Source organism: Talpa occidentalis, unplaced genomic scaffold, assembly GCF_014898055.3.
Source record: "Talpa occidentalis isolate TD23 unplaced genomic scaffold, MPIMG_talOcc4v2.1 talOcc4.10, whole genome shotgun sequence".
Taxonomy (NCBI): Eukaryota; Metazoa; Chordata; class Mammalia; order Eulipotyphla; family Talpidae; genus Talpa; species Talpa occidentalis.
In genome coordinates, this window is record NW_023600993.1 from 82,235,283 (window position 1) to 82,379,461 (window position 144,179).

Here is a 144,179-nt window from a genome sequence, read left to right on the forward strand (position 1 = left end):
GGGACCATGGGATTATTTTGGCTCTCTCCTGCATCTATGTAGGTCACCATGCCTGCACATTCCCTGCCCTGGAGTGTTTGCAAATGAAAACAAAAAAGATGTGCTAGTGTGCAGGGCATGGAAAAGGCAATGGGCCAGGAGGAAGCTATGTGAACAGTCTCCAAGTTGGGATACCGCATGGTGATAGGCTCCATCTGCCAGCATCTCTGCCTCGAGGGGTATGTGTGTGTGTGTGTGTGTGTGTGTGTGTGTGAGAGAGAGAGAGAGAGAGAGAGAGAGAGAGAGAGAGAGAGAGAGAGAGAGAGAGAGATATTTGTCAGATGGGCATTTGGTGCATTGCAGTGTTTTGCCTTCTCTTACCCAGTGAGTACATCCCTACTCATTTTGTGCCCCTTGAATTTTCTTTATTTAGGAAGTTATTTCACTTTCTACTGGACTGCTTTGGTGGGAAAAGAGACACAGGGGGCCTCCCTGGTGGCACAGGGGTTAAAGACAGCGCTGTCAGACTGTTGCCAGCTGCTACAGCATGAGTTCGATCCCCGGCAGCCAGAGAGCTACCCACATGGTGCAGCAGACCTTTCCTGTCTCGGCTGCTGCTCCCCTCAGCAGTGTATTTCAGTACATCTGCCTGTTCTGCTCCCCACTCTCTCTGGTGGGTCCTCTCACCCCTGCAAACCTGGCTTACACCCCAGTTCTTGTATGCATAAATCTTAAAAAAAAGAGAGACATATTACATTGTGTGTGTTGCAATGTTTTAAGCATTTCCCAGGGTCCTGTATCAAAACACGAAGGGGTTACAACTGTGATTTATTACAGCTATAGTTGCATTTGCCAGAGGACAAGCTTGGTTTTGGATAGTTTCTTAGGTTGGGAACCCCAAAGGCAAGTCCTGAGATAAGTTGAGAATAAACAGTTGATATGGGAGTTGATCCCAGAAAATACCAGTAGGAGTTGGACAGGGAGGTAAAGGCAGCCTATAAACAGTGCATTACTGAGAGGTCTGTGCTGGGACTCAATCCCCTAGGGAGTCCTGGGGGGCAGTATAGAATGTATGACTCAGAGTTATTTCACCTGCCTTTTGGGTTAAATTTTATCCCCAGTAAAAGATGACGTTTCAGCCCTCAGTGCCTCAGAATGTGACCTATTTGGAAGCAGGTTCCTTGCAGATGTAATCAGTTCAGATGAGGTCGTATTGGAGTAGGATGAGCCCTTAATCCAATGACTGGTCTCCTTATGAGAAGACTCACATGAGGAGACCAAGACTTGCAGGGAGAGGATGGCCACGTGAAGATGGACACAGAGACTGGAGTTACACTGCCACAAACCAAGGAATGCCTGGGACCACTAGTAATAAGGAAGAGGTTAGGAAGGATCTTCTTCTAGAAGTTTTGGTGGGAGTATGACCCTGCATAGGCCTTAATTTTGGACTTCTATCCTCCAGAACTGTAAGAGTAAATTTCTGTTGTCTGAAGCCACCTAATTTGTGATATTTTGTTATGGCAGCCCCAGGAATCCAGCACAATATTCATATACCAGCTCCCACTCACCCTGGAGACTACCTCCAGCAGCCACTATCCCTCAGGGCCACTTGCTTGCCTTTGCAAACAGTCCATCACCATCCCAAGACCAGAACAAAAGACCCCAGGTAGAGAGGTAAGCAGACTTTTTGAAAGCATGTGCCCACAGTTAGGACAATCTGCCATCAAATTCTTAACACTGATTGACATCATACCTGGAAAAATGTCACTAAAAGTTAATCTGAAAAGAACCTGGTTAAATTAGCTCAGGTAATTATTGACTTAGCCACAAGGAGGAGACCCAGTCAATAAAGTCACACATAATCCAGATGGAATCTTAGAGTAGAAAAGTTTAGGATGGAAGGTCTCACAAGGACAGACACCAGAGATGGGGGTAGGGATGATCAATGAATTTGGACTAAACATGGCTGTGGAAGTTTCCAGGAATCTAAGGTGTGGTTAGAAAAAATTATCAGCCAGACGTGGAGGCAGAGAGGACTATCAATCTTAGAAGACAAACCCCATCTGACCACAAAGGGATACATTTCACAATAATTCCATCAAAGAACATTATAAAAGAATACCCCTTGCCCTGGCAAAACGCAGCTCTTGCCTTTTAAAACTGCCCACCTGTGTCTGTGCAGGCGTCTCTCTTTCTTTGTTCTCCTTTCTTCGATAAACATGCCGTGTGCTGATAAATGGAAATGTCTGCTAAATTCCTTCTCAGAGGACCCAAAAACCCCACACACCAAACCCCATCATCTGAACTCCATCAATCCCAAGACTCATTTTTGCCACCTCCCAGAGAACAACTCTTTACCTGAACTGTCAAGAATAGAACTCAACCAGGCAGAAGCCATCACTGGTAAGGAATGAAATAACAGGTGAAAGAAGGGAGAATGGGGAATTGTTGTAATAAGCTGCAGGGGTAATTTCCTGCACCACTGCCATTCGCCAGGCACTACTATGAGTGTTTTGCATAAACTCACATTGTCCTCATTAACAAAGGATCAATGAGACAGAGATCCTTACTTTACTGATGAATCTGAGGTCCAGAGTGGTCCAGAGGGAAAATAACTTGCCCAGGGTCACACAGCTACTTAGTAATAGAGCCCTGTCTTCTTACAGAGGAGAAATCAGGCCCCAAGGGTCTCTGTCTCCGGAGTTCTTCCTGGTACCAACTTGGCTTTCTCTTTATTTTTGATAAACGAACCCTTGGCCAGCTATTCTCAGAGCTTTCTAGATAACAGGATTTTAAAAGTAATGTCTTGTGATAGTTTTTAAAACAGATTCTTCAAGCCTATTTAATCTTTCTCCAGCCTGAGGGGACCTATGTCTTTCCCGATCTTTTTCTCTCTATGTCCTTCACATTCTTTGACTTCAAAGAATCGCTTTTTTTTTTTTTTTTTTTTTGGTATTCCGTATCCAAAGACTAACAAATTCTAGTGTTATCTTTTAGACTTTATTTTAAAGAATGGATTTAAAAATCACACTCTTCTCTGCTAGCCCAAAAGAAGTCCAGAGCATATATCTTTTGGCCTCAGGTGAATCTTTTATTATTTCAAACTGAGAGAGTTTTTTCAAGGACAGCTGCACAGTCATCATCACAAGCATGTTAATATGTCTATTTTGCAAGAAAGTATATGCTACAAGCCGTGCTATTCATATTTCCAATAGCATTCTGGCAAAAACTAAAAACATTTCCAATTGCATCAGACATTTAATGAATAGTAAATTCTACATTCTGTCTTTGGATAAATAAATGGTGTCTTTCCGAGAAGTGGTGGAAAATAGATAATGTGAGGGCTGCTCTTAAAATTGCCCTTTGCTCCAACAACCATCAGCCCCTTCGGTTACCACTGAACTTCTCAGCGATTTTTTGCAGTTCCAAATCCATTGCAGCTAAGTTTTCAAGTTCTTTTTCCTAGAAAACACAAAAAAGTAGTCATTAGTTCCCAGATAAATTAATTGTGTTGTAGTTTGAGGAAATCTGAACAGAAAGGGGACTTTTTCATATGTTGGGGCTATAGGAGACACCCCATATCAGCAACTCTCAAAGTGTGATCCCCTGACCAGCAACATCAGCATCACCAGGGAACTTGCCAGAAATGCAGAGTACGAGGCCCCACCCAGGACCAACTAAGGCAAAGAATCCCTTGTGATTCTGATGTATATTTAAGTTTGAGAAGCATCCATCTCTATAACCAGTATTAGGAAAACACTGTTTAGGCCGGTAAAGCTCTGAAATGTTACATTTCCCAATGTAAACTTTTGATTGTCAGAGGACAGATGAAAGAGATAGACCAAAGCAACTAATTTGTGTCATCATTTCTTTCCTACCCTGGGAGAAAGTGATGATAAATTAAAAGACCAAGGAGAAGACAACAGAAGAGTGGTCGTAAACCTTGCCTGAACATTGAAACCACCTGGGTGCTTTAAAAAACCCTGATGTCCAGGCAGCACTCAGCACCAAAGAGACAGAATCTCTGTCTTCAGAGACAGAATCTCAGCTTCATTAATTTTCCAAGCTCTCCATGTGAGTCCAACATTTGAGTAGCACTGCAATGGGAGCAGGTGAGCAGGGATATGGAAAATCATTCCATTCCATTAATAGGGGGTACATTCTTACAGCAATTAATTCCCAGCAGTCTCTCCCCACTAGTAGCAGATTGTCTTAAACACAGCATATTAACATTAATCATCTTAGTTATTTTAAACAAATGTCCCATACTGTACCTCTTCCTCTGTCAGAACTCTCTGACCAGCCCTGTCCTTTTCATTTTCTGTCAAGTGGTGAGGGCTTATCTGCTCCTCGGAGTTATAGAAGTCTGGAAATTCAGCTGACTTCTTCCGGTAGTGCAGGAGCTGGTCCAGTTCAGCCACTCGGTCATACTGCCTCTTCAGATCCAGCCTGGGGGCAAGGTTTCTCTTCTCGTAGCCCCAATTCACATCTTCCTCAAAAGGCTTTTTCTCCCACCAGTCATAGTTGTATTCTGGGAAGAAATTCTTTTCATTCAAGGTCAGCCGATTTTCCTCTTCATCCTCAAGAAAATTGTCATCCATGTTGTCTTTTCTCTCAAAATGGCTGCTCTTCCACTGGGGAGGGTTATAGTATGGGCTGAGCAGCTCCCCTAGTCGCTTTCTCTTCTCAGTGATGTGATGGGGAGCATACTGTCTACCTTGCGGTCTAGCTTCCTCCCAGTTCTCTGGGACTGGACTGTCCTGCAGGTCCTCCTCCTGCTGCCATTTTGCTTGGGTTCCTTCCTCACCCAGTTCTTCACCATAGTTGAAGTAATTTCTGACTTGCTCTTTCCACTCATCTTGTGGATGTCTCCTTGCCTTATCCGTCTGGCTTTCTTGAGCGTGATGGTATCCTCCACCCAAGAAACTTTTCTCTTCTTTATTATCTGGCATGGAATAGACACCTGGCTCACCTCCCCCAGCTCTGTACAGGGGTCCCCCATCACGAGCCCCCTCCTCCTCACTGTCTTCACTGTATCTGTGTGCCATGTTATCAAGCTCTGAGCTTAGGTAGTTTCTCTTAGCCTCCTCTTCCTCATTCTCTTGACTGGGAAGCCTCAGAACTCTGTACTCCTCACTTCTTCTGACTCCATACTGTCCCCTTTGTAGGTCCTCAGGAGACTGGACACGTGAATAACTCCTCACTTCTTCCCCATATTCAGGTTCTTCCTCTGAAGCTCTGTAGTGGGTTGGATGGTGGGCCCTCTTGTTTCCTACCTTGGCCAAGCCCACATTTGACTCTTCAGATTCCTCAAGGGAGTGTAACCTTTCCTTGGAGGGAGGATTCCCTTCTTCAGAGAATCTGTCAGGTCTGCTCCTTCCATGGTGGTGTCTTGGTCTCAAAAGTCTTTTGTCCACATCAGGACTGGCATCTTCCTGACTTTCCTCAGATTCTTCCTGGCTCCCAGGTTGACTATTAGACTCTTGGGGGTGTGTCTCCTGGCTCTTTGTCACCTCTTCACTCTCCTGGCTACTCCTCTCCTGGCTGTGTGTCTTTTCCTCAGAGAGCATAGAAGAGTGTGTGTCGTATCTGGACACTAATTCTTTTTTCTTAGCCGTAGCCTGGTTTCTTTTGTTGAGAAAGGTGTTTTGTGTCTCTCCTGACTTGTCAAGCTGCTTCTCTTCACTGTCATCTTCCCCATGACCCCTTTTCTGATCTTTCTCTCCCTCCTTCTCCCTGTCCTCTTCCAAGCTCTTCTCAAAATGGTGTGTCTTTGCTTCTTTGGTGATTTGACTGTCAGGGACATAGAGGTTCTCCTGGGGCTCGCTTGCTCCCTCTCGACTGTGCCCACCTCCTTCAGTATCTGTCGTTGTTGGGTCTTGGGTGTCCTCTTCCTCTTGGGTTCCTGGTTCCTCCCTACTGGAGGGGCTGAGGGCTTCTGAGATGTCAGCTGGATCTCTTAACAATCTTACTTCAAACCTTGTGTTTTCATTTCCACTTTTCTCTTCTTCTTTGGTGTCTTTGCCACCTAGAATACAAATGAAAGAGAGTAATCATAGCTTTTGAATTGCCTGCCTCAGTGGTCACCACAATTCCTAAGATCCTTGCAAAATCACTTGCACAGTTTTTTTAAGTTAGTGAAGAATATACTGATATTCCTTTTTTTTTTTTTTTGTAGAGGCATGTTTTATTTATTATTTATTTGTTTTGTTTGTTTGTTTGTTTATACATGCACTGGGTACAGTCAGAAGCGTGGGAGGGTGAGAGAATTCACCAGAGCCGAGCAGGGAGCAGAGCAGGCAGAAGGACCGAAGTACACTGCTGAGGGGAGCAGCGGGCGGCAGGAGAGGTCTGCGCGCTATGAGGGACCCTCCTCCAGTGGCTGGGGAGCAGCCGGGGATCGAACCGGCGCCGCAGAGGCCGCGGGCAGCTTCGCAACCCAGCGATCAACCGCTGCGCCACTGGGGAGGCCCCTGATATTCCTTTTTAAAGAATGGTATGAAGTCTCCTTGACTGTGTTAAAATCCAATAATTAACCCTCTATATTTTTATTATTTCATAACACCCAACTGCTATCTCTCACTGGTGCTATCACTGATCAAACTGAAAGCCAAAAAGATTTATGAAAGATTAGAATTTAGAACCAGAAGAAATCTTAGAATTTGTCTAGTTCAACCTTCTGTTTTTGCAGACAAAGACACTGACACTCAATGAGATGTAATCCAGGACTATTTTTTACATGTTTGCTTTAAGTAAGGGTTTAAAAAGTCAGCATTGTGTAAATAGCTCTACCTAGAATCCAACTAAATAAAGCTAAATAGCCAAGATGGGAACTTCAGGATTCAAAGGAGGATTTAATTTTTTTTAATTTATTAGTTTATCAGAATTTTATTATCCAATTAACTGTGTAGAGTCAACCTAGCAGTGATTAACAATATAATTCAATAACTGGTGATAAAAAGGATTATATTTCTTCCCTGAGAAGACATTTCATTCCCTCAGCAGCAGAAAACACAATTTCTTCCTTCCCTCAGGTCACATTCACCCAACTTGTTCTCAGAGCTCAAGGATAAACTTCAGTGTTTTATGTTACCTTTGTGGTTCACAAGTCAACAGTAGATGGAATAACTGATATTTTAACTGAGTGCTGTTTTCCAGATGTCAGTTACTCTTTCACTAAATCCTCCTTAATTCAAGGGCATCCCATGAAAGGAGATATGCAGTTAACACTGTCTGATTATTAGCTGGGAAGGCTTCAGTTTCAACTTTTTCACTGAGTTCAGATAGAACTCTGGAAGCCAAGGCCACTCCCAGCTGTCTGTCTCCATCTGTGTTGCTCTTTGTGGGAGCCTCCAGCCCTCTGTGGCTATTGAGTGCTTGAAATGTGGCTGGTCCAAACTGGAACACGTTGTAAGTGTAAGACACTTCCAGCTCGGGCCTCCCTGGTGGCTCAAGGGGTTAAGACGCAACCTATGAAGCTATCCACAGCCACTGTAGCACGAGTTCGATCCCTGGCCAGCTAGGGAGCAACCCAGATGGCACAGCAGCCCTCTCCTGACTCGCCCGCTGCTCCCCTCAGCAGTGTATTTCGGTTGATCCATCTGTTCTGTTTCCCACTCTGTCTCTGGTGAATCCTCTCACCCCCACACATCTGGCCTGTACCCCATTTCTTGTATGCATAAATAAATAAATCTTTTAAAAAAAGAAAGTATCAGCTTTCTAAGACTATATATTTAGTTTTTCATATTCATTATGTATTGAAATGATATTTTGGTTATATTAGATAATATGGATTATAAATACATTAGATGTATAAAAACTATATATTAAATAAAATGTATTATTAAAATGAATTTCTCCTGTTTCTTTTTACTTTTTTAACATGGTTATTGAAAAATTTGAAATGACATTTGTGTTTCTCATATTTCTATAGAATGGCACTTGTGAGACAATTTGAACTGACATTTGCAAAAGGGAAAAAATGCATTTGTTTTGTAAAAATGTCCAAAAAATAGTGGATGGACGTTTGTACTTCCCAGTGTAAAGCCCAGCTTGGCACAATGACATTCTCATGGTTTAGGAGACAACTAAATGTCCCTGACCTTTCACATCCAAGACACCTGAGGGCTGATCCCTGGCCAATGCCTTTGCCCTTGAAGGCCAATATGGGGGTGGGGGCTGGCCAGATGAAAAGAACAGTAACTCAGGAGTGTTTGGGCAGATGCTGACATCATTCTGAGAGCCAGCAAAATAGTGCTGCAGATCAGAGAGAAGCTCAGCTTCCTGGGGCCAAGTGATGTGGTTCCTTTCCTAATAATGCCTGCTGATCAGTAACAGAAGTATTTTTTATTTTCCTCCCAGTTAAATGTGTGCTGCCTGTAGCAGCCTGTGCCTGAGTCTTAGCACTTCCTCCTAAATTTAGCTTTAAGCCCTTGCAGGTGAGATCAGAAGAAGGCTGTGATTAACAGCACACAGTTATTGTCATTCTGTAAAACCAAGGTGTGATGCTTACCCTCACTTTCAAGTAAACGGAGAAATGTACTTTACCTCCCTAACTGTCATGTTGTAAGGATGGCCAGACCAACAGGGTCAAAAAGATTCTGTACCTGTTAAGATATTGGACTGTATATTTCCTAAAGTCAAGCCATAAAACAATGATTCTTCCCTACTCCCCAATGTTCCTTTGGCCAGTCAGTGTATACTGTCTCCAGATATGTGCTAGCAACTGTGGGAGCGGAGATGGAAATGAGCCAAGGGTTGGGAGGGGAACTCCAAGAAGGAATCATCTCTCCTGTTGCTGAATGCTCCACCCATTTTCTGATCAGCTGATGACAAATCAGCAGGAGAGAGAAAACTAGAATAGCACAAAAGTCACAAATTGGTAGCCCCAGAATGAGTTCTATTTGGCCAAATAACATTTTTAGGAAATTTGAATTCAGAGGCGATACTTAAATAACAGGAGATACTGCTGAAAAAATCCAAACTTTAACTTTTAAAAAAATCCCCAGATCTGGTAACAGAATCTATATTTCTTCGCTATAGGTTGGAGCTCAGAAATATCTGCTCCCACTCAGAAGGCTACGTATCCTCAAGTTTGTGAGTCATCCCTGTCCCACCTTACTCCTTTATGTTATCTGTCTGTTTGGCCCTGGCTGGTGTTGGAGTCTGCAAACCCAGAGGAACTTTGAAACCCTCTTCAATATTCCCCATCTCAGTATTCTATGGCACTCAGTGTATAATGTTTCCAAGGTCAATAAAACTGGGTCATCTGACTTTTATTGGTTTCCTTGGAGCTCTCTCTCAACAGACAAAAAATGACCCCAGGTTATAAGAAGTGATGAGCAGAGGCTAGAATCCAAAGGACACAGTTGAACCTATCTGGGCAGGGAAGTGGACTCCTACTTTCAACATCTCTTCCAAAGCAGTCATGTTCCTTTTGGTGACCTAATATGACAGACTCCACACCTTTGCATCCTTCCAGTAAACAAAGACAGGAAAAGAGAGATGATGAGATGGGTTTGCCCAGAGGAGAGAGAGCCTCTAGCCCTACCTGGAGAACCTCTCTGCTTTTACTTATTTCCTGTAATGCCATAAAAGTTTGAGAGAAGTTCAGAAAGATGTGTATAGGCTGGGAGTAGTAGGGAAGCTTCCTGCTACTATTCATGAGGCCCCTACAGGCTTAGACCCCCACCCCTACTATGGCTACCCTGAAGCCCCCAATGGTGGATGGAATCTCCCCTGGTTAGTCTTCTGGCCACTCGCTAATACTTGTTTTTACAATTTGATGTATGAATGTGCTTGTGCAGCAATAGTAAGAGAGGACTGGTCTGCAGTGAGACATTTTGAAGATGAAAAGAAAAAGAAATCCACTGCTCCCAACCTCACTAAAAATTAAAAACAGAAAAAGTGTCAAAGAACTCAGTGTTTTTTCAATTGTTGGAATCAGTTCGACTTCATAAATAAAAAAGACTGCACGGTTTTGTGAAACTGACCTTAATGTCAACTCTCAATTGATACTGCTCCATCACTGTTTAAATTTTCTTTTCAACAGAAGGTGTTTTCTGTAGAGAACAATCCCAGTGTAGACTCAGAAGGCCATTGCTCTGAGCTGGATGCTCCACCTCTACTCTCTCCTCTTCCAGTTCTATGATCCAAACTCCTGGTACCATTTAGTAAGACCTCCCATTTTAATAAGCTCTGCATTAAAATGTCTTAATATTTAAATTGCCTTCTATCCTTTCATCTTCCAACACCCCTTAACACTTAAACCACCAGCTTCATCTGATCTTAAGTAAGCACTCCCCACATCTCCCTGCACCCAGATGAAAAACAATTTTAAAAATCCAAACTCTGGAATCAAGTCATTTAAGAAGTGATAGACAACTCAAAAGCTATCATCAAATTCAACTCCCTCATTTTACTTTGAGAGCATGAGCTTGAAGAGGGAAGGGGTCTTCCTCTTGGTCACACAGTGTTAAGTGGCAGAACCAGGACTAGAAGCCACATCTTACATCTCTCCAGATACTGGACTAGTCTGTACTCTTCCCATTGCATTATATTGCCCCCTCCTGCCCCCACCCTGGTTCATTCAGAGGTCAGCTGTAAGGTGGAGTGAGAAGATACAGGGATAAAGATCTCTTGCAGGGCAAAACACTTACTCTTCTTCAAGACTTGTCGGCACTCAGGGGTGATGGGTGGAGCGTTGGACTTCGACAGGGCATTTGAGAGGACCTCAATGATGCAGCGAGTCACCTGTAAGGAAACCCAAAAGTACCTTAGCAAAAGGTGGTCTCACTGGGACGACAGATTATTCACTCTAGAGTACTGTAGAGAAAGATTTGGTTATGTGACCTGTGCTAATGCATGGTCCTGTGGCAGGCATGTAGACTTATAGGTCCATAATCAAACCTTCCAGGCCTTTGCACAGAGTAATGCAAGAGGGCATTGGATCAAGACCCCAAGAAAAGAAACAGACACCCATTTTTGAACAGGAAGAAGGAGAGAATGCAGGAGACGCAGGCCTTGCCCCATTCCTTTAGGGAAAACACCTAGTTTTGTAAGACTGTGCTGTGGATTTTTAAATTGTTGTTTTTGTTTGATTTGGTATGATAAAGAGGAGGAAACTCTAGAGTCTAGATATAAGTCTAAATTCTAGACTTCCATTTCAACTTACCATTTCTTCATCGTGGTTCCTGTTGTCCACTGGCAGAGAACTGACAGCTTTCAAGGAGAAAAAGAACAAGGAATGACTTGAGTTGATTTTGGAAGTCGTGTGAGCTGAGACACACAAAATCACCCCTACCTCCTAAGTGTTACTTAGAGAGCAGGCAGAGTTAGTTGAGTAGAGTGGAAATAGTTGAGGATAATTATCTCAGGGAATATGATTGCCCCAAATGCGCCCGCACACACCCCGCACCCCCTCCACACATACACACTCCACTCATACAACTGTTATCCCTAGCAATGCCTTAAACATGATTTGGAAATGAATGCTATATATATCCAGTATCAATCAAATCCAGATCACATCAAGGAAACCTCAGGAGTATTGATAATGCTCTGTGTCTAGATCTTGGTGCTGATTAAAACAGGTGTGCTCAGTGTGTGAAAAATGCATTAAGCTGTCTACTTATCTGTGCAGTTTTCTATCTGTATATTATACTTCAATGAAAAGTTAAAGCAAACCTAGTTTAAATGAAACCAGGGTGCCCTCCTCAACCCTTCTGCTGACACAAAATGGGTAGATTTGTGATTTCCTCCGCTCTTCCTATTCCTAAGAAAATATTCTCCTTAAAACGTATCTCCTTTAAGAGCTGTGTGGAGATTTCTGGACCTACTAAACATAGAGCTTCCATATGATCCAGCAATTCCACTCCTAGGTATTTACCCAAAGGACACAGAAACATCAATTCCAAAGAGCACCTGCACCCCTATGTTTATAGCAGCACTGTTTACAATAGCTAAGCTTTGGAAACAACCCTAATGCCCAAAAATAGATGACTGGATCAAGAAGATGTGGTACACATACACCATGGAATATTACTCAGCATTCAAAAAAGATAAACACATGCACTTTGCAGCAACATGGATGGCGCTGGAAGGGATCATGCTCAGTGAAATAAGCCAGAAAGAAAAAGAAAAATACCGGATGGTCTCACTCATAGCAGGAATCTAGAAAACTTAAATAAGGGACCAGGAAAATGAATAACTATAAGAATCAAAATCAACAAAAAACTATGAACCAGAGACACTATATGGGGGGTGGGGGGCGGGGAGAGGAGGGATTGGGGTCAAAATAAGGGGATTGCAATTGTATGAGGAATATAAAAATAAAATTTATTTTTAAAAAAATTTAAAAAAAATAAAATAAAACTTCAAAAAAACTTATCTCCTTTATAAAGGCACAGTTACAACTCATTTACAAAAACAATTATCTTATGTTTACCTCCAGGCCTTTGCTTGAACAAGCTCACTTATGAGTCTCTATCACTGTTGTGTTTTTCTTCCCCTTTTATCTACAGCCATGTAAAGAACATGGGGAGCATCTGATTCTACGAGTACAGCATCAAGCCCATAATATTACATGCAAATAAATGTTTAACAACTGACTTATAAGGATATTTTAAAAGGGTACTTTTAATTTGTTTAAATTAATTTTCATGAGATTCTGCTTATTTTAGACCAGCGATTGAAGTGCTTTTGTCTGCTTCAGGTGATTTTAATTTTCCAGTACCTTTTTTTCTTTCAATACTGCTTTGATTCTTTTATCTGTAACTTTGTTCTGTATATGGCCTTTCCATTTGAGAATCTCAAAGATCATACCTCTGCCAGCACTCCCTGGAGGAGAAATGGCAATTATGGCTAGAGAACCTCAGGTTGCCAAGACAAGAGAAGAGTCAGCAAGAGCAACAGCAAAACTCTCAGAAATCAGAAATGGAAGCTATTTAGATGCGGTTTATTTATAACCAGCAAACTGACCTTTCCTCCCAAAATGCTCTTCAAGCCTCTTTAACTAACCCTCTTGCAATCAATTACTATACTATTGATCAATCTAGAAATAAAATACCTACTCATTTACTCACTAAAGCCTCCTTTTCAAATATGACCTTGTATCTATTTCACTTGTTTCAAGAGACAAAAGTTATCCAATATGTTAAAAATCATTTGTAAAATGTTTGATAATCAAGTGATAATTGAGGCATGAAGACTCCGTGCTCTTCATGAAATCAGTTCAGACAAGATATGGATGGCCTGCCTATGGCACCTGGGGTCCAGTATGCTAGGCCATTATTTTATCCCCCAAACGACTCATGTTTGGGAGCATTTCCACATTGGCATCTCTTTCTGCCTAAAATCTATAAAATCTTTTGGAAAGAAATAATTGAGAAATTACTCCTTTAAAAAAAAATCTAGCTTTACTAAACCTTCTTTGGCATTGCAGTTTTTTGCTAATAATTTTTCTCTTTTTTTCCACAAATGCAAAATAGTTATCTTTATTAACTACTGATATTGCTGAAGTATTAACCATCATAAGATTCTGGGGGATGAAAATATTTTTCACTTTTATGATATTTAATAATTTCTAGCTCATATTTGTTATTACAGTTTTTTTTCTCTGATTGAGGCCTTACAGACAAATTTTTGATAGAAAAGAACTATGGTCTCCTTGTGAAAGTACATGATGCATCCAATGTATTTCTTTCAATAGAATCTGTGACAATAAAGTAATAACAGACATGTTGATTCCCCTAGTAGTTTAACTATTTTTGCATACAGTAAGATTCAAAGGGCACAAAAGAAAACTTAGTGATAATGTTAAAAGGGAAGTAGTCAAATGGTAGAAAAAATTTCAAATAATATGATAAATCTCAGAATGAATTTTACAGTATTGATATCTCATAAGACTATCAAGGTTTAATTACAGATTGCCCATACAGCTATAAAATTGCAAGTTGAGCAAGTTCTTCCAAATGCACAAGTCATTCTATTTAGTATAATAAAAATATCATGTAGCTAGTTCACTCATTAATTTTCAGATTATCTACTATAAAATGGTGTGGATCTCCCTCCAGAAGCTCTTAAGGGTAGGAAAAGAAACATATGGTTTCCTGAGTTTCCCCCATTCCTGTGATTTTGCTAAATAACAAGTTCTGCTTGAAGGTTACATGTCTCATTTTCAAGTGTTTGGAGGAGGCAGAAATGGAGAATGACGTGGGAAGGAAACAGAGTTTCTTTCTGAGGTGATAAAAATATTCTGAAATTTGATAGTGGTGATGGTTACACAATCTGTGAATATACCAAAAATCATTGCATTATATGCTTTAAAAGAGTGTATTTTATGGAGTGTGGATTACATAGCTCAATAATTTTCTCAAAAAGAATGTCTCCATTTTTGACCACTACTAAAATATGAACCCTTATCAAAAGTCTTGCATAATGAGCTATAACTATTTTATCACTATAATTAAATAAATCTCACATGACATTGTTTTTGTGACCAATAGCACAATGTGTAGCATAGCTTTCTAAAAATATCTTTGACTAGAAATGACTGAACATACTAAATTTGATTCTCTTTAATTAAATGGAGAACATGTATAGGCAATTTATAAGAATGACAAGAATTTTAGTAGATTCCAAATATATGCAGCTTGCAATAAATAAATTACCACAGATTTTCATTCTAGATATGGTAAGACTATCAATGAAAGTTTGATATTCATGGGTGACAATAACTCAGTTCTAGTTAGGAACCTTGATCTCAGGTAAGAACTACATTCTATGAGGTCACTAAAACAGCTAAAGGAAACCTTGTCACATCAAATTTTTTTCAATATTCTCAATATTTATAGGACTTTACTTCAACACACACACACACATACACTTTCCCCAAAATCTCTAGAGATCATTTCTTGGCTGTTCAGAATAGTTTAAAAGATTAAAACCCCACAATCTTCCATGCATAAAAAGGCACCATAAATATCTATTATTTGAATTTTCATCCTCCCTAATTGAAGAAAACATTTTTACTACTCCAAGAATATTTTTTGTTGTTACTTTATACTCTATTTATCTGGAGCACAACAGTTGAAATGTCTACTGCAGTTTCTATTCATAACTTTAAAATGGATCGAGTGTGAAATCACCTCTCCCCAAAGATGGAAATTCAAATTACAGAAAAATATTACATTAAAGCTGTACACACATATACATGAACAAGCATATGCACATATAGGCACTTGTTAAGAAAAAAGATATAAATTGTGTCATATATATTCAGAACTTACTTTTATCTCATCTCATCGTGTTTAATTAAAAAACAACAATAAAGGGAATTATGCAGGTGCCAATAATACACATACTCCAGTCTCTCCATTGCCATCTGGCTTTTAAAAAGTCAAATAAATACTTGATTACAAATATAGAATTAGATTAGATCCGTGTCTCTCTAGACGGGTTGAGAGACTCACTTTAGACACTTTAGAAGTGAGCACAAATTGTGGGGTGTCTTAGAAGCAAGCACGTTTTCTTCCTATCTACAGAAAAACTCAGATGTGAAAAACTGAGACTCTTGTGGGTTAGGAAACCCTCTTTTTTCCCAAGTCATACAGTGGACGTGGAGTTGAGGGAAAACACCCAAGGAAAAGAAGAAATTAAGAATCTCAAGCAAGAGGGGAAAACCTTCCACTCAGCCTTCTCTCTCCGGGGAGCCGCCAGTCAAGCCCGCGAGGGGCTGGGGACCGGCAGAGGCTGGCGCTGTCCGCGGTGCTGAGCGGCCCGCCGCGCTCACTCACCGGCCGCCACCGCCGCTCCCAGGAGGCCGAGAAGCACCGCCGGCTGCATGACCCCGCTCGCCCGAATCTGCGCAGAGAGGACGGCGGCTGGACCCGTGCAGCGAGATGCGAATGGAAGGTGAGACAAAGATGCTCCAGGAAAGCAGCTGTGTGTCCTGGTCCCGCGGTGTGGCGCGGTTGGCGCAGGCCCGGCTCTTTTAAAGGGCAAGCCGGGGCCGCAGGGGCTGGAGGGGCGGGCAACCGGGAGGGCCCCCTCCCCCACTCAGTCCTGACGTCACCAAGTGGCCCCGGGGGTGGCAGAGCTTGTAGGAGGAAATTCACGCCAGTCCGGTCGCCTGGGTGCTCTGGAGCTGGAGCGGGGGTGGGGACTGAAAGGGAGGAAGAAATGGAGGCGTGAGGGAGATAGCGCAAATCTGAGACCTGGGAGAGGAGCCTGAGGTCCAGTTCAGGTTGCCCAGTCTTGCTCCTCATCTACCTTCCTTCTCCTCCCCAGCCCCCTTCAAGTCTAAAAGGCTTGTTGGAGGCTGTGTATGGTATGTGGGTCTGTCGAGTGTGTGCACGAGTAAGAGTAAGTCTGTTTGTATCATCCCTACTCAGGGGAGGTAAGGCTACTGCTACTAGAAAGGAATAAATGGTGGGGATGGGGGGTGGAATGGGAAAGGGAATGATGGCTTTAAAAATAAAGGTTCACTCTATGGGGGGGTGGGGGGCGGGGAGGGGAGGGATTGGGGTCAAAATAAGGGGGTTGCAATTGTATGGGGAATATAAAAATAAAATTTATTTAAAAAAATAAATAAAATACAAATAAAGGTTTCAGGAATGCAGACCATAGATCTGAGGCATCCAGGAGGGGGGAGGGAGAGACTATGGTGGATCACTGTGGGTGCTAGAGTTAGGGAGACCACACCTGAGGGGAAAAAATTCTCTATTGTCAAAATATTAACAAGGATGTAAAAAATTGCACTATATTAATAAAATAAACAAATACATTGATTTAGAAACTAAAAAAAGACAAAGGGTACAGCTGGAGATAATGGAACCTGTCCTTCAAAGTTTTGGTGTTAAATCTATCTACCTATTCATGATTCATTCATTCCATTAGCTAGCTATCTTTCTATCAGTTACCTACATGTACACTATTTCTGACTCTCTGAGCACATAACACAGGGTACAATTTTAAATATCGCATGCTACAAAGGGTTTAATGTCTCCCATTTCTTTCCCCACCAGTTCCCTAATTCCATCTGCTTAGTCAACACGATTTAACCATTTCTTAATTTTTAGGTTTATTTTGGAACATATATAACTGCATCTTCTATTGAGAGGCTACACCATATAAATTGGCTGTATTAACTAGAGTTTATTCAACTGGTCCCTTTTCTGAGGGATGTTTATTTCAGTTTTTACCCTTTGGTCTTTAATTATGCCAGCAGAACCATGGTCTCACAGGGCAATAATGAAATAACCTGCTGGTAGGATCTAGTACTTCCCACAGTCCTGTGCTTTGAAATTGAAATAGTTTTTGTTACTATGTATGAGAGGAAGGTGAAAACATATTCTAGGATATTTTTGGTGTGGGTTCTCACAGTCTAATGAAGAATTAGGAAAAAGCAGCAGGCAAAGTGTGCTGCACATAAGAGAAACAATGAAACAATCCAGAATTTTTTTCTGGTAACACAGAGAATAGAATGATCCTCCATTTGGGGTCTCTTTCAGGGAAGGTAGATGTCTGAATGCATTGCTAAAAGGAGGTCACAGTGTCTTTTTCCTGAAAATCAATCTGTCTACCTCAAATTCTTTTTGCATGTGTTGAGTAGATGACTACATCTTCCTGAAAAGACTTGGATTCATTTCACCAAGACCACAGTCACAGAATATTTAAAGAAGAGTCTTAAAAAGAATATTAGTGAGACAATTAGTAAAATTAAATAAGGTCTGTCAGTTACATAATAAATTTTGCATTGATGTTAATTTCCTGATCTTGAGAATTGTATAGTGATTATGTAAGATGTCCTAGTTCTTAGGAAACACGATGAATATCTAGTAGCTAAAGGGTACCATTTGTGCTTAGTCTCAAATATTTAAAAATATATATAGAGAGAGAGAGTGAGAGAGAGAGAGAATACTAAGGCAGCCATGGCAACTGCTAAGTTCTGGGAAGTTGGGGTGAAAGGTGCATGAGAATTTTAATACTATTTTTGCATTTTTCCAGAATGTGTTATAATTTTAAAACAAATGGAAAAGAATGTTGTTGGCACAAAAGAACCTATTTAACACCTCTGTAAAGCAGTGGGTTCAGAAAAGGAAGGTGTTGAAGGAGGGCCTTTCCTTGAATGTTGATCTGGGAGATCTTCCTCTGCTGAAATTATATAAGGGTTCCAACTGTTCTTTAAGATGCACTTATTGCCAACGGCACTTTGAAATTACCTCTTTCTAGGAACATCTGCATTTAAGTTTTCCAGCAATTTCCCTCTCTTCTCACTCCTTTGAAAAAACACAGGGTTAAAAATGTTGATATCATCTTGTGGCTTCTCAGACTAAGCTTTGGCTAAGTGTATTACTTACCAAGAAAAGTCTTTTTGTTATTGACCATCAAGCCCCACCAGATCCTACACTCAGACTTATCTTTCTTTTGCTCTCATCATTTTATAACATTATTATTATTATTATTATTATTTAAATGTTAATGTCATTTATTATGAAGCCATACACAATTACTTGTCTTCTGGTTTGTTGAAACAATAGGTCAGACAACATTTGCCACAATAATGTCTGTCAAAGTGGCTGGCCATAAAAACTCCAGCACCACATTCATCGGATGGGCACTCCCGACGAAGGCGACTGATTTTGCCATTCTCATCCACCTTATAATATTTCAGGACAGCTAGCTTAACCTTCTTTCTCTTATGTTTATTTTTCTTGGGAGTGGTGTAAGACTTCTTCTTTCTTTTCTTAGCACCACCACGCAGTCTCAGGACAAGATGAAGAGTGGACTCCTTCTGAATGTTGTAGTCAGACAGAGTTCGTCCATCTTCCAGTTGTTTGCCAGCAAAGATTAGTCTCTGCTGATCAGGAGGAATTCCTTCCTTATCCTGGATCTTGGCCTTTACATTTTTGATTGTATCCGAGGGATCAACCTCGAGGGTAATCGTCTTCCCCCGTGAAAGTTTTCACGAAAATCTGCATCTTGGTGGCGGGTCCACCACGGCCGGCGGAGTGGAAAGCTCTTATTATTATTATTATTATTATTATTATTATTCCTTTCACCTCTAGAGGTCCATGAACCAGAAAAATAAAGCCTTTGGAAGGAGTATTTCTCAGGAATTCTCTCAAAGCAGGATGAAGAAGGAACACCAACATTTTCCTTAGAAGCTAAGTTTAGAATAAGCACAGTATGAGAAAGGTGTACAGTCACACTGTTTACCATATCAACACCTAATCATCATTTTTTCCCTCTTACTCTATAGTGTCACTTTGAAAAAAAAAAAAAAAAAAACCCTAGTCCAGATATGCCTGGGCATATTTTAAGACTCTTCCATAATATTGATCCATTCTATTTCATTGGTCTAACTGTTTATCCTTGGAGCAGTATCACAATTTCTTTATCACAAGAGCTTTTTTAAATTTATTTATTTATTTTTATTATTTATGCAAGCACTGGGTACAGTCAGAAGCGCAGGAGGGTGAGAGAATTCACCAGAGCCAGAACGGGGAGCAGAGCAGGCAGAAGGACCGAAGTACACTGCTGAGGGGAGCAGTGGGCGGCAGGAGAGGTCTGTGAGCCATGTGAGACCCTCCTCCGGTGGCCGGGGAGCAGCCGGGGATCGAACCGGTGCTACCGAGGCTGCAGGCAGCTTCGCAACCCAGCGCTCAACCGCTGCGCCACCGGGGAGGCCCTATCACAAGAGCTTTTTAATAAGTCTTGTTACTGGTGGAAAGGTCTTGGGAAGACCTTGATTTTTTTTAGAAGGTTATTAGTTATCTTTGGTCCTTTACATTTTCCTATAAAGTTTAGTACCATTTGCCAACTTTCATGAAAAAATTTGTTAGGATTATAACAGGAATTACATCAAACCTTTAGATCAATTTGGGAACAGCTGATATTTTTACAATATTGGGCAGACTTAGCTTTTTGATTGCTCATAATGTTCTGAACATAATCCTATCTCAAGTGATACAAAATACTATTACTCATAAGAAAAGAAAAGAGGACATAAGGAAGATTATTTCACAGAAATGCTCTTAAAGAAGAATTAAGGAAGAAAACATAGCTAGGATCTGGAGTTTATAATAAACCATGGCTTTGTACATGGCTCATGAAATAGGTTGTCCATCAAGGTCCAACCAGAAAAAGGAAACAATCAGAAAAATTTTAATATAGGAAACAATACATGGGGATTAGAAAAATCAAAAGAACAAACAGGGTAAGATAAGAAATTGAGCGATTAGCAACTGCAGGCAAATGCTACACCCTATGAAATGGAAGGAACAAGGAAGCATGTGCTTCACTGGAGCCCAGAAAGTGGACTGGAGTCACTTGGTAAGGGTGGGAATCTCTGAGGATCCAGGGCCAAGGAGGAAGTGTTTTCTGGTGGGAGCTGGAATCACAGAAGAAAAGCAGTCACTACTAGACATGCAGCCCCCTCCATCCAAGAAGAGAAAAGGAGAGAAAAGCTCTGGTCTTTTTCTTTCAGTGTAGGTAACTCTTCATGGTTGAACTTATCTTGTAATGACTGATAAGGAAGTATGGGAAATAATCTTTGCAAAAACCAGAACCTCCATGATACAGAACCAAAAAAGGAAACTGGAAAGCAAACAGAAAAACAAATAGCATGCACATGAAAAACACCTAGTAGACCAGATACTGAATTTAGATTTTCTCTCAAAATTTATTAATTCATTTCATTTGTAAATGTAAATGCTTACTATGTGTCAAACACTGATATTGACAGATGCACATCCCTTTGACTAGAGCAAATTATGGAGTTGATCCCAACATTAATGGGTGGCCTAGGAGTTAAGTCTCAGTGCTATCACTGCTATGGTCTGCATTCAATCCTGGGCCAGGGAGCTAACCTATATGGTGCAGCAGACCTCTGCTGTCTTGCCCACTGCTCCCCTCAGCAGTGATTTTCGGTAGAGCCACCTGTTTCTGCTCCCCACTCTGTCTCTGGTGAGTCCTCTCACCCACCCATGCCCTGCACCTCTGGCCTACACCCTAGTTCTTCTAGGCAACAATAAATTAAAAATTAAAAAAAAAAGAAAAGAAATACACTCCCTCTACTCCAGCAGTTTATCAGTTCATCAAGAAGTGAAGGTGGTAGAGGTGTCTACTGAGAAGACTGAGAGAGTGTTGAATGCCAAGAAAATGAAACTACCATCGAAAACTACTGTCCTGCAATGTACATCTACAGAATCCCCTTTGTTTGTTATCAATAGGATAAACACTTATCTCTTGTGACTTGAAGGTTTTTCCCAGTAAAAAGCACCATGTCAATAAGATTTCCTCATGTAGTTTGGTCCTAGAATACATTTAGTATCTGGTTTTTTATATTAGGTCAGATTGCTAACACACTTTGATATAATTAAGAAATCACAATCCAAATCTTCATTCTAAGTGAAGATAGAAACTTTTTTTTTTTTTTTTAATACAAGTACTGGGTACAGTCAGACGTGCAGGAGGGTGAGAGAATTCACCAGAGCAAGAGGGGAGAGCACAGCAGGCAGACTGATGAAGTACACTGCTGAGGGGAGCAGCGGGAGGCAGGAGAGGTCTGCGTGCCATGTGGGACCCTTGCCCGGTGGCCGGGGATCAAACCGGCGCTGCAGAGGCTGTGGGCAGCTTTGCAACCCAGCGCTCAACCGCTGCGCCACCAGGGAGGCCCGATAGAAACTTTTTTTAAACACACCAGATTGTGAGAAATAAAGCTGCATAGAGCTTGCACGTGATCCATATTAATAAAAGTTAACATTTCTCAAGAGAATTCAAGAAGTAGAGCTATAATTATTCAGGTGTGACAAAACAGAATGTTCCTCTTCAATTTGAAGCATATAGAAAATGAGATCTGCCAGATTAACAAATTCACTTATTTGTTTATACCCTGGAAAGAAAACAAAACACTAGGCAGGACAACAATAGTTTGGTTCTGATAAGTTGATAAGACCATTAGGCTCTTGACAAGTTTATTGTGGCAGCCACATATCACATAGTAAAGGTCTAGAATGGAGGGTGTTTGCTGGTCTCTGGTTTGACCCTTTTTTCACACACACACACACACACACACACACACACACACACACACACACACACGCTGCTGGTTCTTTACCTATTTCCATTATCACTCCAGAATGCATTGGCTTGATTTCCAATGACCAAGCTCTGCATTCCTATGCCTGATGGCTTTCTCTAATCACAGAACCAACAGTGCTATGCAAATGGAAAGTTGAAAGAGCTGTGGAAGTAGGAATCCAGGGAGCACACCTCACCCACAGACTGATAGGGTTCAGTATATAAATACCCAGGATTTCCAGAATCCTTGGAGATGTATGCTCTCCAAAAGTTCTGAACATATCCCAGTGAGACTGAGCTTTAGTTACCCAAAGCGGAAACTTTCTTGACACCAAGCTGTTCATAGCTGCCTTTGGTTTCTTCTCGCTTCTCCATTCCTTGTTGCTGTTTCTTGTTATTTATTCATAAAACAGATTATTTGCAGTCAAATATTTGTCTTAAGGTGTTTTGGGGAAAAACTGAACTATGACACATAATTCACAAAGCCATAACAGACTGGTAAATAGAATTTTTTTATTATGTCTTTTGGTTGAAGCCTCAAAGCTAGAGAACATGGGTTTTAAGTGCCCACATATTTCAAAGAGAAGAGCCTATCATTTCTCTGGAAGACTTAATACTATAGGTCCAGGTCCAAGCTGGCACAGTTGCTGTTGCTCACAATATCTGTGTAAGGAAAAACTAGAAATGAAAGACTGATTAGAGAAAGAATTTATTTGAAAGGTGTTTATAAGGGATACTATACTGATTCATATGCTTCCTCCTATCTCAGCCAAGTGAGAGGACATGACAGAAGAGCTCATAAAAAATGGGGTTATTTGAAGGAAGGAAGATTGACATGTCTTTTCCTGGCTCAACACTTACTGAGCTGCAGGAACATAAAGACTCCCTATAATGTTACTAGAGAAGAGGATGGTGAAGACCAAGTGTTGGAAGCTAAGTGAAAAAGATGGTGGCAAGTAGGAGGTCAACTAGACCAGCCTACAATGACAAGGTGGGGAGAAAGGACAGCAGTGAGAGTGTTTGCATGTCCAGAGTTTATCCTTGGGCCAAGTGGATTCAATTGAATGTTACTGGTCTCAACTTATCCCAAAAGGTCACTGCTTGACGCAACTAGGGAACACCAGTGATGATGGTATCTAAGAGGCAATGTGAAAGATCGCAAAGAGATCCCTGTCAGGATTGATGGAGTGAGGATGTTGTCTTGGAGGACTCTGAAGAATTAACAAAGGTTCTCTGAGAAAGGTCAAGTCATCATCTGGAGGTGTATCATGATAGGGGGCACGAAAGAGCCAACAGGCAATGACCAAGGACACTGGTGATGGCTGATCCTTCCTCAATCTTCTGATGCCCCACCTTGTTCCAAACTGGAAAAGCTCTATTAGAGTAGGAAGGGAAGAAATAAGGGAACAAAAGAATGGATCACCCTTCCCTCTTCTCCATGATTGCTTCCAGATCAGGTAGTAGCTGGAAGCTTAGAAAAGGGTAAAAAATAGAAATGTGTACTTTTTTGAAAAGATGTATTTATTTATACATACAAGAACTGGGGTACAGGCTAGAGGTGTGGAGTGAGAGGACTCACCAGAGACAGAGTGGGGAGCAGAACAGGTGGATTGACTGGAATAAACTGCTGAGGGAAGCAGCAGGTGAGACAGGAGAGATATGTTGCACCATGTGGGTAGCTCCATGGCTGGGGATTGAACTCATGTTGCAGTAGCTTCAGTTTGCTTCATAGTGCTGACACTTAAGCCCTTGCATTACCAGGGAGGCCCCAGAAATGTGTACTTTGTAATGATCCAGAATTCATAAAAATCTGTTGTTTCTGCCTGAGATACTGTCCAAAGATTAGAAAGCATGATTTGACAGCTAAATGCTTGCACTCAGTTGTGAGAGAAGATGGAAGCTGTTTCCTGAGTATTCCTACTAAATTCAGCATGTTCAAAATAGTATATGTAAAATATAGGATGCATAAGCATTATTTACACATGAGTATTGGTATATAAAAGGAAGTACTCCATTTGGACCAGAAATCATGAGGAATCCTCCAAGATAAAAGCAGATAGATTCAGACTGCAAATAGATTTAGAAAGAAAATAGCCCCTAAAATAAGACTAATATGAAAGACTGGAGAAGTTTGGGATTTCACCACACCCAAAAGCAGGAGGGAACTTAGATTAACTGTCAAGGAGTCTAACTGGGGTACCTAGTGGAAGAACACAAGTGCAGGGGCACTTACCTCCTCCAACACTTGTCCCAAGCAGTGGGGAACAGAGATATCAGGATCCACTCCTGTTTTTTGTTTTCTACCTCTTGGTAGCAACTTCTCTCTATATCTGATGCCTTGATGCCCAGAGCCTCCAACTTCTCTTCCCCTCAATAAAACTTTGTTTATCTGGCACTGTTAGGGATTTTTGAAGTTTGGTCTCATTCCAAAATATGCATTTCAACTTGTGGAGTTTCCAGCACCACGCCAGAAATGGTGGTCATGACCTTGAAATCACGTCCCTCCAGGCCAACACGACTGACAGTGGCTATCAGCAGCAGTCCTGTGCTGGCTGTTCTGCCTCCCTCTCACACGCTGCCTATTGCACTCCCTTGGCCTCTCTCTGCTCTAATCCTCAGGAGCCATGAAATGTAAGTTGGTTCTGCTTCTGTGGTTCTGAGAGAGCTCACGGACTTAATAAGCTCTTTTCTGCTCTGAGAGGAGGCTTTCTTTTGCAGATGCTGAACTTTTAGTTATTTATGGTAAATATTAGGGCAACCCACTCTCAGGCAGACCTTTCCTCTGCAAAAATGTATTCTGTGGACATAAACTCCTGGAAAACTCCATGTAGACCAATTTCAGCTTTACAGCTATGAATATTTTATTCCCAGTAATTCATATGATCCTTGAAGAGCCATTATTGGTAAGTAAATAAATATGCATAGTCTGAAAACTCCCAAGATGTAATTGCTCATATTCTTGTTCTGGGTAACAAAATATATGCAGAGTTAGCTACTACTCATGTCTTTACTAAAGGACTGCTCTCCACTTCTTTCTTCATCTCCCCTAGCTGCCTTTCCTTTCTTTTGCATTCACTCACAACATATATGAGAGCACCAAACAATAGTAAGCTGCCATGTAACATGGTACTGTCTGCAACTATAACTTACCAATGGATGAGCCCGTTTCAACTCAGTCTCTTTAGCTTTTAGGAGGCATATTATCCTATGAGGTATGATAGAGCCTTTGCAGAAATATGACCCAAGAGGCAAAATGGTACCCCAGGTTCTGCAGAGAAAAGCAGAAGCCTCTGTAGCCTCAGCCAACAGGTGGAAGAATTAAAGGGGCATCCAAAGAAAACTCTACCAAATCCACAGCCTAGGGAGAGAAAGAAGAAAGATCACAGAAGGATCAGGGATGGGAGTTACCACAAGGTAAATGAGTTAGTCACTGAAAAATAAACCTGAATCACCCCAATTCCTGAATTCACCCAAGAAATCCATGGACTAGATAAATAACATCCTTCAAAAGCTAGAGCAATGGTTAGTTTGCAAAATAATCACATGCTTTACTGTACTCTAGACACTGTTTTGACAGTGGGATATAGCGGGAGAAAGAAAACAAGAAGGGTCTGTAAGAGTCAGAGCATCTTATACATAGGCCCCTACCCTCCACTCTAGGTAAAACCGCACAGTGGTATCCTTGGATGCTGCAAATTCTTTTTTCAAATTATCATTTTTATTGAAGTGATACCACGTTATGACATTGTATAAGTTTCAGATGAGCTTCATTTAAAATCAACGGGTATATACTAGTTCATCCCATGCTCGTTCTTGATTGGAGGGTAAAGGGCACATGGAAGATAATACAAGGCTCAGAATAAACAGAAAATACCACTAGTCAATGGCCCCCTATTTTCTCCTTTCCATCCTCCCTTTTCTATTTCTTCTGGTGCCTCCAGATAAAGGAAGACACCAAGGGAAGTTTAGGAGGTGAGGAACAACAAACAGGTGCCATGCTTTGTCCTTGTCATCCTGTTTTGGAGTAAATCTCCAAATGACTCAATTTCCATTATCTTCCTCCCCCTCCAGTCTTTAATTAACATCCTATCATATCAGATCCAAGACTAAAGAGGTAATGTGTACAAAATGTACTATTACAAAGTGCTCATGAGTGTTGGGAGGCTCCAAACCATTGTGGAGCTATTGCAGAACAGCTTGTTCCTAACGGCATCCAAGGGAAAAGAGCTCATGAATGGGATTTCAGTCCTTAGTGCAGAGGTTTCTCAGGGACTCAGTTCAGTTAAGAACTTTCTCAAGATCTAGGTTCCATGGAAGCATTCATTGCACAGGTCCCAAACTGGTCAAGTCCAGCCCTTAGGTGGGTTATGTTTGGAGTGTACTGTTAGGTTGTTTCAAGCATCTGAATTTGAATGCCTTTAGCTGAGACTTGCAGTCTCCTGTTGGACCACACTCAATCTCTACTACTTTTAGAGTCTTAATATTCACTCCAGTTCCCAAAGTTTACTACCCATGTGATCTGTAGAAGCATTTGTTTCTCTTGGAAGGAATGCCTTGACCTATTTTCCCCCTACTTCTGTTGTCCTGATTATGATTCTAATCTCCAGGAGGACATGTTAATCCTCCATAATTCATGGTGAAATAATTCATTTGCTTTTCTCTTCAGATTGCTTCTTTCATCAAGCCTAAAGTCAAACCAGCAGGAACTGGAGTTTTGCTAGTAGGGAGTGGGTATCTTTGAAGCTTAAATGATGTAGGGGGGAGGGCAGGAATAGTGGGAGTAGGTGGAAAAGTGCTTTTGACAGTCAGAGGGCAGGGCAGGGAAGAGGTGACATAGGTGAGGAGCTGGTAAGTAGCTGGTAAGCAGCAACTTATTTGGAGGTATTTGGAATGATACTTTCCAAATTACAAATTCTTTTTTTAAAAAGATTTATTTATTTATGCATGCAAGAACTGGGGTACAGGCCAAGGGTGTGTGTGGGGGGGGTGTGTGAGAATATTCACCAGAAGCAGAGAGGGGAACAGAACAGGCAGAATGACTGAAATACACTGCTGAGGGGAGCAGAGGGCTCTGATTTCTCACTTCAAGTCCCCAAAATTAATATTTATGAGAGTTTAGAAATGTTACAATGAATGAGGATATAAAGCTGTGACTGGGAGTCTGTTTTGAAACATTGCCTGAGGATAATCATGTTCCTGGAGGAAAAATAACAGCCTCCAAGAGGCAAGGGTTTCTACAGAGAAGCAAAGTAATTTAGTAAATGTCACAGGCTAAAGGAGTCATAGGGATTTGCTCTTGCTTATCTTATCTCTCATGTTCTCAATTTCATCCAGAAACATCATTTTGCTTTTGTCTTGGCTGACAAGTTAGCTTATATGCTTAAGGATGCTTTCATGAATGTGGCAACCTGAGGATCTGTTTTGGTCATGCAGTCAGAGGTTTTTTAACTACTCTGTGGCCCAAAGAGCCCAGGGCGAAATAGTAGGATCTGCAGTTTCCTCTGGCCAACTGCAATGTGTTCTAGCTCAGAACTGTTCAGGTGGAACAAGCAGCTATAAAAGCATATCAAATTCTCAAAAGAGCAATCAAAGTGCAGTGATTTACTCTTTTGAGAAGAAATTGTTCTTTATCACCATATTAAAGACAACTGTGTCTGCACAAGATGCCCTCTGGCACTAGAAACCTGGCACACAAAAAACACATGAATGACATTCATCAGGCCCATACATAACTTCATACTTCAAGTAAAAATGGAAGCCTCTTTGGCTTTTATTAGCAGAAATCAAAGTACTTTGAAGCCAGGAAAAAGCCAACAAAGAATCCCTGCCTTTTATACTTTAGGGAGTGTGACCAACAATCTTTGACTCCTTTTTCATTCAGTTTGTGACCAGAGGAGGAAGAACTAAAATTTGAATTTAATTTTAGATTAAGTGACTCACTCCTGATGTCACAAACATGCTTTGAGCTGCTAATTAGAAATACTGGTGGATGTAAAAGATGTAGCCCTTTGTAAATGTTGATGTTCATGTAACTGATGTGGATGGTGTAGACAGACCCATCAATGACACAGATGTAAATGGTGTAGGTATGAAGACAGAAGTAGATAAAATAGATGTCAGCATAGTTGCAGATAAGCATTGCATTGCTGTAAAAGTGGACATATACGATATGGATGATGTAGTCAGGGTTTCTCAACCTATTGTCATTAAAAAAAAATATTTATTTATACAAGAACTGGAGTACAGGCCAGAGGTGCAGGGGGTGAGAGGATTCACCAGAGACAGAGTGGGGAACAGAACAGGGGGATTTACTGAAAATCACTGCTGAGGGAAGCAGCGGGTGGGACAGGAGAGGATTGCTGCACCACGTGGGTAGCTCCCTGTCTGGCTGCGGACCGAACTCATGCTGCAGTGGCTGAGGATAGCTTCACAGTGCTGTGCTTAACCCCTTGCGCCACCAGGGAGGCCCCCTATTGTGATTTTAGACTGGATGCATCTTTGTTGTCAAGGGCTGTCCTATGCCTTGCAGGGTACACAGCAGCATTCTTATCCTCTCTCATAGATGCCAAAGGCAGACCCTTCCCCATTTCCAGGTAATGATAATCAAAAACTTTTCTGGATGTTGTCAAATGAAACTTGGGTCAAAATCACCCCTGTAGAGAGTCACTGATGTAGACATAAATGTTGAGGTACATAATGATGCAGATGTAAGCATAGATGTAGGTGATGCAGAAGATGAACATCAAAATGTAGCTGTAGATGACACAGATACAAATATTGATGTAGGTACATATATGTAAACAGGTGAATGATGATGCTTTTCCCCAAGCGGAAATACGATGGCCTGGATATGAGTCCTCACCCATGTGCTTAAAAACTCAGGCCAAGATCCAAGGGCAGGCACACAGGGAAAGCTTAACACAAGGCTTATTTACAAGGGAAATGAGAAGAGGGGGGGTGGAGAGATAGAGAGATTAATTGGTCAATAGGTCTAACTGGTAACACTGTCTGAGCTGAGACCCTGGGTGCAGGCTGAAGGCAGGCAAAAACCAAGCCCCCACTGCAGGTCCATATGTGTTTGGGCTTTATACCAAGCATGGCTACTTAACTCCTCAGCTCCCAGAAACCCCTCCTTTAAGAAGTCAAGAGTCATGACAGAGTCATGGCATGATGGGAGTTGTAATCCTCAGTTCCTGGGATCTCTTTGGCACAGAGTGGGGGAAGAGTCCATAAAACATCAATGGGTGGAGTTCATTCAAACATACTGTTCCCTGCAGCGATGTAAGAGTAGATCTAAATGATACAGCTCTAGACACAGATGTGGATGACATCTGATATAAATAATGTTGATGGTATAAATGTGATTTTATGATCGGGCAGAAAAATGTAGGTATAGTTGATGCAGACAATGTAGATTAGTAATAAGTGGTGAAACAGATATCAAGATAGGTCAATATAGAAAGAATTTCCCAACTTGGATTTCAGTTCTTTGAAGGCGGAGACTCTGCTTAAACATCCATATGTCTCAGAGCAATTTGGAGGCACTCATTAGTGATGATTTAATTACTTCTACCACTTAGAGACAATAAAGTTATCTTTTTATTTTAAGTATACTTTCCATTAGGAAAAGAGATTGTCTTTAGGAAAGGTTGTGGCAATTTAAAACTCCAAGTTATAAAAATGTTTGTGGGTAGACATTTAACATATTTAAAATATACCCTGCATGTATTTCCCTAATGGTTTATTATGAAAAATTTCAAGCATGCAGAAAACTTGGTAAAAATGTACAAATAGACCAGTACGTCCACCACTTAGATTTTACCATTGACATTTACTGTGCTTGATTATTTCACGTCCTCCATTTATCCACCCATTACTTAATCTTATTTGATGGTGCATTTCAAAGCAATCTGTACATATATTTAATTGATACCCTAGGAAACCAAATCTCCCCAAAGAGTACTTCTGACTCAATCTAATTATATACCATCAACTTGTCTATAATGGTCACAGGTCACCTGGGATCTTCTGTAGCATGAATCTTTATAGGATCTAGGAGGTCATCATGACATTTGTTAAAAATTCAAAGCTGGAATTCAAGTCCGGATAAACTCAGAGTTTATTAATCAGAGACACTGAGAAGAGTTAAGACTGTGGCATTTCTCCTCTTTTGGGAGAGTTTTCAAACCATGGAAAAGCAGCATCCTGTCAGGAATAATTCACATATTGTGTTACAATAGGAACAGCCTCGATGAAGGTCCTTTTCAACAGAGCCAACTGATTCTGAGATCTCTCAGCCTCTACCAAAGGCTGGTGCTCAGACTGAAAAAAAGAAAGAAGCTAAAGAAAATCAGAAAAGCATCAGAGCTCGAGATCTTTCATTCATATAAGACTGCCTGGAAAGCTTCGGGTTGTTTTCAATTCATCCAGTAAATAGGATGCTCATAGACCAGAAAACAACAGAGCTAATGCTTTTGTCTTCAATGGGCTCCTCAGCCTTTCTCACACATTGTTAATTTGCCAACTCACAATTGGCTGACCCACAGTTTTAGCACATACTTTCCTTAGTCCTGAAGGAACCCCGCCTCTTCCCTTGGAGATAGGAAATACTATATTCCATCAAGATTATAGTTCTCTACATACCCAAAATTCATCTCTCCAAAATAGCAAAGTTGACAAGGATCTGCTATAACTGTATTGGCTATGAACTGAGATGTTCTCAAATCTGAGAACATCTTATAAATGGAAGGAAGTGAGAGTGGTCAGTCTGTGAAATTTATTGAACTTTTCAGGGATGTGGCCAGACCATGAGCTGCTAACATGTTGCTAGGCAAGACTGAAAGAGAACTAACTCATAGTGGCCCTTAACACAGGTAGAGAGCAATTGAGTAGCAAATTGTGAAATAAACAATCTGGACCAAGCAGAAATTTGGTTTGGCGTGGCAAAGGATGGGCACCTCCTATTTGATTCTGGGCAGATTTACTCTAGGCTTTGAATGGAAGGGAAAGAAAACCTATCCGCCAGTCTGGAGGATGAGAGAACTCAGTCTAGCAGGAGCTGTGGATGCCTGTGCTTTGTCCTCTGGACCTTGGCATTCTGTACACACCAGTTTGAATTCCAACTGCCAGTGTGAACACAGAGTTGACAGAAGGAATATTCTGTTGGCCCAGATGACTAGGCATAACTCGTCTTGTACATGAACTACTTCTAGGTTCTAAATAGAACCTAGATGATGTAAGAATCATGTATGTAACAAACTTACATGTTTCCCCAACAGTATGTTTTTCCCTTAGATCTCCTTGTTAAAGATAAGGAGTATTTGATGAGGCAGATGGCAAGGAGTAGAGATGGGCATAGGAACAAAGACATTCCTGAGGACCCCCTCCCCCCTCCACAGTAAATAGCACTGTGTGACTCCACCTCACTGTCTGCCCTAGGAGACAGTTTTTTTGGAAAGGCAAGTTTCACTGTCTCCTTTTCCTGCGACAAGGAAATGCCTGTGCTTTGCGCATTCCATCTTGGCAGTGTCTTATTCGGCCCAGACCTGCATCAGGAGAAGGAACCCATCAAGTTGGGTTTTACCACCATCTGCCTGTCTACCTAAGAGCTTTGTCTGGTGGCTGAGCCTGCTTTGCCACAAAACAGCAGGCCTGAAGTACTGGAGGATTTAGTGTCCCCCAAAAGGCAGGGGTCAAAGATTGATGGGATTTGGTGCTTAGACCCCCCAGTCCCCTCACTCCCTGAGGACTCCATTCTGGTCCCAAAGTTGCCAGGAAGAGCTGAGCTCTAGTGACCTACAGTGGTAACTTGACTGGTAATGTCGCACCTATTGGCTTCCCCACTCTCGTCTCATTTCCCCCACTCCCCTATTCAAATAAATGATTTGCACTTGATCATGTGCCTCAGAGTCTGTTTCTGAGGGAAACCAAACTAAAGCAGTGGACAAATGCTCCAAAGACCCCTCTGGCTCCTTATTTTCCATCTTGTAATCCATTAAGGCAATCAGGAAACAGAGAAGAAAGGGTCTGCCAAACACCCTCACCTCTGCCCAGAAAACTCAAGGGCATCTTTTCCTGGTAATAAGGAAATTCTGTGCCTTTGGGGAAAGCTGTCACACTGGCCTTGTTATGGAGCAACCCCGATATAAAACGGGTTGCCTGGCTGTGGGTCCTCACCCGTTAGGACATCCTTTTCCCCCTAACAGCCTCATATTGTTTAGCCACACAGTGGAATTTGAGAGTCACTAGAAATACATTGAGAACACAGTGGCAGACACCTCCATGTACCCCTTGCATCACAATTCATCCCTGCTCCAGTCTGATACAAAACAGCATGGAGTACGTTCAAAGGCAAGTCCAGTCACTAGTGGAACCCTTGAAGAAGAGGTTTACAGGCCCCTAGAAGCCACTGCACTCACACTGAGCATCTGAGCCAAAGTCAGGTGCACAGACTCACCTCTTATTTCCCCCCCAGAAATCAGGCCCAGGCTATGCTCACTGAATCACCAAGACACAAGGAGAAACTGTCTTCATCAATAATGTGAAAGCCTCTGCAAACTCAGCACTTAAGACGAGCACTGTCTGTCTGAGGATGCCATTCATTTTGGGGGTGACAGGAGATACTTCCATATTTTCCAGAAATAAAATAACTACTATTCACTATGTCTCTACACTAACAGAAGTTCAAGTGGGGCGATGGAAAGGTCACTTGCCATTAGAGGTGGGTGATGGGCTTAGCATCCTAATGCCCTTCCTCTATGATGTGGATTTGTCTCCTGTTATGGAAGGGATGGCCCTTTTCTGGCCCCTGACCGTGAGAGGACAGTCATATGATCTAGCCTCAGCAAATCACATGTGGTCACCCAGGATTTTTAATTGAGGGACAGCAGCAGTGGCATCTGGGCTCCTGGGCTCAGCTGTGGTGTTCAACAGTCAGTGGTAGCAGGGCCAGACTTCAGGACATCTTAACTAGACTGTCCCTGCAGTGTAACCTTAGCTGTGTTCCTGCTGCTCACCCTCCCTCAGATTTGGCCTGTTCTCCAAACCTGGTTATTTAGTCTCTGGTCAGGTATGATAACCACTCATTATCTATCTGCTAACATCAAACAGCGTGCACTTCTGTTATATGCCCTCCAGAATGCTTACTGGCACAGAAAGTGATATCCCCTACCTAGCACAGTCTTCCCTGGAGCTCACAGACCAGGGAGGAGTGCTGGGCAGGATGATTTAGATATCTAGGTATCTTAACAAAGGGGCTTTTGTCTCCTTCCCTGCAGGGGGCTTGACTGCCTCACTGTTAAGTTTCCTTTCCTGTTTAAAATTCCATGATTCCATGATTCTACATTCTGCTGGCCAGCGCAGACTCAAAGCTACTCAAGTATCTGCATCCTTAGTGGCAACGGGAGGGTTTATGGGAAAAGATGTCACTGTGTGAAACCCACAGATAGATCTGGTCAAATCAAATAATCAGAGTGTCTCAAGTTGCTATATGTTTGCAAGGGTCCCTAAGGAGGTATATATCTCCGGTAAACACTGATTTGGGCATGTCAAGGCCAAGAAAACCCATAGAACATTTAATAATGTTCACAGGTTTCTGTTAATTAATGGTCCCCTGGAGACAAAGAGAATCAGAGATGATAAGACAGTGAGTGTGTCTCACACTTAGAAACTCAGTATTTTAAATAATTTTGTAGTCATGGTCACAACATGCAGTCATAGGGGTTTTTTTTTTTTTTTTTTTTTTTTTTTTTTTTTTTGGCATGTGGGGAGGGGGCAGAGATTGTTTTTAAACTCTTCCCACACTTACACTATTAACAAATGCAAGAAAAATCCACTCAAAACTATAGACCAGGGGTCTCCCTGGTGGCGCAAGGGGTTAAGCATCGCACTACGAAGCAATCCACAGCCTCTGCAGCATGAGTTCAATCCCTGGCCGGCCAGGGAGAAACCCACATAGCGAGGCAGACCTCTCCTGTCTTGCCTGCTGCTCCCCTCAGCAGTGTGTTTCAGTCAGTCTGCCTGTTCTGTTCCCCACTCTGTCTCTGGTGAATCCTCTCACCCCCCGCATCTCTGGCCTATACTCCAGCTCTTGTATGCATGAATAAATAAATCTTTAAAAAAAAAACAAAACAAAACTATAGACCAGGAAAACTTATATAGTTTATGGTAAACCAATCTATCAATATTTGGAAATCGGTTCAAAAACAGCTTTTAGAGAAGAGGAGGATTATAATGGATGAAAGAGGCTTAAGAAACATGTCCATCAAATGTGGTGGTAGATTCTTGGCTGGCTCATGATCGAAATAAACCAACTGTAAAAAGGTATTTTTGAGACAGTTTGAGAAAATTGGATATGAACTGAACATTAGATGATGTCCAGGAATGATCAATAATTTTCTTGGAGGAATTAGCAGTGTGGTGGTGGTGTTTTTTTGTCCAAGTCTGTATTAATTTAAGATACATGCTGAATGTATAGGTGAAGGGAAAGAATACCTTGGGTTTACTGTAAAATACTCTAGCACAGGACTATTTAAAACTATGCTCTGTCATCAGTGCCATTTTTCAGATTGCTATCAGTCTATGATTAATGCAAAAATCAATAATAAGTATGGAGAAACAGAGTACTCTGATGTTGCCATGGCATCCAAGCAGGGCTTGTCTCGCTGACCATGACAGAACCCTTTGAGAGTGTTGGACTTGCTGGTGAGTAGCATGTGGTATGAGCATGAGCTGTGTAGCTGGCATTGGTCATGAGAGACTGGAAATAGAACAAAGGGGTCAGTCACCACCCCTAGCATAAGAAACAATGCTTTGGCACACACAAGAAAAACAGAATTACAGCAGAGAAGAAAGACTAGAAGGAGGATTAGGAAGGTTCCAGCAATGACAGCAATGACATGGCATTTGGTTTTGTTGTATTAGGGTTCTGCTCCCCTTCAAATAAGACCTATGGATTTTTATTTAGAATCATAGAATGTTTTTCACCTTTGTAGATTAAAAAAAAAAAGTGGGGGATTGATGAAAAAGATTGGTAGAGAGCTGACAGCTGTTGAAACTACTTTTGTGAATGTTTGAAAATCAGTATCATTTGGTAAATTAAAAAGTTTTTAAAAAACAGCCCATCAATGGACATCTTTAAAATATGCATTCAGCAAATCAAAACTACCATGAGATACCATCTTACACCAGTGAGAATGGCACATATTAAAAAAACTAGCAACAACAAATGTTGGCGAGGGTGTGGAGAAAAAGGAACTCTTCTGCACTGTTGGTGGGAGTGCAAACTGGTCCAACCACTGTGGAAAACTGTATGGAGATTTCTGGACCTACTAAACATAGAGCTTCCATATGATCCAGCAATTCCACTCCTAGGTATTTACCCAAAGGACACAGAAACATCAATTCCAAAGAGCACCTGCACCCCTATGTTTATAGCAGCACTGTTTACAATAGCTAAGCTTTGGAAACAACCCAAATGCCCAAAAGTAGATGACTGGATCAAGAAGATGTGGTACATATATACCATGGAATATTACTCAGCATTCAAAAAAGATAAACACATGCAATTTGCAGCAACATGGATGGCGCTGGAAGGGATCATGCTCAGCGAAATAAGCCAAAAAGAAAAAGAAAAATACCGGATGGTCTCACTCATAGCAGGAATCTAGAAAACTTAAATAAGGGACCAGGAAAATGAATAACTATAAGAAAGTGAAAATCAAAATCAACAAAAAACTATGAACCAGAGACACTTTTAGGGGGCGGGGGTGGGAGGGGAGGGATTGGGGTCAGAATGGGGGGCTGCAATTGTATGGGGAATATAACAATAAAATTTATTAAAAAAAAAAGATAAAAATAAAAAAAAATAAAAATCAGAAAAAAAAAAAATAAAATATGCATTCAAGTACATATGGTTATATCTAAACATATGTATATATAATGTGTGTGTTTCAATACAATAACATAGCAAAATGACATACAGAATCCATAGCTCACAAAAAGATTATACCTAATGGTTCAAATAAAACTATTTTTCAAAAGCAGTCAGGTAGACAAACTGAAAGCAATTTGCTGGGTCATGAACTTGGTGAGCTTTTATTACAAAATAAACTGATTACATAACAAACTCCTTTAAGCCAAGGGTCCTTTGAGACACCATATCTTTGTCTCCATCCCACTTGACCTAGGATACTGCAGAGTAAATGGTGCTTAATAAGCACTGACTGATAGGCTAAGCTCTGGAAATGAATTTGGAGCAGTATGAGCAGTCATTTAATTCTCCATGCTGTAATGCCATACTGCTCTATCAATCTGAAAATCAGTTTCTCGAATATACCCTTATGAAGATTTGTCACAATCTTTGAGCCTATGGAGGACTCAGAACATAGCTAACATCCTCATTTTTCTTTTTTCTTTAGATTTAATTTTTTTTAATTTATTTTCTTCCATCTTTGTTAATTTTGGACCGGATTTTATTTCCCCCTTGGTGTGGTCCCTGTCATTCTCCAATCACCACAGCACCTGTGATCCATCACCACAGTCCCTTGTGCTCTTCCTCCCCTATTTTGACTCCTCTCCCTCCTCCTCCCCTGCTGTATGTCTCAGGTCTACAGTCAGCAAGTTCTCATTTTGCTGATGGAATTAAGACCTGGAGGAGGGGTACAAACCTCTCTGGACACCTCATTGTCAGTGTTGTGACCTCGGATGCCCACAGTTGATTCTTCCTTCCCCTGTGATGTCTCTCAGAAGGTGCAAACCCACCTTCCATCTCATGCCCCTTGCTCCTGGTTTTAAAATGATACAGTTTCAATCATAGGAAAGAGATAAAAATTGTTGTGCTGGTTCTACCAGGAAGCTGAACAGGAGATATGAATTACAGAACAGGTTCATGTCATGTTACAGCTACCCTGTGGCCATTTGTGCCTAGCCTGGGTAAGATAAGCTCTCTGACATTCAGGAACTTTCTATTTGGGGAAAATGTACAAATGTTAATAGAGGATGGTCCTACTGTGTAGGATAAAGCAGAAATGGGTAGAGCCATGGGGCTGGAGAAGAAATGGAATGTTCTGGAGGTGTGAGAAAGTTTGAGCTTCTGGGGCTCTGATGACATATTAGATCCCACACGGCGTGCCCCCGCCCCCACCCCAATGGCTCTCTTCTCTGTTTTTCAGATTGAGTAAATTTGATTGAATTGTCTTTAATTCAGTGATTTCCTCTTTGGCCATCTACATTCCATGGAATTGTTCTTTTTTTCCATTTTGGTGTTTGCACTTTTCAGTTTGCAATTTTCACTGCAACCAATTTCCAATTGGTTCTTTTTTGTAACATATTTCATTGCTGAGAAAGAAGTTTTCTATTTTTTTTTTATAAGTTTCAAGTGATTTCATAATTACTTATTGAAGCCACGTTTGGTGGCTGATTTAAAATCCTTGCCAGATAGATCCAACATCTGATTCATCCCACGCCTGGTGTCAGCTATTGTCCTCTCTCATTGTGTTGTGATTTGCCTAGATTTTGATATGACAAGTGATTTTTTATGGTATCCTGAATATGTTGCATATTTTGTTAGCAATCACTTAATCTTACATAAATCTTTTAGTATGCAGCCACCCTGTTTAGTTTTTGCTACAGTTTCAATGACAACTTAGTCTTCTGTTCATTATTTTAAAATAATAATAATAATGATGAATATGCCCTTTTTCATTTTGGGAAATAGGAAGCTTACAACTTCTCAGAAGCATACAGCCAACATGACAGCCAGGAACCGGTTCAATATCGGGGCTGCTCTATAACATTTGCACACTAGACACTTTTATATCACCTTTGAACTTTTTCACAGTAACTGTAGAGCAACTGGGAACTACACCTGAAAGCTCTGTAAAGAACTCTTCAGGGAAGTCATCATTCTACCTAAGAAAATCCAGATGATGCCCTACAGCTGGCACTTGGGTTTCTCCTGAAACAAATAAGATGATGCTTAGCAATGGAATTTGAAAAGTGCAGAGAAATCTCCTTTAAGAACATGATTCCCCTTTTCAGAAACCTTTGAAATCTTGTTTAACCCAGTCTGAATATTTGGTTGAAGAGTCCCTCTAATCCATTTTTAAATTTGACAGAGATGAAACTAAGATGCCTTACAACATTCAGAAGCAGAGGTGCCTAGTCTGTTGCCATTCTGGATCCAAACTTGAATTACACCATGATTTAGAAGAAAGTAGCTGATCCAACTTTTCCAACTTCAACCTCATAAATACTGCCAAATGACAAAGCCTTATCTTCAAGGGAGGTGGTTGTTAGTGAGTCATGGCGGAGGGGTTTCACCAAGGAGCGGTAGCAATATAGGACCAATGAGAAAGGGATAAGTAACTACTATGGATGGGGTCACCTCCCAATTTCAGTGCACTCTACCATTTACAAAGCATTTCAGGCATATTTTGTACACATATATATTGAAGTTATTAACTTATAAAGGTCTTATAAAGACTGACCATCTGTTATGCACACATTGCAACTAAGTAAATTCAGGCCCAGAGAAGCTGAGTGACATGCCTGGAGGCACACAGTGGCAAAGCAAGATCTCAAGGTCTTCTCTTTCTTCAAATTCCAGCATCTCGTGTTTTGCTATTTCCCGGTTCAGAAGATGGGAGAAAAGGGAAGAGGAGGAGCTGGACAGAAGCTAATAGACTAAACAAAGGTTTTTCTTCCCCGCCCCCTTTTTTTTTTGGTTCATGGGTCTATGTATGTGTGCCCCAAAAAATTTAAGATAAAGGAGACCTGTATATAATGGGAAAGAGGAAGGAAGTGAAGGTGAATGTCAGGGCATAGTTAGGCATTATATCTTTGCTACCAGGAATTGTAACCACTGCATCTGTGAATTCCACACCTTACATCAAAATGGGCCACATACCTTTTAGACTCAATGTGGCAAGCTTTAATCAGGATCCCAGGGGGACCTTGCAAAGGCAACCAGAATTCTTTCACAGTTTGAATGCGCATGAATTGCATTCTCATGAAATAATAAAGTGTGCTTTAGGCATTCAACATCAAGTTGCAAAAGTTGAAGGAGACAGAGGAGAAAATAAGAGAAGGAGGGAGGAATGCTAATGTTGTGTCTTCTGTGAATGCACCACCTAATGAAACAGCCAGTGGAAAGGATTCACTTAGGTAGACTTGGAGAATATTTTGTTCAATTCACTGTCTCTGATGCATGGCTCTTGGGTATTTAAGAAAAAAGCAATGAGTGGAGAAGCCCAGTGAGTTGCCTTACTCTGGTCCACAAGCTTATCTGCTTAATTATTTATCCCAAAGGAGCTGTCATTCAACTCACTTTACATGTTCTTTCTCTGAATATAAACCTGTGATGATGGAGTTCTCTGACTAATGAAGTAAATAACAGTTACACAAACTTAAAACACGGGTAGTATTCTCTCCTTTAAAGTTCTGATGTCCTGTAAGCAAATCCATCCTCACAGAGGCCTTGGAAGAAGGCCACAAATAATAGGCCAATCAGAATGTTCATTAGTTTGTAAGATGGCGATGTGATCTGTAGGGAAGAATTCAACAATAATGCCAAAGGCCAGAGCCTCACTATCCTTATCTCTTAGTCACTATTAAAGGTAAACTGAGATAAATGGAAAATGCCCTCTAACCACATGAAGATCAAATTAAAGAGTGAGATTGCAGGAAATCAAATACCTTGTACTGAACTGTCACAAGCACTTACTCCGATGCAAACCAACACATGTCTCGCTTTTTTTTTTAACCTAAGGTGATTCTGGCTTTTAGACTTCTAAAATCTTTGCTTTCCAATCCTACCTCTTGCTGAACGCTCTCAGGACTGATATTAATAAAGGCTATTAAATTACTGACCGTAAAATATCGCTGTCAAATAGAAGCTGCTGCTTCCCCGCATGGAGATTCAAGTTAGCTTATATCTTTTGTCCTTTAACAATAATATAAAATAATCTAGTATTCTTTAGTTGGTGACTATGGAAACTAACCTCCAATATTTCAGCAACTGGATAATACTAAAAATGACAACATCCTTCAAGGGCATCTATTCATTTGTTTTACATTAAAAAAATAAAATTAGCCAACTTAAAATTCAACTTGTAGCTTTTCAATCATAAGTCCCACTGATTTTATGATTATTTGAGAGCCAGTTGAACAGAAGAAGTCCATGGAAAAAGATGCAGACAACTGCCTTTCAGAGAAAAATCTGAAATCTTGTTTCCTCAAGTATGTCTCCATCACCTGTTCATTTGCCCTTTGCTAGCACTTAGATCTTCTGCAGAGCTGGCCCTGCACTTCAATGTGGAACATTGTTTCTTACCTCTGATCTTGCCAGAACTGGGAGCCTTAATATGTAAATCCTCCTGTAAAAGACTTCTCTCTCCAGCCAAGAGTGCCCAAAAGACCTGCCTGAGAGAGCACAGTCACTTGTAAGGTACATTTTTAGACTGATTTATTTGCACAATCCACTTTCTGAAAGCTTATGGAGTCACGCCAATTAAATTTCACCCAAAGCTCCTCAAAATCCAATTGCACAGTGCAGCCAGTTTCCCTTGTTATTACCTTAAAAAAAAAAAAAAAAAAAGTGATACAGCCTTCTCTCTCAACATAACTTGTCCGATGAACAGTTGAGGCAGGAATTAATAAGAGGCTTCCAATTATATTTTCACAGAGCTTGGTGCCAAGTGATGTCATTCTACCAACCAAGCCTCAAACACAGTTTCAGGACACAAGCTGTGGCACAGGGCAACTGCCAACATGAGCCTGAGCTGGCTATTTAAAACTGCCCCCTGGGGAGGCAGAGCTCAGGCCTGGAGGGCAGGGCCACAAGGAGCACCTGTTCTGGGAAAACACTTACAGATGGAGCTTGGGGTGTTGGACACAGGACAGTACAGGGGTGAGGAGCCAAATGGTTCAGAGAGTGACAGAGGGTGCTAGAGACAGGCAGGTAGGAGGCACAAATGATGAGAGGAAGGAGACCATTTGGGCAAAGGATTTCTCTTCCACCACAAACTGGCAAGACTGCATGCATCAGTCTTGCTGATCATAATTAAGCTACACATACTTTGGTGGGTGGTGCAGTTGTTTTCTTCTCACCTTTCACATTTGCAATCTGATGGAAATGAAAAGACTTTTTTTGTAATTTGGAAATTTTAGCTGTTATTTCAGCTGGTCCAAATGTTCCTTCCAAACTCAGTAATATAAAACAAGGGATTAAGATGTGATATACTTTTTGGAATCATATATAAATCTTCATATTATTTTGGGATATATATTCTTAATCACGTGGTTTCAATTTTTACAACTTGGTACAATTCTTATACTAGATTCCGCCTTGGGCTCTGTGCCCTTTAGAAGACTCATCTCATGGCAGCTTGTTCTCTAGGTTTGGTTCTACCAGAAGTAGACTCTGAGTCATGTATTCAGATACAAGAAATTTATTAAGGAAAGGCTCCCAAGAGACACAAGTTAATGAATGGGAGGAAGACGGCAGGGAAAGCGAAGGAGCCAAGCAAAGCTCCCAGCCTTACCTGATTCAGAGGGGAGCTCTGGAGAGTAAATTATGCCTCTGAGCATGTCCTTCCTTGAGACAAGGAAGCTGGGTTTTTGGCCCTCAATCCTGGGCTTAGATCAAAGGAAGTGATAGGGAGGCGTGGTCTTTGGGACTATAAAAACCCAGAGGCTGCTGACTCTCCACATGGGCTGAATTAGCTCCAGGACCAGGTCACTGTGGCTGGGAACTGAGTTGGCAAGAGAGACCGAGGGGGTCTGGGTGGTGCAAGCGCAACAGCGTCAGCCTCAGGCTACCCTCCCTATTGCCTGCGCTCATCACTAGGCCCCAGTTACACGTCTTTCATCACATTCTGCTGCAAGAGGAAGTGAATAATATCATTTGAAAGTCCTGGGGTTGGCTTTTCATTATCCAGAGACACACTTTCTTTCTTGGGTGGGTAGAAGTGGGCATCCCTGGAATGCCTCTGTAAGGCTGAGCAGCCATCCCGGCTGAAGATGACCCGGGCCATCTGAAAACTGCGGAGGGCATACTGCGGCGGGTTCTCCTGGCCCTTCAGTTCATTGACTTTCTGAGTCAGGCATCGGCAGACAGATGCAGAGAGTGGACTTCTAGAGGCTGGCTGTGGGTGGCTGAACATTTCATAGAATCTGTCCAGAGATTCCCGAAGTGCATCATCCTCTGCTTTGGTCTCTTGTTGACCTTTCAAAGAAGGGTCAAGCCAGAAGTTCTCAGAGGTCCAAGAATCATTGTGCTCAATATTTAGGTTATTGTTGTCTGCAAGACAAAACACATTACAATACTTGAACATGCATTACAAAATATCAAAAAGCAAGCCAAAAGCAAATGATGTCCCTTCTCAATTCAACACACTTATTGCCTCTGGTATACTGGAAATGGGCAGAATCAGTATTAGAATCTGTCCCCACCATCTTGGGGTTAATCTACTTGTTTGCTCAAAACAAGAACATCTTATTTGCATTTATCTTCGGTTCTGAGTCTAGAGTCTGTATAGAGAAGTTCAGGGTGCTGTAAACTTGGATGGGAAAAAAAATCAGGTCTTTTTCATTAACCTCTACCTGAAATCAAGCATTTCTTTCCACGGTGAATGTAGGCAACTGAAAAGCAGCAGCACCTGTGGTTTTGTCACCCACAGATCACAGCTATTTTCATATCACAGCATAGCTTGCTGAAGGTGTTTTGAAATATTATTGCTGTCTATCACTAGTCTATGGACTGAACTGTGTCCCTCCCAAATTCACATGCTAAAGATTTATTTCTAATGTAATTATTGTATTTGGACTGGGACTGTTAGGAAGTTATTGAGATTAAGTGAGGTTGGGTCCTAATCTGATACAACTGGTGGCCTTAGAAAATGAGGAAGAGAGAGAGTTCAATCCAGATGCAGGACCAGGGAAAGGCCATGTGGGGGCACAATGGGAAGGTAGCCTTCTGCATGACAGGCAGAGGTTACTCACCAGAACTTGACCAGGCTGGCTCCCTGATCTTGGACTTCCAGCCTCCAGAAATGTGAGAAGATAAACATCTGTTGCTTAAGCCACCCAGTTTATGGAATTTTATTATGGAAGCATGAGCAGACTAGCACACACAAATTTGAAATTACCGTAGCTACTAGTCTTTTTTTTTTTTTTTTTAAAGATTTATTTATTTATTTATACAAGCACTGGGTACAGTCAGAAGTGCGGGAGGGCGAGAGAATTCACCAGAGACAGAGCAGGGAACAGAACAGGCAAACTGATGAAATACAGGTCTGTTGCGCCATGTGGGACCCTCGCAGGTGGCCCGGGATCAAACCGGCGCTGCAGAGCCTTCGGGCAGCTTTGCAGAGCAGCGCTCAACCATTGCGCCACCAGGGGAGGCCCCATAGTTACTAGTCTTGATACTAGACCTTACTATTTAATCCCTAATTTAATAACACATTCATTTTAATATCATAAATGTGTGCTTTAGATATTTTACTAACTACATCTCAATTTTTTTTCTTTGGTGATTCTGCATATTTTACTTCATGCATTAAAAAAAAAAATCATTCTGAGAAAGAGTAAAGAGTTGACTGGCCTCCACAGATACCAAAGGGACCCAGGTTACAAACTAGGGTAGTGGAAAAACATTCTGAGCATTTACACAGTTCAGACATTTTCTTCCTCTACTTCCTAAAATAATCCTATCGACTACTTACCTCTCAGTTGAAATGACCACCTTTGTGTTTACTCAAATTAAGTGATTTAACAGACAATAAGTTATGCGGCTCCATATCCTTTTCTTGTTCTAACTTTCTGTACTTCTCTGAGGACCCTAATTCCTAACAGAGGAATCTCTTTTGAAATAAAGGTCTTTTGAAATATAGGGATTTCTATCAATGTGTTCTAGAAAAGATTTTATACAAATAAAATCAGCTACCAGTTTTATTCTGTAAAGTTTTATCCTTTAGAACAAAAATCTGTTTTCCTTTTTTGCTCTAATAAATCACTAGCTTTAATTCCCTACACACCCTGCCCCCGCAAACTCAATTAGTAGTTATAAAAATATTTGTACTTGCTAATGATGAAAAACTGCATGATGCAGTGGGTGGAGTTTTAGAAAAGGAGGCAAGATTTGGGGGTGTAATTTTATATTGCTACTAGCTAAATATGTCACCTTGAACAAGTGATATGACCTTTCTGAGCTTCTGCTTTATCATTTACAAAACAAGAGTTTTACTAAACTAGGTTCCTTCTAGAATTTTCTGATAATACAGAGAAGTAAATGATTCAAAGCATCAGGGCATCCAAAAAGGATATGGACACGTGTTCTGTGAGACACACACAGGCCCACACATGGACAAGTATTCATCATTCAACATACTTTTATAGAAAGCTGACACAAATGCAACTCATTGCAACTTGCTACCAGATTCACAAAGGACATTTCACTGAAGAAGACACACAGATGGTCAGCACGCACATGAAAAGATATTCTTCGCCACTTATCATCAGGGAAATGCAAATCAAAATCACAATGAGATTTCACCTCACATCTGCTAGAATGACTGCTATCAAAAAGTCAAGAAACAATAAGTATTGGTGAGGATATGGAGAAAAAGGAACCTCATACACTGTTGGTAGGGATGTAAACTGGTGTAGCCACTTTGGAAAACTGTATGGAAGTTGTGAAAATAGAACTACTATATGATCTAGCAATTCCACTTCTGGATATTTATTTGAAGACAATGAAAATGCTCATTCAAAAAATATATGTACCTCTACATTCACAATAGCCAAGAGATGGATGAATGGATAAAGAAAATGTGTATATATATGTATATGTACAGAGAGGCCTCTCAAGCTCTCAATCATTAAAAATGAAAAAGAGACTTCCTTTGACTCTGCTATTCCGTGTTTCACTACAAATGTATCATTCATATATATATATATATTTATTTATTTACACACACACACACACACACACACACTGGAATACTATCCAGCTATTTAAAAAAAGATGAAATTATGCTATATGCAACCACACAGATAAACCTCAAGGGGATTATGTCAGGTGAATAAGTCCAAAAGAGAGAGACCAATACAGTACAAACAAAACAAAACAAAAACAAACTTTGAGATTCTGAACCACAGAATGGTGGTTACCAGAGGGATGGGGGTGAGGTGGGTGGAACAGGTAGAGGGAACTGATTAAATGGTGGTGGATGGGGACTAGACTCCTGGTCGTGGGTGTGGCTGATATGTACAGTTGTTGAGGTGTGAAGCTGCGCAGCTGACACCTATGTTGTAAGCCAATGTTATCTCAATTAGTAAAAAAAAAATTTATAAAAATACACAGAAGGATGCCAAAGACCATCTCCTACAGCTAAGGTACTTGGGCTGGAAGAAGAGGACACACACTTATAGACATCAACCACGGAAAAATCATGACAGGATACACATACATACACAATGATGCGATTCTACTAACTGGGGATGGTGTGGATACACATACACACAAAGTGATGTGATACTAAGTGGGGATGGTGTGGATGCGAAGGGCAAATGCAGTGTTAGAGAAGGACCAGCTCATAGCAGAAACAGTGAGGGCTGCCTCCTTGGGAATGGTACCAGTGATCTTAATATGACAAGATCAGGGACCAGGGAAACAGTGGGGTTAATGCACAAAGGCCCGTGGGAAGAAACAGAAATTAAACTACTTGACAGCTGGTGTCTTTATTTTCTACCAACTTCAGCTTCAGCAGCCTGAGACCCAGCCTGGAGGCAGGAGGAGAAAGGATTCAGAGCTGAAAGCAAGGCAACTAGGACTGACAACAGAGACTACATGCCTTTAGGAGAATTTAATAGTGGGGATGATGTTTCTACTTACTTTAATGCTGACAAGCCTAAAACTAAAGCTTAGATCCCTTAATCATTAAAAAAAAAAGAAGAAGAAGAAGAAGAGGGAACGGGCCTCCCCGGTGGCGCAGCGGTTGAGCACTGGGTTGCGAAGCTGCCCGCGGCCTCTGCGGCGCCGGTTCAATCCCCGGCTACTCCCCGGCCACCACAGGAGGGTCCCACATGGCGCGCAGACCTCTCCTGCCACCCGCTGCTCCCCTCAGCAGTGTATTTCGGTCCTTCTGCCTGCTCTGCTCCCCGCTCTGGCTCTGGTGAATTCTCTCGCCCTCCCGCGCTCTGACTGTACCCAGTGCATGTATAAATAAACAAACAAATAAAATAAATAAATAAATACATGCCTCTTAAAAAAAAAAAAAAGGAAAGGAGGGAGAGAGGGAGAGAAAAAGGAAGGAAGGGGAGAAGGAAGTAAGGAAGACTTCCTTTGGCCCTGCTAGTGTCTGTTTTATTGACCAAGTAACTCCCAACAAACCTGTGGCTGAACTACAGCCTCCTGGGTGGGTGAGGGAGGCAGAGGCTGATTTCATTCTGGTTTTGATGTCAGAGAAACAGGAGAGGAGTTCCTAGCCACTAACTTGGAATGCTGAGCACACTTTCCAATAGCAACATTTTAAAAATCCATACCAGCCACTACTGTCTACACTGTGGGAGGGGATGTGGGCAGGCAAAGTGGAAAGTTGTGGGTCATTTACAGCAGAGTGATTTTTAACATAGTCTCCAAAATCAAGAAGACCCAAGTTCCAATCCCTGCTCTGACAAGTTTGAACTGTGCAACACTAATTTATTTAAACTTCTGAGACCCAGTCTGCTTGTATGTACAATGGACATACCAACAGCAATCATCTCATAGCCATTCTTCAGTCCACCTTGAAGAATGCCTAACTTCAGGCTGATAATAAGAAAGTACAAGATGAGCCTGGAATATAGTGTTCTAGCATCCAGGTTGTCTAGTAGGATCTACAGCCCATGGGTCTGGGAACAGCTCTGCTAGTCTTCAATTTCCTGCTCCAATCTCACTTTCATTTCCTTCATACCCTTCTAATCCTCTCACAGCCACCACCCCACTCCATGTGTGAAGAGGTCATTGGATGAGCTCCAGCTCCCACTTCAAAACCTCTGCACTTGCTGCTCCTCTGCATGGAACATGCTTGCTTCACCTATCTGCATGGCCCCCTCACTTCCTTCTGGCCTCTGCTCAGATGTTACAGTTTCGATGAGGCTTTCTGTACCAGTCAGGCCGGGCTAGGTCATGCTGCATAAAAAACAAGTCCCAAATCTCAGGGGCAAAAACAACAAAGGATTCTTGCTCATACTTGTAGCTCTGTGTCATACTCTGCAGATGTGTGTCATTCTTGCCCTAACCTGGACACTGGCTGATGGAGCACTGCTTAGTGACTGCTGCAGAGGGAAGAGAGCATGGTAAAACAGGACGTAACTGCAACAGTTCTTTTGCTTCTGTTCAAATATCAATGGCTGATATTAAATCATATGGCCACACCTGATTTTTAAAGGATAAGAGTGAAAATTTATCCCGTAGGGAGAGGTAGAGTCTTGATGAACAATAACTCAGTCTACCATACTTTACCTGAGCATCTATTTATTCAATAATTGCATTTTCCTCACCCTACTAAGTCCTGGCTCTATCTACTATATCTGTATATGATTTGTTTACTGTCTATCTTCTTCTACTCAAGATTTTTTGTCTCTCTTGTTACCTCCTATACCCCCTGGGTTTAAAACAAAGCCTAACATATGGTAGATACTAGCACATTAAAAAAAAATTTTAAGTTTTCTTTTACTGGATGAGTTTCATTTTCAAAGGCTCAGTGACTCTTTAATACACAAAGACCTCCTTATTGTATATATACTACACATATACCATGGGTCGCCAGTGAGGTGTTCCTACCACACACCCTGTGTCCAGAGGGGGCTGAATTTTGATGGCAAAAGAATTTCAGTGTGCAGCTTAAATAGTAAGGAGTCTATAGACTTCTGTTCCTTGTTACACCTTCTAATCTATTGTCTTCTAAAACAATCCTTTCATTTCTCTTCTTTTGACAACTGGCATTTCTCTCAGCCCCTTGCTATCCAATGAACTTGTGGTTATTGTTCTACAAGTAAATGACCTCAGTTCACTCTATTCCACTGGCACTTCATTTCAATTCCTCATTCTCGTTTAATCTGGCTTTCCCTGCTGCATGGTAACACCAGCACAGGAGTTCAAAGGCATCTTATTTCCTAGCTTATTAAAAACATAAAACTACGACAAACAAAAAATCAACAAGCCTAAGCCTCCTTTTGTCTGATAGCAATCCTGCTGGTTTATACATTTTAGAATTTGTAAGTGTCCCTTTAAAGGACAAAACCCAGGAGCTCACAAAAGCAGAAGTGTGTGGGGTATCAAGATATTTAATCCAAATGAACACATCAAAAGGATGGATGGGCTGGTCAGGTGCTTTTGAAACCACAGCCTCAGTCTGTACTTGTTTACATCTAAAAGCTAACACTGGATGAATCACCCAGAAGGAGTGTGGCATATGCTGTCACCTCCACTCTGATGATGAGCAGATACAATAGGCAGAGGACAGGGTCCTCTAAAAGGCAACTGCTGAAAAATAAAATGAATGTTGGAAAAAAGCAAAGATGTGTATCATCAGTGAAAAGCCCTAAAATTAGGTGCCCAGAGCCATGAATAAGGCCTTTCTCTATTGTCTGATTTATAAACTCTCTTACTTCTTACATTGGCATTTTATATTTTTCCCAAGAAATTAAATTGTTCTGAATATTAGAGGGAACTATCTAGGTTAGGGAATTATCCAAGTTCATCACACTCCAAATTGATAACATATTATCATATTTGTCTCATCTTTTTCTTATTAAAGAATAATTAAATATTTCAACTAACAATCACTTCTACAGAGAAAATTATTCCTTCTGAGCCCATTTTTATACTTTACATATGTGTGTCTATAAGCAATAGTGTTACTTTGTATGTGGTGGTCATCTTAATTAGATTTTGATTTCAATACATAGCATTTTGCTTTTGTTTTTCCACTCCACTTTGATTTATTTTTTCTTCTAGCTGTTGCTAACATGCTTTACAGTATTCTAAAATAGGAACGTATTCCATTCTCTTGCTGATGGACATGTAGGTTATGTCTAATTTTCACAAACAAGGCCTCAGTGACACCTTCCCTCCCCCTGCCTCCACCATACACACTCCTCTTGTGCTTGTGTGAGACTGTCTCTGGAAATACAGCCAGAAGTGGAATTCTTGGGTTGAAAAAAATGTGCATTTTCAGTTTCACTAGATCCTGCCAAGTCCCTCTCCAAAGTGGTGGTAGCATTTACACTCCCACTAGCAGCGCCTGGGTTTTCCTGTTTCTCCACAGCTGTGCCAAACCCTGATATAGTCAGACGTTTCAAATGGTATCTCTTTATTTGGGTCCACAATTCCCTAATTACTCATATGGTTGAGCCGTTTTTCATGCATTTATCGACCATTTGGGTTTCCTATACCGTCAGCTGTCTACTCAAATTCTTAGTATTTTTCTATTGGGCTTTGTCTCTTTTTATTTTTTTTTTTAATGGCACACAAAATGAATTACAAAGAAAGCTATATCTGTCGAAATTTCCTTCGACTAATCTCATGACTAGATCATTCCATTACGAAAGGGATAAATAGAAAGTGAGGCTGAAAATAAGACTTCTCAAGTTTTGTTTTTGTTTCCATGACAATTTTTTTCAAGCAAAACAACCCTCAAAGTGTCAACTTATCACTACCCAAAGGTGATACTGTGTGAAAAAGGCATAAGCTCAATCAGATCCAAGAAAGCTGAGACCATCACCACGTCTCCAGAATCACTTGATGAAGGGGTTGGCAAATAGAACACCAAAAAAGCTAATCCTGCTCATTAATTTTCTTAAGTAAAATGATCCTCATATGGTTACCATTTGCCATAATGAGGACCAGTGAGAGTTTTACTTGTTGGTGATGATGTGCCAGGCAGGGCAGTTGCAGAGCATTCCTAGATGATTCAGAAAATAAAAGCTTAGGAATCACAGGCTTAGATCATAAAAATGTTTAACATTCTCTTCCTTGCTAAGGTTGAGGTTTAGCCTGAGGCTTGATTCAAAACAGTTTGGTTTTGCATTTTTGTTAAGTAGTGACCAAGTTCAAGGATCAGAACCTGATCCCTTTTTTTTTATTAGAGAAGTCATGAGGAGTTGTCAGGTTTGACTCTCTCTGGACCAGGTCCTACAGATATAGAACAGGAAGTATGATTCACTGATTCCACCTATGTTTTGGGGTACCCCTCTCTGGAGGTTCTGCACTAGAATCCCTGAGAGCGGATAATGAGGAGAGGCTGTCAGACAGGGAACCTGAGAGATAAGCTCTTTCAGGAGCCATTTGGAATTAGGAGCTTCACTGTAACACTTAAAGCAATGATTTTAAATGGTTTCCCCCCAATTTTTTTTTTATTTTTTATTTTACGTGAGAGGTTTCAGCAAATTTATTTCATTTCCTGGCCTAGACAGTGAGGAACACTTGTGCACAGAGAGGAAAAGCAAATGATTTGGAGGTAGGTTGCCATAGCAACATTGCTATTTTGATTAGGGCTGTTTACTTTAGCAGAGTTAAGTTAAATGTGAACAGCTAATTAAGATGATGCTTGAATCTTTAACCTTAATCTTAACCATAACCAAAAGGAAAAAAGAAAACACTTTAAAAATGATGTTTGATGTGTGGCTGGAGACATATTTAGCAGGGACATCATTCCTCTTTGCTGGGGAAGCAGAAACCTGATCCTTGAAGAAGTTTGGGGGCCTACTCACAATCTGCCCAAATCTGCAAGTCAGTTTTTCTTAATTTTAAGATTTAAAGAGGGACAGAACATAATTCCTATCAAAACAGAGCCAGTTCCCCTGCTGACATCAGCAGTAACACTTTCTGAGACTGTAATAGACAAAGAAAATCTGAAGATTCCCTATATATAGTAGAAGTTTGTTAAATGCACATGTGTGCAGATAGATTTCACTCCACATCATCAAATGAACATAGTATATTTACCAAATAAAATACTGAATTGTATATAAATAACCAGAATATAAATCAAATAGTGATCCCCCTTCAAAGTGATCACCTTGCAGGTAATCACTCGCTCTGGAAGTTTCTTCTGAATGTCCTCACTGGTGGCAAATCCTTATTCTCTGAGGATATTCTTATCCTCAGAATACCTTTTTAGAAACTGTCAAGAGGTATTAGGAGTGAAATCTGATAAATTATATAAGTGATCGAGCAGGGTAACATGGCATGAGGTAAAAAGCAAAGTTTATCTCTAAAAGGAAATTGGTTTTTTTATGATTCACAGATTAGTTCTGAAAGTAGTTCTCACAAAGGAATTCCTAGATCCTTTCTGTGCAATGTTAGGCAACATGCTTTCAATGTGTATATACTTTCAAATATGTTACCCTGAAGGAGAGAACTAAGTGGATTTAAGTTCAGACCATCTGTAAAAAGTTCATAGCCATTGATCAGAAATTTGAATGTTTCTGTTTTGACAGATGAGATGCCCTACTTTTGAGTCCTAGCATAGTCTAAGCACGGTCACATATGACCTTGGGCAAGTTATTTAACATCTCTGAATCTCCAAGTCCCACCCTGTAAAATGGGAATAATAGTAGCTCCCATTTTGTAGGACTGTTGTAAGAATTAAACGATTTATTGGCATAGAGCCTAACTGGTGGTAAGCACTCAACAAACAAAAGCTACTCTATCCAAGAGGAGTACCAGCAGCAGAGTTGTCACATATAAGTACTAAGGTATGTCATTTGATAGGTATGTCATTGGAATTTTTAAAAGTGAGCTCACTTTTAAACTGTAAATACTCCTGTAAGTCTACTATGCCGTGATACATGTATGCCATAAGAAAAGGCCAAATGAAGAAGCATTCATTCCTGATTGGAAGCATTCATTCCTCACCTTTTCTAATAGCTACTGCCCTGTCCTGGCAACAGAGTCGATGGGATGAATCATCTTGAACATTATCCATATCACAGCAGAAGGAGTATGACTACAGAGAGGTCCCAAGTGCATGCTCTGCAAAGCAAACATGATCCCAGTGTGGGTGGGAACAGCAGGTGTCTCAGTGTGGGGGAGTATCAAACACAGAAGCTCAGGCTGGTGGAGCCCTCCAGCTGTCCCCAAGGGGGACCATCACTCTCGGAGTGTGGGTGGGATTGAAATGACTCAACCTCCAGGGAGCCTGATGGTGTGGTGGTTTTTGGAAGCTGATGGAAACTATAAATCATGCAAACATCTTCAGGGAGAAGTGTAGGTAAATACATCGAAGAAGGAGAAACAGGTTGTATTAAAAAAAAAAAAAAGATTGGGAAATTAAACAGAAAAGATCTAGGGTTCACAGAATGACTGCTGGCTGAGTCAGAGTTTTAGTTCAGAGTTAAACTTTAAAAGGCAAGATGAGACTGGGAGAAACAATGAGAACAGTTATAAAAGATAATTCTCTTCTCATTCTCCCCTACCCCTTCAAATTTAGAGTTGACTCTGAAGAAGGGCAAAGCTTTAAGCCTTCTTGGCTGGAATAACTCAGCAAACACAAAAAATTCAGAGTAAACAGATAAAAGTCACGAAAAAAATTTTAAAATAGCACAAGAGAATATAATCTATGTAGAAAAGGCCTATGAACAGCACAGAGGAGATAACGGGGAATGAGTGAATGACAGAAAATATGAGACATGAGGGGTTTAAGATATATTTGTGTGGGAAATGTTTCTAACTGATTAATGTTTCTAGCTGATTAAGGGCTAGGAGTAGGTACAATCACGGATTTGAATTTCCACCTTTAAAAGGACATAAAAAATCCTCCATGTTACCAAACATCTAAAACTGCTGGGTAAAATAATTTTTAAAATCTTTTAAAATGCATCACTAAGCTGAAATAAGGTAAAGAAAGCCCTTAGCAACAAACAGCAAAATGAGAGTAGGTGTTCCAAGAAGTAAATGAGTCGTGAGTAGGGTCTACACCTGCACATCAGCTTTAATATTACACGGGGTACAGTACACAAAGTCTAGGGTGATGGCAGCATGAGGTGCTTGAAAGGAGATCAGTGCATAAAGCCGAGGGCCCCGCTATACCCTCAGAGCAAAGATGAACTAGGGGGGGAAAATGCCTTGTAAAGGGTCACAGAAGACTGGCTTGTGTTTAGTTTGGCTCTGTATGGAGGGGAAGAAAGGAAACACTTGTCCTGAGATTTAGCTATGAGTCAGATTTCACATATGTTTATAGCCTGAATTGAGATTATTTTGTGATCCAAAAATCTCCAAGTTAGTATTTATTTTAATATGGCTCCAGATTTATGTGCCCTCAAATGATGAGAGAAAGCAAATCCTTTTTTTTCTAAAGATTATTTATTCATACAAGAACTGGGGTACAGGTCAGAGGTGTGGGGGGTGAGAGGACCCACCAGAGACAGGGTGGGGAGCAAAACAGGCGGACTGAGTGAAATACACTGCTGAAGGGAGCAGCAGGCGAGTCAGGAGAGGTGTGCTGTGCCATGTGGTTAGCTCCCTGGCCAGGGATCGAACTTGTGCTCCAGTGGCTGCACATAGCTTCACAGGTTGTGTCTTAACCCTTTGCGCCACCAGGGAGGCCCGAAAGCAAATCCTTTTTAGAGGAATGTACTCTCAATCCAAATCTCAAAAGAAATCCTACATAATAAATTCCATTAAACAAGAGGCCAGACAAATTAATTCTCACATAATATACACTGAAAAAAGACACTTTTATTGAGAGGGAGTAAACAAAAAGAGGCAACACCAGAATGAGACTCAGAAATGTTTTATATTGGAGTCACTGAACACAGAATATGAAACAAATATGCTTACTATGGTAAAGAAAGAGACTAGAAAGCTTGAATAAAGAAAAAGACTGCAAAAAATTAACATGCAAATTAGAAAATGAAAAATGATAGTTAATAGATATTTGTACTTCAGGAAATGGGTAAAACTGAAGATTAAATACTGCCTGAAAAAGAATTTAAAAATGGAGATCCAATTTGAAGATATATTCATAATTTAGTACAGAGAGACAAAGAGATGTAGAAAACAAAACAAGAAAAAAATTAAAAGATACATAAGACAAAGCAAGATGGCTTAACATGATTCTAACTGAAATTTCAGAAAGAGATACCAAAGAGAATGGGGCAAAGACAACTTACAGTGAGTTAGTAGGTGAGAATTTCCTAGAACAGAGAAAAAGCATGCATTCTCAAATCTAGCAATCACAATGCTTTACAAGCAGGATAAACAAAAATAACTCATTGACTAGGCAAAACATAAAATTGCAAATTATCAAAGGCAAAAATAAAAGTACTTACAGACTCAGTAATGTAACAGTACAACTTGCCATTTGCTCTGCCTCAGGATAAAGTGAGTAAAATCTATTTAACGGTATCTTGTTTGTAAACATTTGTCAGATTCTTATTTTCTTTTTGTATGTTGCACAACAGATGGATATGAGACCAAATAAATAGATTATTTTTCTTCCAGAAAAAAAAAATCCTAAAACCACCCAGAAAGAAGACATATTACCTAAAAATAAAAGACAAGTTGCTTACTGATGTCTCAATAGAAGCAATGCCAACAAGCAGGCAATACAATAATACCTTCAAAGTTCTAAGAGAAAATAATTGTGAATCTAAGGTCCCTCAGGAAATAGTGAGGAATTGAAGATACCAGACTATTAAATGGCCAGATCAACTTCATATCCTCAGATCCAAAGCTCATGCTCTCAGAGTGCTTAAAAGGGACAATATTCATATCACCTAGGTTGATTTTTGGAAATTTTGCCTGAAGGCAGAGGAATGAACTACATAGATTTTCATGTCTTTTATTCTTTTTTTTCCAAGTATCTTTTTTTGTTTGTTTTTTTTATACTTTAAAGAGTTTGTTTAATTTACGAATATTGTCTGGCTATCCTTGAAACAGCATCTTCAATACTAGCCTTTGATCCCAAATCACATGTGATTATTTTAAAAGTATAATTCAGACTCACCCTACATTTTGTTTTTGTTTTTCTGAAAGTTTCACTGTGTAATAAGCCAATTATGCAAAATCACTCAACTTCAAAGTTGTTGTAGCTGGTTATATAAAAAGTGCAAATGCTCTTAACATTTTGTAGATGACATTTTCTCTCTCTATAATCAACTTTCCATTTGCTTTTCAAATAATTACTGACTTTACTGGACTAAGCCAGCCTGGGCCTGCTGCTTCAGTGGCTTCAGCACTGCAATACTGGCCCACAGACGAAGGTATTAGTTCCAAACACTCTTTTGGAAAAAAAGGAAAAATAAGTATTTTTATTCTTATTACATTTTCTCTCCTTGCAGATATTACATAAAGCAGCTATACAGCTTAATTTTAAGAAAGTAGTTAAACTTTCTTTTAGGCAATAAACTATACCAATCATAAAGAGATAGTCAAAGATTATTGTAGGGGCAGGAACGACACAGCACAGATTTTCTATGATCCAACAGACCGGGTAAAGGAGGAGTCAGAGTCCTCAGTGGCTTTCGCAGGTCTTTTATTTAGATTTACCAGGCATATGGCAGGCAGGAGTGCTGGGGGGCCGGGAGGCTGGCAGTCCTCCCAGCCCCCAGCAAATCCTCACTCTATCTAGGCTCTCTGGAGTTCTCTCTGCTTCTCTTCTTCTCTCGGCTTCTGTTCTGCTTCTCTTTCTCTCCTGTTTCTGCTGGTGTCCCAGTGATGCTGCCCTTATAAACTCAGTCTCTCAGCCCAGGTATACCCACTTCAGGTGCCTGCCATCAGGCATGCATTCAGGACCACAGGGTTCCTTCATCTAGCCTAATGGCGGGAGGGCAGAAAAGCCTGATACTTTTTCCTTACCCTACAATTATGATGCACAAAGTTATTACTGGCATATTTACTGACTTATTGATATTTTGAAATTTTCTGTTACTTATAGTCCTCCTTAAGTTCATTTTTCACATATAAATAAAAGTATTTTTGCATAAAACTAGAAAGTAATACATAGTTCTAGGGGAATATAAAAAAGGAAAAAGATTATATTGGTTGTTCCAGAATACTAATTTATTTTTATCTGAGTCGCAAAACCTCCAATGCATTTGAAATTCCTTTTTAAAAAAATTCCAAAAAAGCTATGCACACAATGCACATTTATGTTTTTCTCTATCTTGATCTGGGTAGTAGTTGATTGGGTATATACATATGTAAAAACCCACCAAAAACTGTAATAAATAAGATTTCTACAGTTTACTACATGAAAATTATATCTAGTTTTTTAAAATATCTACACACATATTTTCCCTGTCTTCATTAAAACTTAGATGTGCCACAGAAATTAAAACTTTAAAAAAAGAATATGAGATGGTTCTGATGTCCAGTTAAGTTGGTAACTACTACCCTCAGGTAGCTAGAACATAATCTTAATTAGAATAGACATCTAGCAAATATTTGTTTCAATGAATGCATGAGTGAGTGAATGAACCAACAAATTAGTAAATATCTATGTTACTTATGGTTGAAGGTGTACTAAAGCCAGAAAGAGCCCTAAGCATATTTAAAAGGAAAAAAAAAAAAGGCATGCCAGATGTTCTGAGCACCTTTAAATGCCTTTTCTTATTAACTCTCACAACAACCCTATGAGGTAAGTTAACTGTTCTTGGTCTTCAGCTGCAACCACTATAAATCACTTTGGCTATGTAAAACAGAAAGATTCTGGAAATGGAAACTTCTATTCTCATAAGATAAGAAATCATTAGGAAATATAACACGGTTTCCATCATTGCTAGGAGAATTGTAGAAACAGCCTGAGGTTTTAGGAATTACCCCTCAAGTCAATAAGCAGAACAGGACAACCAAAGGGGTCTACTGCTCTATCACTACTAGAAGCCTAAAGAATTAAAAATTAAAAATCAAGAATTAAGAATTAAGGTTTTGTATTGTCTTCTTGTAGCTGCTGCTACAGATATTGTTCCAAATTAGTACAGTTTCTGCTGCAATGGGAGGTTGCCTGTTGAACCAGGATGCTCTATTATTATAGCTGCTGCTTCGAGAACCATGCTGCCTTTGCCATTATCCACACCAGTTAAAAATGAACACCCTATGCCCCATCTCTTTCCCTATAATCTAAGTCTGAATTCAAGGTTTATGGTAATGGATTTGTTTAGCAGATTTTACTCACATCCAGATGCTAGCTGCCAAAGATTCTGGAAATGGAAACTTCTACCCTCATAAGACAAGAAATAACACTAGGCGGAGGGTGTAACGGATAAGGAGTGGGCTAACTGATAGACTCACAGGTAATGAAACAAAGGAACAGAGATTAAGAGACTTGGTCAAAGACTCACAGCTTTCCATGGCAGGATCAGGATTCAAACTCAGGATATATGGTCCTAAAGACTAATAATCTGTAGGGGTCTCCCTGGTGGCACAAGGGGTTAAGCATCACACTATGAAGCAATCTGCAGCCTCTGCAGCACGAGTTCAATACCTGGCCAGCCAGGGAGCTACCCACATGGCGCAGCAGACCTCTCCTGCCTCACCTGCTGCTCCCCTCAACAGTGTGTTTCAGTCTGCCTGCCTGTTCTGTTCCCCACTCTGTCTCTGGTGAATCCTCTCATCCCCCACATCTCTGGCCTGTACCCCAGCTCTTGTATGCATAAATAAATAAATCTTAAAAAAAAGGCTAATAAGCTGTATATGAGAAAAATAATACAGGCCACAGGCAAGCTCATAGGTATGAGTTCTCCAGTCCTGATACAAAAACTTTAATGCCCATAAAGAGCAATTTGCTGTACTCATTACCTGATACCCTCTTTACAAATTTAAGTCATCTTCAAAATTCAAAAATATATCTTTCATTTACTTGACCATTTTATCTTTGGTCTAGTGTCGGGGCCCAGACCTGAGGCCCAGACCTGAACATCCGGGTTCTTGCCTGAAGCAGGTACTGAATGTTAGCTCAAGTGAAGGTTTCAAGTTTCCTATTGTGATGACTGATCCTTTCCCCCTGCTTGCTACTGTGGCTTGTTTGCATTGGTGGTCTCTCCTTGCTAGAGATAACGAGAGACCTCCTCCTCTGAACCCTATATAACATTGTACACATTCCTGAATAAATGAGACTGGCGATGATCCTGGCTTTGTCTCCACTCCTCGCGTACCCCTGTCCCATACCAAGCCCCTGCTTCCTCCCCCGGGTACCCCGTTGATCTGCCCAGCTGGCCCGGACAGTCTAGAAAGTGTTTTGTATTGTTTTTTTAAGATTTTATTTTTATTTATGCATACAAGAGCTGAGGTCTGGGCCAGAAGTGCGGGGGGCAGAGGTGTGTGTGTGAGAGGACTCACCAGGGACAGAGTGGGGAGCAGAACAGGTGGATTGATTTAAATACACTGCTGAGGGGAGCAGCGGGCGAGACAGATCTGCTGCACCAATGTGGGTTAGCTCCCTGGCAGGGGATTAAACTCATGCCAGCATCACAGTGGCTGGTGATAGCTTGATGGTGCTGAAACTTTAACCCCTGCGCCACCAGGGAGGCCCCTGGTCTACAAAGTGTTTTCAAGTGTTTTGGGGCTGGAGAAGGAAGAGAAAAACAAAAAAATTCTATCATCAAATAGTGACCGAAGACGTGCATACCGTTTTTATTTTTTTTAAACATTTATTTATTTTATTTTTGTGGGACCCTTGCCGGTGGCTGGGGATCGAACTGGCGCTGCAGAGGCTGCGGGCAGCCTCGCAACCCAGCACTCAACCGCTGCACCACCAGGGGAGGCCCTGCATACCGTTTTTAATAACTACTTCCAACTTTAGTTCCTTACATGAGTCCTCTGGAACAAATTAAAAGAACACTTAAATGTTTCTGAAGTCATTTTAGGACTTTCTAATGGAGCATCTTACTGATTTCACATTAATAAAAAATTTGGGCAGCTATGTTGGATACAATAGAATGATAGTTATTTAGCCTCTGGTTGGAAAGCAGAACTTTACATAGCTCTCATGGACTAGAAACCTTGAGAAGAAAGCTTGTGGTGTAGTCTGTTATCTGAAACTGTGTTTCCATATATCCTTAGCACAGTGGGGCCTGTCAGCCTGCCTGCCTGTCTGTCTGCCTGTTTATTTATCAGTCTACCCATCCAACCATCCAGTCATCCACCTCTCTATTAGAATGATCCAAACATCAGAATAAAAAACATTGAACTGTATCCAAAATAAACCTATCAGTAAGTACAGACTAAGGCTGAGAGGAGTGAGAAGGGATAGTTTCAAAACACAAGTTCCCCACAATGGAGAATATTTTTTTTTAAAGATTTATTTATTTATGCATACAGGAGATGGGGTACAGGCCAGAAGGGCAGGGGGTTGAGAGGATTCACCAGAGACAGAGTGGGGAACAGAACAGGCAGAATGACTGAAATATACTGCTGAGGGGAGCAGCGGGTGAGTCAGGAGAGGTCTGCTGCACCATGTGGGTTACTCCCTGGCCGGGGATTGAACTTGCACTTCAAAGGCTGCAAACAGCTTCATAGGTTGTGTCCTAACCCCTTGCGCCACCAGGGAGGCCCCCCAATGGAGAATATTTTTAAAAGACTATAATTTTGAGGGCCTCCCTGGTGGCGCAAGGAGATAAGCACGGCACTGTGAAGCTGTCACAGCCTCTGTAGCACGAGTTTGAACCCCGGCCAAGAAGGTGACCCACTTGGCGCAGCAGACTTCTCTCAAGCCAGCTGCTCTCCTCAGCAGAGTACTTCAGTAGATCTGCCTGTTCTGTTCCCCGCTCTGTCTCTGGTGAATCCTCTCACCGTCTCCCATCCCGCACCTCTGGCCTGTACCCCAATTGTTGTATGCATAAATAAATAAATCTTAAAAAGACAGACTTAATTTTGAAAAGAGAGCCTTCTGGAGGCAGGAAAAAGAGAAATTCTTGATGTGATATCACAAGGTATGGATTGTAAATCTGCCAGTTTGGGAAGGATAAGTATCTGCTTAAGATTAAGTACACAGCTGGTGGCCCAGGCGGGTTGAGCGCAGAGCTGTGAAGCTGTCTGCAGCCTCTGCAGTGAGGATTTGATCCTGGCTGGCCAGGAGAAGCCAACATGGCGCAGCAGACCTCTCCCGTCACGCCCGCTGCTCCCCTCAGCCGTGTGTTTCAGTCTGCCTGTTCTGTTCCCCACTCTGTCTCTGGTGAATCCTCTCACCCTCCCACACATCTGGCCTGTACCCTGGTTCATGTATAAATAAACAAATCTTTAAAAAAAAAGATTAAGTACACAGCAAAGGGCAAAGGTACATCATTAAATCTAAAACAATTAGAAAGTTCAATTTAGTATCACATGCATCTCTTATTTTTTTAAATTAAAATATAACTGACATCAATATTTATACTAGGACCTAGTGATTAGACATTTGTATACATTGTGAAGTGGTGTCCACGATAAGTCTAGTTACCATCTGTCACTAGGCAAGGTCAACACAGTATTATTGACTATATTCCTCATATTGTACATTACATGCATCTATTCCATTTTTAATGAGCATACAGCTCAGAAACTATGAGCCATACGCCAATCTATCTCCATGGTGTAGAAGAAAATGATAAATGTCTTCAGCATGACTTCCTACAAAGTGAGTCTGAGTTAATCATTCCGTGTGCAAGCGAAAATGGATTTGGTTAAATAAATGAGCCTGCCAGCCAAGGCCATCAACCACATGCTGGACTGAATTTCATATTAATCAAATGTACAATCAGCTGTAGCCATGACATATGCTCTGAGAAGGGCTGCTTAAAACTTGTATTTTCATCCCTAACTACTTTTTATATTTATCAAAGTTTATGATTTACAGTTGAGGCATTAAAAAAGCTAACTCAAAGCCCCCACCATGACCAGGACTTATATAGACTGGTAGGCTGAGCTGCGCAGTTTTAATTCCGGTTTCCAGAGATGGTTCCTCCCATCTCCTAACTGGTCAGAAGGTGATAGGGAAGGATGCTGTTTTAGGTACAAAAGTCAGAAAGTCCTCTTTGAGGAAGTAGCATTTAACAAGAGACCTAAATGCATTGAGGGAAAAAGCAAGGGGAATGTCAGGGTCAGGCAGCTTCTAGACAGAGGAAATGGCCAATTCAGAGACCCTGAAATGGAAACAAATCAGGAAGGATGAGGACAAGGAGAGCGCTGTGATTGCCACAGAGTGAGTGAGGAAAAGATAGAAGGAATTATGTGCCTTTATAATTTATGGAAACAGGGCCTCCCCGGTGGTACAGCAGTTGAGCACTGGGTTGCAAAGCTGCCCCGCAGCCTCTGCAGTGCCGGTTCGATCCCTGGTTGCCGGGCGAGGGTCCCACATGGTGTGCAGACCTCTCCTGCCGCCCGCTGCTCCCCTCAGCAGTGTACTTCAGTCCTTCTGCCTGCTCTGCTCCCCGCTCTGGCTCTGGTGAATTCTCTCACCCTCCCGCGCTTCTGACTGTACCCAGTGCTTGTATAAATAAATAAATAAATCTTAAAAAATAATAATAATAATAATTTATGGAAACAATTTTCACATAGGCCTTGCCAGAGATATTAAAAAGCCAAAATTATAGGTAAAATATCACTATTAGTAAAATATAAAATATTAGTGATATTTTGTAAGAATGAATCTGAATAATTTTTACAGTATTTGACATCAGACCAAAAAAATTCACTGGTAACTTGCCTTTGTTTGGTTAATCAAGATAACAGTTATGTGAAATTATCTATCCCTATGCAACCTTGTGAAGATTCTGAAAACTAAAAAATTACACCTCATAAATATGTACACTGAGACATTCTTAATAAGTTATATGTCTGGGCTAAATCAAAGAAGTGATTCATGCTATTGGGGAATATCAAAAGGTTAAAAAAAAAAACTCCACCAGTTGCCAAGACAACAAGAAAAAAAATTAAACAGAAAATATAATTTCCATCTCAAGCACTATCACGTTCAGAAGCTGAGTATCTCTGGCTCTGCTTTGGGGATATTTAACCTTTCTTCAGTCATTTCTGAAAACGGGGCATGAACTGAGAATCCACTGCACAGGGGCCCTGCTCGCTGGATAGTGGGGGAAACACACTGCTAATAAGTTCTTTAAGAGAGTGAAAAAGCTATAAGGCATAGCCTATTTTCTTTATTTGAAATGATTCTGCAGCTTTTCCTATATGATACAATTTTACAGGGCACTTCCATTTATGAACGAGACACAGAATGGTTACTCAGAGACTAGAAGGTCCAATAACCTGCTGGAGAGTTTCCAAATCCTTCTCCTTGAATTTCTGTAATTTCAAACAGTGACTCAGACCTGACTTTAAACACCATCTGTGCTCCTCCACCAGCCCCCCTGCTGGAAGTCCTGCCACTCATAGGCTGCCAGATACCTTCTTAACTCTACCCCCCCCCCGCCCCACCCCCCACCGCTGGTTTTCCCCACCTGGAGACCCTGCTGCTCCTTGGGGACCCCATGCCTGTGGCCTTCACTGAAGCCTCCCCAACTCTCCAGACAGAAGTGGCCCCCAAGCACTAAGCTACATTCAGCAGCTCTCCCAGCCTACAGCAAGTTGGTACATTTGTCCTGTCTATAGTCGGACACCAGTGCCTGGCACAGTACAGAGGTTAATGGTTTCAGTAAATGAGACAGAATGAATTAATGTACTGCTTTAGCTTTTAATGCTGAAGAACAATTCCAACTCAATACAACACAAGTGGAAGGAAGATTCTGAAAAGCTGGGGGTGGGTAGAGGGAGGCAACCGCCTGGTTCCAGCTCAGGCCCTCACTGGCCTTGTGACTACCAAATGGCTCTCATTTTCCAAACTGATGGCAGAAAACCACCCCTGTCCCGAGAGGTGATAGCATGTGTTCCACAAAAATGGGACTCAATTTTCCAGTAAATTCAAGACAGTTAAAACCATTAAGTAGACCTTTCTACAATAGTATCTCACTCACAGAACTGGAGGAAGATGGAACCAAGGGAAGTAGGAAAAATGCTACTGAATGTCTGATAATTTTCATTATTATCACCCTTCTGATCATCTATACTTTGTAGGGATTTTTTCCCTAATGACTTTAAATTTAAAAAAAAAAAAAAGGTTCTATTACTCAAAGAATTAGTCAAATTAGAATGCAACCCAGCTGGGTGAGGCTGTAATTGTTCCTTATTATTATAGAAATGATTGTTTTCCTAATTTTTCCTTTGCACAAAAGTTACGCACTGTTAATCTCTTTATAGACACACACAAAATTGTTTTTAGCTTTGAAGAGAAGGCCTCACAGGATAAGAGAACCACTTGGCCCGAGGCCAGCATGCTCCACCATAAACACCCTCCTGGCAGGAGCTCTGGTTGACAGCTCTCAAGCTGCTCTCCCAAAAACTAAGCATGGAACTTCCTAGAATAACAACATAAACATCCCATCATAAACTCACCCTTATGTAGATACCAGCACCCTAGGGAACACAAAGTCAAAGGGAATCAAATACAGACAGGTGAAACTTTCTCTCCTCAATGCCAAGGACAACGGACTCTTAGATGAGTAGGGTTCTGGGAGGGGGTGTCAAGGCCACTTCTGGTAACTGACATAGACCAAAGGTTAGACAAAATGGAAATGAGGAAGATACAAAGCCAAACTATATACCTTTTCTCTTTTCTGGACACTATTTTCTTCCTCTATGTCTCTGTCTCTGTCACTCTGTCTCCCTCTCACACATGCCACATACAGCAAGGTAGACACTGTAGATGGACTCTGTTCAAGATAAACATTTACAGCAGCACAGTAAGGTAAGGCCCAGAGATAATGTAAATGTCACCCAGCCCCATCCAGCTGCACAAACAAAACAATGCACCCATTAAGGTATCCCAAAGGTCAAGGGGAACAGTCTGTCACTGTTAGGGGCTGATCTTTCCTCTTACCCTGGAATAATCTCATTCAAATGAGTATATTTAAATACTTTGAGAGTTTAAAGAGAAACAAGGGACAATGCTCAGAGGAGTTTGGAGGAAAAGAACTGAAGGAAGTCACAAAGAAGAGAAGCACAGGAATAGCTGAACTACTTTAGAAGGAGAAAGCTAGAGTACAGGCATGATAGTATGTACACCCAGGTGCACGATAGATCGGGAGCCCCAGGTGAACAGACACATTAGCCACACAGCACTGGAACCATGTGGTTCCAGAAAGGTAAGGAACTGCACAGCCTTGAACCACTGCCCAGAAATCCCTACCTGTTAAGAGTCTCAGGAAGAGAATGAGGACTAACAGGATTTGAAGGCTGAGAAGATGTTAAACTCTAAAAGATCTGAAAGATCTTGTTACCGGATTCTGGGTTCTTAAGCAATCTGAGAAATAGAAATAATGGAGACTTTAATCCTGCAGATAGCAAGAAAGAATTTATTAAAGCTTATGCAATTCAGCACAAGGGAGTCAGCGTCAGGGTCAGAGTTGGCATACTGCTCTCGGAGGTTGGAGACTCTATTTAAGCAGATTTATTTTTTTTTTTAATTTTTTTTTTATAGAGGCACACTTTATTTATTTGTTTGTTTGTTTGTTTGTTTTGTTTATACATGCACTGGGTACAGTCAGAAGCGCGGGAGGGTGAGAGAATTCACCAGAGCCAGAGCGGGGAGCAGAGCAGGCAGAAGGACCGAAGTACACTGCTGAGGGGAGCAGGGGGCGGCAGGAGAGGTCTGCGCGCCATGTGGGACCCTCCTGTGGTGGCCGGGGAGCAGCCGGGGATCGAACCGGCGCCGCAGAGGCTGCGGGCAGCTTCGCAACCCAGCGCTCAACCGCTGCGCCACCGGGGAAGCCCTATTTAAGCAGATTTAAAGGGCTGGGGTCCTTTCTCTGCTCTTCTTTCCATGAGGTGATTCCATCTTTCCAACTTATAATGATCTCCTTGTAACTATGATGTTTTGATAATGGATTCCCTATCATTTGCAGTGTGTGTGTGGGTGGGGTGGGGGGAGATAAGGGGGGGGAGAGAGTTTAGCCTAAAGGGTTAGTGGTAAAAACTTTATTTCACTTAAAGTATATGATGGGCAGGGAGCTCCTTCTTAGAAATAGGGACAGTCACCATCAGAGTGTGGGTAGGTGACCTTGCTTGGCATCTCCAGTGGAGAAAATGCTACTTTCTACTTTACCATGACTTGGTTAGTCTCAGCCTGAGTCAAGTCATGGAGTTCTCTGAGACTCAGCAGACACTATCTCCTGCCTAACACAAAACCTCCATGGCACCGCTGCTTGTAAGCTCTGATTACAAGCATCATCAAAAGAATGTGGTTTCACAGACCCAATCCCAGCATAAGCTGACTCCCTAATGCTGAACTGCATAATCTTTAATAAATTCTTGCTTGGTACCTGCAGGATTAGAGTTTCCATTATTTCTATTTCTCGGAGAACTCAAGAACATAGAATCCAGCAACTATTTCACTGAATGGGGAAACCAGAGCTGACCCTTACAGGAAGCACGCACTTGGCTAAGTGCCCATGGTTTTTCATAAAAAGATCATGTCTGGGTTGAAATGTCTCAATGGTTTCTTTTGGTAGATAATATAGTTTTGCTTAAAGACAATGCAGTACTTGTGTGCCCTTAAACCTTTGGTTAAAGTGTCACTGTAAACTGCCTTTCTAATGTGTCACCCCCTCCCCCCAAATTGTAGCAATGTCTTATTTTCAGGTAGCTACAATTTAACTTTTTTTTTTTTTTTTTTTTTTTAATAGAGGCATGTTATTTATTTATTTATTTATTTGTTTGTTTGTTTTGTTTATACATGCACTGGGTACAGTCAGAAGCGTGGGAGGGTGAGAGAATTCACCAGAGCCAGAGCGGGGAGCAGAGCAGGCAGAAGGACCGAAGTACACTGCTGAGGGGAGCAGTGGGCGGCAGGAGAGGTCTGCGCGCCATGTGGGACCCTCCTCCGGTGGTCGGGGAGCAGCCGGGGATCGAACCGGCGCTGCAGAGGCTGCGGGCAGCTTCGCAACCCAGCGCTCAACCGCTGCGCCACCGGGGAGGCCCTACAATTTAACTTTTTATTAAACTATAATACACATATATAAAATGCCTAAATCTCTATGAATTTTCACAAACTGAAAACACCCAGGGTAACCAGCAACCAGATCAGAAACAAAACAGCACCAGAACCCCTTGCAGCACTACTCTTCAAGGATGACTGCTGTCCTGACTTCTAACACTTAGATTGCTCTATCTTTTTTATATTTACCTCAAATGCATTTGCATAAAGGTACTCTTTGGTATCTGGCTTCTTTCACTCATCCTTATGTTCATGAGATTCATATATGTTGTATATAGAAGCAGTTTGTCCATTTTCAATGATGTATGGCATTCAGTTGCCTATCAGATTGTCCATTATGGCCATATATCTATCCCACACATGCATTCCATTTACCTAGTCATTCTACTGATGATGGGCATTTGTGTAGTTTCTGGTTAAAGTTGTTATATTCTTATTCTTTTTTTAAGATTTTATTTATTAATGCATACAAGAGCTGGGGTACAGGCTAGAGGTGCGGGGGGTGAGAGGATTCACCAGAAACAGAGTGGGGAACAGAACAGGCAGACTGACTGAAACACACTGCTGAGGGGAGCAGCGGGCACAACAGGCGAGGTCTGCTGCACCATGTAGGTTGCTCCCTGGCCAGTCAGGGGCTCGAACTTATGCTGCAGAGGCTGTGGATTGCTTCATAGTGCTGTGCTTAACCCCGTGCGCCACCAGGGAGGCCCTTTGGTTTAAGTTATTATAATTAGTGCTGTTAAGATCATTTCAGTGCATGCCTTTCTATGGACATGTGAATGCATTTCTGCTAGGTATGCATCTGGGACTGGAACATAGAGGTTGCAGGGTATACAAATGCTAAGCTTTTAGAAATACTGCAAAAATAATAGCTTATCTGAGAATCAAGGGCCCATCTCTGCTTTTCCTCACTCTGATGACAGTATCCTATATCAGATCTGGCCCAAGTCTAATCTATCATCCAAGATTAAAAGCTCCCAAATCATTCTATTTTCAGCTACCGTTAAAATATTATCCTCATAGATACTGCATATGTTTATTTTGTTCCTAAACACAGGCTATTAACCAAGAAGGGCAGAAGAAATTATATTGTAGATAAAGGCAAATTATATTATAGAGGACAAGCTGTCTAGTAAAACACAACTTGTAATTATAATTATCTTCAAAATAAATCAAATTATCCATATGAACCCAACCACTCATGATTAAATTAATGAAAAATATGATGGTGTTGAGCCTTTAATTGCTTCTATTGCAAACTCCCCAAATTCAAACTTCAGTTATCAGACAGAAAGAGGCAATTAGTTTGCAACAGATGCGTCAGTAAAAACCTGTTAACCCAGAGTTAATATTCCCCAAGTTTATGAAGGCCATCTGTTCAATTTTTTTAGGTGTTCACTATAGACAATCCTACTTAGTTCCGCCAAACTAATTACTTTTGGGAGAGGAGGGGATTAGCATCTTTTCCTAATATCTTCAATACATAAACTTCATAGGAAACTGTTATCTCACACTCCAAGTTTAATTTCCTTTTCCAGAACATTTTTTTTTTTTTTTTAGAATATTAAACCTCAGAAAAACGGCAGATGAAAAGATTATTGAGCAACGGTAGGGCTTAAATAAATTAAGGTTTTCAGGCTATGTTGCTACTTCCTGTTTCCAAAAAGTAATCTTTTCTTGTGGTTATTAAACATCATCTGTGACCTTTAAAAAGAACTCCCTGAAGTCATTCATTAATAATAAAATCTGGTTAGACTATCACAATAGTGAATAATATAAAATGATGCCAATTTTCAATTATAAGACCTGATAATGTTTTTTGTACATTTACAAAATTACCAAATAGGTTTGAAATGGACCAAATCACAAGAAAATATAGTTTGATTGGCACCATGAGATTAAGAAAGTACAAATAAACATGGTTAGGAAAGAGAAATGAGAAACAGAATAATTTCAGGAAAATAATTCTCCAAATATAATATTCCCTATATTGACTGAAGGAAAAGGAATTTGCTCTTAGTACAAGACCTGCCTCCACATGAGAGACAGATGGTCCCTCTAATGATGCCAGAATAGGGTCACAAAGAAATGACCCCTTTAAGCTGCCAGGAATGATATGAGGGCCTTGGAATGAACTTCACAGACCCTGCCTGGACACTTAGAGTCCCCAGTCTGCTGACCTCCCGAGGTGGACATGTCAGGAAGTACTATAACCAACATGTTTATTCATTCAACAAATATCTGTGAAGGAACCATTATATACCAGACACTGTTCTAAGATCTGGAGACTCTGAAGAACAACACAGATATGACCCCTGGCCATACAGAGCTAAAGATTGAGATGAAGAGGTAAAATATGGATAGTTCACCACACAGGTAAACTGAGAATATGCCAGTGATTCAATCTGGATGTGGGGTTGAGGGTTGGGGAGTGATGTGACTAGGTACAACATGTGATTGAGTTCAACTAGTGTTAATTATGCTGAATCCTTATTCATAACCAACACCATCTTTAGCCAACAAGTGATAAGTATCACTCCTTTCTAAAAATCATTTCATTACAACTAATATTTTTGAGTGAGTGCATGTTTCAACCATTTGGAGGCACCACAGGAGCGCAGAGATGAGTATGGTGTGGTCTGTCCTCAAAGAGTACATGACCTTGTGTACAGAGGAAACAGCCCCACAAATGACCCTCCAGATCACAACGTGAAATGCACTAGAATGAAGTCCAGGTACAGTTGAGGCAGGGGAATAAGGGAATTGGGGCTGAATCCTACAAATATATGTGTTCTTTGGGCCTAGAAGAGTGGAATGGGCACAAAAAATTAAAAAGATGTGGCAGGAGAAAATACCATAGTGGTGGGTATTGGGGGTTAGGGGGAAAGATAGGGGAGCCTATGAGTGGAAAGATGAGTATGGGCCAGACTGCAAGGGGCCATGACTCAAGGCTGAATGGGGGTTGTAGGCCAGGGGTACCACAGAGCACTATGCAGATGTTTTCCAGCTACCCTTGGCCCTATGCTGCTCCACCCTGTAAGGTTGACTGCATGGACTGCATTGATGTGTGCCTTGCCTCTGTCTTGGAGTTGAGAACCACAGAGGCCTGGCAAAGAGATGTAAGGAGGGAAAAGGTGAAGTTGGATTGTTTATTACCCTGGTTCCCTTCCCAGGTGGTTGCTATGGCTGGCTGTGTCTCTCTACCAAGCTCCCCGTTCCTGTCAGGTACCCCTCTCAACACAGCTCTGGTGAGCATGTGCTCTCCGGGTTTCTAGGCCCAGGTACTAAGCTTCCCCTTGTGGTTTCTCACATGCCTTTGAACAGCATGTCTTTCCTCACACTACCTGTTTGGACTGTGTTATCTGTTCCCTATCAGGGCCTGAACTGATAATGGTCATGCAGAACGGACATTCGAGAGCTACTGAGGACAAGAGAGGCAGATACAGAGAAGCAGATCCCTGGGGAGGAAGGGATGAGGGAGGGAAAATCAGGATGACTTGGAGAGTGGGGTGATGGGGACATGGAATCACATCCTAGCTATGGGCCACAGCACTTAGGTGAAACCTACCAGGTGTTCCTCAACCTGACGAACACATACCTCACTTAAGCCTTATAGCATCCTGTGAAGCACCTCTCTTAACTTGAGCAAACAGACACAGAGAGGCCGAATAACTTTTTCAAGGTTCCAAACTTACAAGTGACAAAGCTCAGGTTTAAACTGAGGATGGCCCAGTACCAGTCATGTTCTCAGCCTCTGTACTAGATGGACTACTCTGGTGGGGACCGAAGAAGAGGATGTCAGAACTCAAGATCTTACAGGAGGCAAGGTGATGACGACTGTCAGGACAGCCATCTGTGTAGATTGCTGAAGTATCACTATGAAAAGAAAATCTTGCTTCACTATATACAAACTGTCTCAATGATGCTACAGAATCTTATGCAAATACAAGAATGGCAGAAATCCTCAAAGACCATAGTCAAATAAATTACAGTCACTTCTACTATAAACCATAACTGTATTCCTAGTAAACCTCACATCATCAAAAAAAAAAAAATCACATAAATAATTGCATCAATGTGGAAAAAGGAGAATGGTTGCTACAAAGAGTTGAAAAAATAGGTAATTTCTCTTATAGGAACTGGGCTTCAACAATGCAGGTCTTAATTACATTTTGTTACCATTGAAAGATAATGAGTGTCTCAATCACAGATCAACAAAGGTGAAGTAAAAGCAAAACGTGAACAGCACAGAAAAATTATAACTTGCAGCCAAGTTCATATCCATTATCGGTAAAGAAAAGCCCTTGACACCAGCTGGCTGGCAGCCACTTACACATTGCAGGGTGTGTGTGGGAGTGGGGGGTAGAGGAGTAGGGACGAGGGCTACTCAAAAGGCAGCCACCTCCTTCCTTCAGGCCCAGAGCTCCCCCCAATGGTGCTCACATCACAAGCCCTAGGGGTCCAGAAAATGCCAACCACGCTTCCCCCACAATAATAACCAGTTCCTGAGATGAAAATTTAACACTATAAGAAAAATATTAATCAATCATGTTTGTTTAAAGTCTCCTGCAGCAGATAAAATCATGAAAACAAGAGAGCCCTGGAAAATGAGCGCTATTTATAACACATGACTGGCAAGGCCAGGCAGCAAGGCACATCCTGGTACTTAGGTTCCACACAGCTCACCTTCTCCACTCAGGCTGTCTGCTTTTGGCCAGCAGAGCCATGCCAACATGTTCCTATAATTGTCAGATATAACTTCCACTGTGATCACTTTCCTTTTTTTTTTTTTTTTTTTTTTAAAGATTTATTTATTTATTTATACAAGCACAGGTCACAGTCAGAAGCGCAGGAGTGTGAGAGAATCCCCCAGAGGCAGAGCGGGGAGCAGAACAGACAGACTGACAGAGTACACTGCTGAGGGGAGCAGCGAGCGCAGCAGAAGTCTGCGCGCCATGTGGGACTCTTGCCGGTGGCCAGGGATAGAACCGGTGCTGCAGAGGCTGCGGGCAGCTTCGCAGCCCAGCACTCAACCGCTGAGCCACCGGGGAGGCCCTCACTTTCCTTTTCTTAAGAAAAAAGAGAGGAAGTGAATATACCCCTTAGTCAGACTCTTGTAGTTTTCATGCCAGCCCAGTCCAGGCTATAACGAGGCATCCAGTAACAGGGTCTTAGAAATGTCAGCTGGGGCTCTGCAAGTGCACAGTGGAGGTTCTGTTGGCAGTAGCTACTGGCTGTATTACCTGCCCCTCTGCCTTATTCTGTTCTTCCTGAATATCCTCATCCTAGGTTCTACATAGCATCACAGGAGTATTCTCTATCTGTGCTGCCCAATGAGCAACTAGCCCTTGTGATTATGGAGCACTTGATATATGGATAGTGGAACTAAGGAACTGTATCTTTATTTTTATTTAATTTACTTGAATTTAAGTAGCCATGTGTAACCTGTGGCTACCATACTGAATAGCACAGCTCTAAACTGCCCCAGAATTTCCTGCTTGTCTACTTCAGAATGGAAAGCAGATGATCTAAATTCTATTTCTGCCTTTCACATGTGGCACTCAGAATATCATACTTGGTCATATCTCTAAAACTTAAGAAAGAGGCAATACTTGGCACTTCCATAGCTTTTGGCCTACCCACCAATTCTCCACACAGCCCCAACCAAACTGTCCATGATGAGGGTGCTGAGTGGAAGGGTGGGTGGCAGGGGAGGTAAAAGCCTGACTGGTGCAGACTGGAGAGAAGTTGGGGAGGGAAGAGAGGAGCGTGGACATAGCCAGTCAGGCACAGCTCCAAAGCCCTTTGTATATAAAGGAACAGAGGAATAGGGCAGTAGCCAAAGAGCAACACCAGGTCAAGGATGGATTTTTTTTTCCCAGCGGGGGACATTACAGCAAAATTTCTGTTGCTAAGAATGAGTCAGTCAAGAAGGAAAGATCAATAACGGAGGCAGAGGAGATAATTGGAGGCATGATGTCCGTGACTAAGAGCCAGGAGATGGGGATTGCACACGCGCAAAGACTGGTCTTAAAATAGGATCACAAACAATTCACCCTCTGTAACAGTCGGGGGCAGATGGGGACAGAGGTAGACGGGCAAGGGATGAGAGAGTCTTTTTTTCTGTTGTTTTGAATTTTTTCAGTAAAATAAGAAGGCGCAAGGAACGATCCTTAGAAGAGTTGCAACCAACACTGCTTCCTCGAGACCCAATCACAACCAGCCTCAGGTTGGACCGGCAGGGGGCGCCAAAGCCAAAGTCCACTGGGCAGCCCAGCTCCCAGGCTGTAACTGCCCGGTTCCTCCCCTACACCCCGCCGCCCCCCAACCAGCTTGTCTTGGGTTTATGATTGTATAAGCATTTGTAAGCCTAAAGCATTTTTGGATCAGAGGTAATCTCACCACACGCACGTTTGCTATGTGAGGTGATGGATATGTTAGTTATTTTGATTTTGCTAGTCATTTTGCCATGCATATGGCTATCAGATCGTCACACTGTACACTTCAAATTTATGCAAAATATTTGTCTATTATTCTTCAATAAGGCAATAAAAAAAAAGATGTCAAGCCCATATGTAAGGAGAGGAAAAGTTGGGAAAGTCTGACTTAGCAGACAGGTGGAGTGAAAAGAAGGCAAATTTCTCCAGAATCAAGACCAGGCAGAGAAAAATTACTAACCTTTTAACAACATTTACAAAAGAAACACTTTCACAATTCCTACTGAACTCCTTCTACTCAATGAGAAAAATACTAAAGTTTTCATAGGAAAAGTAAGCTAAAGACATTTTCAGAAATAAATGGTCAATATATATTTTAAAATAAGGCATTTCATCAACAGAGACAGGAAGTAGAATGGTGATCGCCAGGGGCTGAAGGGTGGAGGGAATTAGTTTCTACAGGGTACAGGGATACAATCTGGGAAGATGAAAAATTTCTGGAGATGAATGGAAGTTCTACAACAATGTGAATGCACTTAATTTCACCGAAGTGTATTCTTAAAAATGGCCAACGTGGTACATTTTATGTTTTGTGCATTTTACCACAAATTTTCAAAATATTGCCATTTCATTGACAAAGAGATGCAAATTAACACAATGAGATGACTCTCTGCACCCATAATGTGCCCTCCGTGAGGACACGCAGGAATGAGTGAATGTTACCCAGAGGTAGGGAGACAAATCCCTCCCCAAATTCCCGGGAAGAGGATAGACAGGTAGCATCTCTTACAGAACTATGGGACTCTCATACTTTGATCCTATCATTTGTCAGAAGTCTTTTCTAAAGACTCAGCAGGCAGACTCAGCTTTTTGACTCAACTATCTATCCAACCCATACTAGAGGGCCTGAAGGCACCCCGGATGGACAATAGAGAAGAGACAAATAACAGGGGGCAAGACAGAATGTGAAACCCAGTGGTGCTATTGCACATGCCCTGCCTAGTTGGAAAAAAGATGGCACACAAAACTGAGTCTCCCAGCAGAAATCTGAAAGGACCCAAAAATCGGAAGAGGGGCTTGAAGGAGAGAGTAGCAGGTGAGAAGAGTTGAGCCGGGTACTGAGCAACACACACCACAAACACACATCCTCTCAGAGTTGCCAGCTCTGGGCTGTGTCAGCGGGACGCAACACAGAATGTGCAAGATATTTATGGGATGCAACACAGACCGTGCAAAATATTTATGTCCATTGCAGCAACATCATGAGTGTCAAAATATGAATAACAGACACCAAAAATCGTTCATAAAATAGGACATTATCTACATAATGTTTTTCAGTCATTAAAAAAATGCATTTGAATTTAAATGATATGTGACAAGGCTCACAGTATAACACTTAAATAAAATTGAGACAACTGACAAAAATTGAACCAGGTCCGTGGATTGGATGATAGGTAGGTCTGTATGAATGTTGATTTTCCTAATTTTGGTAACTGTACTGAAGTTATGTAAGTCTCTGTTTTTAGGAAATATACACCACATTAAAGTGTTTACGGGTAAAGGAGCATCATGACTATATTTACTCTCAAATGATCAAGCGGAAAAAAAAAAATACAGAGAGAATGATGAGGCAAATGTGGAAACTTAAAAACAATGGAAGAATCTGGTAGAGGGTGTAATTTTTTTAAAAAGCAAATGACTTAATTGAAAAAGAGCAATATGGGCAGGCAATTCATAGGAGAATAAGTAAAAATAAAAGTGTATAGAGTGATGTTCACCCTTACTAATAATCAGAGAAATGCAAATTAAAATAATGAGCTCTTACTTTTCATCCATGTCAGCAACGAGCTAGGAAAACACTCATTCTCAGACATTCCTTGTATAACCTCTCAGGGACTTACATAGTTATCTAACAAACTTGAAAATGTGGAAGGAGAGTCCGACTTAGCCTACAGAGTGAAAGAAGAGCAGCATGAAACACAGAGCAAGATCCTTTCTTGGTTTAAAAAAAACCAAAACTTATAAGTATATCACAAAAATGGTTAACTGTGATTAATGATTTTAAAAAGGAGAATGTTTCTTCTAAGCATTGCTTTTTCAAAAAATACATGAAATATTCAATACCTGCAGATATATGTGCCAGGTCTTGCATTATGGCATTGTTTGTAATAAATAGCAAAGACTAGGGGGAAAGACAAAATATTCAAACATCCGGGAAACACAGAGAAATAGCGCATACCTCCATATATGTACTAACAAAGTTAAATGTTAAAAGTTGTAAGAAACAGATATATTTGAAGGCCATTCCAACTTCTTTACATACTTTTCCTCCTTCAGTTTCTTCTTTCTTAGTTTTCTTCTTTGAGTTTTCTGTATTTCCCAGTGATTACCTATTACCCTTACAACAACCACAAGTCTTTTGAAAAGCAGCACTGGATGTAAATAAGCAAATCATTTGCACACTGATCCTTGCATCAGGGAGACTGATAATTCCTTCTGACTGTTTGTTATTGGAGAAACTATGGGACTGTCAGGCACCTCTGCTTGGACACCACAGGACAGGAGGCTCGGTGTAGGGCTCTGAGTTGAGGTCAGGTGCCACCTGGGAACCAGTAACTTTCATACTGGAATGCCTGGGTGACTCTCCAGTGGAACAACACCTGGTGAAAGAGCAGTGACAACATGCCAGAGCCAGAAGGTAGGGCTGTGCCAGTCACCTTACTTTCTAGTCCAACCATTCTGTCACCACTGAGGGTTTAAGGTGTGGAGCAAGCATGTGACCTGCTGATATGGGAGAGAATAAAGGAAAGGCTCTATTGGAAGCCTGGTACTTGATTCCTTTTTGAAAAATGAGGACAAAAAGGCATCTGGTCCATGGCTTTGAGAAAGTGTTCCCAGAATGCTCTACTGAAAAAAAAGCTTCCTTCTCAGATTTCCCACACTTTGAGTCTGGTCCGTACCTATGTCAGCGGACAGTAGAGAAGGAGCTTTTCCCTTATACCTAGATCCTTAGTCTTGCTCAGGTTGAGAAGTATTCATTTAAACTTGAAAGATATCTAGATGATTGGGCCTGCCTCTTAGATGTAATAAGCTCTGTGCCCTGATAGTATGACAAGGAACTGCCCAACTGACCTCATTGCTGGGACTTTGTTTCTCTTTCTCTCTCTCTCACACAGTTCTGGGTTTTCACTACAATTTTTAAGAAGATGAATAATGGAAAAAGTAAATACCAGATCACTTGCACCAACATGAAGAGCTTTTAAATGAAGTTTAAATTAAAATTTTGTCAGACCAATTAGCCCATGTGGCCTCCAAAATGGCAGTAAGGATCCCCACTTCTTGGCTTTCACATCCTCTTGTAGTCTCCCCTCATAAGTACCTGGGTTGGTCTATATGACCCAACCAGCACAGTACAGCAGAAGTGATGATCTGTCATTTCTGAGCTGAGGTTATAAAAGGCACTGGGGCTTCTATTTTGATCTCTCTCTCATGACTCATTCTTGGGTACATCAACTGCCATATCCTGAGGACACTCAGCAGTGCTTTGGAGAGGCCCAGGCAGAGGAAAACTAAAGAGCCACATGATGAATCTGCTTGGAGGCACATCAGATAATTCCAGTCAAGGTTTCCATTTGCCTGCAACCTCATAAGACCCTAAGCCAGCACCTACTCTGATCCCCACCCCCTGAAACTGAGATAATAAATGCTTGTTGTTCTAGTGATAAATATGTTACTGCTCCCAACAGATAAATACTCTCCTTACCCCTCATATCCTGTATGCTATAATAAAGTGTTAGCAAAACTTTATTTCAGAGGTGAAAAAAACATTGGTCATGGACTTTCACATAACTTTGAAAGTCGCTCATTTAATATATTTCTGATTAAGAATGCATGATTTTAATTTTCTCCACTGACACAACTCTGATACTGAAGGATTTTTCAAAAGACTACAAATTGCTGCCATAACATCCAATACCCAAGCAAACCGTGTGTGTCAAAGAAAAATTAGGAAACTATTTTATGGGGTTTTAGGGGAGTTGCCCTCCCAGCTGACTCTCCCTGAGTGGTATGAAATCTTTGTGTAGCTCCAGACAGCTCCAGATCTAGGACAACACACCCGTGTCTGAGCTACGGTCTGGCTGGTTTTGTCATCCCTGATCTCTTTCTCCAAACACTGCAAATCAAAAGCCCAGATTAAAGTTTATATATCAAACCTGGAGATGAAAAGAAGACCAGACCAAAGGCGACATAAATCAAACTTCCCTCCTGCGAGACAGTATGGCAGTACCTAAGCCATCATTTATTATCAGCCTGAGGTAACATTTCCCCTTCTGTATTTTATGAATGTTACCTGATCTTGGAAACTATTCTTTTTTTAACCCATCTCATGACAAACAACTCTGAGCATCTGTCCCTGTGGGAGAATGTCTTCTATGTTAATACTTCCCAGGCTTTCTTGGGATTTCTATCACTGGATGGTAAATTTCAGGATAGCAGTGATTGTGTCTAGTGCATGTTATTCCCAAGAGCTAGCACTGAGCCCGGCACACAGTAGGTGCTCATTGAGATTCTGATGAATGCATTGAAAGTGCTTTCCTCTGAAGGCCTGTCAATGAATCAAAGAGAATTAGTTAACTGCCTATGGGAAAAGTATGGAGCTACAAGGGCCATGCAGCTTAACCCAGCATATACTGGGAGCACTGAAAAAGACTGCCAAGTCCTCACTGTGCCTCCACTGGAGCCCAGTAATTCTTTAGTCACAAACACAAAGGCATGACTTTCTTAGCAAGTTATGTGTTTTAAATATTCTATGTGGTTCCTATGGTGACGGAACCAATAAGCATTCTTTGAGTACTTACTATATGTGATGAAAGCAAAGCAACTATAAAGGTGTACATTATGGTCAATAAGCAAAGTTTGGAACTGGAAATAATAGAAAAAGGCAAGAGTATAGATTATTTCTTCCCTTCATGTTCAATATTTTCAAATCCTCCTACAATTAGCATATATTGGTTTTAGAGTCAGAAGAAGATAAGAGTACTCCAAAAGAGGTGGAATGAAGTGAAAGGGGATAAATATTAGGCCAGTCAACAAAAATGAGTGAAGGAGAGGCCACCCCTGATGGGAAACCACAGTGATTAGGACTCTGTAGATCTAGGTTCAAATCTAGCTCAGCATCGCTGAATATTAGCTGTGTCTCTTTGCAGACAACCCTGCTGTTCTAAGCCTCAGTTGCCTGATCTGTAAAGTAGGGATAACAGTGTCTTCTTTAGGTAAAAAAAGAAGAATCAATGAGATGACAGATTGAAGGCTCTCAGTACAGTGAGAAGTGGCTTTTATTTCTGTTAGGATGGATGAAGCAGCTCTTGCCATTACTACAGCAGTCCCAAATGTCTCTCCTAACATACAGCGGTAGAGCTCTCCCCTATCCTATTCTACTATTTTCCTTTTTCACTCTCCTCTTTCACGCCACTGTTTTTGTCTCTGCCAGTGGCAACCAGAAACACCCACTGGGTGTTGGGTCTGCAGCAGAGTCTGGTTTTGTGAGGCAATGGTCAGGTCATGTGATTCAGGGTCATGTGACCTAGAGTTCCTGCCATCCCACTATTTCAGTATGTTATTTCAAACCTCTCATCCACTTTTGACAAATCTATACACCTAAACTATAAAATGGGGACAGGATCCCTGCCTTTACTTACCAGAAGAAATATAGTGGGATAGGAAAAGAAATAAGTAAATAGTCTCTGGCAATGACAAAGTAACTGTTATAGGGTAACCCCGATATAAAATAAAACGGGTTGCCTGGCTGTGGGTCCTCACCCGCGCGCTTAAAAGGGACTTATTAATACTCCACTACAGGCACACACAAAAAGTTAATAAAAGGTTTATTTACAAGGGAAAAGGAAATAAGGAAAATGTACAACTCAGGGAGAAAATAGGGAAATAAAGTCTTTAATGCGTCCTACCCGATCCACCGACCTGGAAACCCAAAGGCGCTCTCAGAGCTGGTGGAGAGCCAAAAATGGGGGAATCCCCTCCAAAGCCCACGTGTCTGGCTTTATACCAACCTGGCTGCTTAACCCCACCCTCAGGTCCCAGCCACCTTCCCTTTCGTGGTGATGGGATTTGGAGTTTCCAGTGTCTTTTGGCTTTGGTCTGGGGTGGGGGTGGAGTCCACAAAGCCTGCATGGAATTAGTTTTAGGACATCCTTTCCCCCCTAACATAACTGCTACTAGACTCATCCTTCTGCTATAATCAACCTGAAAATGAGACAGAGTCAATGAAGCAACTGTTTTCAGATACTGGACACAGGCTGTATAGGACTTTGATCCCTGAAAGAAGGGAAACAAGTAAGATGTAACTACAATTGCTGTCTGCCTCTAGGTACTTCCTGGACCACAGTGTAGGGCGGGGGAACCTGACAGGACACAGTAGTCTCCTCACTGAGAAGACAAGAGACCGGAGTCTGAGGTGAAGAACTTATGAGGCTGAGTCCTGCAGAGAAGGCAGCAATCCAGAGAAAGAACTCCAGAAATCAGCAGCAGGATTATTCTTCTGAATCTTCTGCAGAACACTAAGTTGTGTGTAATTAGGGCAAAAATGCAGCATAGAGTACACAAGATGTGCCAGGCCTTGAAATAACGAGACATTTGTCTGTGAAATCACTGTGTAGAGCAGGGTTTCATGACCTTGAACTGGGGGTGGGAGGTTGTTCTGTGCCTTCTGGGATATTTGGAGGCATTCCTGATCTCCCCACACACTGTCAGATGTCCCCTAGGGGGCAAAATCACTCCTCATTGAGCACCATTGGTGTAGAATAAATATGTGAGTTATCTGCATATTTATTTATGGAGGCAGCTGTTATAAGACATAAGGTCAAAGTAGTTAGAAGAAACCTTGTCCTGGGCTATAGAAAAAACCTTGTCTTGTTGCTGAGGGTCAACTTCACTAGGCTTCTTGGTAGCAAAGTGGCAGTCCCTTTGGGGGCAATCTGGACTGTGGCACCAAGGCCACCTCATGAGAGACAGAGCTCTCCCTACCTACCCCATCACCACTCATCAGATACCTGTTTCCATAAAGAGAAACAGGGACTTAACTATGAACTCAGTTCATGCTATCAAGATTTAGTCTAAACAGAAGTTAGTACTCACTTCATGGAATTAAAATGGGTTGCCGACTTTTGTGCAAATGTGTACTTTCAGATTCTTTCGGCAATTTAGTCATATCAATTCTTCAGTGATTTTTTTTCTAAAAGCTGTCATTTTAATCATTTATAAACAGTTTTAGAAAGAAAATCCACCCTCAACATTTCTCACCTCCTCTTATGAGAAACTACTTTTTTAGTTTCACTGGTAGAAGGGCATTCTAATATGTACATGCCATACTTCTGTATCTGCCACTATGATAACTCATTAAAAATGCCTCTTTTATGGTGTATTAATTTGATGTTTTAAAGCAAATATTTCACCATGAACTAACTCCTAGCAAATAATATTAACCTAACTAAACTGGCTTCTCTAATGCTTGCATCCTCTGTGAATATACTTCTTGTACATTCGTAAGGAGATATTTTGTTACTTAGTATTTAAGTTTCATTACAATATTCTCTTCTAAAATCTACTAAATCACTAGTATTTAAGATACAGCAATTTAGTTTTCAAGATATGATTCAACCAATGAGAACATTCATTCACTGGATAAGATGCACACAAGGAGATCCACTACAAAATGGATCAGAATAGGGACAACCTAAACATTGTCCACAGATGTTGTGTTAAATAAGTTATGGTCCAACTGTACAATGGAAATCTATGCAGCCACTAAAAATATGATATATATGTACTAATATGGAAAGATACCTTGATAAAGCATTAAGTGAAAAGAGCAAGAGACAAAGCAGTACAAAAGGTAAAATTTCAAGTCTCCCTGGTGGCGCAGTGGTTAAATTATCAGCGCTATCAAGCTATCACCGGTCACTGCTGCTTGAGTTCAATCCCTGGCCAGGTAGCTAATCCACATGGTACAGCAGACCTCTCCTGTCTTGCCTGCTGCTCCCCTCATCAGTGTATTTCAGTAGATCCACCTGTTCTGATACCCACTCTGTCTCTGGTAAATCCTCTCACCCACCTGCACCTCTGGCCTACACCCCAGTTCTTGCATGCATAAATAAATTTAAATAAATAAATAAAAAGGTTTTATTTCACTTGTGTATCTAAAACATAGTGTGTGTTGTTTGTATGTATGTAATATTATGTGTGTATGTATTTATGTGTGCATGTGTATGTTACAACAACATTGAAAATATCTGGCAATATACACAAAAGTTATTTATAATGATTACCTCTAGGGAAAAGCATTAGAGATTTCTGCATTTCATTTTACAACTTTCTCTGCTACTTAAAAAATTTTTTTTTTAAGATTTATTTATTTTATGCATACAAGAGCTAGGGTGCAGGCCAGAGATGTGGCAGTTGAGAGCATTCACCAGAGACAGAGTGGGGAACAGAACAGGCAGATTGACCGAAGTACACTGCTGAGCGAAGCAGCGGGCGAGTCAGGAGAGGGCTGCTGCACCATCTGGGTTGCTCCCTAGCTGGCCGGGGATCAAACTCGTGCTACAGAGGCTGCGGATTGCTTTATAGTGCGGCGCTTAACCTCTTGTGCCACCAGGTACCCCCTAAAAAATTTTTTAAAAGAAAAGCCTAGCTAATTAGTACCTTTATCACAAGTATCATAACTATCATACACAGACTGAAGTGTGGACCTCTACCCAAAGACTAGTAGTAATAAGTCTACAACAGGAATAAATATATACTTTGAATTTATTTTCTGCAGTTCATTGCCTGGAACCACTAAGGACTTCTAAGAAGCATTGATCCTCAAACCTCACAAAGAAAGGTGATGTCTTCAAAAAGGAAATCTAAGGAGTACCTCTTTTCCAATAATGTTGAAGAAATTATAGGTTTTGTGGCCTATTAAATTAAGCACATTCCACAGAAACAAAACTTGATAATTGCTTGAGTAACGGGGTGGGAACAGTGAAAATTTAGTTTATATTGTATTTCCAGATTCTGTTTTAAAAACCAAGTGATACCATTGTGCCAACTATCAATCACAACTCAAACACTATCAAATGAGGCCAGAGCTGCTCTCACTCACCTCAGCATAGGAGAGGGCACAGGCAAAGGCCGACTGTGGAGAGGCCTGTCCTGGGGGGGTTAAGGGGGATGGGAGCGGGAGGGCTTCCGCTAAAAGCAGGGGGCACTATTCTGGCACATATTTGCTTGCCAAATAATTTCTAAGCCAGAATGTTCATGAATAAATGGGAATTTAAGGCAGAAAATACAGGTAATGGTTACCTTAGCTGATGAGTATAGCATGGGCAGGTCAGATGATGACAAAAGCCAACTCTGAGAAAAAAAAAAAAAAGCCAACTCTGCCATCATCATTCTGCAGGGACATGGTTGATACTGAATCTCCATCCAGAGCCAGTAACCTCAACAACTCCTGGGACAGCACTAGGATCCTGAAACCAGCAGGGACCATAAAGCCATGTAAAAACACACAGAAGATGGAGTGTAAACGACATCATTTTTCTCCTTCTACTACACTCGTATTTGCACTCATCTTGGTGATCCAGCCATAGTGGTTGACAGTGTCCTCTTGATGAAGTCAGGAGACAAGTTCCCAACACCCAAATAACCAGCCCATCATCACCTCATCATCACTCTTGTTTTATTTCTTCAAATGTTAAATTCAAGACCATGCTTCCCCCGAAACCACACACCCCATTTGAAGTTCATTTTTTCTTATGGGGAAAGCTTTCATTCTTTCTACCAGATTCTCAAAGGGATCTACAATAAAACTAGCAGAACAAATGTTTTCAAGCCTTTGAGGATATAATTTTGAAGTAGAGACCTGGCTGAGTTGTGTTTTGGGGCTCACTGACTATATGCTGAGGGTGAGAATGAGCCCAGAACAGCGAGAAGGTTAGGCCATGGCCAGACATCAAGTCAGATGGGAGTCACCACCAAACAAAACCAATTTCAAAATGGCCTGCACTGGCCCTGGCACTGTGGCATGTGTGACGGAGAATCTATGATATGACCTTCAGAAGAAACCTGGAGAAGTACTTTCGCATTACAAGGTGTGGCTTGTAGGAGTCAGCTGGTTAAGTCAGCTGGTTAAGCATATGGCGGCCACTATAACACGCTAAGTTACACCACCTCGTTCCACCACTGCCCCAGCTACATAACCCAGCTGGGCCTGTTTTCCTTCTCTAAGATAGGGATTAAGCCAGTATCTCTCCCTTTGCTTACTGAAAGATTACATGGGATAAAGCTAAGTAAACACCCCAAAATGTCAACAATCAATCTTACTATTTGATGGTGACTTTACATTCACTTTTGTAATCGTTTTTCGGTGTGACTTTTACAGTGAGCACTTCCTGAGAGGGAGAAGTCTAATTATGACCTCTACATTAATTCTTTATTTAAGAACTTGTGGCCAAATGTTTTAAAAGTATATTCCCAGCACTGCTGCTTAATTATATTTCAGAATGTTTTCTAAGGACAAAGAAAGTTCCAACTTTTTTTTTTTTCTATTCTACTTTCCAGAGATATTACATGCCCTCTGTAATGATTTGAACACTTCTAAATTCAACAGAAAAAGGGACAAAATGGACTTTCCAACCTCTACCACTTATAACACTTATTGACTAAAACATCCTATATGTGCATGACATTTTGAACTTGCCGTGGTTTCCTAACTACCATTTTATTTATGTGTTCCTTTATTTATACCCTGTAGTGCAGGCAGGCAGTAGGGCAGAGCAGGCAAAGGAGAGTCCTGGGCCCTCAATGGCTTTTTGACGCTTTTAATGATCTCTCTACACGATTTGCAGTGGGGGTTCTCTGGGCTCTCTTGCAGTCTCTTCTTCTAGCAGCCATGGCTCCGCCATCTTGCTGCCACACCCTCCACTGCCACACTCTGTCCTCTGCCGCTCCCATATACACTCAGGCTCTCGGCTCGGGTGTGCCCACTTATGCATACCCACAGCATCAGGCATGCGTACCCAGGCGCCTCCTGCATTCAAAGCCACAGGTGATAGCCACAGAGGCCAATGGCGTAAAAGCCTGAGCAATCTTCATTTACCCTACATACCCCCGCCTTTTTCATCAAGGACTGAAGGTGGCTTTAAGGACACATGAAAGTTGACAAGGTAGCATAAAATAATAATAGAGTGAAGGGGAAAAAAATCAAAATCCCTGGGAAATGGTGGTGGGGAGAAAGGGTGGGAGGGGAAGGGACTATTCCCACTTCACAAAGAAGAAAACCAAGGCAGGGTCACTATGTAAGTTAATGAGGCACTTTCTAAAACACAGTGTAGGGAGGAGGACCCTGAGCAGGAGTGGCATCGATTCCTTCCCCTTTGACTCTAAGCTGCCTTATGACTATTTTGATCAGTAGAATATAACAGCAGTGGGCCTCCCTGATGGCACAAGGGGTTATGTCTTAGCACCTTGAAGCCATGGGCAGTCACTGTAGCATGAGTTCGATCCCCAGCCAGTGAGTTAACCCACATGGCACAGCAGACCTCTCCTGTCTCGCCCGCTGCTCTCCTCAGCAGTGTATTTCAGTAGATCTGCCTGTTCTGCTCCCCACGCTATCTCTGGTGAATCCTTTCATCCCTGTACCTCTGGCCTACACTCCAGTTCTTGTATGCATAAATAAATAAAATAAATCTTTAAAAAATATATATATATATATAACAGTGAGGCTGGCCTTTAAGAGGACTACCTGTTTCTGCTTTTCTTCTCTAAGGAGTCTCACACCTGGGCTTCTCTAAGAATTAAGTCGCCAGGCTGTACAAAGCCCAAGTATGTGGACATGGAGGGATCACATGTAGGTGCTACAGTTGACAGCCCAGCTGAGTTACCAGCCGATGGCTAGCAATCACTCTCAGTGATACAAACAAGTCATCTTGACCAATCCGACCATTCAAGCTTCCAGGTGACTGTAGCCTCAACCAACATCACAAGGAGCATAACAACAACCCAGCTGAACCAAGTCAACCCTTGATACGATGTTTCAAACCACTAAGTTTTGGAGGAGTTAGGCAGCAACAGATTACAATACAAGACCTCAGATACAACTGTTGTTGATGACAGAGAACAGAGGATCATATGCACATGTGTACCAGGCATACAGTTCAAGGAAATCACGAGTGGAGAGGCCTATGACAGTGGAGGAATCTAGGATCATGGGACGAGGGGTGTGTAATTTCTGACTATGCCACAGATGTCACTGAAACCAGTGATTGGATAGCCATTCGTGAGTGGCAAAGCCATTATAATATGACTTATTAAACAAATGTAGATATGCCTTTAGTCAAATACTATTGCTAGAACATAAAACTTTACATAATCATCACCTTGGCAGATACTATTAATAGCTTGTCTAATGTGTGTGAGAGCTGTACTGGGCACTTTGCACACATTAGCCTTAGTCCTTGAAATAGTCTTGGAAGATAAGCACACTTAGCCCTCCTTCTTTCCTTCCACCCTCTTTCCTTCCCTCTTTCTTTCCATTTTCCTCTTGTTTCCTCAAAAAGACAGTAGTTTAGGGCCTCCCCAGTGGCACAGCGGTTGCGCGCTGGGCTGCGAAGCTGCCTGCAGCTTCTGTAGCACAGGTTCGATCCCTGGCCTCCAGGGAGGGTCCCACATGGTGCGCAGACCTCTCCTGCCACCCGCTGCTCCCCTCAGCAGTGTATTTCATCAGTCTGCTTGTTCTGCTCCACTCTCTGGCTCTGGTGAATTCTCTCACCCTCTGGCGTTTCTGACTGTACACAGATTTATTTATTTATAAATAAATCTTTAAAAAAAAAAAAAGAGGGTAGTTTATAATTGTTTTAAATAGCATCCTCTGTAGTCAAATGAAAGAGAACTTCCTGCCATTACTTTGAACAAAAAATAGGATCCAGAGTTCAGTTTTTGTTTTTCTTCTCCAGTCTTAAGCTGAAAGACACTCGATAATTCTTAGTTTTGTGGCTAGTTGCAGACAACTTCAACTTCTCATGCCTGTTGAAGGTTGAATTAATATTTAAAAAGTGATATGAAGATTTACAGTCTAAAAGGGGGAGAAAGAGGTATGCTTCAATTTACCACTCAAGTTGTAACTCACCCTGCAACTGTGGACTGACAATCGACCACATGGGAAAATGCCATGTTACTTCCTCTTCATGTCTTTTGCATTTTCTACTTGATTTTTTTTTTTTTTTTTTGCCCCTGTTGAGTTTTGGCAGTTCCTTATGTCCTCTGCATACTAGTCCTTTGTCAGAGCAAATATTTTCTCCCAGTGTATAGCTTGTCTCCTCAGAAAAAGTTTTAATTTGGTGAGTTCCAAGATATCAATATCGATTTGGGCTGTTGTATTTTTCATTTCAGCTGCTTCCAGTTGTTTAATAACTTTTTTTAAAATATTTTTTATTTTTTCATTTGGTATAAGAGAACTTGTAGTTGACTGTTGAAAGCATTTTACTTTAAAATCCTGTCGGATAGTTCTAATGTTTACTTCATCTCAGTGTTGGCATCTGGGACTCTATTCATTCAGATGTGATGTTCAGTTCTTGGTATCGAGACAGGTGATCTCTGGTTGTATCCTTGGCACTTTATCGAGTATATTAGAATATTATGTTTGGTTCTATCAAATTCTTTATTACAGCATGCAGTCACCCTGTTTCAGGTTGGCACAAAGGCCCTGGCCTACTTTCGTGGACTGTGGTTCCAATGACAGTTTACTTTTCACTGCCTGTGCTGTTTGTTTTAGTATATCTGGTGCTGCTGTGGCTCCCACAGGTCCCTGCTAGTGCTGTCTGAAGGGAGGACTGGCCCTCAGGGTGTTTCTCTTGGTGGAGGCAAGAGCTCAGGTTCTCTGAGAGGAAGGGGCTTCCTAGGTAGGGTTGCTTGTTGTGGTAAGATTCCCTTTTTCAGCACCCCCTATCTGGTCCCTAGCTGCCCTACTGAATATGAGTGGGGGAGAAGAGTCTCAAGCTGATGGAAACAAAGGGGCTTCCTGAGCCAGATCACTTGTGCTACAGACTCCCCTTGCTGTGACACCTGGGCATCCAGGACTGGCTTAGCATGCAAGGGGAGGCTTTGGCCAGGGAAGGAGAGAACCTCCCAATCTACTTATTTCTAGGGGTCTTCTATACCCCTTCCTGGAGGCTGGGCTTGCCTGGAGATGTTGGATGGACAACTGGTGATTCCTAGGGGGAAATGCACTTACCTAGACCCATTCTTGTTGCTAGGCAGTAGTTTGGGTGCACAAGTTCCTGGTGCATCTTCTGTGGATGGAAAGACAGAAGACACCCTAACTCTATGTTGTTCCTTCAGCTCTGGGGTCCCAAACTATTCACCCTATTATTACCACAGCTCAATGTTCTCCTTTGGTTGCTTCCTATGTTTCCACGGTTTATAGTTGCACTTTGCAGGGGAAAATAGCTATGCCATTTTGTCAGATCAGAAGTTCCAAAAATTAAAAAAAAAAATTTATTGCTCTATAATGCTACCATAATTTCAGCAAATAAGACATCTTTAAACCCTTCAGTCTTATCTTTGCAGAAAAAGTATAACTTTTACTTGGCAACTGTCCGAAGAAAAATCAGAATACAAACATATTCTTTATGTTTGTATTCTAATCTGCTATCAATCAAACAAGATAAATGAAAAGGTGTCTGAAAATTATATAAAACACATGCATAACTAAACCTAACATTGGTGGCCTTAAAACAAATTAGCTTCTCGGATTTCAAATGAAAAAAACAATTTCTAACAACTTTAAGTTTTATCTTGGCTGTACAAAATTCTCCAAAGAGTGAATTGTGAAAGATTAGACACATCTGGTTAATTTAAATCCTAAGGCTCAGGAATTTGTAAAAAGTAGTCACTAGAGGGCAGTAGATTCAAACACTGCCACGGCATGAGCTGGTCAGGCACATCCCCAACCTCTACCCAGAGCAGTAACTTAGTTATTACTGGCTAAAACTACAGGCTGTTATTTTAACCCCTTCTCCCCAAATCCTGCTTCCAAAATGGCACTGGCTTGTGGGTAACTTCTTTGTCTTTTTATTTATATTGTGACTAACATTCCAAGAATTCTTTGTAAATAAAATTCTGGACCTAACAACTGAAATGCCTTCAGTTGTTTGTTTTTAGAATTTATTCAAAATTTCCACTCAATTGTATTATTTTATAATTGTATTATTATACAATTTGTATAATACAAATTGTATTGTTTGTATTATTTCCACTCAATTGTATTATTTATTTATATGCTATAAAATGTAGTGAGAATACAGTTTGCTTAAGAAAACAACTTTATTTATTTTTTTTTTTTAAATATTAAATTTTATTTTTATATTCCCCCATACAATTGCAAACGCCCCATGCTGACCCCAATCCTTCCCCTCCCGCCCCCCCCCCCCAAAAAGTGTCTCTGGTTCATAGTTTTTTGTTGATTTTGATTTTCACTTTCTTATATTCATTTTCCTGGTCCCTTATTTAAGTTTTCTAGATTCCTGCTATGAGTGAGACCATCCGGTATTTTTCTTTTTCTTTTTGGCTTATTTCGCTGAGCATGATCCCTTCCAGTGCCATCCATGTTGCTGCAAATTGCATGTGTTTATCTTTTTTGAATGCTGAGTAATATTCCATGGTATATATGTACCACATCTTCTTGATCCAGTCATCTATTTTTGGGCATTTGGGTTGTTTCCAAAGCTTAGCTATTGTAAACAGTGCTGCTATAAACATAGGAGTGCAGGTGCTCTTTGGAATTGATGTTTCTGTGTCCTTTGGGTAAATACCTAGGAGTGGAATTGCTGGATCATATGGAAGCTCTATGTTTAGTAGGTCCAGAAATCTCCACACAGCTCTCCATAGTGGTTGGACCAGTTTGCACTCCCACCAACAGTGCACAAGAGTTCCTTTTTCTCCACATCCTCGCCAACATTTGTTGTTGCTAGTTTTTTTAATATGTGCCATTCTCACTGGTGTGAGATGGTATCTCATGGTAGTTTTGATTTGCATTTCCCTGATTACAAGTGATGTTGAACATTTTTTCATATGTCTGTTGGCCATTTGCATTTCCTCTTCAGAGAAGTTTCTTTTTAGCTCTTCTGCCCATTTTTTGACTGGATTATTTTCTTTGTTGTTGCTGAGTCTCATCAGCTCTTTGCAGATTTTTGTGATCAGTCCTTTATCATTAGTGTTGGGTGCAAAAATGTTCTCCCAGTTGGTGGGTTCTCTTTGTTTTTGTTATTGTCTCTTTTGCTGTGCAGAAGCTCTTTAATTTGATGTAGTCCCAGCTGTTTATCTTTCTCTTCACTATCACTGCTTTGGGTGATGTGTCTGTAAAGATGTCTTTGATGTGCAAATCCCGTAGTGTTTCGCCTATATTTCCTTCTATGTATTTTATGGTTTCAGGTCTTATGTCTAGTTCTTTAATCCATTTTGAGTTGATTTTTGTGTATGGTGTGAGGTAGTGGTCAAGCTTCATTCTTTTGCATGTAGTGACCCAGTTTTCCCAGCACCATTTATTGAACAAACTTTCTTTGCTCCAATGCATAGTCTTTGCTCCTTTGTCAAAGATTAGTTGACCATAAATCTGTGGGTTTATTTCTGGATTTTCTATTCGATTCCATTGGTCTGTATGTCTGTTCTTGTTCCAATACCATGCAGTTTTGATGATTATGGCTTTGTAGTAGAGTTTGAAGTCTGGGAGTGTGATGCCTCCATTCCCTTCTTTTTTTTTCAGTAGAGCTTTGGCTATTCGGGGTTTTTGGTGATTCCATATGAATTTCATCAATAATTGTTCTATTTCTTTGAAGAATGCCATTGAGATTTTGATTGGAATAGCATTGAATCTGTATATTGCTTTTGGTAGGATGGCCATTTTAATAATGTTTATTCTTCCAATCCATGAGCAGGGGATGTCTTTCCATTTCTTTGTGTCTTCTTCTATTTCTTTAACAGTGTTTTATAGTTTTCTTTGTATAGGTCCTATACCTCTTTTGTTAGATTTATTCCCAAATATTTGATTTTTTTTGTTTCGATAATAAAAGGGGTGGTTTTTTTGATTTCTTCTTCTTCAGATTTATTGTTTGTGTATAGGAAGGCTACTGACTTTTGCGTGTTGATTTTGTATCCTGCCACTTTACTGAATTGATTGATGAGTTGAATTAGTTTTTCTGTGGAGATTTTGGGGTTCTCTATGTATATTATCATATCATCTGCAAATAGTGATAGTTTGACTTCTTCTTTTCCTATTTGGATTCCTTGGATGTCTTTCTCTTGTCTTATTGCTCTGGCTAGGACTTCCAGTATTATATTGAAAAGCAGTGGTGAGAGTGGACATCCTTGTCTTGTTCCAGATCTTAATGGAATTGCTTTCAGCTTTTCACCATTGAGAATGATACTGGCTGTTGGCTTGTCATAGATGGCCTTTATGATGTTGAGGTATGTTCCTTGTATCCCAAGAATTTCAAGGGCTTTTATCATGAATGGGTGTTGCACTTTGTCGAAAGCTTTCTCAGCATCTATTGATATTATCATATGGTTTTTATTTCTTTTTGTTGATGTGTTGGATAACGTTGATTGATTTTCGGATGTTAAACCATCCTTGTGCCCCTGGAATGAATCCAACTTGGTCGTGGTGAATTATCTTATGGATACATTGTTGGATTCTGATAGCTAAAATTTTATTGAGGATTTTTGCATCAGTGTTCATTAGGGAGATTGGCCTATAGTTTTCCTTTTTTGTGTTGTCCTTATTCGGTTTTGTATTAGTGTAATATTGGCTTCATAGAACGTGTTTGGTATTGTCCCTTCCTTCTCAATTTTTGGAAGAGTTTGTGAAGGATAGGCACTAATTCGTCTCTGAATGTTTGGTAGAATTCATTTGTAAATCCATCAGGTCCTGGGCTTTTGTTTTTGGGGAGGTTTTTAATTACCATTTCAATTTCGCTGCTTGTAATTGGTCTGTTTAGGTGTTCTATTTCTTCTTTATCTAGCTTTGGGTGATTGTAGAGTTGTAGGAATTTGTCCATCTCCTCTAGATTGTTGAACTTGTTTCCATATAACTGTTCATAGTAGTTACTGATTATTCTTTTGATTTCTGCTGTGTCCGTTGTGATTTCTCCTCTTTCATTATGATTCTGTGTATTTGTGCTTTCTCCCTTTTTCCTTTGTGAGCCTGGCTAGGGGTTTGTCTATTTTATTTATTTTTTCAAAGAACCAGCTCTTGGTTTCATTGATCTTTTGGATTGTTTTTTTAGTTTCAATTTCATTTATTTCTGCTTTGGTATTTATTATTTCTTTTCTTCTACTGGTTCTGGGGTTTTTTTGTTGTTCTTTTTCTAGATCTTTGAGCTTCGAGATTAGGTTGTTTCTTTGAGTTCTTTCTTGTTTTTTGATGTGAGCTTCTATTGCTATATATTTTCCTCTTATTACTGCTTTTGCTGCATCCCATACATTTAGGATATTGGTGTCCTCCTTGTCATTCAATTCAAAGAATTTTTTAATTTCTTCTTTGATCTCCTCGTTAGTCCAGTGGTCTTCCAGTAGTGTGGCTTTTAATCTCCATGAGGTAGGATAGTTCCTTGCCTTCTTTTTATGATTTATTTCTAGTTTGATGCCTTCGTGGTCAGAAAAGATGGTTGGTATGATTTCAATCTTGGTGTATCTGTTGATGTTTGTCTTGTGCCCCAGTATGTGATCGATCCTGGAGAATGATCCGTGTGCGCTTGAGAAAAATGTGTACTCCGTTTTTTTTTGGTTTAGTGTTCTATAGATGTCTGTTAAGCCCAAATGCTCTAGGTCCTTATTTAGAGCTTTAGTTTCTTTACTTATTTTTTGTCTTGTTGATCTATCCATTGTTGATAGTGGTGTGTTGAAGTCTCCCACTACATATGTGTTTTCTCTGATGTCTGTTTTCAGAGAGGACAACAGTTGTCTGATATATTTTGGTGCTCTTTCGTTTGGTGAGTATATGTTAATGAGTGTTATTTCTTCTTGAAGTATTGTCCCCTTAATCATAATGTAGTGACCATTGGGGTCTCTTTTTATTTTTTTGAGTTTGAAGTCTGTTTTATCTGATATAAGTATAGCTGTTCCTGCTTTCTTTTTTGGCCCATTTGCTTGTAGGATTGTTTTCCATCCTTTGACTTTGAGCCTATTTTTATCTTTTGTAGCTAAATGTGTTTCCTGGAGACAGCAAAAGGTTGGGTTTTGTTTCTTAATCCAGGCTGCAACTCTGTGTCTTTTTATTGAAGAGTTTAGTCCATTTACATTTAGAGTTAATATTGATATGTTAGCATCTGTATTTGCCATTATGTTTGTCTTTCCTTTGATTTTATTTATTTATTCTTTTAATAACTTTTTTTTTTTTTTTGATCTTCTTTCGTTGTTATTCGTCCCTCTGAGGTTCTGGCTTTAGGATTCCTTGTAGTATTTTTTGGAGTGGGGGTTTAGTCGCAATGAAATTCCGGAGTTTCTCTTTGTCTGGGAAGGTCCATATTCTTTCTTCATGGAGGAAAGAGAGCTTTGCGGGATAGAGTATTCTTGGTTGGCATCTGTTTTCTTGGAGTCTGTTGACTATGTCCCTCCACTCTCTCCTTGCCCGTAGTGTTTCTTCAGAGAAGTCTGATGTCAGCCTGATTGGTTTTCCTTTGAATGTTATCTGTTTCTTCCCTCTTGTCAGCTTCATTATTTTTTCCTTGTCCTGGATTCTTGGGAGCTTTACTATTATGTGTCTTGCTGTGTTTTTCCTTTCGTCGTGGAAGTTTGGTGTTCTTCTTGCTTCTTGTATATCAATTTTCAGCTCCTTCTTCTCATTTGGGAAGTTCTCTTCAATTATATCCATGAATATTTTCTCTGTTCCTACATCTCTCTCCTCTCCTTCTGGAATTCCTATAACTCTTATATTTCCTTTCCTCATGGAGTCAGATAGTTCCCGAAGTCTTTCTTCATTCTTTTTCCTTCGTACTTCTCTTTCCTTTTCTGTTTTGGTTCTTTTTATTTCTGTGTCTTCAAGATTACTTATTCGTTCTTCCATTTCATCTATTCTGCTTTCATTGCTTTTCCCAGAGTTCTTTAGTTCCTCCATTAATTCTTTGATCTCCTGCATTTCTCTTACTTCCCTCTTTAGGGACTCAATTTCCTTCTTCTGATCTATCACTTTTTTAATCATGGCAATTTTAAATTCTCTTTCTGGAAGGCTCAGAAGTTCTTCCAAGTTGCTGTCGTTGCAATCTGGGAGTGGTTTTCTTTTTGTGGTGTGCTTCTTTCCTGAGGAGTTGTTAGGTTGCGTGTGGTTCTTCTACTCCCTACTGTCTGTTTTCTAATTTGTCGTATGCGTTGGGACACTGTGTTGCTCGGACTGACTGACATCTTGGGTGAACTTCTCCGCTCCCCTCTGGCTCTTCCAGGAGCCATCTCTGTCTTCTGGGGGAGCTTTCTGCTGGTTTTAGGCAGTTTTTACTGAAGAAATGTCCCTGTTCTCAAATGGCGAAGCGGGGTGCAGTCCCTGCGCCTCCGGTTTCAGGCACACTCTTCTGCGCCCCCGGTCTGCCCCGGACGTGGGTGCCTGCTCCCTCTGTGGGCTCAGACTGCTGGTCGGAAGGGGCCTGGCGTGGAATAACTTCCCGGCTGGCCACTGGGTCCTCCAGAAACCTTCTGCCCTTTTCAAGCAGACTTAAGAAATGTCCTGTTTTATAGGGTGTTAGTGACTTTTTTTTTTCCTGGTCGCTAGGTGGCGCCAGAGATCTCTCCTATTGTCCTTGGGGGCTGTTTTTTGCCTCCCCCCACCCCGTGGGACAGAGAACAGAGCGGGAATGGTAGGGTACACCTCAACAGCTTTGGGGTGCTGTGTCTGCCTTGTGCCCCACCGTCGTGGAGAAACCACGCCCCGAATTTTCGTGCCCTGGGTCTCAGTTCAAAGCCCTCAGGTCCAGGACGCGGGCTGTAGCCCAGTTCAGTGGCGCGGGAATGGCGCCTTTTGCACCCGGCTCCAGTGCCTGGGCGCCTGGTTCCTGCTTACTCAGGGAGGGACCTTCACCTCAGTGAGGACCTCCGTGCGTCTCCCCGCAAGCCTAGGTCGTCTCCCCGCAAGCCTAGGTCGCAGGCGCGGGGACCTGGGCAGCCGCGATCCCGGTCTGCACTTGCTTTTCAAGCGCGCCAGGCGCGCCGCGTTTCCCGCGCAGGCTTACCGGCAGCCCGGGCTGTGTGCGCGTCTCCCGGGGTCTTTGTTCTTCTCTAATGGCGCCCGGAGCCGTTCGCTCGCCGCCGCGGCGGATCCTTCAGGGTTCGCCTCAGCTCCCGTTCACGGGGTGTGGTGGCTGCAATAGTTCCTTTCCGCTCACAGTCCCGCTTGCTGCGTCGTTTGTTCTTGTTGGTTGTTTTGGTTTGTTGTTTCCTCCTCTCTGCCGGTCGGTCGGAGAGTGCCGCCTCTGTGGGCGGGGGAGGGGAGCAGGGTTCTGCGCTTCCCTCCCTTCTAGTCCTCTTTTATGGCCACTTTCTTCTTCGGGCAGTTCGCTGGCGTCACCCGTTTATCTTCCGTGTCCCAGTTCTCACTGGGACCTGCCGCTTTTCCTCCCTATTCACTTTTTTTAATGGGAGATCTTACTCGCAGCGTCTCCTCGCAGCCATGTTGCTCCGCCCCCCCCTCAAGAAAACAACTTTAAAAAGCAGTTTGTAGGTGTTTCCTTAAAGGCATAACCACATGCATTATAATTAGAATCTCTTGCAATTAAAAATATTTGCTGACATAATTTTACTTTCTTCAGGAGGGAAAATTTAGTAATTAGTTTCTGCTCCCAGTGGTAGGTCTTCGTATAGATGCTCATTTTCATGCTGTTTTCTTATCAAGGAAAAATGCTGAGACACTATAGAAATGTTATAGAGCAACCCCGATATTAAACGGGTTCCTGGCTGTGGGTCCTCACCCACGCGCTTTAAAGGGACTTATGAATACTCTACTACAGACACACACAAAAGGGTTAATAAAAGGTTTATTTACAAGAGAAAAGGAAATAAGGAAAATGTACAACTCAGGGAGAAAATAGGGAAATAAAGTTTTTAATGCGTCCTACCTGATCCGACAACCTGGAAACCCAAAGTCACTCTCAGAGCTGGCCGGACGCTGCTAGCTGGTGGAGAGCCAAAATGGGGGAGCCCCCCAAAGCCCACGTGTCTGCCTTTTATATCCACCTGGCTGCTTAACCCCACCCTCAGGTCCCAGCCACCTTCCCTTTGGTGGTGATGGGATTTGGAGTTCCCAGTGTCTTTGGCTTTGACCTGGGGTAGGGGTGGAGTCCACAAAGCCTGTATGGAATTAGCTTTGGGACATCCTTTTCCCCCTAACAGAAAGACTAGTTTGGACTAGTCTGAAGATTTATCAACTGAGAGTTAAGCAAATCTGCAGGGATCATGTAAAGTGTGTATGCTATTCAACTTAGAAATTTTCTCACCCAAGAAAACAGATAAGATCAGTCATAGCTGATCTTACAAAGTTATACAACCTGGTTATCAAAGTACTGTAACATTTTATATCTATTTTCAAATCTTATCAAATTTCACTCATGTGAGTTTTTCATTTATTCATTCAACCAGCCTTTTCTGAGCACCGACTACGTGAAAGACACTGAATACTTTCTTGCTACTCAAACATCAGGGTCTAGGTTTACAAGGCAGCAGCTGCCGGCACTGCAGGATTAGCCTAGGCAGAGAGCAAAACATGAACCCCCCACAGGCAAGCATCTGGGACCTGGTAATGAAGTAAAAAACACTTTAAGAACTGGGTTTCTATAATTTCAAACATGTTAGCAAAACCCAAGTCTATCAAAAGCTCCAGGGAGCTTGCAGGCTGGTAAAGGGCAGACACTCACCAAGGGTACAACTTACAACTTCCAAAGGCCAGGTGGTGTCAAGAACAGGAAGAGTTTCTGAGTCAGATGTGAAATTTTTTTTTTTTTTTGATAGAAAAAGTTATCCTAGCAAATTTCCTAACTTGTTTTCTCCCCTTGATTTTAACATAAAATGTTTCCACCTGGCGTGAAAAACTTAACTGCGATTAATGCCTTGTCTCCAATTTGTCTGCAGGTCGTCTTTAACCACCAGAAGCCAAGAGACTGAAGGGTGCTCAGTGAGCAATGGGCACAACGTTGGTCATGTGACCAGAGTCGTGTTTGCCCCTGAGAGGATGCTGACAGCACTTTGGAGATCCTCAGAGTTAACAGAAAGTAGCAGGGACTGAAAAAAGAAACTGCAAAGAGTCCAGCCTTACTACTTACTATTGAGTATTTGCTTCTACCTGGGTGATTGCAGTTCTTAAAAAGTCTGCCTTTGAAATCAGCCACGACTTTCCACTGTTCTTTGGGTAACATATTAATACGTAATCTCTTTAAGGCACTATTTCCTCATGAGTAACACCGAGATCATAATAGCAGTTATTTCTCATAGGTAGTTGTGGGAATCAGAAAGAACAATGTGTGTAAAGTGTGTAGCCTAGGAGAAGTGTAACAGAATGTTAAACTTAATCTCTGTTTTACCTAAATTGTGTAGTCTTTTTTGTCCTACAACTACATAAAAGTGGATGAGACTAGGGATGTTACATGATTGACTACTTTAATCAAGTTGTCTTCTCTTACTTTAAAAAAACAGCTGAGTGTCGTGTCATAGATGAATGTTCCCTCGGAGAAGCCCTTAGAGGCAGCTCTCACATCAGATAGTGTCACTGGTGTATACCTGGACTTGAAAGGTGTGGCTCTGCTGCACTACTCAGATTTACACTCTCTTGAAGTGTGTCTGTTTGTCATTTCTTTCGCTGAAGCCCTGACCACCCTGCACGTTTCTCTCAACCCTGAGACAGCCTCATCGTCTACTGCTGTGCTGGTCCGCGGCATGGCTCTCAACACGATCACAGCCTGTTTTCAACTCAGTTGGGGTTTCTTTTTAAAACTGAACCCACAGGCAAAGTACACAGAAGTAAACAAGTCTCTTCTCCCATAGCAGGTGTCCTTGAACTCAACAGTGAAGAATGACCAAAACTGTCACGGAGGGTGAATACATTCTTAAACCTTTAAAAGTAATTCTACTTTTAAGTCTATTACCATCTGTAATGACTGCTTAATGTTATCTATAATCTGGCAGTCAAAAAACAGAAAATTGTAATTTCTTTTTAGAGAGAAGTTACAGTTCAAATAACCTGTACAGACAGCCACCTAAGGAATAGGAGCTTCCAGGTTACTACATAACATTGGTGTATTATCCTGGGGCTCAACCTCCCCTTGAGAAAAATGAGATAACGAGGTGAGTTTAGTGGTTCTCAAACTCTTTTTGGCCCTGACAGCCTTTCTCCCAATAAACACTTATCTGATAGCCTTCAATGTGAATCAATTGCTATGGATGAGCAAGAATGGAGAGTGCAATGACCCCACAAACTCGCTACCTCCTCCCAATCCTGACCCTTTAGCTCTAAAAGGTTGCCTGGAGCCCAATTTAAAAATCACTGACCCAGAATCTCTAACCTTGTGTGCCATCGTCATCATACACTTGTGGTTTATTCTCCCTACCTGAGCCATACAAATAGGACACATTGCTTCTGCCTTCTAAAAATAGCAAACAGGGCCTCCCCGGTGGTGCAACAGGTTGAGCACTGCACAGTGAATGTCCGCAGCCTCTGCAGAGCTGGTTTGATCCCCGCCGACTGGGGAGAATCCCACATGGCGCAGCAGACCTCTCCTGTCACACCCGCTGCTCCCCTCAACAGTGTATTTCTGTCGTCTGCCTGTTCTGCTCCCTGCTCTGTCTCTGGTGAATCCTCTCACCCTCCCCCGCCTTGGGCCTGTACTCCAACTCTTGTATAAAAATAAATAAATCTTTAAAAATATATAAAATAAAATAAAAATAAAAATAGCAAATGAATTCAAAACCTCATTTTGAATCTGAAAATTAAATCTAGATGATTGACTCTACAGAACTCAATGTAAGAAATGGTAACAAATGCAGAGATGTACCGCCATGCAGTACACCCACACCTTCCAAATAACGCCCATCAACTTGACAATGTGGTAGGGAGGGGGAGTAACAAATTTGTTCTATCATTTCTCAGAAATTTGGTACCTGAGTTGCTGTCTCCTTTTTTCTCTTTTTTCTATCTTAGGTGTACTTTGAGGGTGCTGGATCATTAGTCACTAGGTTGAATATCATTTACTGTACCTCTAAAGAAAACATCTCTAACTTCATTTATATGTCCATAATGTACCCTGACTCCTATTTTAAAACAACAACACATTCAGAATTTTATACTTATTATTTAAATTCTACTTTGAGATTTTGGACTTAAGAGCTTATAATTGCTTTCTTATGGAGATAAAATTTCTAGAATTACAAATGGATACCATATGAATTACAAAAAGGAAAATGACATTTATCAACTCTTAAATATTAAATTACTTGAATGAAATGCCTAAATATATAAGTTATAAAATTGTCTTTGAGGGGGCCTCCTTGGGGTTAAGTCTCATCACTATGAAGCAATCCGCAACTACTGCAGCATGAGTTCAATCCCTGGCCAGGGAGCTAACCCTGGTGCAGCAGACCTCTCCTGTCTCCTCACCGCTCCCCTCAGCAGTGTATTTCAGTCACTCTCCACTCTGTCTCTGATGAATCCTCTCACCCCCCTGCATCTCTGGCCTACACCCCAGCTCTTGTATGCATAAATAAATACAATAAATCTTTTTAAAAAAATTGTCTTTGAGGATTGGAATGTTAGCAGATTCCAGATTGTTTCAAAAAGAACAATAGAGGGACATTAAACCATTATTTGTTTTAAAATTACAGCCACCCATCAGCTAGTGCCTTTAATCACCATGATATATTATGCTTAACATTCAACTTGCTGTATACATTCAACCAGTTTCCCTGACAATTGCTCTTAGACGTTAGAGTAGGAGGAAAGGGCTGAGCTTCCCCACCTCCATATTGTAAGGTCTAAGCAACTACTTCAGAGGAAACCTTTGTCCTATATTCGAATACACTGTGGGTGCTTCCAGGGTAAAGGTTTCAGAGGGCCTAGATGAGATATGCCACAGGAGCTACCCAGCGCTTATCAAGCTGTCCTACACACTAGACTGAGCCTTCAGAAAACCTTTACAACCTTGTTTTTGAGACTTAGCCAAGATCATTTGCCATTTCACTTGGTACTTGCATTCTCTTTACCCTATAAGCCCAGCAACAAAAAGAGAAAGGAAACAAGTAGCTAAGAGGCAGAGAGCGCAAGTCCATCAAGTATGTTCTGGGGACTAACTGACAGAGTCCATTTGGCAGTCTTTGGAGTGGACTAGAGTTGGCAAAGGAGGAGAAGGCACATATCAAGGAGGGGAACAGCACTGCTGAGTCATTATGGCCTGACTCGGCATAAAATCAGGCCCTATGAACAGCCCAATCGGAGTGGCAGATCTGCGTTAATGAGTAGTCAGACATTGGTAGGGGCATTTGTCTCTACAGCCTTGCCAGTGGCTAGAATATTGCAATATTGGTGTATCGGTTGTTAAATATTTTGAACAAATAACCTGAATGCCAGATTATACAGAGTCCTAAAAATGTGGCAGAGGCACTGCTGGAGTTAGCAGGAAAGTGGAAAGTATACAATGACATCTCCAAGGGGCTTAAACAGAGGAATGTGGTTGCAAAGGTATTTCAGGAAGGCCTTTTTGAAGGTCTGGATCTTTTGCCTATCCTACCAGAAAGGGCAAAGGGGGTGGAGTTTCCTAATGCTGTGCCTGGCTTAGTTATTTTTTCCATCAGCACTTCATGATAAATGGCTAGCTGGTCACTTCAGGGCAGAGAGGTCTGGTTATTTAGACAGATACAGCCTGGTCTCTCACCTACCTTCAGCTATCCAGACTGAAGTGACCATGGCTTTTGAGGTTTTCTGACTATACTCGCTGATTTTTATCCACCCATTAGTTTCTTGGAAAGTGCTCTTAAGTCTCCTGTCCCTTGCCAGGAACATATCCTCCAAGGCATGAACAGTGATCTGGCAGTTAGATATCAAGATAAGGTCAGAGAAGTGTCCATTAGGGTTAGCTCTTGGGGAAGATCATTGACACCTGAGCAAGGGCAGGCTTCTTTAGCAAGCAGTGGTGACAGAGGTCACATGTCTTAGAATGAGGAGCAAATATGAGATGAAATGGAAGGAATGCAGAAAAGCCCTTCAAAAAGCCTGGCTGGAAGGCAGGGCCAGTGATAGGCCCACAGCCAGAGGCAGCCTGCAAGGTGGAGTGGGGAACCCTTTATAAAAGTTAGGCTTCAGCCTGGATCCATGTCCTTATAACCTGACTTGAGCACTGGTCCCTTTTGCCACCTAAAACTGAGGCCACTGATCTCTTACCTGTTACCTTTTTAGGGGTTGGAATTGTGACCATAACGCCAACCTTGACAGTGGGACCCTGCTACCCACTGAGATAAGCACCTGCACCCAGCCTGCCACATGCCTGGATTTCTCAGTACTCTCTATGGATTACCTGTTACAGGGCTGTGCTCTGCGACAGCCCCACTACCAGTGGGCTATTTCATGCCTTCATTGTGTCTTGCCAACTGTATGTCTGGATTTTGACTGGAGACTTTGACAACTGGAGTGATCTAACTGAATTCTAATGGTCAATTCTTGGCTCCTATTTCACCCAATAGCTGAGGAAGCAGGGCCCCATGTCCATGCTTCTACTTCCATTCCTCTGTAAACAACCTGCCATAATCTGCCAGTTCTTGAGATTGTCAGTGATATTTTGAACCAAGCATGAGTGAAGTGAGTGCAGCCAACAGTGAGTGAGTACCTGTGGGGGTACAGACCAGTGCAGTTATCTCAGACAATTATTCAACTGGAAACTTTGGACTGTATTCACCAATCTCTAGGTCAGCTTCTCAACAGTACACAACAGCAAACAAGCAAATCAAGAATGCAAGGTTGCTTGAGAACTGGATACGTTAAGAATCTGAGATAGAGCCTAGTTATCAGACACCAACACGACCAATGTAAAGATAGGCCACGTGTCCGAGAAAACAACAGTTCCAGAGTTATCTGAATTAGATTAAAATGTGGGCAAAAGTCTGAGGAAGACTTTTGTGGGGAAGACAACTTAGAAGCACAACTAGCTGTGAACATACAGTGAAGGGAAGGGAAATGGACACATAAGTAAATGAAAACCCCAGGTCCCTAGACAATTTTCAGATACTGGAGATGGTCAGATGCAGCAAATTAGAGCTGGTTGCTCGGGCAGTGAATTCCCTCCGAGATGAAGACTGATCAATTCAAGTTCATTGTCTGGTCATGCATATTAATAGTGACAAACTTTCCGTAACTTACTTTTATAAAATCTCTCTCACAAAAGGCAGCTCTGGAGTGTTTACAATACAGCCTTCATGCTTGGAAACGTGTGCTAGTGATACCAGAATGAAGCTTCCTTTGTAATGGATAAAGCTGAGCACTTTTATTTTGATGAAGTATAAACTATTAGGTATGGCGGAGTTTAGAAACAGGCTGGCTGCTTCCGTTCGATCCCATCATGTTTGAAAAACATCACATCACTTAGTTCTTGGGAAGTTCTGGGTGATCTGGTTCATTTTAAAAACAACTCTAATAAGTATTTTAGTGATAAATGGCATAACATAGAATCGCAGAATGGCCAGCAAAATTAATTGGTTTTAAATATTTGAGTCTGAATATCAAAAACTGATTATTCTTTCCTGAAATAACCTCTTCCCAAAATCTCTATTTATCAAGTTAGCAAATTTGCCTTAACTTATTTCCAGCAATTCCATGTCTCAGAAGTATCATCCACTTGGTTATTTCCCAAGTTAGGAAAAAAAGCATTTTTTTCCAATTAAAACATGATCTAAAACACCACCTTTGGCTTCACGCCAGCTCTCCCATTTATTAAGTAGGCAAGTTTCCTAACCACCTCCTCGTTTATAAAAACGGGACTGATTTCCACTTCATAGGTATGTGGTAGGAATGACAAGGGGCAATGTTTGTGAAATACTTACTCTGGAGCCCAGCAGCACAGAACCTGATAGCAACACAGAACACTCCTCCATACAGGGGAGTGATAATTACTAACTTTTTCTAGAACATTCTAACATGGAGCTATACAGAGAAAAATGACCATACACAGAACCTTGGGGTAGTGTATGCACACCAGTGTGAGAACTTTAAACATGTGCCTCTGAAAGACAGTCAGATATGGTCATGGGGAGGAAGTAGGAGATAAGTCTGGATACAAAGGAATGGGGTGGAGAGGGGAATACAAGAATGTGTGGGGGTGGAAAGCATGAATAGGATGCTTTTCAGGGATATCAGAGGCACATTCCCCAAATCTCTCTTCCACTTGTCCTTTACTCCTGGAGTAAACAAGGACCTTCCTGGAAAAGCTAACACTTGAAGCTACAACAACCATTTGTATATTAGTCTGAGTAAGCTCCAGGTTGTTTTCTGAGAGACTGATGGGTGACACTTGGAGGCTCTGTGCACCTGGGGACAAGGTGGAGAGAAAGTGAAAAGAACTGGAACTCTGAAGGCACAAGTTTAGAGTGACTCACCTATATGTGGGGTGCACATGATGTACCCATGCTGGTGAGGGGGACACATGACATGCCTCCAACACTGCTATGGGGCTAAATTCAGGATTCACCTAATTCAATGCTGCCCATGACTCCCACTCCTTATCCACAGAACCTGCCACTGCCAGTCTTAAGCTATGTGTGGGTTGCAGGGGGGAAGGGGAACAGAGTTTTTTATTTCCAGCCCTAAATCCATACAGAATCTCTCTCAATGAAATAATAATAGCAATTAACATTTACTCATTCCTTTCATACACAAATTTATCGAGTTTTGGCTGGGAGGAAGGTAACAAAAAATTAACAATCAAACATATAGGGTGGCTGATGGCACTAGTGCTATGTAAAAGAATAAAGCCAGGGGAGGATAAGAAGGGGGTAGACAGGAGGAAGGGTGGCTGGCTCCTGGACACAAGAGGCCAGGGCTGACCTCCCTGAAAGGGGAGCACAGGGGGCAGAGGCATATGCTGGGGAGGGCAGGGGTTCAGCCTGGTGAGGGCCAGGAGAGTAGCGGGAGGAGAAGTCAGAGAGGCAACAGGTCCATGGCCCAGACGGCGTGAGTGTCAGGTAAGGAGCTTGACATTTGCTTTGAATCAGAGAGAAAGCCGCAGGAATTTTGCACCAAGGACTAACATGATATTGAAAAGAGATTGTAGAAGAGAAGAGCAGGTATGGAAAAATATAGATTGTACCAACAATCCAGAGGACAGAAAGGACCAGGACAGGAGATAGCAGAAATTGTTTAGATTTTAGATTTTCCTGAAGGAATTGTTAATAGGACTTGTTGACAGACTTGATGTGAGAATTAAGAGAAAGATGGAAGTTGAGGATGACACCTAGATCTTTGGCTAAGTGAACCAAAGTATGGAAGTGCTATTTTAACATAAGAAAGTTTCATCTCAACAGGTATGGATGTGTGAATATGAGGGAAAATGGAATACAGAGGGAGGTGGAGGAATTAGATTTAGGATATGTCAAATTTAAGAATCTAAGAGACATCTAAGTAACAATGTTAAGCACAGAAATGGTCTCAATGTCAAGCTAGAATTCCAGCTGAAGAGAGAATTCTGGGAATGAATAGGGTAGCCAGGGAATTTAAGGTTGTGAGACTGGATAAAAGCATTCAAGAAGTGCATGATAAACAGAGGTGGTCTCTCACGATGTCAATGAATTATCATTAAATAAATAGGCTTTTTAGGCAATCCAGCCAGGAAAACTTACAGAAAAATTGTTAACTTTATCCAGAGCATACTTCATAAAAGGAATACTGAAGTCCCTATTATTTTTACCTATAACACATACCAGTCCACATTACTATTTTCTTAAGTTTTAAAAGAACAAAAAAAAAAAACAATTCCACTCTCCCCTTGTTGAACCAAGTGTTCCCCTACCTCTGAAAGCATTTGGGTGAAGATCAGAAAAAGACTCAGACAAAACATGGCCCCTGGAAACAGCATCTTGTCATGTTTATACCAGGAAGTCCATCCTTTGAAGTATCTTCCCCAGCTTTCTTAGATAAGATGTTTTTCTACCCAAAACAATAAACCACTCCTCAGATATCTGCTACTGGAAGAGAGTGAAACAAACTTCAACTACCTGCATAGGTTGGGTTATTTTTGCTTTCATGTTAGTTTGTTTTCAACTCTGCTTCTTACCTGGATCCACATCAGAAGAACAAGGAAAAGAAAAGGATTCCACAGAGCTAAAAGCCCCACTGTTGGCATCCTGGCTGGGTCTTTGCAGCACATAATCTCTTATGTCATAAGCTGATGGCAGGTCCAAAGTACCACTCTCTTCTGGCTGGCTGCCTGGAGTGGCTTCCTGGGCAGCCATAGTCCTGCCATGGAAAACAAATACTCTCAGCACAGGAACCATGAACAATCAGGATCGTAAGCTGTAAGTCCGATAAGGGTAAAAAACTGTGCAGTACTAGAATTCCAGGGCTACAAGAATGTTTAATGCGAAGGGAGACTATTCATGATCTATTAAATGGGAAAACATTCATAAAAGGAATACTGAAGTCCCTATTATTTTTACCTATAACACATACCAGTCCACATTACTATTTTCTTAAGTTTTAAAAGAACAAAAAAAAAAAAAACAATTCCACTCTCCCCTTGTTGAACCAAGTGTTCCCCTACCTCTGAAAGCATTTGGGTGAAGATCAGAAAAAGACTCAGACAAAACATGGCCCCTGGAAACAGCATCTTGTCATGTTTATACCAGGAAGTCCATCCTGATCAAATCCAGGATTTGATCCAGACTTTATAAAAGAAAATACCATGTGCAGGACATGTGAGTATGAAAAATACAGACATACAGGTAGAAAAAACAAGTCTAGAAGAGTATACCCAAATTAATTTCAGTGATTAATTAAGGGGTTTAATTTCTAGGAAGTGAGATGATATGTAATTTGCATTTTCTTCTGTGGTCTACTCAAACATGCATTCAGTCAACTACTTAGCAAGCCAGACAAAGGTGAATGTGATAGAGCCTTCCTTTAAGATGCTCAGTTTGGGGCCTTCCTGGTGGCGCAAGGGGTTAAGATGCAACCTATGGAGTTATCCACAGACACTGCAGGGTGAGTTTGATCCCCATGCAGGGAGCTACCCACATGGTGTAGCAGACCTCTCCTGGCTCACCCACTGCTCCCCTCAGCAGTGTTATTTCAGTCAATCCACCTGTTCTGTTCCCCACTCTGTCTCTAGTGAATCCTCTCACTATCCCCCACACCTCTGGCCTGTACCCTGGTTCTTGTGTGTATAAATAGATAAATCTTTAAAAAAAAAGATGCTCAGTTTGGGGTGATCTAAGCATAGAGATATACCATGTCAACAAAGAACCCAGAAAAGGCAGTAGGCTTTCTGGAGGAGGTTATCCCCTGCATGGGGCAGACTAGTCCATGGTTGGGGGAGAGCATGAACACCAGAAGAAAAGCAAACCAGAGCAGCATGGGGTATCAGGAATTTATATTGAGAGTCAAGGTACAGTAACACACTGAGTTACTAAAGAGGCCAAACACTGTGGTCTTAGCCAAATGGCCATGGGGCGCTCTCCCCTTCCTATACTCACTCTAGGACAGCAAGGCTTGGCAGTTGTCAGAAACCTGGATATACAAATTCTCTAGCTGAGCTCTAGAGACTACAAGATGGCATACCAGGATCAGCATTTGAACATTTATTAAAAAGTGGGTTTTCCCTAGATCTCTTGGGTCCATGTCAATCTGTGAGTGTCAATCTCACTAGAGGGCTCTACCCTGCACCCAGCCCTGCCTACCTCTCTACAAAATAACTATAGACCTAGGAAGGTCCTGCCCCACTGCTAATCTTGGCCTCGTAAGCTGCAGACATCAAGAAATCTTATCACAGCCAGCACCACGTGTCCTGAGTACCATGGGCCACCATGCACCAGGCACAGGAGTTACACGGTTAGATCTGCGGATGTGGCAGCTGGGTAGCATGGCCTAAGTGCGGGTGGCAAGCAAACTAAGAAATAACAGAAATTCATTCGCCTGCAGTGGTTCAGGTGAGAGAGGAAGAGCAGATGAAGGCAGGGAGCAGATTAAGGGCCTATTTAGGAACAAAAATGAGAGTAGAACTCAATAACTGAACAAATAAAGGTATTAAAGAGGAACTGAGAGTCAATAAGGAGTAGCAGCTTTGGTGATGGGTTGTATTGTCAACTGAGATAGAGAAGACAGGAGGAGAAGGAATAGGTTTGGGAGGAGGCAATATTCCAAATTATGGAACTATGCAACCATTAAAGTGGCCACCAGAAACTGAAAGATCTCAAAGAAATGTGTTTGAATGAAAGAGGTAATTTCAGAATAACATAATCAGTATAAAGTGCTTGCTGAATGGCAGGCATTAATCTAAAAACTTCATTTGCAACAGCCCCGTGAAACAGGTAATCCTATTATTGCCCCATTTACAGTCACACTCAGGTCCAGATGCAGAAAAAAGTAGAGTAGCCTGCCCAAGCAAAGCCGCCTAGAAAGTAGCAAGCTAGGTATACCTGGGTCTGCACAGCCCCCTGGCTGCAGGCCAGGCTACCACCCAACAGGCAAAGATAGGAGGTGTGGAAAACCCATTCAACCCACAGGCCTGGCCAAATCCTTCTTGTTTGAGAACAAGCGGTCACATGCCGGTGTGGACATCTGCTCAGGCAGAGAATGAGCCAAGACATCAGCTGAGAGGAGAGGAGTGATCAAGGTTCCCTAAAGAAACAAGAACATCCTGTCTTTTCACAGGGCTGCATTAGCCAACCAGGCCTGAAGTTTCAGCAACACCTCTACTGCAGGCATTTGCAGCTCCTCCTCCACCTCCCCCCACCCCCTTCATGTTACCAAACACTGTTCTGGAGGTTTCTGGAAGGGAACAAACAGGTCAATGAATGTCATGGGGATATCCTGCCTGCCAGCAAAGGTGCTTTGAAATCATCTATCAACTGGGGTTATTGGAAATCTGAAATGAAAGGAATCCTTTCTGAAGCACATTGATGTGAGATCTCCTTTTTTAGAATCATCTGTATTAAATGTCAAATACATTCCAAACTGGGCATTCAACCAAAAGAGAGCAAGAGAGAAAGAAATATGCCTAGTGAAAGGCAATTTTTTTAAATTTTAACTTAAGTGTGCATCAAAACACATTATTCTGGATTCAGCAAATTTACAGAGGAGAAAACAAGTGATAGGGAGAGTTGAGGCCCTTTGTATTTGCCTGAAATCATCCAGGCTGGCAAACAGAATACAATGATTATCCTTTACCCCAAAACTTTTGGTTCAACTTCGTTCTCCACAAGAATCTATTTCCTCTCTTAAGTGTTTTAATTACATAATCCAAATATTCTTTTTTTTTTTTTTTTTTTTTTCAGATTTATTTATTTATTTATACAAGCACTGGGTACAGTCAGAAGCGCGGGAGAGCGAGAGAATTCACCAGAGCCAGAGCGAGGAACAGAACAGGCAGAGTAACGAAATACACTGCTGAGGGGAGCAGTGGGCGCGGCTGGAGAGGTCTGTGCGCCATGTGGAACCCTTGCCAGCAGCCGGGGATCGAAACAGCGCTGCAGAGGCTGCAGGCAGCTTTGTAGCCCAGCGCTCAACTGCTGCACCACCAGGGTGGTGCATATTATTTATGCATAATTTATTTATTTATCCATAATCCAAATATTCTTTTTCAATACCACAGAGTATAAAATGCTCTCGGATGAGAGGCACAAGAAGTCTCTCACTACATAAAAACCTATTTATTGAAAAAGAGGCATTTATTCTATTACTCTACGGTTTCTTACAGATCCAAAATATAAGTCAATCAGGGTCCATGTATAAGAAGTTTAATTTCATTTACGCTTTTCAGCTGAGGTCTTCTAATATTTTACATGAAAATTTCCAAACAAATAAAAGGGGGGCAGAATTATCCAACGATCATCCATTAAGTGACTGCCTACAGTTCGTATTTATATTTCATCACATTTTTTTTATTACAAAACTATCCATCTATCTGACTTTACTCATCCATTCACCTTATTTTTTTACACGTATTTTATGATGGAAATTTCTGAGCTAGGGTGTGATATGATTGATTTGCATTTTTAAATGCTAACTGTGTTAGCTGAGTGAATTACCAATAGGAGTTGGGTCAACATGAAGCAGGAAACACAGCTGGAAACTGCAAAAAAGTCCACAGATGTATAGGGTCACTAGAGTTTGAAAGACAAAGGTTTGCATCCCTGCTGTCACTTCTTAGCTGTGTCAACTTGGGCCAGCCACTTAGTCTTAGTTTCCTCATGTATAAAAACGACCTACTGAGTATACTTACCTCATACAGTCACTGTAAGAATTATATGAAATTAATGCATGTAAAATACTCAGCACAATATCTGTGCTTGATAATCACTAGCTCCAACGCACAAAACAGTAATAATTAAAAAACATATCACAGGCTCCTCTCTTCCCAGCCTACCTCCAGTCCACTGTCCCTCTCTTTTCCATTTAGTAGCCAACTTGCTCCTTTCACCCCATCTATTCCACAGTCTTGTTAACATCCTAAACTTCCCCTCCCTGCCTATTTGGACTATTCATCACAACCCTCTGGCAAAACCCAAACCTAGATGTACTCAACTGTTTACCCTCTCTCTCTCTCTCCATATGCCGGACATTAGAGTCACTATACAAGGCAAACAGACTTGGGCTTTTGCGTCAACCCGAAATGGGCTACCCAGTCAAGTGAATCCTGGGATGTTTATCAGATAACCCCCTCGCCCCTCTCTTTGACTGTCATGTTTTCATGAACATAGATGTCTTTCGAGTCATTAAAATTTTTAGTTTCTTTTGACTTTTTTTGTGGTTTTCAATGTACATGGCTTATATATTTTTCATTAAATGTATTACTAAGTATTTTATTGTTTTTAAGCTATATTCATGAAATGAAAGACTTAGTATTTGAACATGGCAATTTTGCCCAAATTGATCTACAGATCAATGCAATTCTTATAATAAAAACTCAGTTGGCTTTAAAAAAAAAAAAAGGTATATAACAAAGATGTTTCAAAAATTCATATGGAATTGAAAGGAACCCAGAATAGCCAAAACAATCTTGAAAAAGAACAAAGAGGACTTTCCAAGTTCAAAACTTCCTACAAACCACAATAATCTGGGCCTCCCTGGTGGCACAAGGGGTTAATACGCAACCTATGAAGCTATCCGCAGCCACTGAAGCACGAGTTCGATCCCAGGCCAGGGAGCTACCCACATGGTACAGCAGACCTCTCCTGACTCGCCCGCTGCTCCCCTGAACAGTGTATTTCAGTCATTCTGCCAGTTCTGTTGCCCCACTCTGTCTCTGGTGAATCCTCTCACTCCCCCCTCCACACCTCTGGCCAGTTCTTGTATGCATAAATAAAAAAACACAATAATCAAATCTAGTACTGGCACAAGGGTAGACATGTAGATAGATCAGTATGGTAGAATTGAGAGTCTAGAACATTTTGATGAATTGATCAGGGTGTGAAGACCATTCTATGGGGAGCAGATATTCTTCAACACCTATGAAATGAATATACATATAAAACAGGTGAAATGGTGCACCACTATGGGAAAGTTGGCAGCTCCTCAAAAGGTAAAACAGAGTTACTTTGACCTGGCAATTCCATAGCTAGGTTTATGATCAAGAGAAATAAAACGCATTATGTCCACAAAAGCTTTACACAAATGCTCTTATCGGCTTAATTCACAACAGACAAAAAAAGTGAAAGGAAATAATCCAAATATCCATCAGCTGATGAAAGAATGAATAAAATGTGATATATGCATACCTGGAATATTTTTCAGCAAAAAAGGAATGAAGTTCTGATACCAGCTACAACAAAGTCAAACTTGGAAAACATTATCCTCAAGAAAGAAGGCAGTGTTAAAAAAAATGAAGCAACAGGCCCCAAATGGAGTCACTTATTCATCATCAAACTGAGACTTGGTTTCAGCTCTCCCAAAAATGGAACATTAAACCAATCAATCAAAACTTATCTGACAAGCACTAGTTAAGTAATCTGCCTGACATACTCCTGACATTTCCTAAAGGAAAGAAACTCTGCAATAACCAAGGACATTTTGCTTAGTGAAACTTCCTGTTCCACTCCCTTCTGCCTATAAATATTCATGTTGTATCAGTCCCCCTATCTCCTTTCTATCTGCAGGACTGGATACTGTTCAATTCCAAACAATTTTTCCTCAAACTCTTTAAAAAATTAATATACTTCAGTTTATCTTGTAACACTAGATAGAAAGACAACATATGCTATGATTCCATTTATATCAATGTCCAAATTAATAAATCTATAGAGATAAAATACAGACTGGCCCAGGACTGCAAGATCTTGGAGAACGGTGATTGCTAATGGATATAGGGATTTTCTTTGAGGCGATGAAAATGTTCTAAAATTAGGTTGTGGTAATGGACACACAGTCCGGATAATATATGACAGACCGCTGAAATTTACACTTTAAATGGGCAAAATTTGTGAATTAAGTCACAAGGAAGTTTTTTAAAAAGTGTTAACAGCAAGTGAAGGCGTTGTCTCTCTGTCCCACCAGATAAGCTCTCCTATTAACTTTATTTGCCCTCCAGGCTTAATAAGGGAAACCAAGAAAAGGGCCTAAGCTCAGCCAGACACACTGCAAGCAAATCCTGGGCATCTCCCAAAGAGGAGGCGACACAGACCAGAGGCCCCGTGATAGAGTGGAGGAGGGGCAGAGGGCGGGGAAAATGCGAGTCTGTCAGCGCAAGCCGCCAAAACTTCCTAATTGTGAGAGAATGGTTTGCTGCTGAGAACCCTCAGCTATTCCCAATCCCCAAACTCTCCTAACTCAATAGACAACTGACGAAGAAAAGTAACCTGGTCCCGATTGCACTCACCGCCCCACAACAGGAAAGTCCTGGAATCCGGAAGTAGGGGCTCCATATTTGTTATGGGAAAAGTGAGGCTAGGAGGAAGTCTCAGAAACCATCTTTGTTGTGGTCAAACAAGGCCACTGGAAGGCAACAGTAGCCATCTTGACTAAGGGCATTTTCCCCAGCCCTTGACGTTTTCAGCATAAGGCTAATTTGAGCAATTTTTAGGACAGGGTTATTGAAAGTGATCTTGGTGAACACAAAGAGAACAGGAAAAAATATTTTTCTTTTAATGTCTACACAATCTGGCACAAACAGTACTTAAAAAGTGGCGAGAGGGTGGCGCAGGCGGTTGAACGTAGCTCTGTGAAGCTGTCCCCAGCCTCTGCAGCGGGTTCAATCCCCGCCAGCCAGGGAGATACCCACATAGCGCGGCCGACCTCTCCTGTCTGTCCGATGCTCCCCTCAGCAGTGTATTTCAGTCAGTCTGCCTGTTCTGTTTCCCACTCTGTCCCTGGCGAATCCTCTCACCCTCCACCCAGGTTCTTGTATGCATGAGTAAATAAATCTTAAAAAAAAAAAAAAAAAAGTCGTGAGAAATTAGGAAAGACTATGAAAATATTTTAATATATCTCATACATGTGGATGTTACAATCACCGAAACTGCCGGACCATCGAGGGTATTTTTCCATTTTGCCATCTTGGTGAAAGTCCTGGGCAATCAGTCTCCTGTGGGTTTCCAGGAGTCCTCCCCTGATGGCGCAGCGGTTGAGAGCTGGGCTGCGAAGCTGCCCGCAGCCTTTGCAGGGCCGGTTCGTTCGCCGGCCGCCAGCAAGGGTCCCACAAAAAAAAAAAAAAAAAGTTTAGACATCCTGTGTGTTTCTACATTGGGGTAGGACCCCCATAAATTTGAAGTCCTGAGCAGGATAAGGTAAAAGTATCAGGCTTTTCTGCCCTCCTGCCATTAGGATAGATGACGGAACCCTGAGGTCCTGAATGCATGCCTGATGGCGGGCACCTGGAGTAGGGTGTGGGCATAGGTAGATGGGATTCACCTGGGCTAAGACTGGGCTTTTAAGGGCGGTGTCACAGGGACACCAGCAGAAGCCCAGAGAGGAAGAAAAGAAGCAGAGAGAACACCAGAGACACCAGATAGAGTGAAGATTTGCCCAGCCTCCCAGCCCCCCAGCACCCCTGCCTGCCATGTTTCAAGACTCCTCCTTTACCCAGCCTGCTGGATCAGAAAACCTGCTCTGTGGTCTTCCTGCCTCTACATCCTGCAACTGAGATGAATATTTTAAATAGCACTGTAAGGGGCAGGACAGGACACAGAGCAGGTTTTCTGATCCAGCAGACTGGGTAAAGGATGAGAGAGTCCTGGAGACCTTTGCGGGCTTTCAGGCTTTTATTGGGGTTCACCAGGCATATGGCAGGCAGGGGTGCTAGGGGGCCGGGAGGCTGGCAGTCCTCCCAACCCCCAGCAAATCCTCACTCTATCTGGGCTCTCTGGCGTTCTCTCTGCTTCTCTGCTCTTCCATTCGTTCTGCTGCTTCTTGGCTTCTGCTGGCGTCCCCGTGACGCCAACCTTAAAGCCCAGTCTCAGCCCAGGTGAATCCCATCTACCTATGCCCACACCCTACTCCAGGTGCCCACCATCAGGCATGCATTTGGGACCGCAAGAATCCATCATCTATCCTGATGGCGGGAGTTCAGAAAAGCCTGACATTTTTGCTTACCCTACAAGCACTAACTGAAGTTTGAACAACTGCATGTCAGGTACGGTGAACCTCCCATAGTGAGAAATGCAGTGACCTTTTGAAGGTAAATTTAGAGATATAATTAGAAGTAAAACTTGTGAGAGAAGATTAGAGTGAGGCCGGTGATGTGGGGATGAGAGAATTCACCAGAGACACTGTGGTGAACAGAAAAGAAGGGGGTTTATTGAAATACACTGCCAAGAAAAATAGGGGAGACAGGGGAAAGGTCTGCGTGTGAAGAAGGATTTGGAGCTCCTGTTTATAACTAGTTTTCACGGGCTTTTCATGACTAGGGAGTCAGTTTGGGCCAGTTAGTGCTGAGATCTCTGGTCTTGGGTGTTGACCTTTGACACAGAATATGTCCTGGCCCTGCTTCTCTATTCAAGGTCAAAGTGATGGGTTTTAATGCCTGGTTCCTCTAGCAACCTTATCAATTCCCTTTATCTATTGGAAATTCCCAAACCTTCCTGCTGGGTAAGAGGTGGGGGCTTAGATTTTAACCTCATTAAATGATACCCTGACAAAACTCACTTTCCATCACATTCAGACAAACATAACACAGTAATTATAAATTTCATTTTCTCTCCTAACTTTTTGCATTGGTAATCAAGGTGTCTAATTTTGATTTTTACCTTTTTTTATGTAATATATATCATAAAAATATTCTTCCAAAGTAACATGATAGATTATGATTATAGAAGGCCTGGATTATATTATTTTCCTGTTCCAGAAAATGATAAAACAAAACAAAATTTTTAAAATATATTTATTTTACATGATTGTTCATTTTTGTATGTTGTTAGGTGTAATCCCCATAAAATTCTCACCACCAGCTCACCCAGGAACCTTCACTGTTGTCTCTTGTGCTCTTCCCCCCCATTTTGACCCCTTTCCCTCCCTTGCTATATGTCCCTGATTTACAGTTTGCTAGCTAGCTTTGTCTGGAAAATGATAAGTAAATATAATTGAATGAAATAATCTGGATTATTATGTTTATTATCATTCAAAATGATAAAAGATATAGCAAAAAAAAAAAATCCCAGATCATGCATTGCATTGCTAGTTTTCATGTCTCTTTTGTCTACTTTAATCCAAGTTTCTTAGTCTTTCTTTGTATTTCTTGGTGCTGACAATTTTGAAAAGTACAAGTCAATTACTTTGTATTGTAGAATGTCCCTCAGTTTGAATTTGTCTCTTTCCATCTGGTTCTCAATATCATTGAACATTGTTGATCACTGGATCATTGTTGATCACAACCCCTTGCACCACCAGGGAGGCCCTAAAGCCATTTTTTAATGGTGAAAAATTTTTATTTGAAATTTGCTAGTTTAGATGGTCCCAATTTTGTTGACAAAATCTAAACCATCATAGTAAGGAGTCAGTTGAACATATGCCTTCTTCCATCGGGTCTGATCAGAGGGTTGACCTTGGCCATGTCAATGTCATAGACCTTCACAGACTATTTGATCTGGTGCTTGTTGCCTTGACATCTACAATGAACGTAAGTGTGTTGTCGTCTATCCTCATTGTGGACTCAGTGGTCAGGGGGAACTTGATGATGTTATAGTGATCAAGCTTATTTCTCCTGGGGGTGCTCTTGTAGTCCAGAGCCCAGCCCTATAACTCATACATAAGTATAAATCTTTTCCACGATCTCCCTCATCCTTCACTCACCACCCTAGTCAATCCTTATACTCTCTAAGAAGTCTCAAAAACATGACTTCTTTCTCACCTTTTTCAGTGAAACAAACCTTGGAGACTTTTGCCATTGTCACCCTTTTGCTTTAAAAACAAGTTTATCTGGTATAAACTGGTTTTTATATATTCACTTTTGGCATTTTCAAGTTAAGGCTTATCTTTTAGATATGCTATCTGGAGCAGATATCTGAAGTCTGGAATGACTTTCTTTTTTTTTTTTTTTTTTTTTTTTAAAGATTTATTTATTTGTACAAGAACCAGAGTACAGGCCAGATGTGTGGGAGGGTGAGAGGATTCACCAGAGACAGAGAGAGGGACAGAACAGGCAGACTGAAGAAATACACTGCTGAGGGGAGCAGAGGGTGAAACAGGAGAGGTCTGCTGCGCTATGTGGGACCCTCGCCGGCAGGCAGGGAATCGAACCAGCACTGCAGAGGTTGCAGACAGCTTCACAGTGCTGCGCTCAACCACCTATGCCACCAGGGGAGGCCCTGGAATGACTTTCTTTGCTAGAGCAAAGTATGCCCCTAACCATCTTTCTTCCCACTTTCAGTTGGTCAGAGCAGATGAAATGGAAACAAGTTGGTCATCATCAAAACTAAATAGTCAATAATTTGGACTGAAAGTTAGGTCTTCCCAAGATGTTTAGAATAAACCTCCAAGGTGTTTGGAAAATGACCCCCTAAAATGTTGAGAACAGGCCTTCCTAAGATGTGTCACTTTGGAAAGTGGATTATTTTGAGCTGAGGCCAAAGACCTGCAGTCTCGCAGAAATTTTATCATTCCCCTAATTATTTAGAAGAATGAAAACTGGGTTATTACCCAGAATTAGAGTTTTACCAGGAATAAACTTTCTCTCAGAGAAACCTACCTATGTGGGAGGCAACCATCTTAATTACAGAGCTTCTAGTCTTGGTCATATGAGTTACACTCTTCTCATCAGGAGACCCTCCCCCACACTTGAAGCCTCAGACTCCTATCCTATTCCTTAGCTTAGGAAATATAATCCCTATTTTGTTTCATGGCCTTTGGAATCCACATCTGTGTAAACTCCTCAATGAATTTAATTAAATTTGTTCTGTTCTTCCATTTGCCTGATGTTAATTTGATTTCTCTACCAACTTGAGATGAAGGGTAGGTCCTCTCTGACAGATTTAAATCTGCAGAGACTGCAAAATAGTTTATTGCATTCTAAAAGTAAAGTATAAATTATTTTGCATCCATTGTTGTTTTGCCATTGATTTTATAATGGGCTGTAAAAACCGAGTTTATGACACAATCTTATGAAACTCCTATAGTTCGTGGTTGATTTTTCTGCCATCAGCTAAGTCAGCTACTTCAGCCAAATCTATTTTAACAGAAAAAAAAGTCACTGTAGGTGAAGTACCCAAATATCTCTTTCAAAACATGGTGGTGGTGTTAGGGGGAAAGGATGTCCTGAGATAATCTCATACAGGCTTTGTGGACTCCACCCCCACTCCAGACTAAAGCCATCAGGACATTGGGAAAGACAAATCCCATCACCACCAAGGGGAGGGTGGCTGGGACCTGAGGGTGGAGTTGGGCAGCCAGGTTGGATATAAAAACCAAACACGTGGGCCTTGCTCTCTCTCTGGCTCGCGATCGCTCGCCTCCTGGCTTCACCGCTCCTGGCTGGCGGCCAGCTCTCAGAGCGCCATTTTGGGATTCCTGATCGGCGGATCGGGTAGGACTCATTTAAAACTTTGTCTCCCACTTTTCTCCCAGAGCTGTACATTTCCTCATTTCCCTTTCCCTTGTAAATAAACCTTTTATTAACCTTTCACGTGTGCCTGCAGTAGAGCATTGATAAGTCCTTTTAAGCGCGCGGGTGAGGACCCACAGTCAGGCACCCCGTTTTGTATCGGGGTTGCTCTACAACAGTGGTGTTTGCAGTTACCTTATCTCTTTTTGTCATTCTGAACTTTGATCTGATTTCTTTTCCATCCAGGGGGTTGTCTTTAAGAAAGAAAACAGGAACTATTATAAAAGTTCAAGGGATAAGTAGTTTGATGTGTCTCAGACTTTTTATTGCTTTTCGTTCATGCAATATTCTAAAGCCTTGACTAAACAACAAATTGATAACCAAAAGTGTTAGACTGTAGTTTCCCTGAATAGACTGGAAAATCCATGAAGGTAGAGGTATCAGTTTTTCCCCCAATGAATACCCAGCAGTTGGACAGTGTCTCACTCCGTAACTTCTTGTGTATTTTCCCCATGTTTGTATAGTTCATTAACCTGCTCTTTTCTCCTACTAACTGCTCTGATATTAATTTGCTCAACCAGTCCAAGAAGAACCCTGAGGGACAGGGGAAAATATCCTCTCCTCGCTGACATTGGCACTTGAGCCTATGAAGAACTAACAAATCGCATGCCATTTCATGATGCTAAGGATAGACATGCCTGACCTATCACCCACAGTCACTCTGGCCTGTCTACACTCAATGATGGAGCAATAAGTAGCATGAATGTAGAGTCAGGAGACTGAACTTCAATCTTAGTTCTCTTACCAAACAGTTATATGATTGTTGTCATTTAATCTTTGTGAGTCTTAACTTACTCATCTCAAAAGGGAATAATAAATGCCTTCTATGACTGTATGAAACACATACAACTGCTTGATGGAATAATAGATGAACTGATGGCTGGCAACTCAAAACTCACTCTCCATCCAAATAAGTGGTTTGAAAAATCCAGACACTATTAGCATGCAACCAGGGACTCCCAAACTTGCACACTTTAAAGGGGTCCAGCCATCCTTGCACACAAAGGCAAAGCAGATTTTTTTTTTTAAGATTTATTTATTTATTCATACAAGAACTGGTGTGCAGGCCAGAGGTATGAGGGGGTAAGAGGACTCACCAGACACAGAGTGGGGAGCAGAACAGGCAGATTGACCTAAACAACTACTGAAGGGAGCAGTGGGCGAGGCAGGAGAGGTCTGCTGCACCGTGTGGGTTACCTCCCTGGCTAGCCAGGACAGCACTGTCTTTAACCCCTGCTCCAACAGGGAGGCCCCAAAGTAGATTCTTATTGTGAAAGATCTTTAATAAATCAGTGTGCCTAGAGAAGGAAAAGAAGAGAAACTATTCCTAATAAAGTTTCCCAATAAAACTTCCAAAATTACTCATCTTCTTGTGGGCAAATAGGGTTGCCCACTGAGGGGCTGCTGAAACCCTAATGCTTGCCATAAGTCCAGGGCACCTTCTGGCAGGGAGCCACAAGAAGGGGACAAGGCAGATCTTAGAGATCTGGGACAAAAGGAGAAAGTCAGAATTCAAAATTTACCAAATAATCCACCATGAAGTCAGAATGATGGCTGCTGTCGCATTGGCTAAGGGCCAGGAGACAAGCTTCCCACATGTCTCAGCGCTCCTCCATGTGTCTCCTTCCATTCTCCTTCTCAGCAATACCAGGCTATGAGTTGGGCTGCAGAAGTACGGAGCACCGGTCTATGTGACTGCAGTGGTGTATCAAGTATGACTGCTTGACTCTATCCTCCTGCTCAGAAAGGCCAGTTATAGCACCCTGGGACTCAATCCAAGGTAACTACCTGCATGTAGGTGGGGGTGGGGAAAATAGCACCCTTTTTCTGTGCTGTGATGCCCCTTCCCCTTTTATGGAGATATCTCTGTAACAACAGGATGAAAGTATTACAGATCAGCAGAAAGTAAATACAAATGAAGAGACTTTAGCTGAAGAAACTGATGATGCTTCTGAATATTAATGGAAAAATGTGATTTTTACACATTTATTAGAATGTGATACCCCAAGTCTTAGGGAGACTGCTGCAAAGTTCAGGAATCAGCAGATGCAATATGGTCATGAGGATTTTTAAATGCTCATGTTCAACTTACCTCCAAGAATTATTTAAAAAGGTGAAGGAGTATTTTACTTGGACACTTAAGAGCTTACATAATAGAGTATTTCCATTTAGTATGGCTGCATAAAAAATTATACCAAGACTTAGAGGCTTAAAACATTAATTATGATCTATTATCTATTTTGGTTTCTGTGGGTCAGTTACTTGGCAGTAAATAGCTTGAATAGATGGTTCTGGCCCACTGTCTCTCATGAAGATACAGGCTGATGTCAGCTGAGACTGTAATCCTCTGAGGGCATGTAAGGGTGGAAGACTCCACGTTCTAGATGGCTCACCCATGACTTGCAAGTTTGTGTTGGCTCTGGGAGGGAGGCTTGTGGGAGGCCTCTGTTCCTCTCTCTGTTGTTCTCTCCTCGGGGCTATTTGAAGTGTCCTCATGGCAAGGTGATTGGATTCCCCAGAGCAGAGGTGGCAAGCTTTTTCTGCAGAGACAGACTGTAAATATTTTAAACCTTCTGGGTCACCTTCAGTTTCTGTCACACATTCTTCATCTTTTTTAAAATCATGTTTTAAAATAATAAAAATCAAAAAATTTAAAAACCTTAGCTCACAGTTTGCACAAAAACAGTCTGCGGGTGGATTTTGCCCATGAACCCTAATTTGCCAGTCCCTGTCTACAAATTCATCCACTGTCCCTTCTTTTATATTCTTTTTTAAAAAAAAAAAAAAAGATTTATTTATTTATGCATACAAGAGCTGGGGTGCAAACCAGAGATGGGGGTGGGGGAGGTGAGAGGATTCACCAGAGACAGAGTGGGGAGCAGAACAGGCAGATCTACTGAAATACACTGCTGAGGGGAGCAGCGGGTGAGACTGGAGAGGTCTGCTGCACCATGTGGGTCATCTCCCTGGCCAGGGATCAAACTTGTGCTGCAGTGGCCGTGGATAGCTTCAATAGTGCTGCTTCTTAACCCCTTGCACCACCAGCGAGCCCCTTCCCCCTCCTTTGTATTCTGTTGGTCCCTGGGTGCTTGATTCACTGGGAGGTGACTACTCAAGGGCATGGAGACAAAGCGAAAGGCAGGGGTCACCCCAGACTATGGCCCCTGGAGGCTGACTGCCACACAGTGTCTTTAAAAATAATAGTGTCTGGTTAACATATTAGACCATACAGAGATGTCTTTATCATGAAATATAAAATAATCTGCTACTAGTTTTTGATGTTGATGGGTTGCAGGACAGGCTACCCCAAGATGTGCCACTTTGACATGCAGATTATTTTGATTTGAAATCAATCCAGGTCTGAGAGACCCAAGATAAGTTCATGACCTTCCTCTCTCCTGCCTATAAAATTTAGATAGAAGACCTGTTCCAGGAAAACAGCTATCATCCTAGATATCTATAACACATTAGGAGCTAGGTGTGGAAAACAAGGAGGAACCTAAATTTGTTCATTAAAGTTCCTCCTCGTCTTCTCCTAGGTTCTAAGGCAGTGGCCTTTTTACAGGGCAGCCCCGACACAATGCATGGAATTAGCTCAGGACATCTTTCCCCCTAACAGCATGACTGCACATTGAAAGCTTGTGGTCCACAAGCAGTGGCTAGCACTAGAAAGTACAGTTGGGTACAACTGGGTGAAGAGTGAACATTATCATTTCTTCAGTTTAAAAACCTCTATATTATTTAAGTCTTGAAAAAAATAAGCACTATTACCTTGGTAATTTGTAACAATTAGAGTATGCTAATGATAGCTAAGTTTGGTAGAATGCTCTAGACTGTGGTAAGAACACACTGACATAGATTTCTTCCCTTGATCTTCATAACAGGGCAATGAGTAAGATATTATGTTTATGCCCATTTTACAAATGAGGAAACTGAAGCACAAAAATGTATCTCCTAATGGCTGGCTAACATGATGTTACAACGTATATACTGCAAAGAATGCAATTATCCTTAACTGAATCACGCTTGGTTTTCTCAGTTTTAGAAAATAATTTAAAAGTAAATTTGAATGTAAAGAAACTGACTGGGGCATTCATGAATTAGTTAAAAAAAATTAAAATGGAGCAGACATAGCTCTGTATTGGGCATCTGTGACTCAAATCATTTGTGTGTTTTAGAAACAACCCTCGTGTGTGCTATAAACCCTCGTGTGTGCTATAAACCCTCATACCAGAGTGCCTTCTTTGAAGGTTAGGAGAAGGAAAATCACTTAACAAAAGCCTAAATGAAGAGAAATGTGTAATTACAAAGCTCAAATGCTCCAAACAGATGAAGAAAATAAAAACGTGAAGACATCCCTTTCATTGGGCTTATTATCTTAAATTGCCCCCGTCTTTGTTGTGGATGGACAGACAGACTCATGAGAAAGGCAGAGTGCTCGCCTGTCTGCAGAGACACTGTAGGAGTCAGCAGCCTCACATCTCTGGGTTACCTGCTGTTCCTGTTCTATAAAAAGGAGGCAATAAAACCCATCTCCTCCAAGTACCTGCAGGCAAGGCGTAAAACTTACTCTCCCTCTGCTTTTGAAGTGACTGTGAAGCTCACTCCTTTATCTGAAAGAGACAAGTCCTTATCTATTGTTCACCAAAAAACATGGAATTATAAACAACTCTGACATTACTAGTAAGTCCTTGGAAGGGACTGAAATCAATGGACCTCCCAGGAAGAAAATGAGCCAGATGTTTCTGGAGTTCCAAGGGGCAGAGCCAACCCTTTATTTTATTTTATTTTATTTAAAGATTTATTTATTTATTTATACAAGAACTGGGGTATAGGCCAGATGCGCGGGAGAGTGAGAGGATTCACCAGAGACAGAGCGGGGAACAGAACAGGCAGACTGACGAAATACACTGCTGAGGGGAGCAGTTGGCGAGACAGGAGAGGTCTGCTGCGCCATGTGGGACCCATGCCAGCCAGCAGGATCCAACCGGCGCTGCAGAGTCTGTAGACAGCTTCACAGCACTGCACTCAACTGCCTGCACCACCAGGGGAGGCCCGCAGAGCCAACCTTTTAGCAGGGTGAAGTAAGAGGCTAGCTATTAGGTCGCTCAAACAGTACAATCCGCTGCAGAGTCTGTAGACAGCTTCACAGCACTGCACTCAACTGCCTGCACCACCAGGGGAGGCCCGCAGAGCCAACCTTTTAGCAGGGTGAAGTAAGAGGCTAGCTATTAGGTCGCTCAAACAGTACAATCTAGAATTTCCTGCCCCCAAATATCTTTTGGCACACCATGTATTTCAAATTCCCCTATTAGCAATGCACCCCTTTGAATGTATAGTCTTTTACAATGAAAACACCTTCACATTGGCTCTCACATGGGCAATGAGTTGAGTGAGTGGGAAAAGTGCCCCAAAGGTCTCCCAGCTCAGGAGAGAGAGGCTGCCCAGGAGAGAGATACATACTATTTTGCTTTGGACCAACCCCAGGATTCTAAGGATTCCAGGGCTTCCAGGTAAGTGTGTCTCACAAAATGTCTGACAATCTACTTTCCATCTGCAAGGAAATGTCAAGTGTGGGCTGGGTACCCTGTGAAATTAACTCCCTTCCTTTCTGGAAACAGCAGTTTCCCAACAAACTGCTACCAAACAAAGCAGACTATTGACTCACTGGCATCATTTCTGTCTTCTATTGATAGTTTGAGGTCCTGTAGGCCCACAGAGCTGGGTTCTGGCAATGCTTAGATACAGACATGAATTTTCCAGAAAGGACACCTAGATACTTTTCCTTCCTCTGAACCCCCAGGAGAATGCCTTCTTTATTTTTTCATTTATGACATTTAAATTGTCGTTACAGATTTTGCTAATCTTCTCCATAGAAAGTGAGTCAGTATATTCTGCTATGATTAAGGAACACAAGGTCCTAAATGAGAATGCCTTTCCTCCCTTGTAAAAAGAACTCACGATTTCAACAGTCTTTCTCTTAACCTATTTCCCTTAAACTCCTATGGCATTAAACCAAAAGCCATTTCCACCAAAGCCTGGGTGTGAAGAGGTTTTCATAACAGAAAACTGTTAATGCATATTTAATCTTCACAGGATTAGAAGAGCAGACAAGGAAGGAATTAGCAAATTACCAAAGTTTAGATGTTTGCTACACCCATAGTCAGTTCAAAGAACAGACACACCCCACTTACCCTTTCACCCTTCCAGAAAATCATCTCAAAGATTAGGAAGTGTTAGGACTTTGAGCTCTGAACAAAGGTTTACTCACCCATCAGGCAGTGAAAACAGTTCTAAATGATGGTGATAAGATGAGGGTATCACTAACCTCCAAACATTGTCCTTAACGTTTCTTCCAGACTCTTCAGAGTCTCTCATAGATGTCTTTGTTTGACATTGCTCACCTGTTGTACTTGACAAACTTAATGAACTGGACATACTATTTTTATTTTTTAAAGATTTATTTATTTATTTATACAAGCCCTGGGTACAGTCAGAAGCGCGGGAGGGTGAGAGAATTCACCAGAGCCAGAGCAGGGAACAGAACAGGCAGAAGGACCGAAGTACACTGCTGAGGGGAGCAGCGGGCTGCAGGAGAGGTCTGTGCACCATGTGGGACCCTCGCTGGCGGCCGGGGATCGAACCGTTGCTGCAGAGGCAGCGGGCAGCTTCGCAGCCCAGTGCTCAACCACCACGCTACCAGGGGAGGCCCTGTACATACTATTCTTAATATAAATTAAGCTGTTTCTTGATAAATCACGCTTCATTTACTCCCTCCTCCTGGTTCTGTAGAAATAAAAGTTCCCATGACAGAGTCGATTTGGAAAGAACTCTCCCCATTCCTGACAATGAAAAGCTCAATAACTCAGTTCTCAAGAACTGCCAGGAAAAGTCACTCATGAGGCACAAAGGCACCTTTGTAAATCCACCCTCACCAGCTGTGCTCATTCACCAGGGTTTGGTCTCTTGACCACATTGCTCTGTACAGCACAACCTCCAACCACTTCCTTTGCTTCCATTACTTAAGATAAGTTAAAATTGTAACATGATCTGCAAGACCCTCTACAGACTGACCCCTACTCTCCTCTTACGCCACACTCCCTTCCCCTTGCTCTCTGAATGCCATCGAATGATCTGACTTTCATTTCCTCCCCTATTTTCCCTTTACTGAGGGGACTTTCCTCTTGCTGTTTTCTTTGCCAGACCACCCTCCACCTCCCTACCCTACTCCAGCTGTTTCCTTGCCTTTGCTACCCAAAATGAGTGTTGCCATTATAGCCTCTCTGGGTACCATGTACCTCCCCTTAGAAATGTCTCCATCACAATTAACAATCGATGTTTACATATTATATATGAGGCTGGTAACACATCAGTTCATTGTTTCCATTGGTCTAGCTCTGGGCCTGACACGTAGTACAGAAATGAATACAGGGCCTCCCTGGTGGCGCAGGTGGTTGAGCACTGTGCGGTGAAGCTGTCTGCAGCCTCTGCAGTGTCGATTCAATCCCAGCCGGCCGACGAGGGTCACACATGGTGAAACAGACCTCTCCTGCCACACCCGCTGCTCTCCTCAGCAGTGTATTTCATCAGTCTGCCTGTTCTGTTCCCCACTCTGTCTCTGGTGCATCCTCTCATCCTCTCGCACATCTGACCTGCACCTTGGTTCTTTTATAAAAATAAATAAATCTTAAAAAAAAGAAAAAAGATATGAATACATTTAAATCAATTCTTACTTCTCTCAAAGCCCCTATTTTCTATCATTTAAACTTTTATATAAATAAAGATTTATTTATTTATTTATTTATTTGTACAAGCACTGGGTACAGTCAGAAGCGCGGGAGGGTGAGAGAATCCACCAGAGCCAAAGCGGGGAGCAGAAAAGGCAGACTGATGAAATACACTGCTAAGGGGAGCAGCGGGCGCAGCAGGAGAGGTCTGTGCGCCTTGTGGGACTCTCCCCGGTGGCCGGGGATCAAAACAGTGGTGCAGAGGCAGCCGGCAGCTTAGCAGCCCAGCGCTCAACCGCTGAGCCACCAGGGGAGGCCCATAAATAAAGTTTTGTTTTTCCAAGATGTTTTAAGGAAATATGGAATGGCAGCCAATTGTGGAGTCTGATATTATGACCAGAATATTGAGAGTGAAAACTCTATTTGTAATTCTAGTCTTCTATATAACAGTGATGATCAGGAAAAGAGTTTCAATATTGCACACTTCCCCATAGCATGCAAATATGACTGCTTCACTTCTATTTTCATTTTACCAGTTGTTTCATGTTGCTACCTTTTACTAGATTGTCAGATTCCTGATACCATACCCCATGTCTTACTGAATTTTTCATCTCCCTGGTGTTTTCACTTCAAAGCATACAGAAGTTATTCAATAAATATTGAAAAAAATTAATAAACATGTAACATATGATGGCATGGTTATTAATAGCAGTATGGAAATAATACATTGCTAAAATAGTTGAAGGGGAATCAGGGGGATTTCCACTGCAATTTAATCAGAAGTGAAATATAAATGGAAGCGCATTAACTATCATATGCCCTTGGTCAGAGATTTGAACAAGTAGGGCTGACGCCAGATCAAACCATAGGGTAGGTGTTATAAAAAACCTTAGAGAAAATGAAAATGGGGAATTGAGGAATTTATAAACAATTGGAATTGATAGACTATCAAGTAAGTGAAGCTCTCCAAGAGAGTTGTGACAATTTGCAATTAATTAGCTTCAGTTATATATAACAGAAAACTTAAACATGATAGAAGGCCTTTCTTTTTGCAAATAGCTAGTCCAGGCTGATTTTTTTACTCTATGACCAATTGAAATTGAGACACCTTCTACCTTGTTACTTTGCCATTTAAATATGTGACTTCTCAGGCCTCCCCGGTGGTGCAGCTGTTGAGCGCTGGGCTGCGAAGCTGCCCGCAGCCTCTGCAGCGCCAGTTTGATCCCCGGCCGCTGGTGAGGGTCCCACATGGCGTGCAGACCTCTCCTGCCACCCGCTGCTCCCCTCAGCAGGTTACTTCGGTCCTTCTGCCTGTTCTGCTCCCCGCTCTGGCTCTGGCTCTGGCGAATTCTCTCACCCTCCTGTGCTCCTGACTGTACCCAGTGCTTGTATAAATAAATAAATAAATCTTTAAAAAAAAAAAAAAGTTCCTGTAGCATCTTGGATTCAAGTCACAGTATATGCATTCCAGTCAGGGAAATAAGGAGAGAGATGGCTGTCTTTAAATGCTTTAAAGACATTTATTGACACTTTTACTCCATTGGTTGAACTTACTCACATGACCACATCTAGCTGCAAGGGATGCTTGGAAATATAATCTTTGCTCCAGAAAGCAACATACCTAATTAAAAGTTAGGGAGAATGAATGATGGGGTCAAATAACACTCTGTCCCAGCATATAATCAGAAAAATTAAAATAGGAAGTTCTTGACCTGTACTCTAGTGTTGACTGCTGAGACTCACTGGCCCAGAAGGCCTTACACCCTGCTTTCCAGGCAGGGGAACTGCCCCAATCAGCTGTTGTCTGTTCTACCATTCATCTGTTTCTCCCATCGTCCCTGAGTTTCTCCCTATGTCCATCCACCATTTGACTGCCCATCTACCCTTGATATAGGGTCTCAGAATTTCTTCCTGTTCTTGTCTTCCCTCTGTTAGGGGGAAATGATGTCCTGAGCTAATTCCATACAGTCTTTGTGGACTCCATCCCCACTCCAGACCAAAGCCATCAAGACATTGGGAAAGACAAATCCCATCACCACCAAAGGGAAGGTTGCTGGGACCTGAGGGTGGAGTTAAGCAGCCAGGTTTGGTATAAAAACCAGACACGTGGGCCTTGGGGTCTCTCGCTATCGCCTCCTGGCTTCACAGCTCGTGGCTCATGGCCAGCTCTCAGAGTGCCATTTGGGATTCCGGATAAGTGGATCAGGTAGGACACATTTAAAACTTTGTCTCCCACTTTTCTCCCTGAGTTGTACATTTGCTCACTTGCCCTTCCCTTGTGAATAAATCTTATATTAACCTTTTGTATGTGCCTGCAGCGGAGTATTAAGTCCCTTTTAAGCGCGTGGGTGAGGACCCACAGTCAGGCAACCCGTTTTATATCAGGGCTGCCCTGTAACACCTCCATCTCCATTTCTGTGCCTGGGTAGGACTGTGGAGTCAGCTCACCCTTGCATCCCCTCTGCCTGGTTTTGTTAATAAAATTTGGAAGAACCAAAGATTTTTTTTAAAAAAAAAGAGGTTCTGTTGCAGGGAATGAAATTTGGAGAAACCCTGTGGACTGAGCTAGTGATCACATTTCTAGTCCCTACACAGCTACACAAGCAGCAGCTTTAGCTGAACCTCAGCACCCTATCAATCTTGCACTAGTGTCTAGTCAGCTCCCTCCTTTACTCCTACAAAGGCTGGTCCAAATTTCTTCACCTCTCGTTTACAGTCACTCCCTTCCTGCCTCTCTGACCATCTCTAACCAAGGGGAAATAGATGCTTTCAAATACAGGTACTTTAGCTTCCCGTCCCAATAGCTGTCACTCACCTCTGTGTATCTGCACTCCCCTGTGTAACACTTAACCTTCAGTTTTTTGTTTTCTTTCTTTGTTTTATGGTGTGCTTTCTCCTGGATAAGCTAAAGCCCACTTCTTAGGAACCAAGCCCCAATGATTATTAAGACTTTTCCTAACATTTTCCAATACTTTCAAGCCTCTCCCTATTTTGAAAGAAAAAAGAAGATTCTTTTTTCCTTTCTTCTTCTCCCTCACCCTCTCCCTCTTCCATTATCTCTAGCTTCACAGTCCCAAATCCTAGAAAATACAGTCTAGTTCTCTGCCCCTACTTACTCTTCCACCCATTATAATCCTATTGCAATCTGACCTCTGGCCCCTATTGTCTACTAAAACTACTCTGGAGTTCACTAATGACATAATAGTTGCTAAATCCAATGTTCTCTTTTCAATGGTCACCTTTCCTACCACTTCCTTGGCATATGACAATATTAAGAAATTTCTTCTGAAAATTCTTCCTATGATCTCTATGCCTATTCCCTCTCATTGGTGTTCCTGAGATTGTTTCAAGGCAATCTCATCCCTTTTTTGTAATTTCAGACACTATGTGCTAATAACTCCCAAATCTCTAGCACCGTTCCAGATCAAAATGTTTAGTTAGCTCCTGGGCATTTCCACCAGGATATTGACTTACCCATAATTCTGTATGGGAAAATTTGAGCTGGACTCAGCTGAGCAATTCTGCTGATCTCACTGGGGATCACACAGCAAGCTGTAGTCAACTGGTGATTCATTTGGGACTCAACAGTTTAAAATGGGTTCACATATCTGGTGTCCAGTGCTGGCTCATGGCTGAGACACATCAATTCTCCTTTATAATGCTCACTCACCACCAGCCTTATACACGTTACTGCCATCCTTGCTAATGTCTCATTGACCAAAACAAAAAACACAGTCAAACTCCCGCTTCAAAGGGAATGGTCATTATCCAACAATGGAAGAATTTGTTATGTAGACAATCTACCACAATACTCCTGCCATTCCAAACCTGCTTCTTCTCATGCCTTTCCTATCCTAGGGAATGTGCCATAGTCACTTCAGTCACTCAAGCCAGTCATTCTAGTTTACTTCCTCATCTCCTGAGAGGGCTAAATTCCAATCCCCAATCTCTTTCTCTACATGGAAATGATGATAAACCATCTCACACTGCTTTGTAGCTCTACGTGGTGATGTGAAGCAGTTCTGGCCAATAAGCAGAAGACTGAGTGATTTTGTTAAACTTTTGCTTTCTTATTAAAAGGAACAGACTGGATCTTTCTGATTTCCTCCCTCCTTTCCTGAACACTGACAAGATGGCTGGAGCTGTAACAGCCATCTTGTGATCACAAAGTCACAAATTTCAGAAAAGGTCAAGTGGGCCTCCCCTGGTGGCACAGGGGTTGAGCGCTGGGCTGCGAAGCGGCCCGCAGCCTCTGCAGTGCCTCTTAGATCCCCAGCTGCTGGCGAGGGTCCCACATGGCGCACAGACCTCTCCTGCCATGCCCGCTGCTCCCCTCAGCAGTGTATTTCTTAGTCAGTCTCCCTGTTCTGTTCCCCGCTCTGGCTCTGGTGAATTCTCTCACCCTCCCGCACTTCTGACTGTACCCAGTGCTTGTATAAATAAATACATAAATCTTTTAAAAAAAATTAACCTTTAAAAAAAAAAAAGAAAAGGTCAAGAGAATCCAGAAACAGCCTTGATAACACTGAATCATTGAACCAAAGTCAGCAGTTGCCTTGGTCTAGATTTCTCATTATTAGTAGAAAATAATCTCTTTGCTTAAATCACTCTAAGTGGGATTTTTTGTTGTTGTTACTTATAATCAATAGAATTGTTGACATACCTTTATCCCCTAATCTAATCAGTAATTACAACCTGTACACTATCTTCTGGAGTTTTGCCACATGTATTTCCCTTGTCTTATCCCTGCTCCGTCTGCTTTGTTCCATATCCCATAACTGCCCAATAGGCTTCCCTGCCTGTTTTTCCTCCAACCTAATACTGTTTATTCCAGAATGAGAGCAATCCAGAGATTCCCAATTTTCCATCATGTTTAGTCTTAATCATTTACAACAGCTCTGCTGGTTTTCTTGATCTCTTCCCTATGTAGCTCTTATGATTGAATAGGGCTAGGGTGGAGTTCAAGAATTTGTATTTGCAACAAGCTAAAGTCATCTCTGATGACGCTGAGGGCAAGCCACATTTTTTGTAGCATCGGAGCAGCTTTCCCTTTAATGTATTTGTGTGACACATTCCTTCATTCCTTAATTTAGTGATTCTCACACTTTAGTGTGCATCAGAATTCCCTGGAGGGCTTGTTAAAGTACAGAATACTGATTTCTAATCCCATTATTTCTGATTCAGTAGGTTTAGAGTAGGATCTAAGACTTGCATTTCTAGCAAGTTCCCACATGCTGCTGATGCTGCCTGTCAGAGAACCACACTTTGGGAACCACTACAGGGGTGCTCACCCTTGACTCTATTGACATTTGAGGCCAGGTGAAATTTTACTCTGGAGGGTCTGTGCATTATATCTTGTTTCACAGCATCCCTGGCCTCTGCTTACTAAATGCCAATAACAACCCCTCCAGTAAGGACAAAAATATTTTATACATCCCCAAATGTCCCCTGGAAGACAAAATCACCCCTAGTTGAGAACCATTATCTTGGAGTGACACTATCCACCCCTTCTTTACTCTCCAGGTTTCATGAAAGCCGGAGCCTGTTTTTTCATATTCCAAATGCTTGGTAGAGGCACTTAATGGAGATCTGTTCAATGAATGGATTGAATTCCAGCAGAGTTTAAGGCCCTTTAATGCTTCCTTCTCCAATCTTTTGTATCCTCTCTCTGGATACAAGGCACAAAAAGAAATCTTCCTGCTGTCATCATACTTTGAAGAGCAAAGAAAAGCTTCTGGGTTTCTTTGACCAGGAACATAGGGGTCAATGACATTTGCCCGTTTCTGGCTTTTATTTAATAGGGTTGGTCCATTGGGGGCATTATAGCAATTGTCCCAGAAAGGGAAGAGGCAGAGTTTTCCTTTTTCTGTAATAAGGTGAAGGGTAGTGTTGGATTCCCCACCTTGGACATACTCACCCCTACCCTCCTACAGGAAGAAGAGGAGGTTTCTTCAGCCTTGTCTCTGCAAAATGTACTGGGCGATGGCAGGACCTCAATGGACAAGACCTGTGTAGCTAGACGACTGTAGAAGTTGAAGTAGCAGTGGGATCTTGGTGACCAAGCCTGAGTTCACTGAGCTCCCCCATGGCCCACCCAAGCTAGTAGAGTCCAATCGTGGTGACTACATTTATGGTCTTTTTTTCTGTACTTTCCTAGTACATCTGTGTTTTAATAGTGACATCCTAGAGATGTCCACTCTCACCACTGCTTTTCAATATAATACTGGAAGTCCTAGCCAGAGCAATAAGACAAGAGAAAGACATCCAAGGAATCCAAATAGGAAAAGAAGAAGTCAAACTATCACTATTTGCAGATGATATGATAATATACATAGAGAACCCCAAAATCTCCACAGAAAAACTAATTCAACTCATCAATCAATTCAGTAAAGTGGCAGGATACAAAATCAACACGCAAAAGTCAGTAGCCTTCCTATACACAAACAATAAATCTGAAGAAGAAGAAATCAAAAAAACCACCCCTTTTATTATCGAAACAAAAAAAATCAAATATTTGGGAATAAATCTAACAAAAGAGGTAAAGGACCTATACAAAGAAAACTATAAAACACTGTTAAAAGAAATAGAAGAAGACACAAAGAAATGGAAAGACATCCCCTGCTCATGGATTGGAAGAATAAACATTATTAAAATGGCCATCCTACCAAAAGCAATATACAGATTCAATGCTATTCCAATCAAAATCTCAATGGCATTCTTCAAAGAAATAGAACAATTATTGATGAAATTCATATGGAATCACCAAAAACCCCGAATAGCCAAAGCTCTACTGAAAAAAAAAGAAGGGAATGGAGGCATCACACTCCCAGACTTCAAACTCTACTACAAAGCCATAATCATCAAAACTGCATGGTATTGGAACAAGAACAGACATACAGACCAATGGAATCGAATAGAAAATCCAGAAATAAACCCACAGATTTATGGTCAACTAATCTTTGACAAAGGAGCAAAGACTATGCATTGGAGCAAAGAAAGTTTGTTCAATAAATGGTGCTGGGAAAACTGGGTCACTACATGCAAAAGAATGAAGCTTGACCACTACCTCACACCATACACAAAAATCAACTCAAAATGGATTAAAGAACTAGACATAAGACCTGAAACCATAAAATACATAGAAGGAAATATAGGCGAAACACTACGGGATTTGCACATCAAAGACATCTTTACAGACACATCACCCAAAGCAGTGATAGTGAAGAGAAAGATAAACAGCTGGGACTACATCAAATTAAAGAGCTTCTGCACAGCAAAAGAGACAATAACAAAAACAAAGAGGAACCCCACCAACTGGGAGAACATTTTTGCACCCAACACTAATGATAAAGGACTGATCACAAAAATCTGCAAAGAGCTGATGAGACTCAGCAACAACAAAGAAAATAATCCAGTCAAAAAATGGGCAGAAGAGCTAAAAAGAAACTTCTCTGAAGAGGAAATGCAAATGGCCAACAGACATATGAAAAAATGTTCAACATCACTTGTAATCAGGGAAATGCAAATCAAAACTACCATGAGATACCATCTCACACCAGTGAGAATGGCACATATTAAAAAAACTAGCAACAACAAATGTTGGCGAGGATGTGGAGAAAAAGGAACTCTTGTGCACTGTTGGTGGGAGTGCAAACTGGTCCAACCACTATGGAGAGCTGTGTGGAGATTTCTGGACCTACTAAACATAGAGCTTCTATATGATCCAGCAATTCCACTCCTAGGTATTTACCCAAAGGACACAGAAACATCAATTCCAAAGAGCACCTGCACTCCTATGTTTATAGCAGCACTGTTTACAATAGCTAAGCTTTGGAAACAACCCAAATGCCCAAAAATAGATGACTGGATCAAGAAGATGTGGTACATATATACCATGGAATATTACTCAGCATTCAAAAAAGATAAACACATGCAATTTGCAGCAACATGGATGGCACTGGAAGGGATCATGCTCAGCGAAATAAGCCAAAAAGAAAAAGAAAAATACCGGATGGTCTCACTCATAGCAGGAATCTAGAAAACTTAAATAAGGGACCAGGAAAATGAATATAAGAAAGTGAAAATCAAAATCAACAAAAAACTATGAACCAGAGACACTTTTTGGGGGGTGGGGGGCAGGAGGGGAAGGATTGGGGTCAGAATGGGGCGTTTGCAATTGTATGGGGGAATATAAAAATAAAATTTAATATTTAAAAAAAAAAAAATAGTGACATCCTAGAAATAATAACCAAAAGGAGAACTCAGTAATGAGAATCTATGAATTGTGGCAAGTTAGTAGAAAGGATACTTTTAGCCAGGATACTTTTAGCCAGGATACTGCCTGTCCCCAAAACAGCATCATATGGAGGGCTGCTTAAGATATCTATTCATTTAGGCACCCCAATAGTAAAGACAGGGACACTGGGGATTCAAAACCTTGGCAGACAGGATGTCATGTTATCATAATCTCTTGCTGCTCATGGGCAATTGACTTCCTCTGACTCCCTCCTACTGCCACATATCTCTAGATCTGAGGCAGTTTGCACCACTCCAACTAGAATAATTAGGGAATAAATTGTTCCTTTCTGGGTTGCCTTAGACTACAAACACGTTGCTGTATGAACCAAGCAGGTCTTTGGGCCAGGTTTCATGAATGCCGGAGGGCAGTTGAATACTGACTTATTCAATCACCCATGGAAAGATTAATAATCGTTGTGCTTTAAGAGTTTCAAGAAGAAAATTCCCACAAAGAGTGCAGCAGAGCAGAACTTTCTGACTTACTGAAAGTGTGAGAGCAGTTTGTATGCTTTGTCTCTTTGCTGCTATGTAATGGAAGTTACTTGAGCTAGCTTGAGAAATGGGGAGATTTACACCTGTGTTAGCATAATTCACAGACCAGAAGCCAGATGTAGGAGGGCTTTAGGAAGTGAGGGATCCTGGAACAGGAAGTCATGTGGCTCTGCCTCCATTTTCAAATCCAACATTCCAGCATCTTCAACTTTATTTCTCTGATTCTGCTTCAAACTTCACATCTTCTTCTGACTCTGACCCTCCTGCCTCATTCTTAGAAGGACCTTGAGATTACATTTGTCCCACCCGCATAATCTAGGATAATCTCCTCATCTCCAGAGTTTTCATTGAATTATCTCTGCAGAGTCCCTTTTCCCATATAAGGTAATGTAGGATGATCTCTATCATTATACACATTTTCAGATGATGCTAGGAACCCCCAGAGTTTCAAAGGAGGATGGCAATCTACCATTAGCAAAAATTTATAGAAAATGTAGAGTGTGGAAGAGTGCTCTCTCCCAGCAATTCCCAGGAAGTGTGTGTTCTATTGGATTTGAGATTAAATTTGGGACAGAGTTGGCTTTCATAAAAAGCAGAAAGAAGGGACCTCGCTGGTGGCGCAAGAAGTTAAGATCCAGCCTGTGAAGCTATCTGCAGCCACTGCAGCACAAGTTTGATCCCCGGCCAGGGAGCTACGCACATGGCACAGCAGACCTCTCCTGTCTCGCCCGCTGCTCCCCCTAGCAGCGTATTTCAGTCAATCTGTCTGTTCTGTTCCCCACTCTGTCTCTGGTGAATCCTCTCTCCCCCCACACCTCTGGCCTGTACCCCAGTTCTTGTATGCATAAATAAATAAATCTTTAAATAAAAGAAAGCAAAAAGAGGGGGAAAAAAAGGAGGAGAGATTGGAGCAGAAAAATCTCTTTGGACTAGCTGCAAAGAGTGGTTGCATGCAGCTTTCTAGGCACAAAATTTGGTTCTGTGAGGGGGAAAAAAAGAATGTTAGGTATTAGTGTTACATTAAACCCAAAGATTCATTTGTTAGTTTGGACCTGATCCTTTCTCGTCACTGATATTTGCCTTTACCAACTTTGTTTTTCCCAAGCTTCTCCCCTAGCCTATTGTAGATCTGATCAGTCTCCTTTTCCCACTTACCCTTACCTACCTCTCTTTGTTAGACTTAACACATTCCCAGATATCAAGGAGGATTAAGGATTATTCTTACTTCCTCTATCTTGACTCTGGGTTAATAAGCAAAAGATTATCCCCCCCCCCCAATCTACAGGGAAAAGGATATTAATTAATTTTGTTTCAAACTTTAAGCAGACTCAAAGGTGAGTGGTATTTCTGTCCTCTACTATTCTATATGAGGTCATTTGTGTTTAATGCCCAAGGTGGGCACCTTGTAATTTCCAAAGATGGCTACATTCACATCTCTCTTCCCCTTTTCTTTTTTTCCTTTTCAAAGATTTATTTATTTATTTATGTAAGCACTGGGTATAGTCAGAAGCACTGGAGGGTGAGAGAATTCACCAGAGCCAGAGCGGGGGACAGAACAGGCAGACTGACGAAATACACTGCTGAGGGAAGCAGCAGGTGCATCAGGAGAGGTCTGTGGGCCAAGTGGGACCCTCACCGGCAGGCGGGGATCGAACCAGCACTGCAGAGGCTGCAGGCAGCTTCGCAGCCCTGTGCTAAACCACTGCGCCACCAGGGGAGGCCCACTCTTCCCCTTTTCTTATAATGTAACCGGCACCTTTTACAGGAAGACATGCTGCCTGTGTTAATCTAATGGGTTTGTGACTATGGTGGAACTGACACTGTGTGTCTCCCAAGGCAAGATTATAATGATTGCACAGCTTTGCCGAGTTGTCTTTGGATACTCCGTCTTAGAAACCAGCCATTTTGCTGTGAGGAACCCCAAGCAGAGACAAGCAGAGGTCAGGTAGCGGTGTTTCAGCCAACAGCCCAGCTGCGTTCTCAGTCAACAGTTAGCAAGTACTGCCAGACTTGTGAGTTAGCAAGCCTTAGTTGATGTCAGCCTCCAGCCATCGTCATTCCCTGTTTGAGGTTTCCCCATGAGGCCCCAGGCTTGCGGAGCAGAGACAAGATGTCCCTGCCGTGCCCTTTCTGAATTTCTGACGGAGTTCATAATCGTAATAAAATGGCTCTTGCTTTATGCTATTAAGCTTGTAGCTATTTTTTGTTGCTGTGACAGTTACTGGAATACTCAGCTCAATAAATGTAGACTCAGGCATTCCTGCCAGCAAATACAATACCTTATAAACAAGATGACCAAATCTCACTGTTTTCCCCTAGATTGTTACTTAGGAATAACAAACGTCTCAGTTCCCTTAATCTAATCCAGAGTTGGCCTTTTCTCCTTCCTCTAATGCAATTCATCTTTTCCAAGTGATTCATTTAACCAGAGCACAATGATTTCATGAAACTTTGATCCTTAGGACTGGGAAACAAGTGTCATTGAAAAGGATAGACTTTGTCTTTTCTTAAACATTTATTTCTGTAAAATATGGTCAATGAGGCAACAGAGAAAAACCTCTTGGGAGCGTGGAAGGAGAGAGGGGCAGAGCCAGAAGACAGTGGTTGACAGTGAGGGTGCAAACGATAATGAGACCTAGTCAGGAAAAAAGGGAAAATTCTTTATTTTCACATCTCTGAGATTTTCCAATGTTTATAATATTGAATGAGGAAGTTAGGAAACGGGTACAGACAGTCAGTTGGGAAACACAGTGCCCCAAGCCCACTTACCAATCTGAATAAGGAACAATCAGTTGAAACTGGGAGGGCCCAGCTAGCTACCTAAAGTCCATTTATCAGTCTGATTGATAAACAACCGTGTAACCAGGAGGGTGCCTCCCAACCCAGTTAAAATTTGAATGTTCAGAACACTAACACAATAACACAATGCTAAAGCAACAGAACAAAGCTGGTTCTGGAAGGCAGGACAGGTAATGTGGGAAAACTGAGGTTAGCTTAGGAGCCACAGGCCCCGACCGATCAGCTAGAGACACAATGAGGAGACACCCAATGGCCAAACCCCCACTCCTTGCCCATTATACCCATTTAAGCACCTACTGCTTGCCCCCTCAGTGGCTACCCACTCGGGACCCCTCTCTGCTCAGAGCTTTCCTGTCCAAGACAATAACAGAGAGAACCACTTGGAAATCCCTTTAACCTCAAAGCCCTATTCAATATTTAGTGTTTATAGGCCTGTTGGAAAGCAGTCCTTTTCTGAGATAGGTTTCTATCTCTTTTGCTGGCTTAAACCCCTTTCTGCTCATTCATCAAAAATATCTGTAAAACCAAAATTTGGGAAGTACTTGTCTCCTGAGAAAGTATTTTGTGAGATCAGTTATCAAGAGTAGCTATGCATTCCTTCGTTCAACAAATATTTGTGCTGGCTCTGAAAGGGAGGGATAAGGAGAGATAATGGTTGAGATGGGCATGGTGGGGGCTGGGAGCGGGGAGGGCAGATGAATGATTCAATCAGCTCCAAATTGGGCCCCCAGGGCTCACTTCCGGCTTCACTGTCCTCTGCTGCTCCCATAGATGCTCAGTCTTTCATCTCAGGTGTGCTGATTTATGCATGCCCACTCTGTTCCAGGTGTACACTATCAGGCATGTGTACCCTGAGCCCACGCTCCCAAGCACCTCCTCCATTCAAAGCCTCAGGTGATAGCCACAGAGGCCAAGGGCACAAAAGCTTGAGCAATCTTCATTTACCCTACAGCCACTTAATTAATATAATTTATTTTCATTTGAATATCAGCTACTTACCCTTTTGTCATTGCTTTTCTGATGATAGCTCAAGAAATATTTTTCAGAAATAGTTTTTTAAAATATTTATTTATGTATACAAGAACTGGGGTACAGAAGTGTGGGGAGTGAGAGGATTCACCAGAGATGGAGTGGGGAACAGAACAGGCAGACTGAATAACTGCTGAGGGGAGCAGCAGGCGAGTCAGAGAGGTCTTCTGCACCATGTGGGTAGATCCCTGCCCGGGAATGGAACTCGTGCTGCAGAGGCTGTGGAAAGCTTCACGAGTTGCTTCTTAACTGCTCATGCCACCAGGGAGGCCCCAGAAATAGTCAGTTCTAAGAGGCTGCCAAAGCTTGTAAAACAAAACCTGAAATAAGGTTCATACCAGAAATGCAAAGAGAAGAATCTGGAGTACTTCTCATGAACATCTGAAGCAAACTTTGAGGGCTTAATTGGTTACTACCACCATCTTTGTGGTTGTACGTTTATTGCTCAGACCAGTGGGAAAGTCAAGATAATTATAGGATTAATTCAGTTCATTTATTTTGTCAACATTTTTGGCTTGTCTGCAGCACTTCCCTTGAAAAAACCCCATCAAATACTTCAACACTCTACCCTCTCCCACCCCCAGTAATAGATTGGGGGAATGAAAGCTTGAGATATATTGCAACTTCTCCCATAAAGAGATGGAGTCCATTTTTTGGTGACTTGAATCTGGGCATGTATATTTATTTTACATTGTCCAATTGGACATTAGCAAATGGGATAGAAGCAGAGGTTTGAAAAATGCTTTGCATGGGGCTGATCTCGTGCTGGGAGCTCATCTACCATCATGTGACCAGTCTCAGCCTAGTCTGCTAAATGATGCATGGCGTGTGGCCAAGTCATACTGCATCTGTAGGGTAAGGAAAAATTGTCAGGCTTTTCTGCCCTCCTGCCATCAGGATAGATGATGGATCCTTGAGGTCCTGAATGCATGCCTGATGGCGGGCACCTGGAATAGGGTATGGGCATAGGTAGATGGGATTCACCTGGGCTGAGACTGGGCTTTTAAGAGTGGCATCATGGAGACGCCAGCAGCAGCAGAAGCTGAGAGAAGCAAGAGCAGCAGAAGCCAAGAGAAGCAGAGAAGGCCAGAATGCCCAGAAAGAGTGAAGACTTGCTGGGGGCTGGGAGGCCTGCCAGCCTCCTGGCCCCCCAGCACCCCTGCCTGCCGTGTACCGGGTAAATCCCAATAAAAAGACCTGCAAAAAACCACTGAGGACTCTGACTCCTCCTTTACACGGTCTGCATGGGATCAGAAAACCTGCACTGTGTCCTGTCCTGACCCTACAGCATCCCAGCTGATATTGAACGTTCTAGACATGTCAGTGGACTACCCCACCACCTCTCTGCCTCACCCCAGGTCAGTCAGCCAACCAACAGTCAAGTGAATACAGCCAAGCTAGACACCAGTCCCAACTTAGCAGGCCCAGATGGAATAGTGTCCATTTGAGCAACAGCATTGTGAGCAGATAAAAAGTTTGCTGCTTGGGGTGTTCATACTAAGGGCTAACACATCTTTACCTATCCACGTGTCTACTTAGAAACCTGATTTTTCTTACGTGGCCCTTCCCTTCCCTCATTTAGTCAGTTTATTGGTTTGTATCACGAGCTTCTCCCCAAATCATGATTTATATATCCTATTCATTTTGCATATATTATTGATATTTACGCAATAAGCAGATTAATGATTACTTCCATCCTATGTTCAGTTAGGATCTTAAGGACTGTCTTGGTTATCTATTGCTATGTAACAAATCACCCCAAAATTAATAACCACCACTCATGGATCTGGTGGTTGACTGGGATCAGCTGAGTAATTCTGCTGGTTTCATTTGGGGACTCTCAAGTGGTTGTAGTCAGATGGTGGCTGGGGCAGAATCTCCTGGAGGCCAAAGGTTCAATTAGCTGCAATATCCAATATATTTTCTTATATATCTGACACCTCAGGGGTCCTCCACATGGCTTCTAACTCTGCATAGCAGCTGCTCATCCAGAGTCTGTCCACTGGTTACCTCTCCCCAGCAAGATAACTGCCTTTTATTTGTCAAGCTGGGCACAAGGTCATCCCCGTTTCCAGGGTAGAGACCTAGATTCTACATCTTGATGATAAGAATGGCAAATAAGTTGCAGCAACTACAATAGCTTTCATATTTTAACAGATGCTATTTAAATCCCAGCTTCAAGGTTTGTGGTATTTGAGGATTCGAGGTATAAGAAAACCTTAACTTTAAAAAGTTAAAGGTCAACAGAAATAATTCCCTTTACCACCTGATATTTCCATGTGGATGGATTTTATTCTGGAACTGCCGCCTGCTTGAAAAGGTCATCTGGATCTTTGATTAAATATGACTTTTCCCAAAAGGTGAGTATTTATGTATTTATTTATGTAATTGCATGTCTAATGTTGGCCTCTGTAGGGTAAGGAAAAATGTCAGGCTTTCCTGCCCTCCCGCCATCAGGATAGATGATGGATCCTTGAGGTCCTGAATGCATGCCTGATGGCGGGCACCTGGGGTAGGGTGTGGGCATAGGTAGATGGGATTCACCTGGGCTAAGACTGCTTTTAAGGGTGGCATCACGGGGACGCCAGCAGCAGCAGAAGCCAAAAGAGAAGAAGCCCGAAGCAGAAGCAGAGAACGCCAGAGAGCCCAGATAGAGTGAAGATTTGCTGGGGGCTGGGAGGCCAGCCAGCCTCCCAGCCCCCCAGCATCCCTGCCTGCCATGTGCCTGGTGAACCCCAATAAAAAAACCTGCAAAAACCACTGAGGACTCTGACTCCTCCTTTACCGGGTCTGCACGGGATCAGAAAACCTGCACTGTGGCCATTTCTGCCTTTACAGCCTCCCTCACAAGACTAGGAAATTTGAAATACCAAAGAACCACATCCCATTGGCTCACACTGTGTCCCCTGATCCAGAAGGTGAGGCATGGTGTTTTGTCACATAATGAATGTGACCTGAACTATTATTTTCTGAATGAATGAATGCAGTGATTCTTAACGAAAGTTGATTTTTTTCCTCTCAGGTGCAGTTGGAAAAGTTTGGAGACATTGGTAGTCACACCTACATGGGGTGTTGCTACTTTGATCTTTACAATAGAGGCCAGGAGTGCTGTTAGATATCCTATAATACACAGGGACCACACACACACACCCCCCACCCCACCCCCAAGGCTTTTCTGGTTCAAGGTATCAGTAGTGCTGAGTTTAAGAAACTCTGAATAAATGAATAGGATAATAGGCTGTGAAACTGATGGTGTTGCCTATCTATTGGAAGTTCATGATCCATACATTTTCCAGTCTCACCTGTATGATCCCAGCAAGTTACCCCTGTTTTCCCCCAGAAAATCTTGGCTCCACAGTGGAAGAGAAGCCAGGACTTTAAGTCCATGCCTGCTCCTTACCAGCCACCTCTACCAAGGCATCCTCACTGTCCTCCTTCTGCTCAAACTTTAGAGTTATCCTGACTTGGATGTGTAGATGATGTGGTTTACAGGGTTCTTATATTTGTCCCTCCAAATCCAATCCCCACCTCTCTCCATTCTGTTCTGAGCTCTGGAAGGCTGAACATTGTGGGTTGCTTCAATGGATTCATTCTTCTGGTTTCCCTTTGGATTCAACCCATAAGGGTAATGGTACAAGGAGATAAAGGCTGAAGAACTTATTTTCCTGGATTCTACCTGGCCGATTGCTACAGTGCTCCATCCTGCTGAGAGCCAGAGCATCTACCAAGAGATTGCCATTCTCTTTATCTATAAATACTATTGCCTGTTGCTCCCTCACATCTAAGAGTATGAATGGCTCCCCGCTTGCTAACTTTATTGCACTGAACCATTCATTTTGGTTATTCTACCCACATCTTTTTAGTCTATGAAATTCTCCTCACTTGCTCCATTTGCATGTGACATCAGCTTCCTTCTGGGAAAATCACTGGGAATTTCAGAACTGCTTTAATTCAAGGAACACCTTCCACTGTAAACACCTACTGCCTTAGGCCTCCCTGGTGGCGCAAGAGGTTAAGCACCGCACTGTGAAGCAATCCACAGCCTCTGTAGCACGAGTTTGATCTCCGGCAAGCCAGAGAGCAACCCACATGGCGCAGCAGACCTCTCCTGTATCGCCCGCTGCTCCCCTCAGCAGTGTATTTCAGTCAGTCTACCTGTTCTGTTCCCCGCTCTGTCTCTGGTGGATCTTCTCTCTCACCCCCCACTCCACCCCCCATCTTTGGCCTGTACCCCAGCTCTTGTATACATAAATAAATCTTTAAAAAAAAAAAAAGACCTACCGCCTTGTCTCATCCATTGGTTTTGACCATCTTGGAACCCAACAATGATCTAAGCAAACTGAGTGCACCATGCTTCTCTGAATAATGAATATTCTATGCTATTACTCCATCTTAAGTTGAATCCTATAACTCAGTGCCCTTTCCTTTCCTTAGCACACATTATTTCATCTTCACACTCCAAGTCCCAAGGTGCTTCATGCTGCCAAGGCTGGAAAGCACCAGAGACTGTTCCCTGCTGAGGTGTGGCATGATGATTCTATATGGCCCATCCTGACTCTTTGCCCAGCTCTAAACTCTGGACACATGCCTTCTGGAGCACCTTGCCAGGCGTGACTATCTCCCTGGCCCCTTCTTCCCTGCCTCTGCAGCATATAGATGATGCAACACTTGTTCTAGTTACTGTTTTTATAGATTCCCAACATTAGCAATGCTTTTTCTGGCATCACAGTAGTTTATTCAGAGCGATCTAAAAAAGGAAAAGAATTAATTTCTGTATCATTGTGTTATATCTTGCTAATAATAACTAGTGCTGCATTAAAAAGTTCCTCAAAATTGAGCAATTAAAAACAATCACTTTATTCTCCTTGCAGATATCATGGGTCAGAATTCAGGTAGAGTGGGAGTGACTTGTCTCCGATCTACAAAGTCTGGAGTCATAGCTGGGAAGACTTGAAAGTTGGTGATGACTCAGCATTTGGAACTAAATCATCTGGAGTTCCATCTACTCACCTGTCTGACTCCTGGACTGGGATGACTCAAAGACTGCAGTTGCCAATGGGCGGGCTCACTCATGGCCCTGTTGTGAGCTATACACAGCATTTCAGTGTCACCAGTCTTCTAACATGGCAGCCCAGGGCTCCAAGTTGCCAGTGTTCCTCTGAACAAGGCAGAACAATGTAACCAGTTGCACAGCTCTTCCAGAACTCTCAACTCTGTTATCAAGAAGTAGATTCTAAGTCCCCTCCTCTAGAAATCAGGGAGGTGAGGCCTATGAGTGCTGCAACCAACTAGTACATTGCAGAACACATGCTATGTCAAGTTCAAGGCTAGGTTATTCAACCCACTGCCTGGTTGGTGCTCTCTCTCTCTGGAGTACTTGCTCTGAGAACCCAGCTACCATCTCTTGAAGGGACCCAAACTAACTCAATGAAAAGGACCAGATGGAGAAGCCTATGTGGAAGAAACTTGACACACACTTTCAGCCAACATAAACCTGTAGAGGTGTAAGTAAAGGAAACTTCAGATGATTTCAAGTCCAGCCTTCGACTCTTCCACATGAGGCCTCAGACACTGTGGAACCAGCATATTCATGTACTTTCCTAAGTATACTTTATCTGTGAGACTAAGAAATCATTGTTTATACCAGTGAGTTTTGGGGTGATTTGTTACACAGGCATCATAACTAAATGTTATGTAACATTCCTGGGACTTGTAGTTTAATGGCTTGGGCTGAGGTTTTGCTTGTTTATAACGAAGTAAGTCCACCCAAATTATTAGTGAAGTGATTCACAACTCTGATATTTTTAAAGAATTACAAGATAAAGAAGACTGAGAATCAAGATTTGTGACTATTCCCAGGAAATCCCTCCCTTTCTCCCTCCCTCTATCCCTCTCTCCCATGCACACTATGTGATGAAAAACTGAAAATATGGCAAGAAGACAGCCATCTGTGAGTCAGAAAGAGAGCCCCCTCTGGAAACTGAATTGGCCACAACCTTGATCTTGGACATCTAGTGTCTAGAACTGTGAGAAAAATACATTCTCACCTTTTAAACCACACAGTCTATTTTATTATGACAGCTTCAGCAGACTAAGACATCTATCTTTCCTCTCTAGTGGCTGAAGGTGGCCCTGCTGGGCACTGCAGTTGACTCAAGGTGGGAAGTTTTGTCAATACATACAGAACTTTCCGTCCTGGCTGCAGGTAAACTGGGAGGTGAGCCAAGGGAATAAGGAAAGGTCAGCCAGTGTCTGTTATAGTACCATTTCCAACCTTCAATTTACAGGCACTGCTGTACTAACCCTCCTTGTAAATATTGAAGTATAAACTAGAGATACATTTAAACTAGAGATATAGTTGCACAGTCCAATGGAATGGACATTTTGAATGGTAGTAGGTATGACCAAATTTTCTCCTAAAGGATTATATTAATTACTTTTGCAATATCTCTTTCTCCATGACCTGTCTATATAGTTATCAAACATTTTGATCTTGCCAGCTTATAGACAGAACACAGTGTCTCCCTGTGATTTTCATTTGTAAACTTCATTTGAATCAGTATAATAGAGTGCTTCCTCATCATTATTGTGATGAGCATCCCCACCTGTCAGTATAATAAAGGATGAGAGAAAGTTGGGGGTGGGAAGTTTTCCTGCTTCAGTGAAACAGCTCATACATTGATTCTTCACTAAAGGCATGGACACACCTGCATCTTCAAAGATTCTGGGGTCTGTGGCTTGGCTGGGACAGGAAGGAAATCTCCTGAAATATAATCTGAGCCAGGCATCACTTGCGCTTAGTGGTAGTCCTGGTAACAATGGGAGGGGCAGCAGAATCAGCAGAGATAGTTTCAAAGCATCAAAGGCCTTGGCACAGATTAAGGCCCAGGAAACCACAGTGAGAGTGGCACCATGCAGAGAAGCAGCTATGATTGTGATCTATTCTAAATGACTCCTGCCCCTCTCCAGATTGTTACAATGTGAAATGACTGTGGGGCCTCACCTGCATGCTTAAAAGGAACTTCTAATGAGACTCAACTGCAGGTACACACAAAAATGTTAATAGAGGTCTGTTTACGAAAAAGGGGAAATGAAGAAATGCATAACATGGGGAGAAAGAGAGCTAAATTGGTGAATACGTCCTACCAGTTCTGCTGAGCAGGAATCCCAATAGCATGCTGAGAGCCAGCAAAAAACCAAGCTCTCCCAAGACCACATGTCTGATTATATACCAAACCTGGCTGCTTAACTCCACCCTCAGTTCCCAGCAATCCTCCCTTTGGTGGTGATGACATCATGGGATTTATAGTCTTTGGTGTCTTGGTCTGGGGTCAGGGTAAGGTCCATAAAAGTTGTGTGTGGAGTTTGTTCAGGACATCCTTTCCCCCAACAAGATGAGGTGGGTTCAGAGACAGAGAAAGCCATGTGTGCTGGAATAGTGCTCCTGTGTATAATAGCCCTGCATCAATCCACACTTACTTGACTGGACTTCACTAAAGATGCTATGTTCCTGCACAGGGAGAAGGACCAGAGCATTCAAGTGGTTGAAAACATTTTTTGCATCATTTCCTCTGTTTCTGTAGACAAATCTGAAGTGAGATGACTGAGTGGAATGCTGGAGAGAAGTCCTAAGGTCATGCTGGCTTTGCATCTCCTATTTTCCTCTAGATAGACCCCCAAGTGTTCAGCAGGTTGATATTCTACAGATGGCAACTCATGTCCCTATATTAATTAAAGGAATTAGACTAGATTGCTTTTCAGAAATTTGTATTATATAAGAGTATTTTTAGTGACACAAAAAAGCAGTTGAGAACCAAGGAGCACCCGGGACCTCCATGGAAGCCGACATACCAGGTAACAGTGGCATTTCTGAGCCTGCTGTCTGCTTGTTCCTGGAAGTCTCTTCAGGATAGCCAGCCAGAGGTATCTTTTTCTTTCTGTCCTCCCCCTCTGCTGCAGTCTTTGTTTCATGCTGATCACATTACTGGGTGTCCTATTTTAAGCTAGCCTTGAATGACTCGGGTTCTT

General features: G+C 41.8%; 2 protein-coding genes and 1 pseudogene across 6 annotated transcripts; all 3 read right to left on the bottom strand.

Moving 5' to 3' along the window:
• Nucleotides 1-3,061: 3,061 nt before the first annotated feature.
• On the bottom strand, nt 3,062-15,944 carry CHGB (chromogranin B). The gene is made up of 5 exons (XM_037494973.2): nt 15,774-15,944; nt 11,153-11,199; nt 10,638-10,731; nt 4,254-6,007; nt 3,062-3,441 (listed from the first exon to the last, which is right to left on the bottom strand). The coding sequence occupies exons 1-5, from the start codon at nt 15,820-15,822 to the stop codon at nt 3,358-3,360; spliced, it is 2,028 nt and encodes a 675-aa protein (XP_037350870.1). The 5' UTR covers nt 15,823-15,944; the 3' UTR covers nt 3,062-3,357.
• Nucleotides 15,945-16,015: 71 nt separating this feature from the next.
• Nucleotides 16,016-110,624, bottom strand: SHLD1 (shieldin complex subunit 1). Of its 5 annotated transcripts, XR_008552277.1 has the most exons (5): nt 110,593-110,624; nt 103,837-104,018; nt 41,604-42,361; nt 40,394-40,482; nt 16,016-16,141 (listed from the first exon to the last, which is right to left on the bottom strand). XR_008552277.1 is itself a non-coding variant. In XM_037494993.2 (4 exons), the coding sequence occupies exons 2-4, from the start codon at nt 104,012-104,014 to the stop codon at nt 42,352-42,354; spliced, it is 246 nt and encodes an 81-aa protein (XP_037350890.1). In that variant the 5' UTR covers nt 104,015-104,018; nt 110,593-110,624; the 3' UTR covers nt 42,320-42,351. The 5 variants fall into 5 exon arrangements, 3 of the variants coding, with proteins under 3 accessions (XP_054552458.1, XP_054552467.1, XP_037350890.1); XR_008552276.1 differs by lacking the exon at nt 16,016-16,141 and having other exon boundaries at nt 37,071-40,482; XM_037494993.2 differs by lacking the exons at nt 16,016-16,141; nt 40,394-40,482 and adding an exon at nt 86,796-86,853 and having other exon boundaries at nt 42,320-42,361.
• On the bottom strand, nt 18,464-18,991 carry LOC119232770 (ubiquitin-40S ribosomal protein S27a-like; annotated as a pseudogene).
• Nucleotides 110,625-144,179: the final 33,555 nt, after the last annotated feature.

Coding starts and splice junctions, on each gene's coding strand:
- CHGB (XM_037494973.2), bottom strand. CDS start 15,822: ATGCAGCCGGCGGTGCTTCTCGGCCTCCTGGGAGCGGCGGTGGCGGCC. Junction 11,200..15,773: donor GGGAGCGGCGGTGGCGGCCG/GTGAGTGAGCGC, acceptor TCTCCTTGAAAG/CTGTCAGTTCTCTGCCAGTG. Junction 10,732..11,152: donor GGAACCACGATGAAGAAATG/GTAAGTTGAAAT, acceptor GTTTCCTTACAG/GTGACTCGCTGCATCATTGA.
- SHLD1 (XM_054696483.1), bottom strand. CDS start 104,014: ATGGCTGCCCAGGAAGCCACTCCAGGCAGCCAGCCAGAAGAGAGTGGT. Junction 42,362..103,836: donor TTCTTCTGATGTGGATCCAG/GTAAGAAGCAGA, acceptor TTTGTCTTGCAG/ACAACAATAACCTAAATATT.